The 141,319-nt window shown below is 34.5% G+C and overlaps 4 protein-coding genes across 4 annotated transcripts; 3 read left to right on the forward strand and 1 right to left on the reverse strand.

The window, feature by feature from the left end:
- Positions 1-23,189: 23,189 nt before the first annotated feature.
- On the forward strand, positions 23,190-33,996 carry LOC147077652 (uncharacterized). Its single transcript, XM_085960617.1, has 6 exons — positions 23,190-23,350; positions 25,899-25,996; positions 28,317-28,515; positions 30,270-30,422; positions 31,094-31,315; positions 32,982-33,996. Exons 1-6 carry the CDS (start codon positions 23,279-23,281, stop codon positions 33,138-33,140), a joined length of 903 nt encoding a protein of 300 aa, XP_085816743.1. The 5' UTR covers positions 23,190-23,278; the 3' UTR covers positions 33,141-33,996.
- Positions 33,997-36,910: 2,914 nt separating this feature from the next.
- Positions 36,911-61,060, forward strand: LOC147077653 (uncharacterized). The gene is made up of 6 exons (XM_085940060.1): positions 36,911-36,931; positions 51,947-52,056; positions 53,912-54,116; positions 55,490-55,642; positions 58,607-58,828; positions 60,659-61,060. Exons 1-6 carry the CDS (start codon positions 36,911-36,913, stop codon positions 60,809-60,811), a joined length of 864 nt encoding a protein of 287 aa, XP_085796186.1. The 3' UTR covers positions 60,812-61,060.
- A 14,956-nt stretch (positions 61,061-76,016) lies between these two features.
- LOC147077654 (uncharacterized) lies at positions 76,017-89,125 on the forward strand. The gene is made up of 6 exons (XM_085940119.1): positions 76,017-76,176; positions 77,003-77,100; positions 79,245-79,443; positions 81,746-81,898; positions 85,484-85,705; positions 88,575-89,125. The coding sequence occupies exons 1-6, from the start codon at positions 76,105-76,107 to the stop codon at positions 88,746-88,748; spliced, it is 918 nt and encodes a 305-aa protein (XP_085796245.1). The 5' UTR covers positions 76,017-76,104; the 3' UTR covers positions 88,749-89,125.
- Positions 89,126-102,723: 13,598 nt separating this feature from the next.
- On the reverse strand, positions 102,724-108,009 carry LOC147077655 (uncharacterized). Its single transcript, XM_085940062.1, has 2 exons — positions 106,626-108,009; positions 102,724-102,779 (listed from the first exon to the last, which is right to left on the reverse strand). Exons 1-2 carry the CDS (start codon positions 108,007-108,009, stop codon positions 102,724-102,726), a joined length of 1,440 nt encoding a protein of 479 aa, XP_085796188.1.
- Positions 108,010-141,319: the final 33,310 nt, after the last annotated feature.

The raw sequence follows: 141,319 nt of genomic DNA on the forward strand, positions 1-141,319 counted from the left end.
ATTTGGCGCCGGAACAACTGGATGCCACGCAATTCGAAATTAAATAGACGTTAGGTACTTATAGGTACTTTAAAAAAAAATATTTTATATTATTATTTAAAATTATTATATTATGATTTAATAGTTGGTAAGAATTTAATTATGCACACGTAAATAATGATTTAATCGTGCATATGTTTAAGTTCAAACGAAAAAAGAGTTTTTTTATTTTATATAAAGCCTTAGGCATGGTAATTCTCAATCCGCAATAAAAAAAACATTATATTAAGATTAAAATGAATTAAAACTACTAAGTACTAGATAGAAACTGATTAAAATTCCTCGTCTACGTTCTGTATATTATATATGTGTCTACGACAGTGCGGCATCCAATTGTCCTGGCATCCAGTTGTACCATTCACCCGACAGCATCGTTTGCTTCATGGAAAACCGCCACTGCTCTAAAAAGTTGTAATTTTAATATTTGTATTCGTTCCCTTATTCGCCACCCTTTATAATGTGTTGTCCATATGCAACGCATGTCCTGCCTACCCCAACGGAACTTCACTGTTTTTTTGAGCTAGATTGTTTAGTTTAGAATGTCATCGTCAAGAAAGAAAGTTTTAATCTTCTTGCGTTTACTCGACGCCAATCTTGTTATATTTTCAGGGTGTCAATGCTACGATTCGTCTGGAAGAAACAAATGATAAGAAATTCTTCGTCCAGACATTGCGACTAATTTCTCAAGACTTCAAACCTTCAAGACGCATTGTTGCAAGGAGCGCTCTTATGGTGGCAGGTTGTGACAACGCCGATCCACTTGTAAGTACAAACCTATTGATTATAGAAGTACGCGCCAAGCAGGGGTGTTAAGGGTGCGAAACAACCCGGCGACAAAATTCGATGAGCGGAAAAATTCTAAAAAACTTTATTTTTGAAATTATTAAAAACTCAAATAAACTTTACGATGAAAAAGTCACCTGCGGTACAAATTTCTTTCCATGTCTTATGGCGTCGTGGGTCCCAGGTTCGAATCCTAGGTCTGGCAAGTACACATATTGTTTTTCAATTTGCGTATGAGTCAGAGTATATACTTAATAGCGTGAGCAAGTGGCTGGCATCCATTTCTCGTAAAAACAAAATCTGTTAATACAAACATCCACTCTGTTGAGGCCCATATTATGATCTTATCAGGATCGGAAAAATTGTAACCGCTGGATTCGCGCCAATTTTTATTGTAACATTGTAACATGACTGTAATGTAATTTGATAAGCATTTCTCATGTAAGAACTACTAATGAAAATTGTCGTAATTAAGTAAGGTGCCCGTAGATTAATTGAAAAAGCAGACTGGCACGGATCCAGCGGTTACAGGGTTCAGTCCCGCCGGGTCTCATATTCGAGACGTTTTCTTAATTATTATGTAATAATATTAATATTATATTATGTAATAAATGTATTTTCTTTGCTGTATACACAACGTGACTTCATTTTCTTTTCGTAATTTCCACGTGCTTTTCTCTTTCTGACACTTTGCATTAAAGTAAACTCATTAAACTCAGTCAGAGCTCACTTTGAGCGTAGCAACCTAAGTCTTGGGCATCTTCTCCCATGACATTCCCAGTCCAATTGTTTCAGATGCTTCACATCACCAATTGTATGGTCCCGCGATACGCTCGATTAAGACCAAGTGTGGCAGGTTTAAGTGGAGGGCGCTTAAGGCCATTGGACCCGTTTTTTCCTGTCTTCTCAGAATCATGGAAATGGCAAGGACGTTTAACACGAATTGACACATAATAAACACTTTATTTATTTAAAATCTAATAAATAATATTCAAATAAAACTTTTTGTGTCATTAAAATTTTCTGATTCGCTTTACTTTTTAAAATAAATGACAAATAGTCGGTCCTGTTTTCGAAATTGGCCAAAACGACTGTCACGCCACAGTGAATTTTTGAACTTAATAATAGTTTCGCAGGCATATATTGTATAAAAGAAATGGGTAAAATAATACATTTGATTGATTAAACTACGTACTTTTTTTAATATCAGAAAAATAAATACTTTAAAGCCATTTTAGTTTGAGTATACATCAGCCAATTTTGAATGATTTTTTCTCTCAAAATAATATATACTGCACAATAAAAATATTTTTTTATTATAATATAACATTCAAGTAATACTATAAATAATAATTAACAATGAAAAAATAAATAAAACCCTATAAATTCGGTACAATTAGTGACGCTATATTACCAAAACACGTCGTACGTTTTCATGTATTTATCCTATTTTCAGACAATTTAGAAATATAATTATTTTGCAAAATTAACAAAAAGAGACCATTTGATCGATTAATCCATACAGTTTTTCTAATTTCTCATTTCTAACCTTAGTAGGCTTCTGAATTTCAACGGGTGATGACGTCTTTTTTTTCCAAAATTTTATCCGTCGCGAACAGTATTTTAACTCATAGAAAAATGACCTTTACTCGCATTGCAGTAACAATCAGATTGGCAAGACCACATGACGTAGACCAGGTGTTATAATTTGTGTTGACAAATCAAACATCATAAAATACCACTGAATGTCAAACTGAGAAAAATGTAGTTATATTATATTATTTATTATCTTGTAATACAAATGGTTGCAGCATGTGAGATATTGTAAGATAATTGAATCTTATAACCACGATGGCTACAAAGAAGCCCTAAAGGTATTCGTTCGGTGCAACATTTATAAAAAAAAGCCGAAATATTTTGGACTTGAGCAGTTTAGATAAAATATAGGTGGACTTTAATTATTTTGATAAATACCTACTTGGTTGGGCTTTAAGCGATTTGAAAAACTTTGCATGTACTTAATACAGTTTTTATGTACCTGGGTGGCCATGTTTTGTTATTTTCAAAGGGACGTATCCAGGAGTATGTTTATTGGCATTATCAATAGAAAAAAAATAATATTATTTTTCAAGGTCTATTTATTATCGATCTTAAGTGGTTTATGTCACAAATAGTAAATCTGTAGAAAATTTAAAGTAAAATACGTTTTCGAATGCTGTCATAGTAATGGCCACTGAAACATGTGTCATAATTTTCCTAATCGTCAAAATAATAATAAAATAAGTGTTTTGGGGCACAAAATCACGTATATGTTTTATGATGTATGTATTTTTCAGATGGTTTGTGGTAAAATCTTTTTTTTTCATACTGCCACAATTCAACTATTCATAATTAATTATTTGTTACATTTTTCATTGTGCACTTTGACTTAATAGGTAGGTGATAAAGTTTTTACCTTACTTTATTGTATTAATTTATTGTTAAGTGAGAATTAGCTGCTTTCGTTGTCAGTGTATATTTGATGAGTGCGCATCCTGACGATGTCGAAAGGCGAAACCAGGATCGCATAAAACGACTCAAATGAAATTTAATATATTTAATGCCGAGTTGAATTGAATGGAATCACCTTAGGCATTTATTAGTAATTATTTAACTCAAGTAAAACATATATTGAGGTAAGAACCTATTTCATTGAATAATAAAAACAATATTACTCTTCACATCACAAGTGACAAGATTTATATGAATTGTGTATTGCCTGAACTCGTTGATCCTAGACTAACACGGTCGATGGATATAAGAAACCCTCAATATAATAATTATCAAGTTAACAATTAATATCTATCAATATAATAATATCAATTATCAATTAATAGCTATCAATAGAAAAGAAAATAAAATTATAAAAAAAACAATTTATAATGGTTATTCTAATACATTGCATACCGTTAAACCTATACACTAATTAAGGAACCAATTATTAATTTTCTATACACTAATGTTCCGAAATCCTCCGCGGCGACCAAAACGTACTGCCGTCAAATACACGCTATTATAATAATTGTTTCTTAAATCATAATTGTTGTGTACTAAATTTAAAAAAAACGTTCCTCGACAAATATTCATTGAATTGCTTTCTTTTATGAGTAATTTTTTTATAATTTAATAAAAACGCAATAATAACAGAAATCTTTCATGCCATCTTGTGAATGTTTTAAACTTATAATTTGTAATGTTAGCTTATGAAAATGAATAAAATTATATTTGTTTACACTTTCGTGTTTTTTAGTATAAGATTTTTTTTTGAAAAATATTTGCACTGAATTTGAACCTACAATATGATAGGTTCAAGAAAAGGTGTCACTTCACAAATTCAGCATATCAATAATATGAGGTTCTTATTTAGATGTCTACTATTTTTATTCTTATAATTTATTCTACCGACTACAAAAATGTTTATAAAATTTGTTAGGAAAAAAATGTTATTAATTCAACACTTTTAAAACCTCTGATTTTGTATCTACTACGCGAGACGCCGAGCGAAGCGATTTTTGTTTTTTTACTTTGATATGCGCTTCGAGTATTGTTATTTTTTATGGCGCTTACGTCAAATTTGATTCTTGCGAATAAACCCATACGCCTTAACTTCAATGACGTTTTATTTCCAGGTAACACCGCCAAGTTGTTATAAAAATGGCATGGTATACCCAGTAGAAAAGGTATGGACTTTATATGGTAGAATGATGCCGTGTGCTCTGAAGGAGGTGATCATGAAAATGTACAACTCTAAAGACAGTGTGGACAGAGGCCACGCCGCCATACTCACATCAATACTTTCGCCTATCATGACAGAAAGCTTCGGTGGATTACCAAGACGTAATATTTATGAGGTCGGTAATATTTCATTTTATTTATTTATTTGTTTATTTAAGAATACAAAACATTGTGGACATAACAAATCTAAATTCAAGACGTACACAACATGAGATTTATATTAGGTACTAGCTGAAGTACCCGGCTTCGCACAGGGTCGCTTCGTGGTTATATTTATCTTAGATATTTGAAAAATAATAAGAGGTTATTATTTTTTTAATATTAAAATATCTGTGTAATACAATATGGCAATATGAAAATAATTATAATAGGAGTAAAGGTCAAACATAAGAACACTAAATTAAAATCGAATCCAAAATATGAAAACGTTATTAATGTTATTAATATGTAGAAAAAAATAATCAAAATTGGATGTAACAAACAAACAACAAACTTTGTTTGTTATATAATAATAATTTAGAAACCTTCGTAGGTGTGCGCACACAACTGACAAAAGTTTCATCGCAATCGGATGAATGGTATAGGAACGCATACGAATAGTAGAAGAAGATGATTTTCTAATTCAGATATCTTTGTGGGCATGCGCATGACAACTCACCAAAGTTTCATTGCAATCGGATTAATAGTATAGGAACGCATACGAATAGAAGAAGAAGAACATGGTTGTACTAATTCAAAAACCTTCGCGGGCGTGCGCACAACAACTGGTCAAAATTTCATCACAATCGGATGAATGGCATAAGAACGCATACAAATAGAAGAAGAAAAAGATGGTTGTACTAATTCAGAAACCTTTGCGGGCATGCGCACAACAACTGGTCAATATTTCATCACAATCGGATGAATGGCATAAGAATGCATACAAATAGAAGAAGAAAAAGATGATTGTACTAATTCAGAAACCTTTGCGGGCAAGGGCATAACACTTGATCAAAATTTCATTGCAATCGGATGAATGGTATAGGAACGCATACCAATAGAAGTAGAAGATGATTTTCTAATTCAGAAATCTTCGTGGGCATGTGCACGACAACTCACCAAAGTTTCATTGCAATCGGATGAATGGCGTAGGTAGGCATTCGAATAGAAGAAGAAGATGATAGTTGTACTAATTCAGAAACCTTCGCAGGCATGCGCACGACAACTCACCAAAGTTTCATTGCAATCGGATGAATGGTATAGGAACGCATACGAATAGAAGAAGAAGAAGACGGTTGTACTAATTTAGAAACCTTTGCGGGCTTGCGCACAACAACTGGTCAAAATTTCATCGCAATTGGATGAATGGTATAAGAACGCATACGAATAGAAGAAGATAGAATAGAAGAAAATGGTTGTATCAATTCAGAAACCTTTGCGGGCATGAACACAACACTTAATCAAATTTTCATTGCAATCGGATGAATGGTATAGGAACGCATACGAATAGAAGAAGAAGAAGATGGTTGTACTAATTCAGAAACCTTTGCGGGTGTTGGCACAGTTACTGACGAAAATTTTATTGCAATCGGATGAATGGAATAGGAACGCATACGAATAGAAGAATATAGAATAGAAGAAGATTAAGAAGAAGACGATGGTTGTACTAATTCAAAAACCATTGCGGGTGTTACCACAACAACTGTCGAAGGTTTCATTGCAATCGAATGAATGGTATAGGGACCATACGAATAAAAGAAGATAGAATGAAGAAGAAGAAGAAGATGATGATTTTTCTAATTCAGAAACCTTCATGGGTGTGCATGCAACCACTTACCAAAATTTCATTGCAATCGGATGAATGGTATAGGAACGCATACGGGACAGACACATAGACAGACAGACATACAGACAGACAGACATTCATTTTTATATATTAGTATAGCCTATACTCTTCCCGCAAGTGCAAGCAATAAGTTTACAAAGTTTTATCGAAATCGAATGAACGGTATGGCTGCGCATTAAATACGAACAAACAAACACACAAATACACAAATATTATTTTTTATATATTAGATAACAAATATTACCCTCACAAGAGAGAAGAATAGAATATAGAAAATAATCATAATAATAATAACAGAAAAAAATTAAATCAAAACATACTTAAGTACAATTCTAGTTTCTCAATCTCTAGTTTTCATGTCTCTCCAGCATGTTCTAGGTTTTCTCTACCCAGTCAATCAATGTCATTCTTGGTTTGTCTCTGTATTTGGCTCAGGTACCCATTCCAGACATTTGGAACCCTGTTTTTTTGGATTAAATTTTAACGCCCACGGTGGCCGCGCGGCATAAGCGTTGGACTATAAAGCCGTGGGTCCCAGGTTCGAATCCTGGGTCTGGCAAGTACACATATTGTTTTTCAATTTGTGTGTGTCAGGGTATGGACCTAATAGGTTGAGCAAGTGGCTGACATCCATTTCTCCTAAAAAACAAAATCTGTCAATACAAACCTCCACTCTGTGGAGGCCCATATGATCCTATCAGGATCGGACATGGTCGAAAAAAAAAATTCTATCACAGTATTATCAGCATACATAATTAACCTATCTTCCTATTCAGGTTATCCAGGCTTCATCTGTATTTTGTAAGCTCCATTTTTAGCGTGGATCTTGGACGTTTATGATATTTTTTCATCACTTTTAAATTCGATCACATTGAAAACAATAATTTCTCGTGCTTGTCTTTGTAAAGGTTTTTTGTAATACCCCGATCGAGATAAGGTATTCATTATACAACTGTAAATATATGTGTCGCTAGATTTCAAAATCAGCCAAATCCATAATGGATGAATAGGAGAAAAACAGCGTTTTGTTTTCTCAAGTACACAGTCACAAGGGTGAAAGTTTATATTATTTCGAGTATAGAATATTTAAAATTAATAAGTTCCACATTTCGATAATACAGAAATGTTAGAAAGCAAATACCTAAAGGTGGACTTGGTTGATTTTGAAATCTAGCGACACATTTATGTACTATTGTATCATATACGAACAGACTTGTCACACACTGACGCAGCGTTTACATTCACAGACGCAGCGTTTACACACCTACTATATGCGCACGAAAGTAAGTGTGCTTCTGCACAGATCGGTGCTTAAGTTGTTTAGCTATCTGCTATTGTATCGAAGAGAGGTGCAGTAATAAATATAGACCTGATTAATTAGTAAATAATGTTTTCTTTTTTACTTTCCAGACCTTGGTCATGTTGTCGGCGCCGAATATTCCCACTGCGTGTTGTGAGGACCGCAAGGCAAGATTCGATACAATCATTACCGAAAGGGGTGAATTAGTAAGAAATAGAGCCGAACAAGTCATAAAAGAGAAATTTACTGATACGTGCCATGCAAAGCCATCGATGACGAAGAAACGATAAAAGGGCATAGATATTCTACATCCCTTGTCAATCAAAGATCAATAAATTATTACAAACTGTTTATTTAAAAAAATGTTTTATTATATTAATAGAAAATAATAATATATAACTAATCACTTAAAATGTTTTATTGTATTAATAATGTCCCTGCGCCCATCTACAAGCCTAGAAAACACTTAAGTATCTCAATATCACTATGTCAAACTTATTTTTGCATCATATTAATTCTGTACCTCAGAGGCAGACGGATGCAACTCCGTTTTTGGGGAAAATGAGTTTTTTTTAAGAATCGTCATGCTAAAGGCTTTATTTATTAGAGACAGAGAGATGAAAGTCCTAGTTGCTATAATAAAAAAGAAAGGCATAATATCATAAATATGCAAATGCCATACCTACCTTAGAAGCAGAAGGATGAAAATCCAATAATCCACTAAGATAAAATTCTCTCAAACCGCCTGCAATATGTATAGACGAGAACCAACCAGGAGAACAAGCTTTAGAGGAGGATACAGCAATATGGACCATATCCAAGTCATCAGAGACATCAAAGCGGTGACAGGAATACAAGCTGCCGCTATCCATGGGTTTTATAGACTATAAGAAAGCGTTCGATTCCATAAAGAAATTTTCTATACTCGATGCACTCAGAAATCAAGGAATCAAGGTGATACAATCTCACCTAAACTATTTACAGCTACCATTGAAGACTTATTCAGGCAACTTGACTGGAATGACAAGGGTCCCCATAAATGGAGAATACGTGAGTCATCTGCGCTTTGCTGATGACAATACATAGTAGTTTGCAAGACTCAGAATACCTCCAAACTAAACTATTTACAGCTACCATTGAAGACTTATTCAGGCAACTTGACTGGAATGACAAGGGTCCCCATAAATGGAGAATATGTGAGTCATCTGCGCTTTGCTGATGACAATACATAGTAGTTTGCAAGACTCAGAATACCTCCAAAGCAGAATGCAGGAACTCGCTGAAGTAAGCAACAAAGTAGGCTAAATAAATGTATGAAAGAAGAAAGTCATGTTCAACTGCTTTGCGGGCCAAAAAGAGATACTCGTCAACGCCATTCAGCTCGAACGGGTGAAAAACTACATCTATCTGGCACAACAAGTGTCTATAGATGGATGTATATTTGATGAAATTGTTCGAAGAGTAAAGCTAGGCTGGAGTGCTTTTGGCCGCCTGAATAATTTCTTCGAAAATGCCTAAAGTGCAAAGTGTTCAACCAGTGTGTACTTCCTGTAACCACAGGCGTGTGAAACATTGAGCCTAAGTAAAAGAGAGATCCAGAAACTTAGAGTAGCACAACGTGGTATGGAAAGGTGCATGCTGGGCATAACGCAAAAGGACAAAAAAAGGAATGAGTAGATAAGGGAACAGACAAGGATTAATGATGTGATAGAGTTTGCTAAAAACCTCAAATGGAAATGGGCTGGAACATGGCTCGAAGAAAGGACAATCGTTGGACAAATTTAGTCATCCAGTGGTATCCAAGAGGTAATAAACATCCGCAAGGTAGACCTAGAGGCCGCTGGATCGATGAAATGATAAAGTTTTGCGGAAAACTTGGCAACGCAACGCACAGGAACGAGAGAAGTGGAATCAGCTTGGAGATTAGCGAGGCCTTCATCCAGCAGTGAATAGATTCAGGCTGATGATGATGATAATGATGACATAATAAATTTAAAAAAAAAATGTGTTCTGCTTTGTTATATTTATACGAGGGTGGGTCAATAATTCCTTAGAAAAAAGCATTAAAACAGGTTTTATTTTTGTATTTTTTTTTTATTTCTCAACATAATTTCCTTGGAGCTCAATACACTTGGTTAGACGTTTCTCAATTTTTTTTAAACCGTCAGAAAAATAAGTTTTCGGAAGGTCCTCAAAATAAGCATTTGTCCGATCGATGACTTCTTTATTTGAAAAAAAACGTTGTCCACTTAGCCATTTTTTTAAGTTTGGGAAAAGGAAAAAGTCACTGGGGGCTAAATCTGGCGAATACGGTGGGTGGTCGACCAATTCGAACTTCAATTCTTCAATTTTAGCCATTGATCGTAAACATGTGTGAACACGGGCATTGTCCTGATGAAAGAGGATTTTTTTCCTGTTTAAATGAGGCCGTTTTTCTTCAATTTTGTTTTTTAGCTGGTCCAATAAAGATGCATAATAATCCCCTGGTATTGTTTTTCCTTTTTCCAAATATTCAACGAAAATAATTTCACGTGCATCCCAAAATACAGTAGCCATAACCTTACCAGCTGATTTTACGGTTTTCGCCTTCTTTGGATATGGTTTGCCTTCGCAATCCACTGCTTTGACTGTTCTTTCGTCTCGGAAGTATAGTGGTGTATCCATGTTTCATCTACAGTCACAAAGCGACGAAAAAATTCATCCGGATTGCGTTGCATGAGCGACAACAGGGCTTTAGAGGCCACCACCCTACTGCGTTTATTGTCGACTGTGAGCAAACGCGGCACCCATCTTGCAGAAATATTTTTCATGCCCAATTTGTCATGTAAAATAGAAATGACGCTACCTTTTGAGATCCCTGTAACCTCAATTATCTCACTCAACTTTAATCTTCGGTCACTTAACACCATATCGTGGATTTTATTGATCATTTCTGGTGTAGTCACCTCTACAGGACGTCCTGAGCGTGGTTCATCCTTTGTTGATGTACGACCACGTTGAAATTCATTTAACCAGTTATAAATAGTTGCAAGTGAAGGAGCAGATATGCCGTGAACTAAATCCAACTCATTTTTTATTTCCTTTGCTGTTAACCCTTTTATATTAAAATGTTTAATAACAACTCTAAACTCAATTTTCTCCATTTTCCATTTTTCCATTTTCCACAAGCAAATTTTTTTTTTAAATGTACGAGAAACACACAACAACCCGACCAATCTGATTGAAACTTCGCAGCATACTGAATCGGTAGTGCCGCTGCATGAAAACAAACCGCTTGCAGTACTAGTCGCGCCACCTGTCGGCTTTTCTAAGGACTTATTGACCCACCCTCGTACCTCTACATTTTTTAAACTTATAAATTGTTTTATTTTGGCTAGGTAAATAAGATACAAATCCACATTAACAAAATATCTTTAGAGGCAGAAGGATGTAAATCCACACTCCGTTTTTTATTTTATTTTTTTTAGATATAAAACTGTATTATATTTATTCCTTTCTTACATATTCCAGAAGTACTTTAATTGAATTAGAATACAAAAAATAATGATCATTCTATGTATATTTTCTTGGAAGTTATTCTTATTAATGGAGTAGGTATTCGTTTAAAATAAAAATTGTTTTTTTGCTCTCCTGAACAATTGGGTATTTGGCACTTGTCTGCCTCTGAGGTACAGTTATTATCTACCCCCTTATCTTGAATTTGGTATCAAATATTATGTTATACAAATAATTTAGTTTGAGAGGAAGGTATGCGGGTGTGATGAAGAGATGAATGAAGAACTGAAGTGTGATTGTTTAGAGTGGTTGCGTGTTTATTTGATGAATTGACACAAGTACAGTGATACAATGATAATATAATGATAAAAAATAACAAAAATAAGGTAAATATTTTAGTCATAACAATGTTATCTCTATTTAAAAATGTTTTATTTTGTATCAGTTATTAAATCAAATGAAAGTGTAAAAGGTCTTTGGCCTTAATTATTAATAGTAGGTCATAATTAATGTGTTTTCCATCTAAATTAGCTTCAAAAGAAGAGAAAAACTAAATTATTTCACAGTTTGATGCCAGGAAAAGGATCCAAACCGACACATCCCAAAAGCGGGATAAACTCTTAGGGCCGTTTAAGACGGGACACCGTTGTCGCGCTCGATATAGTATAGGAGGCCATTGTTTTCGAATAAAGGGGCCTTTGTATTATGTTTATGAACGCTCCAGAGCTAATGACTCAACGCATAATTTTGCGTTATAAATTAAAACATAAAACTGGCTGCGGTAATAAAAACAAGTGTATCGGCGGCTTGAGAATATATCGGCCGTCGGAAAGTGTACTGGACACGCGTTGACTCATAAGCTCTGGGGCGTTCATAAACATAATACAAAGACCCCTTTATTAAAATACAAAGGCCTCCTTATTATATACGAGCGCGACACCGGTGTCCCGTCTGAAACGGCCTTTATACTCTCGTATGTTAACAATGAAAATGATCATATCAGAAGCGACAATATACATCATAATTTATATCCTTACATTATGTGGTGCTATGATTCATAACCATAAATGATTATTGATTACTGTCCGAATGCAATCATTAAACAGATAACTTTCGATTGTTATGAAAAGTAACACTTATTTTTTCTCCGTGTGTTTACTTGCTATAAATATGATTTCGTTGATAAACATTGAAGTAAAATAATTCTTTTTCGACTATGTATGACTATGTATCATATGGGCCTCCACAGAGTAAATGTTTGTATTAACAGATTTTGTTTTTTTACAAGAAATGGATGTCAGCCACTTGCTCAACCTATTAGGTCCATACCCTGACTCACACACAAACTGAAAAACAATATGTCGTGTACTTGCCAGACTCAGGATTCGAACCTGGGACCCACGGCGTGATAGTCCAACGCTTAAGCTGCGCGGCCACCGTGGACACAACCGTGGATCCAAATAATATTAAAGTGTATAAAATCTAATCAAACTCACATATCAGTGGTATTCAAACAGTGTGCCGCGTACAATATCAAGGGTTACCGCAAACGTTTTGAAATTTTAAATTATTCTAAATAATCTTAACACAATACGCAGATGCATGATCGCAATAATAGATATCATGGTACTCATGTTTATGATCTCCAATACTTCCTCATAAACTCAGTCTAGCATACCCAAAATATTTTATGTGTCTACCTACTGTTTTCCGTCAGCGGTGGAAAACGAAAATACATTAGTATACAGTCATTTGTATCAAAACGTCATATTAAACCTACAGACATAATTAATGTTCGCGCACAGGTTTGATACAACTTTCGAACTGTCTGTTAATTTTACACAATTTTCATTTGGTCACGACACGATGTATATATCTTGTTATGGATCACAATAAATACTTGATTTTGAAAAGTACAAAGAAAATATTATTAGCTATAATCTATTGGCTATATTTTCTCATGAATGTTTTCAGAAATATGTATGTGCAATAATTAGAATGGTTATAATTAATTAATTAAAATTATTAGCAGGTTCAAGTAAGTTACAACAGAAAATATTGGAGTGATCCGTGACGTCGGTAAGTAATTAAAGTAATAAATACTTTAATTTCGAATACAAAAACCGATCGCCTACCGTAACTCAATTTAAAGAACAAGTATTAAAAAGGCCAACAATTAAAATTTATCGCAATTAAGCATGGCAGTCGTAGCATAGTGGTAACACACAGGGCGCGACACCCAAGAGACGCAGGTTCGATTCCTGGCGTGTCTTACTTTTTTCAAAAAAGATTTTTTCTATTGACTATATTTTCTCATGAATATTTTCAGAATTATGTACATATTATATTCAAATTCACGTGAGTTTGGTATTCTATAATGACTGAAGAGTATAATAATAAGTTATTAGTTATTGTCGTTTAGAATCGACTGTCACATTGACAAACGTCCTAGTGTATGATGATATTATTATACACAGAAGAAGTTTACTTACTTTGATCGTCACTTCCAGTTATTAATAACACATAATCACTAAATCAGATGAACTCCAAGGTCTCCAATATACGTTAAAATAATCTGAAAGAAATCTGAAACTAAGAATACTCCGACAAGTGAACACGACAGACGCGTCAGTATGAGCACTCTATAGAGAATGACAGGCAATGACAGGTCATCCATAGACAACGGGAGGGGCGAAAAGTAGGACCAATCGTGTAATGTATCGGCTTCCTTCTTCAGTGGGCAATGGCTAGTGGGCGATACCATTATTGGTGGCTAGGAGGTCCTAGCAATTAAATTATTAAATAATATATACGTGCGTTTCTATTGAAATCAATATGAAATGACATTTCATTATTCAGTATTTCTATCAAGTACAAATTTTTTTGATCGTTTAAGCTAGTCAAGTCAAGTTTATATGATTCAACAGAAAATTTAAAAACGTTGTATATAAAAATTTCTTTTTATCTTGTCAATATTTTATCAATAAAATCTATTACGTTTGTTGTTTTGCATTTCAAAAATATGTTTTTCAACTACATACTAATGACGTATGGAAATATAATGTTAAAAAGGTGAAATCTATTTAATCTGCCATAAAATCTAAGTGTTGCAGATCTTTAACAATATCATTCTATAACAATAATATGTTAAAATTTTATTAAGCTATCTAAAATATATTACACGTATGACATTGTAAAAAAATATCAAAAAAACTTATTACACCTTTTATAATGTTTATAGCAATATTTAAATGTACGACAAACACGCGAAATCCTCCAATGTCGTCAAACCAGTGTTGCCATTCTTTCAAAGTGGAATTTTAGTACAGAGCCTCCAAAATTATAGTATTTGGGGAAAAAATATAGTACGTGTTTTTTGTTTCTCAGAAAAAAAAAATGGAGAATTTGAGAAACTCCGAGACCCCTTTTTATTTAGGTACATCTTCCAAGCAAAAATGCATACAAAAGAATTCAAGAAATTTCATTTTAAACCAAAGTCAAGGGATTTTTTTACGTTTTTCGAGCAATTTTTTTCCAAGTTTTCCAAATCTTCTTATATTGCGAAATTATAGTACTTCGCACCGATTTATCGAACGAAAATATTGAAATTTTAGTATCTACTTTTTACATATTTTTTCCGATATGCAAAATTATAGTATTTTGGGCGTACTTTACCTGTTTTATATATATATATATATTTATACGCGGACCAAAATTATAGTATAAATACTATAATTATAGTACGGTTGGCAACTAGAAATTCTTGTCAATAAATACAGTAGGATACCTATATTTTATGGTAAAACAGTATTCTAGAATCTAGACCATGAAGAATGTAATATTAGATAATTTCTACAGATGGTGTTGGCTCTATTGATTGGTTTATGAAATATCAAATAAATAATTATATTCTTTTGCTGACAAAACATTTATGCACACCAAGGTAAATAATAAATTTAAAATATATGAATACATTCTATTATTAGGTATAGTTTATTAGTCTACGTTTTCAGTCATCTTTTGATATTGGCATGGAGAGGTGTATGTTGGGCATCACGCGAAACGACCGTAAGAGAAACGAATCGGTCAGGAAGCAGACAGGAGTACGCGATGTAATAGACGTTGCCAAACAGCTGAAATGGAGATGGGCGGGGCACATTGCTCGCCGAAAGGACGGCCGCTGGACAAATGCCGTCATCCAGTGCTACCCAAGGGGCACGAAACGACCACAGGGTCGCCCTAAAAGCCGCTGGATTGACGAACTGGTAAAATTGAGACCGAGAGAGTTGGAAGAAGCTTGGGGAGGCCTTCATCCACCAGTGGATTGACCCCGGCTGATGTTGATATCCAATATCATTGATTCGTTATCATATCGTAAATATTTAAAATTTTCGTTAATACGTATTATTAGCTGTTTTTTTAGAATGGCAAGTACAAACCCAATCTCATGTCCGATGAAGTATCCTAATCCCACTCTGCTTCAAGAAATCTTGATGTTGAAGCAAAATATGTACAGTTAGTAGAAGTCTTATGATTTGAATATCATACGTATTAGGGAATGGGACGCTTTGACACCGCGAACTGGCCTCCGCCGATTGGCCTCCAGTAATTGGCCGCCGGTACAATCGGACGCCGACCCAATTCGACGCCGACCCAATTGGCCTCCGGGAGGATTGGACGCCGCACAGTTGAATTAAATGCGCAAAGGAATAGACGTACGTTACGATTTGTTGGAGTAAGTAAGCAAGTCAGTTTAATATGCTTCTATCTTCTCAGTAGTTGTACCTTATACATTTCGCGCTTGACACATTTTTAATATAGATTGAGAATAATTATTATGCCTTATGATGTTTATTAAAAGAAAATAAGTCTTCCCTCGCTAAAACTTAAAAATGAGCATAATCAATTAATTTATTGTCTATACACGGGTACTTATTTATATTTACAACAAATATTAAAAATAATGTTAGATGTTACAATGAAAATTACATTATATTTCAGCGTTTTATCGACTTAATATTATAATAAAGCTTAAACATGTATATTATTATGCATAAATGCGTATTTTAAGATACGAGGGTGGGTCAATAAGTCCTTAGAAAAGCCGACAAGTGGCGCGACTAATACTGTAAGCGGTTTGTTTTCATGCAGCGGCACTACCGATTCAGTATGCTGCGAAGATTCAATCAGATTGGTCGGGTTGTTGTGTGTTTCTCGTACATTTAAAAAAAAAATTGCTTGCGGAAAATGGAAAAATGGAAAATGGAGAAAATTGAGTTTAGAGCTGTTATTAAACATTTTAATATAAAAGGGTTAACAGCAAAGGAAATAAAAAATGAGTTTGATTTAGTTCACGGCATATCTGCTCCTTCACTTGCAACTATTTATAACTGGTTAAATGAATTTAAACGTGGTCGTACATCAACAAAGGATGAACCACGCTCAGGACGTCCTGTAGAGGTGACTACACCAGAAATGATCAATAAAATCCACGATATGGTATTAAGTGACCGAAGATTAAAGTTGAGTGAGATAATTGAGGTTACAGGGATCTCAAAAGGTAGCGTCATTTCTATTTTACATGACAAATTGGGCATGAAAAATATTTCTGCAAGATGGGTGCCGCGTTTGCTCACAGTCGACAATAAACGCAATAAGGTGGTGGCCTCTAAAGCCCTGTTGTCGCTCATGCAACGCAATCCGGATGAATTTTTTCGTCGCTTTGTGACTGTAGATGAAACATGGATACACCACTATACTCCCGAGATCAAAGAACAGTCAAAGCAGTGGATTGCGAAGACAAACCATGTCCAAAGAAGGCGAAAACCGTAAAATCAGCTGGTAAGGTTATGGCTACTGTATTTTGGGATGCACGTGAAATTATTTTCGTTGACTATTTGGAAAAAGGAAAAACAATAACAGGGGATTATTATGCATCTTTATTGGACCAGCTAAAAAACGAAATTGAAGAAAAACGGCCTCATTTAAACAGGAAAAAAATCCTCTTTCATCAGGACAATGCCCGTGTTCACACATGTTTACGATCAATGGCTAAAATTGAAGAATTGAAGTTCGAATTGGTCGACCACCCACCGTATTCGCCAGATTTAGCCCCCAGTGACTTTTTCCTTTTCCCAAACTTAAAAAAATGGCTAAGTGGACAAGGTTTTTTTTCAAATGAAGAAGTCATTGATCGGACAAATGCTTATTTTGAGGACCTTCCGAAAACTTATTTTTCTGACGGTTTAAAAAAAATTGAGAAACGTCTAACCAAGTGTATTGAGCTCCAAGGAGATTATGTTGAGAAATAAAAAAAAAATACAAAAATAAAAACTGTTTTAATGCTTTTTTCTAAGGAATTATTGACCCACCCTCGTAGTATGAAATTAAAAACAAAATATTAGGTAAGTTATCTGCTAATTATAAATGTTTCAGTAGTTTTATTGATAAACTACTTAGGTACTGGGTGCTGGACGAAATCCCGAAGGCCGAAATCCCGAATGCTGAAATCCCGAATGGCCGAAATACCCTACCCCGCTGGATTGACGAATTAATAAAGTTCATTGGATATACGCGGCAGCAAAAAACTAGTGGCGGAAAAATCTTAGGGAGATCTTCAATCAGCAGTGGGTCGTTGATAAGCACCAGTTGTTTATTCTTCCAAGGTGCAAAGCCAACCTGCCACTGGTAATGCCAATTGGAAGGGCGATAACTATATTCAGCCATATTGCTTCGAGTGCTGATATATTCCACTTCCGTGAGAGTGAGTTTAGGTGGACGCTAACTCGGTGTACTTCTTTTAACTTCTATAGATGTATAATTGTATTTTCACTGCTTTTATAATATTCTTTTTTTATATTTTCTTTTGTATCCTTTCTATTACGTTTTTTTTTTATAACGTTTCATATCATGCTATGAACGTTTTAAACTTATAATTTGTAATGTCCACAATATGCTAAAAATAAATAAATTGAAATTGAAATAATGATCTTGCTTATACATATTGATGCCAAGTTAATGACCTCAAATTTATATATGCCCGAATTCTCCACTGAAAACCTCATATTATGAACAGAGCTAATTAGCAATGCATATTACTTACGATGGGTCCCGAAACCCGAATCCACAAATCAAAACCACTGGCTGGAGCCAGCACCATGAAAAATCACAAGGCGACACCTCCGAACTGATTTATTTAAATGGCTTGAGAGCAGTGGCGAAGGGTGATTTTTGGAAAGAGGTAAGCTGTGGAGATCAGAGAAAAAGAGCACACTTGTCAGGTAACTTACGGGAAATAAGAAGATAATACTTACGATATTACTACTGATGAATAGGTGCACACTAATGACAACGACACACTGGTCATAGGTTTCACCGCTGAATTTGTAAAATTATTTAAATCACTTATGGCAGTAGAATTCCACGCATACTTGTCTTTACCAAACAATACGCATCGCCAACAAAAAGTTTGTTTAATGTATAACTGCCAGTTAAAAACAAATATTTATCATATAAATTGTTGTGAAAATGTCTAATATAAGTTTTTTTGCTGTATTCAAATCTAAATGAACCCCTGGAAGGTCAAGCTTTGATAATTTTTAATTTTTGAAGAAACGTCAATCTCGGGAATGATTTTTTTTAAATGCAATCGTTCGCACATTTTCTATCGGGACACTATACAATTTAATAAATACTTATATATTTAAAGCAATGGCGAATGATTTCGGTACAATATGAGATAATTTATCCACATTCAAAACACAGTAACACACTGAATTTTGTATTATAAAATAAACCTTTATCACCGCTTTGAAATGTCAAAATGACATGAACTGTGAATAGCTTGTTATGTTTGTCTATGAGTGAAGTAACCTAAATAATAATCGCGAATTAATACAATATTTATTTTTAATAACAATTTATAAATTATATGTGATCGAACACAATAGTTATTATTTTTTTTAATCATCCTTATTATTTATTATTTGCTTTTAAAGATAAGCATAGACAATAAACAAATCAACATAGCGCATAAGCTTGTCCTGTTTACGCTTTCGAGTCGGGAACAAAAACGCAGACATGCATGAAGTTGGCAACTGAATTACGGTAGAAAATTCGGCTTGGATTATCGTTGAAATAATTCTAAAAATAGCACTCACGTTGTGACGTTCCGTCATTTATTTTTGATTCGAAACTTGACTAAATTAAACGCTCTACTTATAAATAACGACGATAGATGACAATTAATATTTTTATTATAACCTACAATATAGATATTTATTTATTTAAATTAAATACTTAAAAATAGAAGGTAAGCTTTAAATAATCGCTTAGTATGGAGCCTTCGCCACTGCTTGAGAGTATGGTATCAGCATGGACGCTGAACGAGAAGGTGTCACAAAGACTTAACCCTTTTGAGATGTGGCTGTATTATTTATCATTGAATTTATCGTAAATATGAAAAAAAATAAAGTAGGTACTGTAAAAATAATTTAATTCGTTGAAATTTATGACTTAAATACAAACAAGAGACATTATATTGACGTTTTATCATATTATTATGATTATGTTTTATGCCACGAAATAATTTCTCTCTTTTTAAAGATATACGCACCATACACTTGTGACAATACAAGTGGGGGATTTTTATTGCATTATTTATTTACTTTTATTAGCTTAGCAAATGGCGATTTTTATTGATTCTTTCGATGAGATACAATACCACCGATAGTCCAAAACCATATTTTCAAATATTATTTTCACCCGTTTTAGATTGGCGTCAATGTACTTTACACCTGAGTCATCTGCGTCCTACATAATTACGACGAAATAACATAACATTCACACATGTGAAATGCTTCGCGAATTGCGTTAATTTTGGTACCTAATTGGTTTGAATCTCGGTGCTTATAATAGGAATTTGCTGTGATTAACAACCGACGTCAATATTTCTCAAAATTTTAGTTTTAATGTACTTGCACTAGCTAATAATTTAATAAACTATTTTTTTTTCAAAGACGAATTCACAAGATTAGAGAATGCAACATTCTTTATTGAACATACACAATTTGAAAACACCTTACATATTTTATACTAGCTAGAAAAAAATCTTTAAAAAAAATATGATACTATGATAAAGCACAATGGCGCGAATCCGATGGATGTGGATTCGACTCCCGACTGGCAATGTATTTTTTTAGAGACCAACCAAGTTTAACGTGGCAGCGCCACCGCGTAGCATAAGTTATGTTCAGAAAACTTGCGAATTTTCATAGGACAAAAATATAGTTTACTAGTTTACCTATATATAATAATTATGGATAATATTAATATTGTGTTTGATTAACTTACAATCCGGTGTGGATCTTGGCCACATCAAAGGGCATTATAACATTTTGATTGTGAGAAATGGATCTTAGCCACTTGCTCAACCTATTATGTCCTTGTTCTAGGACAGTAATGGCGAATCTATGGAACGCGTGCCACTAGTATCACGCGAGATGATTTTGCACGGCATGCGAATGATTTATTTTGAAGATAGAAAACAATTGCTTAGTAAGAATAATTTAAATAATATTGTTTTTACAAAAAAAGTTTTACAAATAAACATAATTATATATATATAATAATACATATATTATGTAAAGTATGTTATGTATGTATGTTAAATATGATATTAAAATATAATGAACTTGTGATTTTGATCGACTTACAATGCTTCAGACCACTGTGGCTAGAGCAGTGGTTCTTAACCTGAGTTCGATCGATCTCGAGGAGTTCGGTGAGTCAGTTTGAGGGGTTCGGCGGAAGTCAAGATACACACCCGACTCATATGATTGCCATATCTGTACCCGCGGAACTGAAGCAAGTAATTGCCACGCACTTAGATGAGCTTGCAAAGTCTCTCGATGGATACTTCCCTACAGGAGAGTCATATCCAGCATGGGCGAAACAGCCGTTCACGTTTAGTGTTGTGACAACAGATGTCAATGATGAATACCTCGATGAAATCATTGAAATTCAGCAGAGCCAGGTTCAACAGCAACTATTCAGAAGTTTTGGTGTCAACAAATGGTAACGTACCCTGATATTGCAAAGAAAGCTCTGGAGATTTTTCATGTATACCGTTTGTTATAACAAATCTTTGCGAGCAATCTTTTTCGAGGATGCTGGAAATAAAAACGAAGAAAGAGAACAGACTTTGTTGCAAAAATGACATGATAGTGGCACTTGCCAAGGCGAAGCCGCGCATTTATGAACTGGTCTCTGACAGGCAACAGCAGAAGTCACACTGATTTTTAGTAAATATTGATTATTATGTTTTTGTTTTTGTGTGAAAATCATGTTTTAATGGTTTTGTTCTTTGAACAGTGATGTTGATGCACAGTTCATTTTGTGCACCAGTAAAATATATACCTATGTTTTGAATTTGAAAAAAAATCATATTTTATTTTTCCAATTAAGAAGGGTTCGGTGAATGCGCATATGAAACTGGTAGGGGTCAGTACCTCCAACAAGGTTAAGAACCACTGAGCTAGAGAATGCCTCATCTGTCAAACTAAGTAGGTACCTACCTAATCTAAAAAAAAGTCATTGCTACCCATAAAAATGGCTGTAGTCATTTAAATATAACAGCTAATTGTTATTATGGTGTCTCAAACATAATCGCTAAACATGTAAAACCGTTCAGTGATGAGTAATATATTATGAAAGAAGTGTGGTTAAAATACTCTCACAATCTCTTTGAAAATTTTGAAAATAAGGAAAAAATGATTCAAAGAATAAAAGATACGCTTTCGACTAGAAACACGGTGAAAGATAGAATCTCAAGAACCCAAATGTATTTTTTTTTTAACTTTTAACATACTTATTCTTAAAAACTTTTATTTTTTTTTTTTACCCCATGAAAAGCTTGGCTCCTCAGACAGTCCAAAAATAATATTTCGTTAATGTTGGCACGCGTACTTGAAAAGGTTCGCCAATCATGTTCTAGGTTAAAACATACATTGAAAAACAACATTATTTTTTCCAGTACCCGGGATTTGAACTTGAGACCCTTGAGAACTTGAGAACCAAATGGACACGTTACTATACTCGGTAAATATTATGTATAAAAGTTCATACATCAAAAAAAATGTTTTTATGATAATCTTCTTTTGTCGTTTTTTATTATTGAGGTATTTTATAACGTTTTTATTAGCTCGTATTCTTGTTTGTCCGGTGGTTGTTTATCCAGTACAAATCTTGCAATCGATTTTTAACTAACATCTCAACTAGCTAGACATTTTAAACTTTCAGAATATATCAGAACACGATGCCAATGCATTCTTTTAATACTTTTAGCCATCTTTAAGTAGAATTGAATTCATTTTCAGTTAAATCTGTGTTGTATGAAAAGTAATTTCGGAAGAAATCCGTAATCCAATCCACTATTATTGGTTGCTAAGGAGGTGGTCCTAGCAACTAAATTATTAATATATACGTGCATTACTATGCAAATCAAAATGAAATGTCAAAATGATATGTTAGTATTCTGTATTCGTTTGTTTGTTTGTTTTTTTATTTACTTCATATCAAGTACAAGTTTGAGCATATTGAACATAATAATTCAACAGAAAATTTAAAAACATTGTATATAAAAAGTTCTTTTCATCTTGTAATTATTTATAAAATATTATGAATATTATTTTCTATTTCTTACTTACGGTTCACCATCAAAGGCAAGTCTAAAAATTGTAGCACAATTCATGTATTAACCAACATAATATATTGTGTAAATCACATTATTAATTAGCAATCTGAAGCAATCAATCAATCAATCAATCAATCAATCAATTGATTGAACTACGTGTTTGTTGATAAAGATGATTTAGAGACATATTTTGTATTCATATAATATAAGTAACAAATATCGTGTATATGTTATAGATGTTTGAAATGGGTATAAAAAGACGATTTTTTAATATTTTAAATACAGTGTGTCTGGAATAACCACAGTGTTGTTAAGTTGATAATATATTAATCATTGATATTATTATTGATACGTTTTACTGAAGTTCAATATGATTAACAGTGAATTTAATATATTTTCCTTGTCTGTGGCAATTGTCATAACGATGTGTGTAACTAACGGAGTAAGTTAAATATTTTTTAACGGGAATGACACAATTGGACGCCAGTACAATTGGACGCCGCACTGTCGTAGACACGTAAACAGAACGTAGACGATGCATTTTAATCAGTTTCTATCTACTACTAAGGAGTTTTAATTCATTTTACTCTTAACATAATGTTTCTTTTATTGCGGATTGAGAATTACCATGCCTAAGGATTTATATAAAAATAAAAAAACTCTTTTTTCGTCGGAACATATGCACGATTTCACCATTATTTACGTGTGCATATTTAAATTCTCACGAACTATTATATCATAATATAATAATTCGAGTGCTTAAAGTCAGACAACGTTATCTACAAAAAAGTGTTTTTTTTTGAGATAACGTTATTTTACATTTACGGCTACATGATAGCCAAACAACGTTATGTCAATCTTTTCTAATTTCTTATTAAATCGTCAGTAAAGTTTAACGCTAATTACATAAGTTACCCTTGTTTTCATATTTTTTTAAAACTATCCCTATACATTTTAACATCATCATAAGCAAGATAAATGTACAATACACAATAAATTATAAAATATTAACATTAGGTTTTAAATAAACATTTCCCTTGTAAGGTTACAAGAATCTAAAATAACGATTTTTGGCTCTCCTGTAAAGTTGCACTTTTGTAGATAGTGTTGTTTGACACTAAGCCCTCGAATTTAAATATTAATAATAACATTAAATATTTTTTTTAATGTACGTATAAGTACCTAACGTCTATTTATTTTCGAATTGCGTGGCGTCCAGTTGTCCCTGCGTCAAAATCGTCCTAGACCCTTTTTAACTACCCTACTCGGGTACTTATCTTCTTAAATTTTCGTTTCGCAAAAAAGTAAAATACTATTTTCACTTAAAAGAAATTTATATGTATTACATTCAAGCTTTATCGGGTTCTCTCTGACTCAAATCCATTCGGAATGAAATAAACTTGAATTGAAGCCAATTATATTATTGTAAATTGATAACAAAAAGCTAAGGCAAGGATTGGCTGGCCCGCCGTTGGTTTACGAAGGCAGAGAATTCAACACTAATACCAATTTATTTTATTGGGTTATCTGTCAATTCATGGTGGAAATGAATTGCATTATTAATTTAATTTTTTCCACTTCAGTGTAACGATTATTTAGTTTAAAATGTCCGGCCAGATAAACTTAATAAGGGTGGAATAATTACTATAAAAATTTGCGTTTTTTAAATTTAATTAAAAATACCAATCCCAATGTAAACATAAGATTTTCACAGATACGTCGATATATTATAATATAACATCATAGCATGGAGCCAAAATTGTATATTATAGTCAAGACGCGGCACTAAATTGCGAGTTCAGCGGTTGTGCTAATTATTGCTTAATTTAAAATTCAAAGCATAACTTTTAATTGAACAGTTTGTTCATATTAATTAACGTACTGCCAACTTTTTTTATTATGAAATAATTATCATCTTTTACAAACAGTTTACCGTATTCCCACTCGTACTGCGCACGAAATTCGCAATTTCGTGCCGAGAACTGAATATAGTGAACCTTGGGATGAAGATTAGAAATACCTACACTTCCTTGGATTCGAAAACAATAAAGGAACCAGTTTATACGTATACATTCTATACCACAGTTCAATAGGGGAACAACTCAAAATTTAAAAGTTTTGAGTTAAGAATGCCATTCGATGTAGAAAGGTCTTATCTTTATAATTCAGTAAAAAAAATAGTCAAAAATTTCTTCAATGTGTCATAAAATCGAATAACCTTTTCTGAGATTAATCAGTAATTCCGTTATATAATCAAATTTATTGGTTAAGTCCTTATTGAAATGCACAATTTCATTGTGCATTGATGAATACCACTAAATTAAATATAAAAAACATACACTTTTACGAAATCAAGGCTTTAAAATTAAAATGAGAATTACTGGAAAAAATTCAAACGCCATTATCTTGGAACAAGGTTTTATGAGTTGTTCCCCTATTGAACTAAGGTATTGAGACAATAGGTACCTACATTCACTTACAACTTATACCTGTTCAGTTACCAATATGTTGAATTTTTATGACAAATTATGTTTTGTTCGTCACACGTTGTTAGCATAATCTGCGCGTCGCGTAGTGACGATCGTTTTAGACCATGGCCACTTAAGGCTATACCTCACCTGAGGCCTGGTCTAAAAAAAACGTGACTAGGCGATGCGCGGATTGCGGGTCGCGGGTGCAAATCACGCAAGCCGAAACTTCAACATGCGTCCTTTTTATGTTATGTTTATTATTATATTCATAATAATAATAGTATATTCATTGACATGTTTTCTTTTTCAAGTACATGCGAAACGTTTTTTAGTCATCTTTACACGATTTAAGAATATTTTCATCCGACTCCATCAGAAAAGAAATTGACGTGCAAACAGCTTGACTATCCCTCTCCGAATGGACACGCGCCGCAAAATTTTGTTCCACATAGTGTTGAAAATTACTTGCCGTTTCACTTATGTACGCTCTTAATACAATGTTTATAATATATTTTTTAGATTGCACACAGAATGCCGTCCCAGTGCCCGATAAAGTGCCCCAACTTTACCCTCACTATCAATTTAACAAATCCTGATGAAGAAACCAAATTTGTACGGTTAGTTATATAATATATTCCGATAACTAGATATATATATATATATATGATAAATAATTAATAATTGTGTTATTCCTAACGAAATCTTTTCACAGACAAACTATTTCACTATCTTGGCTTATAATACGTAATCATACGTCGATACGTTGAATCGTACACAATTACAATTCAATCTACATTAAGAAACCTTTCGCGATCATTATTAAATTACAAATTTGTGAATGAAATACTGTGAATGAAATACTGTGGCAAGTTGTGGAATACATTGCAGACGATCCCGAAAATACTATTAACACCTGACCAATACGAGCGTCACACAACAGCTCTACTGCACTTATGTTATTTCCTTTTGTGCATTTCGAGTGCTTAAAGTCAAACAACGTTATCTTCAAAAGTTCTTTTTTTTTTTTTTGAGATAACGTTATTTTAAATTTCTGGCTACATGATAGTCAAACAACTTTATGTCAATCTTTTCTAATTTCTTCTTAAATCGTCAGTAAATTTTAACGTTAACTACATAAGTTACCCTTGTTTTCATATATTTTTTAAAACTATTCCTATACATTTTAACATCATCATAAGCAAGATAAATGTACAATACACAATAAATTATAAAATATAAACATTAGATTTTAAATAAACATTTCCCTTGTTGAGGTTACAAGAATCTAAAATAACGATTTTTGGCTCTCCTGAAATGTTGCACTTTTGTAGATAGTGTTGTTTGACATTAAGAACTCGAAAATTTTTACTTAACTATACAGTTACTTTGACTTAAATTAATTAAGATTAAATGTAAGATTATGTTGAATAAACATTGTAAAACTAAAGCCATATTTCCATTCAATGCCCATTAAGTACCTATATTAAAAAAAACATTATACAATTTATTGTTTTTTGTAATAATTAATATATGAGCTACCATTAAGATTGTTTTAGGGTAATGTTTGTTTAGCATAAATTTTATATAAGAGGTATTTGGTAAATTAATAATACCTAATTGCAAAAGTAATATTTTTCAACATACATAATTTTGACAAATACTTCTGAGAAAATATATTATAACCAATAGAAAAAATCTTTTTGAAAAAAGTAAGACACCCGGCAGGAATCGAATGTGCATCTCCTGGGTTTACGCCCCAATCCACGCATTACGCACTATGCTACGAGGTGACATACTAATGACGACAAACTTTAACTATTGGCCTTTTAATACCTACTCATCAGCGTTCTTCCAAATCAAGCTACTATTGGCAATCGGTTTTTGTTTATTAAATCAAAGTAGGTACCTACTACTTCAATTACTAACCGACGTCACGGATTTCTCCAATATTTTATACTTACTCGTGCTTTCTAATAATTTCTAATTAACTATTTCTTTGATTCGACGAATAATTCACAACATTTAAGAATGAACCATTCTAATTATAATTATATATAATTAGAATGGTAAATTCTTAAATCTTGGGAATTATTCGTTGAATAAAAGAAATAGTTAAGTAATATTTTTCATCAGAAGAGTTTACAGTTTGGAGATTTCTCTCTAAAACATAAAAGATGTCATGATAAAATGTATTAAACTAACATTAAATTTAAATATTATCATTTATGGCACTACAACCCTTGGCGTGTCATGGCCTCCTTAAATGGAAAAAAATATTCATTGTCATCCGACGCCCGGCTCTCGCCAAATGCTAAGTTATAACGTCTACTTGAACTTGGTAATAATTGATTTCATACACAAAAACCGATAGTCAATAATAACGCAATTTGATAAGCATTTCACGTAGGACCTACTGGTTTAAATTATTATAATTAAGTAGGAGGCCTGTAAAGCTAGAAATTTACTTAACACTTCCGATAATTTACCAATGAACCGGGGTCGATCCATTACTGTATAAAGGCCTCTCTACCCTCTTGTTGTCCCTTGTACAACCACCGAAATTATTGAGTGAGTTTGATGATTCAATGGATTTTATTACATCACTGTGATCACCAAATGCCCCTCGAGTACTACTGCATCTGTTAACTCATTGAACGCTGACAACGCAACTGGCGCGTTGCCATTAGATAGCTATTAGATACTATTAGCATGATAATTAAATGTGGTAGGTAATTAATTAGTAATTAACTGGTCAGCAGCGATTGTCCTTTCACCGAAAGACATATCCGGCCCACTGTTATTTCATCAGCTTAGCAACCTCTATCGCATCGTGTACTCTTACCTGCCTCCTTATGCATTGGTATATCTATCCGCGTTATGCTAAATATGCACCTTTATATTTGGCTAACATTAAATTTAACATTTTGCTTATTCCAGAACTGTGCTTCCAAAACTGTGGGACTCCAAAGCACTCCGTCCACCGTCTTGCCTGGTGACTGAGCTGAAGAATGTTCTCCAGGAAATGTTGGATACCGATTTTAGGGTCTACCAGTACATTGTAAGCTCCCACGCTATACTGGCAACCACGTATCTTAGCATCGGAGTCCAGGATATTAATCTCTGCACCGTTGCCCAGGTAATTACTTCGACATACAATTCAGTCAGCCTATTTCTAATTTGTACATTTTGAGTTTTCTCAGCCTAATATGACATATTGGCGAAAATAAGTAAAATATATATAGGAATAGGTAATTTGAATGTCAGCATCCCAAAAATAGCTACAAAAAAAGTTATTAGGTAACTAATGTGTATCTAAAATCTTTTAAGGGCCCAATAGCCCAACGTAGGTCAAAATGGAGGTTTATGGTATTTTCGGAGCATATCCCAGGACATTCCTTAAACGTTGTAGATAATCTATTTATATAATTTTGAAGCCTTATTATCCTTTATATTTATTTTAAACATTTGATGACTGCATAAAGTATTTTTATTACATAAAATGTATTCTTTTAAACCTCTCGATCTAATGTTTTAGAATATAGTCATATTTCAGTACATCCATGTGCAGTGGTGTTAAGATTTTTTACATTTATTAATTTTTAAACGCATTTACAAAGCCATTAATAAAATTGATATTTTATAGTGACATTATATAGTGAAATACTTACGATAAAAAATATATTTTAAAATCTATGTGATCCCAAATTTGATAGGAATTGGGGATTTTATTATTCAAAAAATATGCACGATTAACACATTTGAAGATATTTCTAAAGATACTGATTATAAGCCATTTTTAAGCCATCTTTGACCATTCAAATGTTATAAAACATCCTACGAATAATTATTGTTATGTAATAATTATTGACCTAAGAATAAGGTAGTATTTTTTTGAAATACGCCATTTCTATTGGCATTTCCCAGGGGTTAAGCTGCAACATACGGCTGTTGCCATACATTGACAAACGATAAATGAAGTAGGGAGTAAGATCATGTTAACTCGCATGTTTGAACATGCACTTAACCGAGAAAAAATCGTTTTTTTTTTTAAACGGTACATGTTCAAACACAACGTCTAGACACGTGGAAAATTCTTAGACCTATTTGACGAACAGGTGTAGACAGTTGAATGCATACGTCATGCAAAGCATTCAATCTAATACATTAACGCTAAACTACTCGGTATTGAAAGTTGAAAGCGAAGTTGAAGATGAAATTGTACAAGTTTAGTATGGACATAATATCGAGTACCTATATATTATCGACAGAACGCATTATATCCATGTCTATTTGTCGTAAATATGAATATTGAATTGAATAACGCCATCGCAAGCATGCATGAAACTTTTAAATTACTTAAGTATATATTGGCCGCGTGTCATTTTATATCAATTTTAAAATACTGAATAAAGTTACGGAAAATGTAGCACTTATGATCACAAGAAGTGACTGCGACTTTCAGCAAAGTCATGCGAAACTATCGACTGTAAATCTCAAATTACTTTGGCAGATTCTCAGGCCAACCGTCTGTCCCGACTTTCTGCCATAATCACCCCCGAATGTAAAAAGTCACTTTTCAGTCGTTCCCTGGATTCGTGACCGAATTGGAACAATTCTTATTTTTGAGCACGATCTTGACGAAGATTACCGAGAACCAACGAAAATATCTGAATTAAGCTTGAGCTTCCAAGTGTTGCCACACGAGCGTGTTGTGTCTTGCGATTGACATAGCAAGACACATTTTTTTAACGTTTACATAATAAATGCTGATATTTACACCTGTCATCTGGTCCTTACCGATCGAATAATATATTATTATGAATAAAAAAAGTTTTAAGCTACTAGCAGTTATGTATTGATTGAATAATGACAATTTTATTGCATTTACAGGGTGTCAATGCTACAATCCGCCTGGCAGAATCCAATGACAAAAAATTTGTCGCAGAGTCATTGCGGCTACTTTCTCAGCAATTCAGAGCAACAAGACGCATTATTACGAAAAGCGCTCTTTTGGCAGCAGGATGTTGTAACGCCGATCCTCTTGTAAGTGTGTTTAGAAATACTTTTTCTCAATGGCGATTTTAGGTACGCAGAGACCCGAGGCGGCGTCGGGTATGTAAACCCCATTGCGATATTGAACTTAATGACCCCACTAAACCACTCCCGGTATTAATCGGGCGTATCACATGACCCTACGTTTGGATGTTAAGCATCATTTTATATGACTGGGAATGTCTCAGGAGCAGTTACTCAAGACTAAGGTCACCATGCACTTAAATTTGCTTTGACTGAATTTACATGACTTTAATTTAAGGTACCCATGAGAGAGATGAGCACGTAGAGGCAATATAAAAAATTGTAGTAAATAACAAATTAAAGCTTATACAAAACTGCCGAACATTCTAAGTGGAGAGATCTTCACGTTGGCAGTATGATGCCGCAATTTTTCTAAATGCGATAAAATTAGTCTTTGTGGCTACCAGGTCTGACGGTCCGATGAGCCCAACAGTTGGTTGAACTGACTTGACCCCATTGCGACAATAATTTTCTTCAAAATGTCGTCACAATGAAAAAGTCTGCCAGGAATTAGGCTAGAAGACTGAAATGGCGATGATTGGATGGCGCGCCCAGAATGCGTGAGCAATCGTAACCAGAATTGGAGAAGAATCGAACGGATGATGACGTGATGATGTTAACATCATTTTATTTTTCAGGAAACTGCTCCATCTTGTTATAAAAAAGGCATGGTATATCCAATAGAAAAGATGTTTAAGCTCTACGGTAGAATGCTGCCTTGCCCTTTAAAGGAGGTTGTCATGAAATTGTACAACTCTGAAAACATTATTGACAATGGGCATGCTGCCGTGATTGCGGCAACACTTTCGCCTATATTGAGAGACACCTTCGGTATATTGCCGAGACACTATTATTATGAGGTACGTAACATTTTATTTTGTTCCTACTGGTGTAGATTTTCTCCTTCTTCCTCTTTTTAGCCAATTCTCACACCTTACATTTTACAAAAACACTAAGCCAGTGGTAGTCAACCTTTTTATACCTACCGCGCACTGTTGTGTCTCTGTTAGTAGTAAAAAAAATTAACCGCCCACCGGTTCCACAGTAATGGTGATTAATGAATGATTTTTTAAAAATATAACCTGAAAATATTCAATGGGCTTGTCTTTATCATTTGTCTGCTTTGTAGAAAGATGGTCTCGCAATCGACTTGGCTTCATTGCCTCATTGGATATTTTATTATGACAAAATAAACACAATGATAGTGCAAATAGTACATTTTCTGAAATTTCAATCATCACGGGGAATTTTATGTAAACATAATGAAAATATTTTTAAAACCCCTACCGCCCACCATGAAAGCAGGAATGCCCACTAGTGGGCGGTAGGGATTGGGTTGACTACCCCTGCATTAAACCATGGCATGGTTCCTACAAAAAAAATAACTTATGCCACTAAGTAGATATTATTATATTGTCACATATTACAAAATAGTCGCAATTCAATTGAAATTTGGGCAAGAAAAAATAAACTCAAATTTAATATTGACAAATTTAATGTGTGTGTATTAGCTTTTTGAAATCAAGATTTCCAATTATATTTAACTATAATATGTCAATAATATATGTATAATAATATGTCTGATGCGTCAATCAGAAATTAAAGATCTTGGCATATTGTTTCACTCGCGTTTATCAATTCGCTCACACATCACTTCTACGGCATTGCGGGCGACCAAGCTTCTAGAATTCGTCATGAGACAATCCAAGCCATTCAAGAATCCAACTGTTTTATGTACCTACACTCTGTGTCGTTAGTACGGAGTATTCTTGAGTATGGGTCCATTATCTGGAGTCCTTACGAGGTTTGCTATGTTGTAGTTTTAGAGCGTGTTCAGAAAAAAATTCTTCGACATCTTTATTTTAATGTATATAATTACTTTCCTGTTGACAACTTCTCAAACGAGTATTTTCCGACTAATTTTCTTCAAGGTACGCTCGCTTTTAATTCTCTTGAAGCACATATGTCACTTCTGCTCTTAAATCATTTTCCCCTGCTCTCACGTGGTATAGTTTCCAATACTGATATTCTGGTCAATTAAAAATTTTATGCACCCGTAAATTATATGCGTGGTTGGAGCCATGACCTATTTTGGGTGAAAGCTGTTTCCTCATGTCAAGCTCACCAGGCACCAATACCGAGGGCTGTGCGGCTGATCAATGCACTCCCTAAAGATGTAGACTATAAATTTATATTTTATTGTTTAATTTGTATTTTTTTTAATTCTGTTGTTTTTATTTCTTTTCTATAAAATTATTTTTTTACTTTGTTCTTTCTCTTGTTGATTGACTTGTACTTTTTATTCTAAATGTCCTGTTGTGAATGACTTGAATTAATAATTTGTTATGTGCTCAACTTGTCTTTTTAAATAAATAAATAATGTAGAAAAAAAATGTGGGTTTATCCGATGTTTACATTTCTTGCTCAATTTCAATTGGTTCGCTCTTAATAATAATACTTTTGTTTAGTGTCACCATTTTTGAAACTTTAAATAATAAATATACCTATGCACTTTTCACATTCCAGGAATTTCTCATGTTGGCAACTCCAGATATTCCCAAGAAGTGCTGTGAGGACCGCAAGACAAGGCTCGATTTACTTTCCGACATAAGAGACGAAGAGGCGAGGGTTAGTGTCGAGAAGATCATCAAAGAAAGGTTCACTGAATGTCATCATAGGTCATAGATGAAGAAGTAAATTATCTTTCTAACTTATTTCATCATCATTATTCGTGGCACAATAGCCCGGGGTTGGCCGTGGCCTCATCATGTCGTTTCCCGCAGTCCGGTATATCCTCAGCAATCCTCCTAAATTATAACGTTTGTCCTTAATTATGTATCTTATTTATTACATAAGTCAATAATAAGTAACGTTGGCACTAATTGTATAATTGTACAACATAAAATATGTTTTTAACCAGGCATATCCAACTTCAAACACACTGTGATTTATCAACGTAGACTAACAAACGTATTATATTAAATTTGTAACTTTTTATTTTATTCAAGATTTAAGAATGTAACATTCAGTCATTAGTCCACTATGCTAAAAGAGTCATATGCAATTACGACAAATTTTAACTATTGGCCTTTTTAATATTCAATGAAGTGCTTTCCAAATTGAGCTACTATTGGCAATCGGCTTTTGTATTTTAAATTAAAATGGGTATTACTTTAATAACTAACCGACGTCACGGATCACTCCAAGATTTTTTGTTTGTAATTTACTTGAACTTGATAATAACTTTTGATTAACTGTTTTTTTTATTCAACGAATAATTCACAAGATTTAAGAATGTAACATTCTATTATTGTCATAATTAAGAATTATTGAATATACTTTTATATTTGGCTTAGGATGATTAAACTACCCATTTTAAACCATCTCATAAAATGATAAGTTTTGGTCTTCTTTTGGGTTATTATTCATTACAAAACTATGCTCCCGCAACGAGCCTACCTAGCGAGGGTAAGGGGTGGACAGCGTTCCTAAACTTTTTGTATTATAAGTAGAAAATAAAAAATAAAATAATTGAATCAAAGTCTTTTATTACTATATTTATGTTCCTTGATCCACATTTTTATTCTTATTAAATTATTTTTCGAAAATAAAACATAATGATACTAAACTAGGTACTAAATCATAGTGAGGTAGAATAAAAGTATATATTTTCCAGTGTTCCACAAGCATGTATATTATAATTATCTGAATCAATTAATCATTGACAATTTTTTTAATAAAATTTCAATGATGCTATTTAGATAGATGTTTTTTTATATTAATATTGTAAACTGTATCATGGCCCCCACAAGGGAGGCTGCCAGGCTCTAGCCTGCGGGCCCGGGCTTAACAGCCCACGTGTGCCACGTAGGTCAAAATGGAGGTTTTATGGTATTTTCAGAGCATAAGCCTGAACATTCCTTAAACGTTGTTGATAATCTATTTGTATAATTTTGAAGCCCAATTACCCTTTATATTTATTTTAAACATTTGATGACTGCATAAAGTATTTTTATTACATACAATAGTATTCTTTTAAACCTCTCGATCTAATGCTTTAGAATATACCTAGTCATATTTCAGTACATCCATGTGCAGTGGTGTTTTTAGACAATTAAGGCTATACCTCAGCTGGGGATCAGCAAGGCGATGCGCGGATTGTGTAAATGACGTGTGTCGAACGAAATATAATCTAATATATAAAAATCAATATTTGTTTGTTTGTTTGTTGGTTTGTTGGTTTGTTTGTTTGTTTGTTTGTTTGTTTGCTTGTGAGTTTGTTTGTTTGTTTGTTCGTATTATATGCCCTGCCATTCCGTTCATCCGATTGCGATAAAACTTTGTCAACTTATTTTGTTTTGTTAAGGTGACGCATCAGTGAAACGCCAAATAATTTTCAACTGTACGCGCGACGAAATTTTGGACTCGCTGCCATTCAGTGAGAGAATGTTGACCCAGGAACACGTCACTTTTCTGCGTGATGGCGACGGGTCAATTAATTCTAAAATCGTGTAAAGATGACTAAAAACGTTACCCATTTACTTTAAAAAGAAAACATGTCAATGAATATATTATTATTGTTACTAATAGAACAATAAACAGAACATAAAATGGACGTATGTTGGATTTATATGACAAATAATATTTCGTTTAACAGGCGTCATTTTCACCCGCCACCCGCAATCCGCGCATCGCCTAGCAACGATCTTTTTAGACCGTGCCTCAACTAATGCATGGCCTTAACTTAACGTATAGGCTGTATCTTATATATAAAAATGAATGTCTGTCTGTCTGTCTGTCTGTCCCGTATGCGTTCCTATACCATTCATCCGATTGCGATTAAATTTTGGTAAGTCGTTGTATGCACACCCATGAAGGTTTCTGAATTAGAAAAACCGTCTTCTTCTTCTTCTTCTTCATAATATCTTCTTTTATTCGTATGGTTCCTACACCATTCATCCGATTGCGATGAAACCTTCGTCAGTTGTTGTGGTAACACCCGCAAAGGTTTCTGAATTGGTACAACCATCTTTTTCTTCTTTTTTTATACTATATTCTTCTATTCGTATGCGTTTCTATTCCATTCGTCCGATTGCAATTAAAATTTCGTCAGTAATTGTGCCAACACCCGCGAAGGTTTCTGAATTAGTACAACCATCTTCTTCTACTTCTTCTATTCTATCTTCTTTTATTATATCTTCTTCTATTCGTATGCGTTCCTATACCATTCATCCGATTGCAATGAAATTTTGATCAAGTGTTGTGCTCACCCCCGCAAAGGTTTCAGAATTGATACAACTATTTTCTTCTATTCTATCTTCTTCTATTCGTATGCGTTCTTATACCACTCATCCGATTGCAATGAAATTTTGATCAAGTGTTGTTCTCACGCCCGCAAATGTTTGTGAATTGATACAACCATTTTCATCTTCTTTTTCTTCTATTCTATCTTCTTCTATTCGTATGCGTTCTTATACCATTCATCCGATTTGCGATGAAATTTTGACCAGTTATTGTGCGCAGCCTTCAAAGGTTTCTGAATTAGTACAACCATCCTCATCTTCTTCTATTCGTATAATATAATTGATTCGTATAATATTCAATAATAATATATTCACTGACTTGTTTTCTTTTTCAAGTAAATGGGTAACATTTTTAAGTCATCTTTACACGATTTAAGAACTAATACCCCCGTCGCCATCACGAAACAAATTGACGTATTGACACTTCGACGTTCGCTCTCCGAATGCCAGCGAGTCCAAAATTTCGTCGCGCATAGTGAAATATTTACGATAAAAAATTATATTTATAATCTCTGTGATCCCAAATTTGACAAAAATTAGGCATTTTATCATTCAGAAAATGGGCACGATCACCGCATTTGAAGATAATTCTAAAGAGACTGATTATAAGCTATGTTTTTGACCATTCAAATGTGATAAAACATCATACGAATAATGATTGTTTTATAATAATAATTATTATCCTAAGAATACGGAAGATTTTTTTTGAAATACGCCATTTCTATTGCCTTAACGATCGGTAGGGAACCCACCGGAGATTCTAGCCTGGGGGCCCGCTTCAAGATGTGGGGGCCATGAACTACACCTGTCCACACCACGTTGGGCTACTCTAAGTTTCCGGATCTCTCTTTTACTTATGGTCCATGTTTCACACGTATATGTGGTTACGGGAAGAACACATTGATTGAACACTGCGCTTTAGGCATAGTGGAAGGTCTCTTTTGAAGATATTATTCAGACGGCGAAAAGCACTCCAGCCTAGCTCTACTCTGCGAACAATTTCATCAAATATACATCCATCTATAGACACGTCTTGTCCCAGTTAGATGTAGTTTTTCACCTGTTCGAGCTGACTGCCATTGATGAGGATCTTTTTTGGCCCGCAAAGCAGTTGAACATTACTTTTGTCTTCCACATAATTTTTTTCCGACCATGTCCGACCACAGAGTACAGGTTTGTATTAACAGAATGTGTTTTTTACGAGAAATGGATGTCAGCCATTTGCTCAACCTATAAGGTCCATACCCTGACTCACACACAAATTGAAAAACAATATGTGTACTTGCCAGACTCAGGATTCGAACCTGGGACCCACGGCGTGATAGTCCAACGCTTAAGCCGCGCGGCCACCGCGGCCACATATACATCATAATAATTATGTCAAATGACATCATTTACATATTTTTCTGTTAAGTACTTCTTAAGTTCTAATAATTATTATTTTCTCAATGAAAAATAAGCACACAGTGTATAATATCACAAAAAATTAAATTCATAATTCACAAGGAAGAGATTGCATTAAGTTTTTTGCTCTCTTATAAAAATATTCAGTTCTGACATAATAATGTTGTTTTTGTAGTCCACGCTTAATTGATTACTGTAATAAAAATATGTGTTAACCCAATAAATGCCTGTGAGGTATTAGCATGATTGTACCCGGCGGGCTGAATTTCTATGAAAAAATAAAACCTTATAAATATTATATTATATGTTTTGGAAATATATTAAAAGTATATCATAGTGGCATGTATTTCACCATTATTCTTAAAGATGGCAGAGTGTGTACAATAATATATTAAATTATTTAAAACAATCGACCGGGTTAAATGTAATGAGTGTAAAGTACAGCGTATATATACGCTGATTTTCTATTAGCGGCCTTGAGCGTACGGTATTGTAGATTGCTTAAATCCGATTAACGACTCAAAAAAGGTCAAGTATCTTTACTTCATGTTAATGATGATTGATTAATTATTGATGTATATATTATAACACTGTATAAACCGTAAATGAAACAATTTGTGTTAAGAATTCTTATCCTTTCAAGCAACTTCTCCGTTTTGTTATAAAAATGGCTTCGTATATATTATACCTAATAGAAAATATGTGGAAAAGTATATACTATGTATAACTTCCCTGCGCTTTGAAGGGGAATGGGACGATTTGGCACCGCGAACTGGCCTCCGCCGATTGGCCTCCGGTAATTGGCCGCCGGTACAATCGGACGCCGGCCCAATTTCACGCCGACTCAATTCGACGCCGACCCAATTGGCCTCCGGGAGGGTTGGACGCCGCACAGTTGAATTAAATGCGCAATGGAATAGACGTACGTTACGATTTGTTGGAGTAAATAAGCAAGTCAGTTTAATATGCTTCTATCTTCTCAGTAGTTGTACCTTATACATTTCGCGCTTGACACATTTTTAATATAGATTGAGAATAATTATTATGCCTTATGATTTTTATTAAAAGAAAATAATTCTTCCCTCGCTAAAACTTAAAGATATGCATAATCAATTAATTTATAGTCTATACATGGGTACTTATTTATGTTTACAAGAAATATTAAAAATAATGTTAGATGTTAGAATGAAAATAACATTATATTTCAGCGTTTTATCGACTTAATATTATAATAAAGCTTAAACCTGTATATTATTATGCATAAATGCGTATTTTAAGATAGTATGAAATTACAAACAAAATATTAAGTAAGTTATCTGCTAAGTATAAATGTTTCAGTAGTTTGATTAATAAACTACTTAGGTACTGGGTGCCGGACGAAATCCCGAAGGCCAAAATCCCGAATGCTGAAATCCCGAATGGCCGAAATCCCGAAAAATAAAAAAATACAAACATCAATAATTGCGCATTTTTTTCAAGAGAGACAAAAACCCATTTTTTTGTGGAAATATAAAAAAATGTAAAATACAAACATCAATAGTTGCGCAATCGTGAGCGCAATTTTTTAAGGGAAACAAATCCCATTTTTGCGGAAAATGGGTTTTTCCGATTGCGCAATTTTTTTTCAGGAGACACCATTTTGTAGAACGAATGGATTTTGTGTATCTTCCAAAAATTGCGCAATTCACGATTGCGCAATTATTGATGTTTGTGTTTTACATTTTTTTTATATTTCCACAAAAAATTGGTTTTCGTGTCTCTTGCAAAAATTGCGCAATTATTGATGTTTGTATTTTTTTATTTTTCGGGATTTCGGCCATTCGGGATTTCAGCATTCGGGATTTCGGCCTTCGGGATTTCGTCCGGCACCCAGTACCTAAGTAGTTTATCAATCAAACTACTGAAACATTTATACATAGCAGATAACTTACTTAATATTTTGTTTGTAATTTCATACTATCTTAAAATACGCATTTATGCATAATAATATACAGGTTTAAGCTTTATTATAATATTAAGTCGATAAAACGCTGAAATATAATGTTATTTTCATTCTAACATCTAACATTATTTTTAATATTTGTTGTAAATATAAATAAGTACCCATGTATAGACTATAAATTAATTGATTATGCACATCTTTAAGTTTTAGCGAGGGAAGAATTATTTTCTTTTAATAAACATCATAAGGCATAATAATTATTCTCAATCTATATTAAAAATGTGTCAAGCGCGAAATGTATAAGGAACAACTACTGAGAAGATAGAAGCATATTAAACTGACTTGCTTATTTACTGCAACAAATCGTAACGTACGTCTATTCCTTTGCGCATTTAATTCAACTGTGCGGCGTCCAATCCTCCCGGAGGCCAATTGGGTCGGCGTCCAATTGGGCCGGCGTCCGATTGTACCGGCGGCCAATTACCGGAGGCCAATCGGCGGAGGCCAGTTTGCGGTGCCAAATCGTCCTAGACCCCTTTGAAGAAGGTTGTCATGAAAATGTGCTGGTATGACCTGGATGCAAGAAGACTGTCGAGGGATTCTTGGAGGCGCCGTGTGGTGTCCATATGTTTCAACTAAAGGGCGAATATGACCTAAGAAGAAGAAAAAGGAGAGGAAAATTCGTAATTTAAGCCCATCGCTCAGTTTTACGTCGCCGGTGAGCTATCGAAATTTCATCGATTTAGAGTGTCGTTGTCATGTATTCTTCATCAGTAAATAGTAATATCGTATTATCTTCTTATTTCCCATAAGTATATTATACCTGACTACTGTCAGACAACAAGAAATTGGCGATAACAGGAAGTCGCTGTAGTCGTATTTAGAAGATTTCTCAGTGACGGTACCTGTCATGGAGGAAACGCGTGCTAGAGGAGTGTTTAAATAATGTATCAGCTCCCCTTTCAGATGCGACACTTTTTCTTCTTTGCAATAAGCCAAAAGTTTACTAATAATATTCTAACGTCACTCCTGATCGTTTCAGGCATATTTTGATTATAAAAAGCTTCAAATTACGTAAATTGATAGATCTGTACACCACGGCAGCGTAAAATTAAATGATAAATTTAGGGGCGTTCCTCATTTGAAAACGGAAGTGCGATTCGCTGTACTGGGGAGAGATTGTTAGTTCACAATTTTAACACGTGGACAAGAAGTTCTTGTTCAACAATAGTATGTTATTTTTTCTCTGATCTCCACAGCCTACCTCTTTCCAAAGGTTACCATCCGCAACTTGTATATAGATAATCTTCTTTACAATATTAAAAAGACAACTATACGATATAACGAAAACGCAATATATTTAATCATAATTAAGATTTAGGAACCATTTTTAAAAGGAATTAAAAATATAATAATAATAATAATGGAAAACATGGTGTTTGATCATTGCTCACTGAAGAAGGAAGCCGATACATTACACGACTGGTCCTACTTTTCGACCCTCCCGTTGTCTATGGATGAGCTGTCGTTTTCTATAGAGTGCTCATACTGACGCGTCTGTCGTGTTCACTTGTCGGAGTATTCTTAGTTTCAGATTTCATTCAGATTATTTTAACGTATCTTGGAGACCTTGGAGTTCATCTGATTTAGTGGTTATGTGTTATTAATAATTGAAAGTGACGATCAAAGTAACTAAACTTTTTCTGCGTATAATAATATCATAATACACTAGGACGTTTGTCAATGTGACAGTCGATTCTAAACGACAATAACTACGAGGGTGGGTCAATAATTCCTTAGAAAAAAGCATTAAAACAGTTTTTATTTTTGTATTTTTTTTTATTTCTCAACATAATCTCCTTGGAGCTCAATACACTTGGTTAGACGTTTCTCAATTTTTTTTAAACCGTCAGAAAAATAAGTTTTCGGAAGGTCCTCAAAATAAGCATTTGTCCGATCGATGACTTCTTCATTTGAAAAAAAACGTTGTCCACTTAGCCATTTTTTTAAGTTTGGGAAAAGGAAAAAGTCACTGGGGGCTAAATCTGGCGAATACGGTGGGTGGTCGACCAATTCGAACTTCAATTCTTCAATTTTAGCCATTGATCGTAAACATGTGTGAACACGGGCATTGTCCTGATGGAAGAGGATTTTTTTCCTGTTTAGATGAGGCCGTTTTTCTTCAATTTTGTTTTTTAGCTGGTCCAATAAAGATGCATAATAATCCCCTGTTATTGTTTTTCCTTTTTCCAAATAGTCAACGAAAATAATTTCACGTGCATCCCAAAATACAGTAGCCATAACCTTACCAGCTGATTTTACGGTTTTCGCCTTCTTTGGACATGGTTTGCCTTCGCAATCCACTGCTTTGACTGTTCTTTCGTCTCTTGAGTATAGTGGTGTATCCATGTTTCATCTACAGTCACAAAGCGACGAAAAAATTCATCCGGATTGCGTTGCATGAGCGACAACAGGGCTTTAGAGGCCACCACCCTATTGCGTTTATTGTCGACTGTGAGCAAACGCGGCACCCATCTTGCAGAAATATTTTTCATGTCCAATTTGTCATGTAAAATAGAAATGACGCTACCTTTTGAGATCCCTGTAGCCTCAATTATCTCACTCAACTTTAATCTTCGGTCACTTAACACCATATCGTGGATTTTATTGATCATTTCTGGTGTAGTCACCTCTACAGGACGTCCTGAGCGTGGTTCATCCTTTGTTGATGTACGACCACGTTTAAATTCATTTAACCAGTTATAAATAGTTGCAAGTGAAGGAGCAGATATGCCGTGAACTAAATCCAACTCATTTTCTATTTCCTTTGCTGTTAACCCTTTTATATTAAAATGTTTAATAACAGCTCTAAACTCAATTTTCTCCATTTTCCATTTTTCCATTTTCCACAAGCAAATTTTTTTTTTAAATGTACGAGAAACACACAACAACCCGACCAATCTGATTGAAACTTCGCAGCATACTGAATCGGTAGTGCCGCTGCATGAAAACAAACCGCTTACAGTACTAGTCGCGCCACCTGTCGGCTTTTCTAAGGACTTATTGACCCACCCTCGTAATAACTTATTTATACCCTTCAGTCATTATATAATACAAACTCTGCTTGCAAGTACGTTATCAATAAATAGTATGGCAGTGGACTACTCGTTGCTTGTGCAAAAAGTTAGGCCGTTTCAGACGGGATACCGGTGTCGCGCTCGTATATAATAAGGAGGTATTTGTATTCGAATAAAAGGGCCTTTGTATTATGTTTATGATCGCCTCTCGCTAATGAGTCAAAGCGTGTCCGGAACACTTTTCCGTCGGCCGCTACATTCTCAAGCCGCCGATACACATGTTTTTATGACCGCAGCCAGTTTTATGTTCTAATTTATAATTATGCGTTGACTCATTACCTCTGGGCGTCCATTAACATAATACAAAGGCCCCTTTATTCGAATACAAAGGCCTCCTTATTATATACGAGCGCGACACCGGTGTCCCGTCTGAAACGGGGGTTATGCTCAGGCTTTATTAATCTAAAGATGGTGGTGGTTTGATACATTAATTGGGATGTTATGGAAGAAAGGTAAGGTAGGAATTAGTTATGTCGATATTGGAGTCATTGATCGATGTAAAGTAAAAATGAGAGCATTCAAAATTAATCAGTGCTTAACTCATTCGCTGCTGACTAGATAATGATTTTTTTAATTACCACCTTTAAAATGCACGTTAATTACATCGATCGGCCGCCTGGTCATTACGCGCCAGGTGCGTCTTCAGCGTCCAAAGTATTAATGAAAAGAAATGCACTGAAACCATTTGGAAAATTATTATTTAAGAAATAATAATATATAATTATGAAATGCATGTTGTCGCTCGTTTTCAAAGAGATAGTGATACCAATCAACGTTATGAAATATGTTTAAATTCTCAATCGAAAATTATGTAGATAGCAGAAATAATATGGAGAAAAAAAAACTATTTAATTCATATTCATATTAATTGGTAACTGTGAAACGAAACGATCGTTCGCTAGACCAATATTCATACATTAAATACATATAAATTCTACAAAATTTTAGCATAGGTAACGGTAAAAACCGTTATTTCACCCCGCGTGGCTTAAAGAGATATATATATATATAAGTCAGTCGCAGGGTCGGATTTAGGCTTGACGGGCCGGGCCTTAGACTAATTCATATTGGGGGCACAAAGAAAATAATTACAAGATAAAAAGAACTTTTTTTATACCACGTTTTTAAATTTTCTGTTGAATCATATAAACTTAACAATTCTATGTATTAATAATTTAGGACAAATAAGGCAATTGTCAACAAATCATTTTTTTTGCTATTTTGCAACAAACAAATATAGAATACTGAAATGTCATTTTGATTCTCATAGTAACGCATGTATATATTAATAATTTAGTTGCTAGGACCACCCCCTTAGCAACCAATAATAGTGAATTGGATTACGGATTTCTTCCGAAATAACTTTTCATACAAAACAGAATTAACTGAAAATGAATTCAATTCTACTTAAAGATGGCTAAAAGTATTTAAAAAATGCATTGGCATCTTGTTCTGATATATTTTAAAAGTTTAAAATGTCTAGCTAGTCGGAAAGTTAGTTAAAAATCGATTACAAGATTTTTACTGGATAAAAAACTACCGGACAAATAAGAATACGAGCTAAGAAAAACGTGGTAAAAAATAAAACACCATTTTACAAAATGTTAAATAAATGATTTTTGCATGACGTCATAACGTTTGATTATCGGTGACCTCTGTTATTCAAATTTGCGTTAGTATTTCTGCTGATGGCAATTTTTTGCAATTGATTTCTTCTTCTTCGGCCATATCCGCACCTTAGTAGACGCATATGGACACCATGCTGGTTGGTGCGTTTTCTTATCTCCTCGTTGCTTCTAAAGTCATATCACCGAAACCCAGTATCCGTCGCAAACATATGTTTTTGAAGCTCAGTATGCGGTTGCTCTGAGCCTTCGTAAGGTGCCATAATTCGCTTTCATAAAGCAGCACCGTCCGAATTTAAGAGTCGAATAGGCGGCATTTGGTTTTTACCGAGTACAGTCGTGAGTCCCAGACATTTCTCATCGAGTTGGATGTTGGTCCAACCATTCCCATTCGGATAGCGAGCTCTCTTTGCAAAATGCCTTCTCCCGTGATGTGTACCCCCAGGTATTTAAAGCTGTCGACGCTCTCGATATTTTGTCCCTTGCTAATCAGAGGGAAACCTGGATCAGGACAAGTGCTGTTGCATAAAACGTTGGTTTTCTTCGCATTGATTTTCGAACCAACGCGAGACGATTTGCCATGCAACCTGTCGATTGTCTCTAGAGTGCCCTCGATTGAGTTGTCAAATAGAACAGCGTCATTGGCATATTCCAGTTCGCATAGCTTCGCCGTGGCGGTAACAGATATGCCTCGGTCAGGTGGTATTGACTTCCGTAGTATGAAGTCAAAGAGGATGATGAAGAGAAACGGAGCAAAGACACAACCCTGTCTGACTCCGGCCGTGACAGTGTCACCAATTCTGACACAGCATTCGTTATTCCTGTGCAGGCATTTGATTATGGCAATGATCTTGGGGGGATCCCGTATGCTCCCAGTATCCTCCAGAGAGAAGGGCGGTGAAGACTATCGAAAGCCTTCTTATAACACACAAAGCACAGGCTTGCCTGTCCTTTAAGCCAAACGGATTCTAGCGTCTTGGAAGGCCACTAAATAGTACTTATACGGCAGAGCTACTGGATGTTGGTTTGACCTGGAATGATGCAAGAAGACTGGCGAGCGACGGATTCTTGGAGGCGCCTCGTGGTATCCATAATATGCTCCAACTAAGGGGCGGATATGGCCAAAGAAGAAAGAAGAAGAAGAACGATTCTCAGCCATGAGGAAACGACCGAGAAAAGAATTATATTATTTTCAAAAATATAGGTACTAGTATTGCGAATAGGGCCCCTGAATGCTTAAATCCGCTTTTTTGGACATAAGAAACGGGTATAAAAGATCGTTTTTGTGATATTTTGAATGCAGTGTCTAATAATATCATATGTGATTTGCTACCAATAACTACGTCTTTTTGTATTAATAATTTAAATATCAATCATACTTGAATAAAATGGATCATAAATTTAATAGTATGTTCGTTATCCTGTGTTTTACAATAATCCTAATAAGCTGTGTTAACGATGGTGTAAGTTCAATAAATGAATTAATATTAATTTTAGTGTAGGTAATAGGGGTAGTGCAAGACCTTATAGTGTAGTGGACCCCATATTCATGGGTCCAAAGAATTTGGACTATAAATACAAGGAGTTTTATCCGTTATATTTTCTGATATTTGAAATTATTTTGCATGCGATTAAGTCGGTAATCTCCACAAATATTAAGTTATGTCATTAAAGTCAGTATATTCATTGTGATTACTTACTCGAGTGCAGTTATAAACGGTTATAGACTAATTTTATATGATTGTCAAGTAAATAATGAGGTAAAAAATAAAGTGTAGTTTTATTAGCTGCTCGTCTACTCGTCGTGACGGATTATCTATGTACCTATACGCCCTGCAAATTGGCAAATTAATATCATAGCAATTGTGTGAAGATATCTGCAAACCAATGTAGCTATAATGCGAAGTCACTTGCAACTAATTTCATATTATGTAGAACTATGCTCGTTATTGCTTCAATTGCATGCGTTTAGGCTCTATCCCTATAGAAAGAGTTTTTCAACAACCTTGATGGGGGGGCATTTTTAAATAAAATGAAGTAAATTTAATGCATTGTGCTCTATCGCTTATTTAAACATACATTAAAAGTGACTTGAATGATTGTTTGAAGTAGTATCATGTTGTAACTGTCTAATCTAATGTAATCTGCCAAGTTTTGGGGTGAGGTATCTGGTTACTTGTAAATTGTACGTAAAACATTTCACCGTAGCAAAGTTCGCCGTGAGCTTTCTTATCGGAAAGAGATGACCGTACTATAACTATACGGTCTACAATTTTATTAGATTCAATCATCATCATCATCATCATCAGCCTGAATCTATCCACTGCTGGATGAAGGCCTCTTCAAGTTGCTTCCACTTCTCTCGGTCCTGTGCATTGCGTTGCCACGTACTTCCGCAGAACTTTATCATTTCATCGATCCAGCGGCCTCTAGGTCTACCTTGTGGACGTTTTGTACTTCTTGGATACCACTGGATGACTAGATTTGTCCAACGATTGTCTCTTCTTCGAGCTATGTGTCCAGCCCATCTCCATTTAAGGCTTTTAATAAACTTTATTACATCGCAAACCCTTGTCTGCTTCCTTATCCACTCATTCCTCTTTTTGTCCTTTCGCGTTATGCCCAGCATGCACCTCTCCATACCACGTTGTGCTACTCTAAGTTTCTGGATCTCTCTTTTACTTAGGGCCCATGTTTCACACGCATATGTCATCACGGGAAGCACACACTGGTTGAACACTTTGCGCTTTAGGCACAGTGGAAGGTCACTTTTGAAGACATTATTCAGGCGGCCAAAAGCACTCCAGCCTAGCTTTACTCTGCGAACAATTTCATCAAATATACATCCATCTATAGATACTTGTTGTCCCAGATAGATGTAGCTTTTCACCTGTTCGAGCTGAGTGCCATTGATGAGGATCTCTTTTTGGCCTGCAAAGCAGTTGAACATGACTTTCGTCTTTGTTACATTTATTTTCAAACCTACTTTGTTGCTTACTTCAGCGAGTTCCTGCATTCTGCTTTGGAGGTCTTCTGAGTCTTGCGAGAAAATTACTATGTCATCGGCAAAGCGCAGATGACTCAGGTATTCTCCATTTATGGGGATCCCTTTGTCATTCCAGTCAAGTTGCCTGAATAAGTCTTCAAGGGTAGCTGTAAATAGTTTAGGTGAGATTGTATCACCTTGTCGGACTCCTTTGCTGATAGGAAATCTGCGCGATGGTTTATGGAGATTTACAGATGCTGTTGCGCTACTGTATATATTATTGAAAATATTTATATAGCGTCCAGGGATTCCTTGTTTTCTGAGTGCGTCGAGTATTGAACATTTCTTTAACGAATCAAACGCCTTCTCATAGTCTATAAAACCCATGCATAGTGGCAGTTTGTATTCCTGGTACCGCTCTATGATTTCTCTGACGACTTGGATATGGTCCATAGTGCTGTATCCTCCTCTAAATCCGGCTTGTTCTCTCGGTTGGTTCTCGTCTAGTACATTTTGCAGACGGTTTGAGAGAATTTTTGTGAACGTCTTGTAGAGAATAGGGAGTAGACTTATTGGACGATAATTTGCTAGGTCTTCTCTGTCACCTTTTTTGTGAAGAATGACAATGCTGGCATTTTTCCATACCTCTGGGACATCCTCTTTGCATATGCAGGCTGTGAACAATTGTGCAAGTACTTCATTTGCATCCTTTCCTGCTTTTTTGAGGATATCTATCATAGTTGATTTTGGGAAAAATTCATGAATTCAAGAATGAAAACCTAACCTTACCTTACAAATAATCCAGTAGGTATATCGGGTATTTTCATAATTTGTTTGCTGCTGGCTTCCTGTAAAGTGTAAACCGACAAGAACCGTGTTTTATTTAGACATGAATTTTATGTCAGTACTATACGACCCAAAGTGGTTGGTCGGTCTTTAATATACGGCCATTTATTTCCGATACAACATTTGACGATGAAGTGTGTGATACGGCGAACTGCATACGTATAAGTTTCCGGACACGGAGGTATCTTTGTATCGGTTTGCCTGGCTATTTCTCCGAATCCTTACGGAGGGCTATTTCAAGTGATGTCCTGTATTGTAACTGATATAATTACTTATTCATGTACACAGAAGCGCGTTACTCTAACGCAACATGACGCAACTGATTCGTGAGAAAAAATAAAAGTGGGCCTCCGAAGAGTTAATACCTGCCACTCAGTTATCAAATTATATTGATATTATTGAAAGATGCATATTTCTTACATTCTGAGTGGAAAATAGGTATTGCCCAAAGCATAAGAAAATCCCGGCATAAAAAATGTAGGGCTTCTAATAGCTCCTGATTAGAACTGAAAAAGGGTAAATTAAGGCTATACTTCAGCTGGGGCACGGTCTAAAACGACTACGCGACGCGAAGATTTTGCAAATGACGCATGCAGAACAAAACATAATTTGTCATAAAAAGTCAACATGCGTCCATTTAATGTTATGTTTATTGTTCTATTACTAATAATAATAATATATTCATTGACATGTTTTCTTTTTCAAGTAAATGGGTAACATTTTTTAGTAATCTTTAGACGATTTAAGAATTAATTCCCCCGTCGCCATCACAAAACAAATTCACAGCTCGGCTTTCGCTCTATTGATATCGATTTGTGTTCAATTAACTTGTAACGATTTAGGTAGGTATCAGAGGTAATAAAAAAATGTTTAAATTCTTTGAATGCATTGATTTATTTGGAAAATTATCAATATTCATTATCGTGGGAGGCTCAAAATCAGTCAGGCCTCTACGTCACTAAGCGCGCTACTGCATGTACTTCATAATTTTACTGAAGACGAAACAGAAAGAGCTCAGCCATTCTTGGTAGTATTGACCTGTGTGTCCCTGATAACTATCTTAGAAATCGGGAGAATCAGTTGTTTGCTCTCCCAAGGTGCAGAATTAATCTACCATTGGTAATGCCAATTGGGAGGGCAATAATACTGTTCAACCAAATCACTTCGGACATTGATATATTCCAATTGCGTGAGAATACGTATATAGGTGGGCATTGTTTTATAAATTCTTAAAATAGGGTCTGCTTAGCTTATTCGGTGTTACTTCCTTGTATCTAATTTATATTTTTTGTATTTCTACTGTTTAATAACTTTTATATAATACTGTTTAAATCATATTTCTTGAATTAATAATTAGTAATGTTCACTATGACATGTAAAAATAAATAAAATTTGAATTAATTAATAATGAAATAAAACCAAATAGAATTTGAATAAATTAACCTAACCTAAAATAATATAACACATTTTATAATCGGTAGCTTGGTAAGAATAAAATTGTCTAAAAACATTTTTCGAAGTCAATAATATCTCGATTTGTATTCATTCATTTCCATGTTGCCATGTCTCGCTACGAAGTAGTATCACCAGAATGCAAATAATAATAATAATATGCAACAGGTGCCTACAGGCGACATTATTATTGATGTCAAAAGTTAAAATATGTAGATTGTTTTTACCGTTTACTCTTCAAAGATAATAATATGATAATATAATTTTAACGTAGTATAATAAAAGTTTAAAAAGCATGTTTAGCAACATTCCATATGCGTAAAGTATTTATTCTTTAGTAGTCCACACCAATTATTCATTTTCATTGAATTAATTGTCGGTAGAATTGATTTAGAGACAAACATTCAAACCTCAGAAATCGTATAAAATATTGTAATCTAGATTTATTATGAAGTGTTTATTTATATAAAGTCGATTTTTAATTATTTGAATGTAGTTTTTCTGATAAGATATACCTACACTATTCAGTTATTAATACAGAAATAATAAATAAATTGTTATTGATACGTCAAATTAAAATTCAAGATTATGATGAATCGTAAATTTAATATACTATTTTCCTTTTCTTTAGAAATATATTTAGTAACCAACGGAGTAAGTTTAATTGTTGAGTTATAATACGTTTTTAATTAAACTACTCAGGTAACTTTTCGCACTACGTTTTCTTCGTCTTCGGCGTATCCGCCCCTTAGTTGGAGCATATGGATACAACGAGGCGCCTCCAAGAATCCCTGTCGCTCGCCAGTCTTTTTGCATCATTTCACGTTAAACCAGCATCTCGTAGCTTCGCCGTATTCACTATATAGCTAGTATTTAACGGCCTTCCAGGACGCCGAAATCCGAAGAACCTTGAAGAACAGGCAAGCCAGTTTTAAGTTCTCTTCTGGCATCCACAGCACGTAGCTGAGCCAGGCCCAACGTCGCTTTTTCACTCTCAGCGTGATGAGAAGCTGTTTGATGTGTTCTCTTATCTCATCGTTACTCCTAAAGTCATACAACCCACCGCACACCATATCCATCGCAATCATCTATTTTAGAAGTTCAGTATACGGTTGCTCTGAGCCTTTGTCTTCTCTTCTTGGTCGTACACTCATGACTGAGGATCGTGACCACTTTTTAATTTTGCCATCCTTTGAGCGAACAAGACTTTCCATCCTTCACTTGGTCGCTCCAGCGCGCAGACGCTCTTCCTCTGCTTCGCCTTCCCTGGAGGCCACCCAAAACCATCAGTATCTCCAGGTTGTCCAGTCCGCGCCGGACAATATGTCCAAAAAAACTGCAGAATTCATCTCAAACATATTGCCGTTCCTTTATCTGCATGATTGAATGGTGAGTCCTGTGCTCCGTCCAAGAAATACGAAGCATTCATCGCCAACACCACATCTCAAAGGCATCAATTGCCTTCCGCTTCCTTGCCTACAGGGTCCATCAGTCGTGTCCGTATAAAAAGGGCCATAATTCGCTACCGTAAAGCAGCACCGTCAGAGTGCAAGCGTCGAATAGGCGGAATTTGGTTTTTACCGAGTACAATCATGAGCCCCAGACACTCCGCATCGAGTTGAATGTTACTCCAGCCATTCCCATCCGGATAGCGAGCTCTCTCTGCAAAATGCCATCTCTCGTGATGTGTACCCCCAGGTATTTGAAGCTGTCGACGCTCTGGATATTTTTCCCCTCGCTAATCAGATCTGAAATCTGTATCAAGACAAGCGCTGTTGCATAAAACGTTGGTTTTCTTCGCGTTGGTTTGAAAAGCAACGCGAAACGAGTTGTCATGTAACCTGTCGATTGTCTTTTGAATGCCCTCGATTGAGCTGTTAAATAGACCTGCGTCATCGGCGTATTCCAGGTCGCATAGCTTCACTGTGGTGATACTATGGCGGGATAATATTATTTTCTTCCCAAAAAAAGTAAAACACTATTTTCACCTATAATAAGCGAAGCATAGTGGCGAAGGATATTATTAGATTTCATATTTGTCTCTAGTTCTCTTCTTGAATCAAAGCCACTATAAATGGTATCAACTTGAATTGAAGTAATGTATAATGCCTACTGCGTGGCCCTCCAATAATTTATAAAGACAGTTATTTCAACGGTAAACACAATGTAAATATAAGATTTTTAACATGGTGTATCTACTATCTACATAATATAATATAGTATAAAACATGGAGCCAAGATCGTCTATAGTCAGATAATAGAACTAAATTGCGAGTTCTAATGGTAGTGCTAGTAATAACATTATTTCGAATTCGAAGACGTAACATATTCGCAGTAAATGAAGATCTTTAATTGCATAATATTTCATTCATATTATTAAATGCGTTTCCATTTTTTTAATTACAATAATATTGCATTCGAAGTAGGTATTAGCAATAACTAGCAAAATTGTCGAACAAGAACGTGATAAAACTGTGAAATAACAAGCCCCTCCTTTGCAGTAAATTGCACTTCCGTTTCAAAAAAGGAACGCCCCTAAATTTATCTTTACATTAATTTACCCTTCCGTGTGACATACTCCTTGACTTCCCGTCTTCAATGGGGAGCCGGAATAAAGTTTTGTAGGCCTAAGCGTGCAGCTTGTGCAATTTGGACAACCAGCATTCAGAGAATCAGCAGGCAAAGCATGTCCCATGTTTAATAATTTTAGCCGTCAGGGTGTAAGTAACCATCATCTGAGGGGCTCGGGGGGGGGGGCAACATTGAAATGCCTAATACCAATTTTATGTTTTTCAGATTGCATGCGATGCGCTGACCCCGTGCCCGGTACTGTGTCCGTTGCCATGCCCCAACTATACACTCACAGTCGATTTAAACAATCCTGTCGAGGAAACAAAATTTGCACGGTTAGTACCTACACTACATAATAATATATTTTTCTGATCAGAAATAACCTGTATGAAAAATGGTTTTTATTATCAACGACATCTTTTGACAGACAAATTATTTGGATATCTTGGTTTAGAATTTTTTTGAAGTTATACTACTTTTGGCACGTTTGCGAAATCAGATCAGCGTGTATTTTTGGCGTGTAACATGTAACACATAAAAAAACGCACTCGATTGGATTAGAACCACCGATTGTTCGATTATCAGCCGAACGCACTACCTTTTCGTGACGATTATACAGTATAATATTATAGTTTAGAATTGTTCCGTTGCCTAGGCAGCGAATTTATTATTGTCGGCCATTTGCAATTCCTTACGTAAACAAACTATTAAACGTCAGAGTGACATTTGGTACTTTAAAAATAAAAACAATGAGAAACCATTATATATTTAAGTAATATAAGTTAAAGTATATAAAAATAAACCAACGGCACTTCAATAAGCGGCCCGTTTTCCTACATGTGTACTTTTCTTACAAGCTAGTCGAAGAATCTAGGTTATCACAAGTTTTGTTTTTGTTTTGTTACGCCAAAGAAGAACACACACCGAATTTTTTGATACATCTGCTGATCGTTCCCAATTTTTTTTAAAACCACATATACCTATCAATATTTCTCTAGAGTACTGAGCCCCAGCGTACAAGATAATGCCAAGGGTACACAGGCAAAACAAGAAATGTCACACAAAATTGAAAAATGACTTTTCCAACATGTCCGATCATAATAAGATCATAATATGGTTCTCCACTAGGGATTCCAATCCTAATCGATTCGATACCTATAAATCCCGGGATTGGTAAACATAGTCCCTAAACTCTCGGGATTGAGTTTTTTTTATAAATATTTATGGAAAATAAAATAAAAACGAAAATACGACAGAAAAAAATACTTTTAATAATATACAAATACATTAGAAATAAACTGAGTTTGTATGAAGTTTGATTTATCACCCATGTGTCGCCAATTCATTTAAATTTTTTAATATGAATTATTAAAAATGAGAAAGATTGGAAAAAAACAATGCTTTGCACTTTTACCACGTTTTTAGTGCATTTGTCATTTTTTATTTTAATTGAACTTGTATTTGTTATCTTTTCATAAATAAATAAAACTCTTTTACCTTCACATTATTATTTATACATATTACAATAATATTTACTCCATTAAGCCTAGGTATTTCCAAGATTGACCGTACACAATAAATGTCTTAAATAATATAAATTATACTAAATTTATTTTTGACCGATTTTATCAACGTTATACTTATTGAAAATTTATATTAACTATTGAAAAAAATGCCAATCTCGGGACCAGTCCCGGGATCGTCAAATCGTCATCCCGAGATCCCGGGATCAAGATTTTGGCTCGGGATTGTATTCACTAGTCTCCACAGACAGGGGAGAATTGTATTAACAGATTTTTGAAGTTATATTTCTTTTGGTGCGTTTGGGAAAACAGATCAGAGTGTATTTTTCGCGTGTGACGCGCCGATGTAACGCTTTTGGCGTGTGACCGGCTGCGATGTAACACATAACGAATTAATTTAGAAATTTTGATGATCCAGCGGGTTTTATGGGGTCTTTGTGATCGTTAAGTGCCCATCGAGTAGCACAGCATTTTTGTTTAGCGATTTTCCTTCTACTGACATATTCCCCCGAATGCCATTTTACCAGCTTGGCAACCTCTATCACATCGTGTACCTACTCTTGCCTGCCTTTGTATCCATTGGTATATTTTATAATCTTTTCGCGTTATACTCAATATGCACCTTTCTAGTTGACTAAAATGTAATTTAACAATGTGCTTATTCCAGAACTCAGCTTCCTAAACTGTGGAACTCCAAAGCCTTCCGTCCACCGTCTGTTCTAGTGACTGAGCTGTATAAAGTTCTCCAAGAAATGTTGCTGACAGATTATAACATCTTCCAGTACACTGTGAGCACACATGCTATACTGGCAACCACGTATCTTAGTATCTCAGTCGATATTAATGATATTAATGTCTGCACCGTTGCAAAGGTAATATATCATCGTATTCTTAGCTTGTTGTACATATCAAGTTTTCCAAGTCGAATGTGATATTTTGGCAAAAAATAGTTGGTTGCGCTTTTTTTAGTGGACTTTTATGTTAAGAAGGCTGGCGCGCACTGGAGCTGGTTTTGTGTTCATGCACTCACGCACCGATAAATGGATGTCTTGGAATGTCACTTTTATGGTTTCATTTGGGTTTTGGGATAAATTATGATGACAAGCTTAGAATGGATGATAGACGTGACGTTCGTCCAAATCGTATCAGATTTGGCGCAACGCAGCATGAACAGATGCGTTTTAGATGAGTCACTCTGTGGTTAACGCGACCTTGGTCTATCGTATTGGCGCGTCGGCTGTCTTGAACTAGCTGGCTGTAACTTGCAATCACGGTCGACTCATGACCCGTAACTGCTGACTTGCAACAATGTCTGCCAATTCGAGGTAGGTGAGAAGAAAGGAATGAGCGCCACCATAATTGGCCCAACCATTCAAAATTCATTATCCACCTTCCGAAAATAGCTTGTACCATAGTTCCATTGTATGCAAATTGAAAAATAGTATTACCGGAGACGGGACAAAACAGAACATGAATAAATAGAACACGAATAAATAGAATGGCGACGAAACAGAACAGCGATAAACCGAACTATGAAAATTCAGAACAGGGGAAAATGTTATAACATTTATTTTTTTCGTATCCAATTATTAATTAAGTACTTATAATAAAATTTATGGTATTAAATAATACATTCCTATTTATATTATGGGAATGTTTAATTTAAGATTTCTGAAAAATACTACCGTTGACCAAATAAATATTATTATGATGTTACTAGATAGATTACAATCATGGCTCGAAATGAGCGTGGTTTCTAAATCATAAAAATAAAAATATAAATGTGTATAACTTGAAATCCTTTTTATTTATATCAAATCGAGCTTCAATATTGAGACCATACCTAAATAAGGTATCACCTTAAATGAGCTTACCATTGACGGAGCACCATTCCCACAAATTCCTCCGTGATATTAAAAAAATTTCTAAATTATTATTAGAAATAGAATCGAAAACAACTTGTCCGATCGCACGCTCGGTGGGTTTTTTAATTGATTGATTCCCTGTTTTGTTTTCATTTATGAAACGGAAACCTGTGAGGCCAACGGAAGACGCGTGCGATCGATTCGGTAAAATCCAAATCACATTAAATCTTTCACCGGCTTTCACTAGATACGCGATTTTTTCTGCTTTTATCATATTTTTCGCGGTGCACTTGCAACTAGACAACGGTGTACCGGTTAAGAACCACTGGGTTAGGCATTCATTGAATGATGACTCGACATCAGTCTGATTATATTTTCAGGGTGTCAATGCTACAATTCGCCAGGCGGAATGCAATGATATAGCATTCGTCGCTGAGTCATTGCGGTTACTTGCTGCGGAGCACAGACCAACAAGACGCATTATTATGAGAAGCATTCTTTTGGCTGCAGGATGTACTAACGCCGATCCGCTTGTAAGTATATAAATAACTACCTTTTCTCGATGTCGGTTAGAGCCCGAGTCACCGGCGGGTTTAGCGACACCCTTGTGAAAATATTTTTTCTGATCTACAAACCGCCTTTGTGTTTCCGATCTGGTAGTCGCAAAGACCAATTTTGTTGCATTTAGAAAATTTGCGACGTCGTACTGCCAATGTGAAAATTTAAAATCTACATCCCTGTCTACTGAATAATTAATATACCTACCCGTGGCAAAGGGTGGTAGGGTAAAAAGAGGTAGACTGTTAAGATCCACCATAAATAGTGCACACTAAACTTTTTCAGTCATACTTATTTGTTTTCATTGAAATAAGACTACAATTTACAGATGCTGTTGGTTGGTTTTTAAAATTCAATTAAACCCTGTGAAACCAAACTATAATAGATAATACTCAAAAATACTCGTATATCTTTAAAATATCTAAAATTATGCAATTAAATCATACATAACTTTGAATATTTTATAGGTAAAATAATATTTTTTATCTATTATAGTTTGACTTAGGCAGGGCTTAATGAATTTAAAATAATGAACCAACAGTACCTATGTGTAATATGTATTCTTATTCGAATGCAAATACATAAGTATGAATGAAAAAGTGTGCACAAAATTGTCCCAAACCATTATGGTTTGGTAGGGTTTAATATATTTTTTAAAACTAACCAACGCCATCTGTAAATTGTAGACTTAGTAGACAAAGGGTCGTATGCATGAGATTCCCAAATACTTTGTAGGCTATATACTGCTCATTTGTATGCATGGGTGCAAATGTAATTCGATGTTTAGCAACATCACGATGTGACTTCATAATGTGTCATGGTGTCCAAATAATGGCAAATTTATAAAATTTCATTCCCCGACTATTAATTTAAAATTTTGAAATTTTAAATGTGTCTGAAAGTGTGCGAACGGTACCATATTAATAATAATAATTATAAATGAATAACTATTATGAACTTTAAATAATTTATCAGTTATTTTATCACATTTATTTTATAATTCTACTTTACGAAAAGATAGAGTATCGCCAGTAAACATTTCCATTTGGTGGCAATACATACATATTATGACTAACTTCACTTCAATCACTTCTATTAAGAGATGTCAAAACAGAATAAGAATAAATGAAAGAAATGCAAATGGATTTATATAATAATATGTAATGATTTCTGTATAATATTATCATTTATACCAATCACCGTATGACACTATTGATGTTTCCAGTGTATTTGAGAGTTGTGCCTTGTTTATTACAGTTATCTTACAATAATTAACTGGGTAGGTAGGTACCATAATATTTTGAATAATGCAGAATGCTTCCAATTGCATATTTTAATGCTGGTTACAGCAGTAGGTACCTATCTTTGCGGTCGTTTAGCGGAGATATTTTTTCGTAATCTTACGTAAATCCATCTTATCTCTCCATGAGAAATATTGCGTTTTGTAAGCGAAATACGAGGCATTGTATCAGTTACCTAATATCTAGATTATAGACTACGGATCAAAATTTTCGTATTTAATAAACAGCACGACTAGGAACTGTGTTCGCAGTTCGCAAATGTTTTACAGAGTCTACAAAATGAACGAGGGCCTCAAGCAAACGTTGTTTGTAATGAATGCATTGTTAAAATGACATTTGAAAGTAACAGATGAAGCAGCCATTTTGAATGACGTGTGACGTCTGATTGCTAACGTCACAAGCAGTGCTATACGCTTTATGGTGGACCATCGGTTAAATAGCTTATAAAGAATTTGGTAATCTCATACATACGGCCCAAAGTTTATTGTGGACTATTTATGTCAGGTCTTAACAGCCTATCGCTACCCTTCGCCACTGATACCTACTGAAATCTCGACATCTTTGCATTAGAACATTCAAGCTGAAAAGTGCTTCGCGAGTGTTGAAACCGCTTCTTCTGAAGCCACATCGTGTGTCATTTATGTCTTCATTGCATTTTCAAAATTCCCTATTATGAACAATTGTTGACAAAATCTTTAACATTATAGCCGGTACCTAGCGTATCAAGCTAATTGTTTTAAATTTACTATTTTTTTATTCAACGAATAATTCACAAGACACCCAGCAGATCCAACCTGCATTTCTCGGGTTTCGCGCCCATGCACATAGACCACCAAACTTAATTGCGACAAATTTTAACTAGTGGCTCTTAATACTCTCTGAAGCGCTTTCCAAATTGAGTTACTATGGGCGATCGGCTTTTGTATTTTAAATCAAAATAGGTATTGCTTTAATTACTTACCGACGTCACGCATCACTTCAAGATTTTTTGTTGTAACTTACTTGAACTTGCTAATGATTTATAATTAACTATTTTTTTTATTCAACGAATAATTCAAAAGATTTAAGAATGTAACATTCTAAATATTAAACATACATAAATCTAAAAATACTTCTGAGAAATATATATTATAACCAATAGAAAAAATCTTTTCTGAAAAAAGTAAGATACCCAGCAGGATCAAATCTGCATCTCTCGGGTTTCAGGCAACACTTTTTCAAAAAAGATTTTTTCTATTGGTTAAAAATATATAATTTTTTTTCTCAGAAGTGTTTTCAAAATATGTATATTCAATAATAATTGTTTTAAATTCACTGCACTCATTTTCATTCGCCATTTTTTGGTAGAGTGATGAATATCGACTTTAACCAATCATCGAGAATTATGCCCATTTTGTAAATTGTATTTTAAAAAAATGGTTCTATACGTTTATCCTGGATACAGCGGCAAATAATCCAGTATATCGGCTATTTTCAAAATGTGTTTGCCTCTGTATCCAGGATAACCAACTAGTACCAAAAAAATCAACTAGATTTTTGAATTGGTCTTCATCTAATATTTATAATTTATATAACAGTTCATTGTATATAATATAGAGCCGTTAGCTTTAGTGATATTAACGCAGTTTTATTTTTCAGTTACCTGCTCCACAATGTTATAAAAACGGCTTTGTATATCCAATAAAAAAATTGTTCAAACTATACGGTAGAATGCTGCCTTGCGCTTTGAAAGAAATTACCATGAAATTGTATCACTCTGAAGATATCGTGGACAAAGGCCATGCTGCTGTGATTGCAGCAACACTTTCGCCTATATTGAGAGACACCTTCGGTATATTGCCGAGACAATACTATTATGAGGTACGTAATATTTGATTTTGATTCAGCTGAAATATATGGCTGTACGATGCAATTTGACGTGATACTATGATTGGTATAATTAGGCTCAGGCTAGGCCTACACTACGCGGAAATTCCGTCGCGGAGGATGCGCGACGGAACGCAAATCAACCAGATCAAGACAACCGATCTTCCGCGTAATCTGTCCGATGACGGCAAATTATAATATGTAATAAACGTATTGGCGTACCGCGTAGTGTGGGCCTAGCCTAAGGGTTTCTAGGTACTAAAAAAATAATAATAGGTACCTAAAATATGTAGATATAATTGGAAAATATGTTATTAAAATTTCATAATTATGTGCTTAGAAATAAAAAGGTGCTAAAAGGTGCCCACGGTGGCCGCACGGCATAAGCGTTGGACTATCACGCCGTGGGTCTCAGGTTCGAATCCTGGGTCTGGCAAGTACACATATTGTTTTTCAATTTGTGTGTGAGTCAGGGTATGGACCTAATAGGTTGAGCAAGTGGCTGACATCCATTTCTCGTAAAAAACAAAATCTGTTAATACAAACCTCTACTCTGTGGAGGCCCATATGATCCTATTAGGATCGGACATAGTCAAAAAAAAATTAAGTATCACAATAAATCATAATGTATATTTCAACAGTTTAATTTATTATTTATTCACAAATAGAAAACGCTATATTACAATAAATAATAAAATAATGCTTCAAATGTTCGAAAGTGAATCATTGACGATTTGACACTAGGAAATTTTTATACGTGGAAAAACTTCTTTCCACTCAGTTCTAGAGATGTTAATATTGCGTATGTAAATGAAACTATTTGTGAAGTAGAAAAAAATTGAAACATCTGAGGCATCTGATAGATTTTCCAAAATATCTTTAATATTGTGCAGCGTTTGAAGTCCAGTATTTTTATTTAAAACACAATTTAATTTTGTACTTATTTTTATTCCAATTGGTACAGGAACATTTTCTTATTTTAGCAGCAGTATTGTTTAAAATATTAATTTGCTCCACCACTTAGTGACTTTGTAGAATTGCGTTTACTAGTGTTATTGTGTTAATTAATTTTGTGTTTATGTGAAAATATGTGCTTAAGCCTAAAATATGTAATTATCCAAAATTATTTCAAAATATGTGATAACAAATAGGGCTTAAATATTTCAAAATTGTCTGAAATAGATAGATATTTTTGATAGTTTGTTGTGGGGCCCCTAAAAACAATATTTTAATACCTAAGAATCCTAAGCCTAGGTATAATTAAATGATAATTCATATTGTGTAGAATTTTACTTTATAATTATTTTATATCTGATTGATAAGAATGGCTATTTATCCAATATGGCGAAGGGTAGCTCGGCTGCCACAAAAGAGGGTCGCAATCAGTGCTTCATAATAATATTATGATGACGAGTGCCAACAATTTAATGATTCAAGTGGATTTAAAAAACATGTAAAATACAAGGAATACCCTTAAATTTACCTCGCAAAAATTTTGGGTTAGGTAGGGGAGGGGGCATGTCTGTAGTTCCTGGTCCAACGCCACTTCTTCACCTTTGATGTGATACTCGAATAACTCGATAAACCTCATAGAGCGAGATAACTTGCTGACGGCATAGAACTATAATCAATATACTTTAGACAATATAGACCTGGATGCATGAAATGATAAAGTTCTGGGGAAGTACGTGGCAACGCAACGCACAGGACCGAGAGAAGTAGAAGCAGCTTGAAGAGGCCTACATCCATTCTTCTTCAGTAGTGGATAAATTTAAGCTGATGATGATGATGATGATCACTCTGATGACACTTTTTACTTTTCAGGAATTGCTCATGTTTTCAACACCTGCTATTCCCATGAAGTGCTGCGACGATCGCAAGAGACGGCTCAATCTACTTTCATCCATAAGACAAGAAGAGGCGGACACGAGTACCGAAAAGATCATCCAAGAAAGGTTCACTGAACCATGCAAATAAATATATATTATGAAGAAGTAAATAAAATTATGTGTCTAACTTTTGTCATAATTTTCATCAGTGGCGTAACATCCCAGGGTGATCCCTAGCATCCTCTATTATTCCTATATCTAGCATTCCCTAGTCCGGTCTATTCTCAGCAATCCTACTAAATTATAATTCAATTTCAATTTATTTATTTTTAGCATATTGTGGACATTAAAAATTATAAGTTTAAGACGTTCACAACATGACATGAAACATTATTATAAAGAAGAAGAAAAAAGTAATAAAAGCAATAAAAGTGAAAATATAAAAAGAAAACATAATTTAAACATACAAAAGCATTGACAATACTGACAATACAATTATACTTCTATATAAGTTCAAAGTACATCCAGTAGCGGCTCGCGGTGACTTTCTATGTGATGGGGTTTAGCCGTTTATTATTAAATATACAAACCTACATACTTTCTCATATAATACATTATGTACCAAGCTACAAACAGTAAAATGACTGTCTGAGTCGTTACTTAATCACATCTGAAAAGCGTCCTTAAGAATATTTACTTAATTATTAATAATAATTATTATAGACTATATCAGTTTTGAACAACGACATACAGCAAGCGTTTTTACTCACACAGGGGTTATTTGATTCGCTCCCCAGTATGCGTATACTTACTTTAATTTATCCATATCCTTTGGAGAACGAGATTTGTACCGCGGCGACGGGATGGGACTGAGTGAACCCGGTCAGCAAAAAATACACGTCACAGCTTTTTTAAATTATACATATACGGTGTCACCGTGAAATAGGGCGTATTTTTATAATATATATAATATTTTATACCGCGTAATCATCATTATATCTGTACCTCAGAGGCAGACGGATGCAACTCCGTTTTTGGGGAAAATGAGTTTTTTTAAGAATCGTCATGCTAAAGGCTTTATCTATTAGTGGTAGAGAGATGAAAGTATTAATCCAAGATATGCATAGAATAAAGATGCAAGTGCCATACCTACCTTAGAGGCAGAAGGATGCAAATCCAATAATCCACTAAGATAAAATTCTCTCAAACCGTCTGCAATATGTACTAGACGAGAACCAGCCAGGAGAACGAGCTTTAGAGGAGGATACAGCACTATGGACCATATTATCCAAGTCATCAGAGAAATCAGAGCGGTAACAGGAATACAAGCTGCCGCTATCCATGGGTTTTATAGACTATGAGAAAGCGTTCGATTCCATAAAGAAATTTTCAATACTCGATGCACTCAGAAATCGAGGAATCCCCGGGCGCTATATAAATATTTTCAATAATATATACAGTAGCGCAACAACATCTTCATAAACTATCGCGCATTTCTTATCAGCAAAGGAGTCCGACAAGGTGATACAATTTCACCTAAACTATTTACAGCTACATTTGAAGACTTATTTAGACAACTTGACTGGAATGACACGGGTCCCCATAAATGTAAAATACGTGAGTCATCTACGCTTTGCCGATAACAATAAATAATAGTTTGCAAGACTCAGAAGGCCTCCAACGCAGAATGCAGTAACTCGCTGGAGTAAGCAACAAAGTAGGCTTGAAAATAAATGTATAAAAGTCATGTTAAAATGCTTTGCGGGCCAAAAAGAGATCCTCATCAATGGCATTCAGCTCGAACAGGTGAAAAACTACATCTATCTGGCACAATAAGTGTCTATAGATGGATGTATATTTGATGAAATTGTTTGCAGAGTAAAGCTAGGCTGGAGTGCTTTTGGCCGCCTGAATAATTTCTTCGAAAATGCCTAAAGTGCAAAGTGTTCAACCAGTGTGTACTTCCCGTAACCACATGCGTGTGAAACATTGAGCCTAAGTAAAAGAGAGATCCAGAAACTTAAAGTAGCACAACGAGGTATGGAAAGGTGCATGCTAGGCATAACGCAAAAGAACAAAAAAAGGAATGAGTGGATAAGGGAACAGACAAGGATTAATGATGTGATAGAGTTTGCTAAAAACCTCAAATGGAAATGGGCTGGAACATGGCTCGAAGAAAGGACAATCGTTGGACAAATTTAGTCATCCAGTGGTATATCCAAGAGGTAAAAAACATCCTCAAGGTAGACCTAGAGGCCGCTGGATCGATGAAATGATAAAAGTTCTGCGGAAAAACTTGGCAACGCAACGCACAGGAACGAGATAAGTAGAATCAGCTTGGAGATTAGCGAGGCCTTCATTCAGCAGTGAATAGATTCAGGCTGGTGATGATGATGATGACATAATAAAAATTTTAAAATGCTTTGTTATAAATTTTTTTAACTTATAAATTGTTTTATTTTGGCTAGGTAAATAAGATACAAATCCACATTAACAAAATATCTTTAGAGGCAGAAGGATGCAAATCCACACTACGTTTTTTATTTAATTTTTTTTAGATATAAAATTGTATTATATTTATTCCTTTCTTGCATATTCCAGAATTACTTTAATTGAATAAGAATAAAAAAAATAATGATCATTCTATGTATATTTTCTTAGAAGTTATGAGTATTCGTTTAAAATAAAAATTGTTTTTTGGCTCTCCTGAACAATTGGGTATTTGGATTTGCATCCGTCTGCCTCTGAGGTACAGATATTATTACATAATTTACAATTATTGCTTTATTTGTATAATAATAATAACAAATATCTCTATTAAATTGTGATGTATATGGATAAAATAAATAAATAGTTCATTTAATCATGTATTTAAAAAATATCGGAAATGTAATTTTTACATTATATCAATTTGGGGACGGTCCCTACAAACCCTTAAGGTAGAGCCGCCAGTGATTACACCTTATCCTAAATTATGAATCATCTTATCATGGCCTCCACAAGGCGGGAGCTGATAGGGCTCAGGCGGCCCGAGCTTAGAGGGCTTTAGAGACCGGCTTGGCTAGCAGGTTGACCAGTAAGTCGGATAAACACATAAACTTCACAAATTTGCTCTGATAGTAAAAAAATATTTACAAATTAGTGACTGTATGATGCAATTCGATGTGACATGATGATTTATATAAGATATATTAAAATAATAATTCAAAAATTATTTTAACTATTTTTAGTGTGCTTTCTGACTACTAAATATGCATATTTATCAAATATAGTGGGGTTGCTGCGAAAAGTTGTTAAGTCGATAATTTAGGTACTAGAGCGTAATACAGAATCATTTGTCATAACTAAAATTTCCTTAGTACAAAACACTATGCAGAAACATCTTCCTTAGTTAATATCATGTTGTCTATGGTACACCTCGTCTTAAAACATCGTTCGTTTTTTTGCTTCGTCTTCAATTTCAATTACATTTTAAATTTCAATTTATTTTACATATTGTGGACATAACAAATTATAAGTTTAAGACATTCACACCATGACATTTCGAAACAAAGAAATATTATTAAAACAGTATTATGTAATACTGTAATTATGCAATATTAAGTTATTCTACAGTATGAATGTGTAAATACAAAAAATATTAAATATATAGGTACAAGGAAGCACACCGGATGAGTTAAGCAGACCCTATTTTAAGAACTTATAAAATAACGTCCACCTATACTCATCCTAACGTAGATGGGATATATCAACATCCGAAGCGATTTGGTTGAACAGAGTTATTGCCCTCCCAATTGGCATCAACAATGGCAGGTTAGTTCTGCTCCTCGGGAGAACGAACAACTGATGCTTCCGATTTCTAAGATAGTTATCAGGGACACACAAGTCAATACTACCAAGAATGGCAGAGTTCTCATTCACACCACGTATTAGTCGAAAAAATACGTGGCCAAATATTGATATCTTCTAGCACTTAAACTACAGTATGTAAGCATACCTAAGAGAAAGTCAGTTGGATAAAGCCACGGATAGTATCCATATAACCTCAAATAAAGGAGTCTCAAAAATTTATTTTGAACTCGCTCCACCATAAGGTCATAGTTCAACTGATGCGGGGCCCAAACAATCGACCTACTCTCAAGCCGGCTTCTCACTAAGGAATTATACAGAATACAGTAACATCCGAAAAGACCCGGGAAGTACGCAAGACGAAGCCCAACATTTGTAGCGCCTTTTTACAAATGATAGCTATATGACCACTAAATGACAGCTTACTGTTAAAAGCTTCGTTCATTTTTTCTATTGAAAATAATACCATATTTAAAATTTCTCCTTCTTATAGTTTAGGTAAATTATTTTGTAATTGTTAAACGATGATAAAAATATGACAACTGCACTTTATAAATGCTATAACTATAAATACATAATTAATATTTAATTATAATACTCTTATGTTTCTGTTGTCAGTCATATTATACGTGATTTTGCAGGCACCGCAAGATATTTTTTTAACATGGTAACACTAGTGTCATTCCGTCTGGCATCTTGTATTTCTGCGGACTAGCGTATAAAAAGTGAAATAATATTCTGCATGTACATGGTAAACGAATAAACACTATCAATACCCATATTGAGATAAATTGTTAAATGAATTTGAGTGTATGGACTATTTTATAAACATGCGAATTTATTTTGACAGCAGCTGTCAGTGGTAAATAGTTTTTCAAAAGAGGGCGTGTTTAAAACAAAAGTAGTCTATGGTTAAGGATTCCTTAACTCTATAGTCAGTATAGTCTATAGTTAAGTCATCCTTTTCGGCAACTTATCATTAAGATCAAAATATTGGATTCTGCATTCCGCTCTTAGGGCTTACAACGGATCATGTTCATATATATATATATGTATGCTAGGAAAAAGTTTAAAGTCACCCAATTCATAGAACATCCACATAGAGCATAAATAAATTACCATGATGCCAGATTTTAAGGGCATTTCAAACTGCAAAATACAATAACTCCATAACATCGATTGATTTCGAAACTTACCAACTTTTGGCAGTAGCCCCACTATATTTGATAAATAGGCATGTTTAGTAGTATTAATATCATATTGTATTGTATAAAATGTAGAGTGCTGACAACTTAATAATTGAAGTGAATTTATGTAAAAATATGAAACATCGCTAAAAATACACGGAATGCCCTTAATTTTACCTTACGGAACTCTGGGTCCTATTAACGATACCATTTAGGGAACACTAAAGTGTAGAAAGGCACACTGCCTTTCTTAACGTTAGGGATATGTATAGGACCCCGCCAAAAATCTTGGCCTGGGGGAGGGGGGGGGCGCTTCAGTATACGAGGGCCATGCATCGTATTTGTATTACAAAAGTTAATTATAGGAAGTGACGTTGGAATTTATTGTACGGGCAATTTTTTAAACCAAGCATGTCCAACTTTAAAAGCTGTGAATCACTTTTTTTTCAAATATATTGAGTCATTATCAGGAATCGAACCGGGAGCTCCCGGATGAAAGGCCAGCGCCTTACGCACTGCACCACGTGAACGACAATAATGTCCCTACATTTTTAACGGGGTAATACACCTTTGTGTGAACCGTGGAAGATGTCAAAAGTTACTCTAAAGAGTGGTACAGAGTCATCAGTGGATAATTATTACAGGAAGGAAACTGCTCTCTCTGTGCCAGCAAAAAATCTTGAGATGATCATACACACCCTCCTCCACCCGCCGTATCTGTACAGCCGTGGATTATACACGGCCGCTTTCCACAGCGCTGTATTGCGATATAATGAATATTTAACTGCTCATATTTCGTTCCGAACGGAGCCGCACGGGACCGATTATTTGCAACCATGCACCTCGGTGCTAACATAAACGTAACCATTGTAAATATCAATATATCTACACCACAGAATAGATAAGAAATAGAATAACCATAGGCTATGTTCAATACGCCTCATGTTGATTCAGAATTTTGAATGTGTGAGTGTCCTACTAAAATGAAACACGCATTATTCATGTGGAATAGTGTGTGTATTAGGGAATCCAATCCAGAGCCAAAATTCCGATCCCGGGATTTCGGGATTACAATTTGACAATCCCGGAATCCCATTGTTAATATAAAAAAATTATATTTACAAAAAATAAATCATGGTGTACCTACTTATGGCCTTTCCGCTTCATAAATGTAATTAGTCAGCCAAATATGAAACTACCGTAAAACGTATGAGATCATGGTGTAATTACATTGTTAATAGTGCGAAGCATTATTTTTTCCAATCTTTCTCATTATAATTTATGTGAAAAAATAAAATGAATCGGCAACTTACACATGGGTATAAATCAAACTTCATTCAAACTCAGTTTATTTCTAATGTAGTTATTTGTTATTAAAAGTATTTTTTCTGTTATATTTTAGTTTTTATTTTACTTTCCATTAAAATTGATAAAACAATCAATCCCGAAAGATTCGGGATTATGTTTATCAATCCCGGGATTCATAGGTATCGAAAATAGCTCGGGATCCCGGGATTGGAATCCCTAGTGCGTATACACCAATATTAAATGCATAAACCGAGAGCAGTTTTCAGTATTCGACGTATAACGTAATCTTGACATATTGTGTTTAAATTTATACCGTATTCTTCCTTACTCGAGATTGGTTACCTGCTTCTGCTTACCCGTTAGGTATTTCAGTTCCCATTATTTATGTATTTATGAGTTCCCTGATGCATACCTGTCCTATAATCACATACTGTAGCTAAAATTAATGGTGCTGAGAATGATAACACATAATAATGTTAGTTATTTATTTGTATGTGTACGTGTATTATATTTGAATGAGTGTGTTATGCTTTGGGTAATATTTTATACTTTGTAATAATTACGAATCTAATAATTTTTAAGATTTTGGTATAATTGAATAAATTGTGTGATCGTTTTTATATCATCTGACGAATCGATTGGGTCGTCTGCATCAAAAAACCCGTCCTTGAGGAGAGGCAATTGCCTCAGGCCTTACTAGCTTAGGGCAGAGGTCGGCAAACCGGGGCTCGCGAGCCACATACGGCTCTTTAAGTATTGGCATGCGGCTCTTTGCAAAATTCACAATTTTTATTTTTTATCATTGTTCTGTACACTTATTATATTATTTATAATGACGTTATCGCGAGACTAATTTTTCCTCCGTGATAGTTGATGCAAAAAGGTATGCTTGTTGTTGTTTTAAATCCGCCTATTGTAAAAATTACAAGTTACATACCAAACATACAGAAACTCTCCAAAAAAATGCAAGGAAGGTCATTGTTCACATTAGTTTTAAGGAATGCGTGAAAAATAAATGTTATTCATATTTTGTAAAAATTATATTTATAATTTCAATAATAAAAATTCACGTTAGTTTTATTTGGGAAATCTTCTTCGCTTAATAAATAAATAATTATAAAATGTAATTAATTCATTTAAATAAATCATATTTATAAAAATATACGTAATATGGCTCTTGATTTTTTTTAACCGTTGTGCCACTCATATTTGGCTCCTTTAGTCCAAAAGATTGCCGACCCCTGGGCTAGGGGTATCAATTTTGAAACCACAATCTCATTGCTTGTTTTTTTTATTTTTTTTTTATTTATAATATTTTTTCTTTATAATAAGTTTCTTAACTTTTGTATAGTTAGTGAAAAAAAATAATATTCAAAATAATATATTTAAAATCTTTTATTACCACTTATATTTTATGTTCCAAGATCCACATTTCTGCATAATAATTATTTTGGTAAAAATATAACAGCTACTAAACTGCTTAAGGGCGGACGTGCTCATCGTGAGTCAAAATGGAGCTTTTATTCTATTTTCAAAGCATGATCCTGGACATTCCTTAAACATTGTAGATAATCTATAAACGTTGTAGATAAGCGTAGTTCAGAATACTAGCATACTCTGAATTAGACGAAAGTCTAGTTCACTGTGCTAGTATTTAGTAGAGTGACTAGTGATTTACTCACCACTAAATGTTTTAGTAACTTAAAAGTGTCCGAACACAGGAAAAAATAAAACCCTGTCAACAATAATGAATTTGTCAAAAGATAACGTGTTCATAATAATTATCTCGCCGCTTATTTGGAATTAAGTATTATGTAATATTATTAATACAACTAAATGGATTCACTCGACTTAATGATTTTACTAAGTTACTCAACTAAAATTATTGTCTGTGTATATGTTACGCCAAATGTGCGAAATTGACTATTACATGAAATGGGAAAAATTTTGCCTAAATCATGAAAAATGCAAGCCCGTTGCCTTATTCATAAATTAGGCAAAATATCTGCTGCGTGCGTGAATTCGGCAGTAATTTTTCTGCCTAGTTCATGCATTGGGCAAATTAGATAGTAGCGCTACGGTGGTGTTTTTTGCAACTAAAACAAATGTGTCAAATCCTCATGCATTGGTCAAAATAGATGGCCGCGCTCCGGTGTTTTTTTTTGCAACTAATCAAACTAACCAAATGTGTCAAATGTCATTGATTATATAAAAATATACCAATCAATAACTACAATGACGTACATATCCATTTACTATGCCCAAAAAAATCTAGAATTACTATAATATGATAACGGAAGAATTTTATTAAAAGGCATTTTCGCGATTTGATTCGTGCTTGGGTATCAATCGTGCAATGGTCGATTGTTTGTTTCTGATAGTATGATTTGATAGTTTGTTGACACTTGTTAGCTAACCTCAAAATGGACATTCAGTTGAATTCAGAATTACAAAACCTAACCTTACCTAACCTAATAATAATAATATTATATGATGTCCAATTATAACTAATAAAACCATCCGTATTAAATTTACTTTTTCTACTGTCATGTTGACAGTTTAAGAATTCAATACCCTGGCGAATTCACGCACTCGGCAGATAATTAGTATTTAGATAATTAGATAATGAATAAGGCAACAGACTTGACTATTACATGAATTAGGCAAAATTTTGCCCATTTCATGCAATAGTCAATTTCGCACATTCAACATATATGCATTTAATTATTAGAATACTAGCAACTAAAATACTAGCATAATCTGAACTAAGTTTTAGTGACATAGAATAAAACCCTATATTTTATATGGCCTATATTTACCAACATTCGATAAACACAAATATTTAGTTAAATCCATATTATAATAATATGTGAATCAATTAATCATTTGCTTTGGTTTAATTTGCAATAGGATTTCAATGATGCTATTTTGATAGATGTTTTTTAAAATTTCATATTGTAAGCTACATTATACACCAAAATGTAAATAGTGTAATGTGCTTACAGAGGCGGACGTATACTCTGAATGTACGCATCTGTAGGGCGCTACGGTATACAAATATATTATATATTTTTTTAATTATTACAAAATAACCAAATTTTGTGCTAAAAATATGAAAATACTTTTCTTACAATATTATGAATGTTTTAAATTTATTTATTTATTTATTTAAAAAAAAAATATTGTGGACAAAACAATTCAGGACGTTCACAATATGTGATTTACATTATAAAAATATTACCGTCACAAGAGAGAAGAAGAAAAAAACATAGACAATTTTATATAAAAAAACTAGCTGACCCGGCAAACGTTGTTCTGCCATATAAATTATTTCTAGTGAATATTTTGGTTGTTAAATAAAAAATAACGAATGTATCGTAAGTGTGTGGGGATGGGATATATGACAGAAAGAGGAATAGAGCGCTGTAGACGATGACCGCCGATAAAAACAAAAAAACATCAACCATTCATTTTCTCAATTCAAAATGAGTAATGATGTTCATAATGAATGAATTACCTGTGACAGGATCTCGTTGTTTAATGTTTATGCAATATCCGTCTTGTCCCTTCCAGAAAATTAGCGGATATTGGAGAGCGTCGTATGAACGGTGTGTATCAGCGATGAACTCCAGATTATTGTTTCTTCTTCGAATCACGATTTCTCGCCTCGATGTGCGGTCGCCAACCATGATTCCAGCAATGTCGTCAATAACAGGCGCATTGAATCGACGCACGTGCTCTCCAGCTGGTGTTTTATCAGGATTGATGACAATAGCGTGATTGTCACTTTGCAATTCGTGCATGTGTGCTTTGAAGAATTTCAATAATTCATTGTGCTCATTCAACAGGGCGTCCAGTTCGCCGACAATGCGCCTGGCATTAGGCGAATTGAGGCTATTGTAGCCGCAACGTGCATCCACATAAGTGATGTCCTCACCGCCCATGAAGTAGATTTGTAAAAATGTATGTGGTTCGTTTGACATTGGCAGCAATGAGCCTACTTTGTGGTATACTTGGCCTTTGATTTTGAACGTAGAATGGAATTGTTGACCATTTGCCGTAGTATTGTGAACTATTTCTGTTGCTCCGAACGAAGTCATTTGGAAGCATGAATTGAATGTGCGAATGGACTTCAGGAAAAGGTTTGAATCTGGAACCGTGCCGATGAGCAAGCCGTTCAATGGTTCTGGTGGTATCTCAATTTCTGCTAGTTGCACTTTTCCTGATGCGCAACACATCCCGGCTAACTCATGTTTGAATTTGAGCGCATGATAATGGGGACATTCTTTGTCCATAGCACCAATCAGCACTTTCGGATGAGCGGAATATTCAATATCTGGCTCGTACTCGAATGCGAGACGAAGGAACGAAGCGGATGTAAATGTTCGATGTACTTGTTGGCGTTGTCGGCCATTTGCTCTGCGTGTGTTAACTACGAACCGGCGCGCTTGGCTCCGTTCCAATTGTCGTTGTTGATTTCGTTCAGCTCGTGCCTCTTGTGATTGGGATGCACGCAATTGCGACATGCTTACACGCACGTTTTTGTTATCTTCTTGGGTTATAGGTATTTTTTATGCCAAATAATAAAAAAAATACAAAAAAAAAATTGTCAAAAAAATAAAAGAAAAATTTTCTGGATAGAGATACCCTAATCATATAGCGGTATAAAATATACTTGTTGACCTATTCTCATACCTATCAAATATACATAAAAAAAATTCATAAAAATCGGTCGAGCCATTTCGGAGGAGTTCGACCACAAACATCGTGACACGAGATTTTTATATATATAGAGATAAATCAAAAACAAAATACATAGTACATGTTTTTGGAGAGCGCATTGACTAGTCTTGCACCCCTCGCTAAAGGTGCCTGATAGGCCATACCTCGTCAGACCACATAAGTACCTAATTGACATGGGCGTGTAAATTCAACATCTTTAGGATCACAGGATTGGGAACCACCCCTTGCGATTACAGGCAAAGGTGTTTCAACAGCAGTGAAAAGCAAGCATGCCTTGGAGAAGGCAGTCGGAAAACAATCGTTTGACAAACAAAGGAAAATAGTTATAAATATTTTTTTAAATAAAGACATCAAAGAAATTTCTTTTGGACGCGCTCTAACCAAAGTAAGCTTGTATGAAACCTCATAAGGACACCGGATAATAGACCCATATTCAAAAATTACAAGATAAAAAGAACTTTTTATATACGAGTGGGTCAATAAGTCCTTAGAAAAGCCGACAGGTGGCGCGACTAGTACTGTAAGCGGTTTGTTTTCATGCAGCGGCACTACCGATTCAGTATGCTGCGAAGTTTCAATCAGATTGGTCGGGTTGTTGTTTTTTATTTTCGTACATTTAAAAAAAAAAATTGCTTGTTTACAAAAATGGAGAAAATTGAGTTTAGAGCTGTTATTAAACATTTTAATATAAAAGGGTTAACAGCAAAGGAAATAAAAAATGAGTTGGATTTAGTTCACGGCATATCTGCTCCTTCACTTGCAACTATTTATAACTGGTTAAATGAATTTAAACGTGGTCGTACATCAACAAAGGATGAACCACGCTCAGGACGTCCTGTAGAGGTGACTACACCAGAAATGATCAATAAAATCCACGATATGGTGTTAAGTGACCGAAGATTAAAGTTGAGTGAGATAATTGAGGCTACAGGGATCTCAAAAGGTAGCGTCATTTCTATTTTACATGACAAATTGGGCATGAAAAAAGTTTCTGCAAGATGGGTGCCGCGTTTGCTCACAGTCGACAATAAACGCAATAGGGTGGTGGCCTCTAAAGCCCTGTTGTCGCTCATGCAACGCAATCCGGATGAATTTTTTCGTCGCTTTGTGACTGTAGATGAAACATGGATACACCACTATACTCCCGAGACGAAAGAACAGTCAAAGCAGTGGATTGCGAAAGGCGAACCATGTCCAAAGAAGGCGAAAACCGTAAAATCAGCTGGTAAGGTTATGGCTACTGTATTTTGGGATGCACGTGGAATTATTTTCGTTGACTATTTGGAAAAAGGAAAAACAATAACAGGGGATTATTATGCATTTTTATTGGACCAGCTAAAACACGAAATTGAAGAAAAACGGCCTCATTTAAACAGGAAAAAAATCCTCTTTCATCAGGACAATGCCCGTGTTCACACATGTTTACGATCAATGGCTAAAATTGAAGAATTGAAGTTCGAATTGGTCGACCACCCACCGTATTCGCCAGATTTAGCCCAGTGACTTTTTCCTTTTCCCAAACTTAAAAAAATGGCTAAGTGGACAACGTTTTTTTTCAAATGAAGAAGTCATCGATCGGACAAATGCTTATTTTGAGGACCTTCCGAAAACTTATTTTTCTGACGGTTTAAAAAAAATTGAGAAACGTCTAACCAAGTTTATTGAGCTCCAAGGAGATTATGTTGAGAAATAAAAAAAAAATACAAAAATAAAAACTGTTTTAATGCTTTTTTCTAAGGAATTATTGACCCACCCTCGTACCTACAACGTTTTTAAATTTTCTGTTGAATTATAATGCTCAATTTGCTCAAACTTGTACTTGATATGAAGTAAATAAAAAAACAAACAAACAAACAAAATATAGAATACTGAAATGTCATTTTGACATTTCATTTTGATTTCCATAGTAACGCACGTATATATTAATAATTTAGTTGCTAGGACCACCCCTTTAGCAACCAATAATAGTCTTTTACTTTTTACGGATTTTTCTGAAATAACTTTCTATACAAAACAGAATTAACTGAAAATGAATTCAATTCTGCTTAAAGATGGCTAAAAGTATTAAAAGAATGCATTGGCATCGTGTTCTGATATATTCTAAAAGTTTTAAGTGTATAGCTAGTCGGGAAGTTAGTTAAAAATCGATTGCAAGATTTTTACTGGACAAACAACCACCGGACAAACAAGAATATGAGCTAATAAAAACGTTGTAAAAATACTACGCACTAACGAGACGAGACGTAGAGAGTACGTATGACATTTGGATTCTTGAATGCTTTGGCTTGTTGCTTGATGAATCCTAAAAGCTTACATGCAGGTAGAGTAGTAGAAGTTATATGCAAGTGAAAAAATAGTCAAATTGATGCCAAGATCTTTTGCCTGAGATTGACGTTTTAATGAACTTGAAATTGTATAAGTAATTAATTGCTCTAATAAAATAATATCTTAACGACCGTCAAATACTACAGAATCTCTACACGCATTACAACTATTCAAAAGACAACCATGCAATAAAACCTATATATACCTTCTTCTTTCTTCTTTCACCTTGTCACGTCCCAGTATTGGGGCATAGGGCAAGCACAAGTTGGCGCCACTTCCCTCGGTCCATCGCCAACTCTCGCGCCTCCCGCCATGCCAGACCCGCAGCGCGTAGTTCACTTTTGTAGCACCGCTGCAGGGTAAGGGAGGGCCGGCCACAGCGACGAAACCCTTGAGGCTATGCTACAAGTATACGAAGTTTCGCACTCTTTGGCGGTATCCGAAACAACATATGTGCATAATATACATAATGCCACTGAATTTTATAAAGCATTTTATCATAGTCATGGCCAGAAATTTATTAGTTGTTAAGAAATTGGAAAGAGAAAAGAATCAATTATTATAATAGAAATCAACATGTACCTAGCTAATATTTATAACAACTCGAGAGATGTCCAAAGGCTAAGAATCGCACAGCGAGGCATGGAGAGTGTATGTTGGGCATCACGCGAAAGGACCGTAAGAGAAACGAATGGGAATGGGAACAGCTGAAATGAAGATGGGCGGGGCACATTGCTCGTCGAAAAGACGGCCGCTGGACAAATGCCGTCATCCAATGGTACCTAAGGGGCACGAAACGGCCAAAGGGTCGCCCTAAAAGGAGCGGTATTGACGAACTGATAAAGTTCGGCGGAAATACGTGGCAGCAAACGACACAGGACCGAGAGAGTTGGCAGAAACTTGGGGAGGCCTTCATCCAGCAGTGCATTGACCCCGGCTGATGATGAAATGCAGGTGTTCGCGCTTTTTCAAAATATGTAATTAGATACATTATGTTGTTAAAAATATACCCCTTCTCAGTTCTTTGTCGTTCCCTCAACGTTGCGGATCGTTACCATCTTGAAATTCCGTCATCTTCTGAGCGATCAAGACTGCCCACCCCTCTCGATCTTCTGATTATCTCAGGGCAGAGTGAAGGCTCCCTCAAATAATCTCTTTCACATGGTAGCTACACAAAACCACCAATTTCTCCAGGTTATCCGGTGCCACTGAACAATATGTCTAAAAACTACATAATGCGTCTCAAATGTTTGTCGAGAGCCTGTGGGGGGATGAACGTAGTGTTATTCTTACCCCCAATGTTATGTTTTAGTTTAGGTTGTTGCTTGAGTGTAAATGTCATCATATATTCGGGCAGTGATGAATAATACGCGGGTTGGTATTTTCTTGGTTTTATTTTATGATAATAAATTTCGGTAACACGGCACTAAGAAATGACTGTCATTTTGATTTTAGTTTGAGTTGAAAGGTTTAAATCATACTTTAGAATTAGATATGATGAGAGACACGGAACAGTGACGTGTGTCGACTACATTATAGGAAGGCTCAATGACAACTGTGTTTTCATTGCGTCATTGTCTATAGTCTATCAATGACCATAGACAACAACATGGCAGTAAAGTTGAAGAATTATAGATAAAACCTCTACAGTCCGCTTCTGTATCTATAGTCTATGGATGATTGACTGGTTCGTCCTATGATCTGTCTAAGAAATACGAAGCACTATGGTGTGAACACCACATTTTGAAGGCATCAATTATCTTCGACCCCCTTGCCCTCAAGGTCTATTCAAGGTGGACACCTTACACGTCACAGTACAAAAACGTGGAGAAAATGCTGAATTTAGGGCCCCCGAATGTTTAAATCCGATCCTGTGTTCTTAAGACACGAGTATAAAAGGTATTTTTTATGATATTTTGAACACATTAAGTCTGATATCGTACGACATATACTCATTGCTAAGTTTTTTTACTAATAATCATTAAAATAAAATTATTCAAACATAATATTACTAAAATTCAATATTACGATGAATCGTGAATATAATATATTCTTTTTTCTGTATTTGATAATAATCGTAATAATCTGTGTAAACAATGGTGTAAGTTCAATAATTCATATATTTTTCTTAGAGTAGTTAGCTACCCAACTGAATAAATAGCAATGGCGGAGCTGCATTATGGCAGTGCCTCGAAGTGCAGGGGACCCGTCCATGGTTTTGGTTTTCCACAGAATCTGGCTATAGCTAAACAAATCTCTTTTGACTTCCGTTTCCGAGCGTTTTTTTTTTACTTCGTACAGAAAATTTAAAAATCAATAATTAAGAAGCCGTGAAAGAATTTTAATCTCTTTTATATTTTTAACGAATATCGGTATTCAATATGTACCTAATACCGAAAAATCTCTAATCTGGGCTGCCTATGGTGTGGTGTATATACCTACAACTAAAATACTATAAGTCAGAGATCAGTAAAGTGGTACCTGTGAATCATTTTTATAATGTCCATAAATGATTTCTCGGAACTACTTAATATTTAATTATCATTTTTAATTCAGATAAAAACATCACAATTTCTTTTAAAATTGTTCCTTACACCAATGGTAAAAAATTCGCCTGTGGTGCAATTTATTAGCAATAATACGTAGTTTTATTAAAAATTTATACAGTCGCAAATATTTTATATTTTTCGATGGGGGGGGGTGCAAGTTACGCCGGAGATAGTTATTTGAGTAGTTGAGAAGTTCGATTTTCATGTCTGAAAGAAAAATGTTAGGGGTATTAAATTTGATTCAGAGCAAGAGCCCTATCTAATACATACAATAAAATCTAATACCTTGTGTAACCTTCACTTATTATTAACACAGGGTATTCATAAAAGCATTTAGAAAAATAAAATACGTATTATTTTAGAGGATATACTTTTCAGAATGCAAACCAAATACCAATCTCGTGTCCAGTGGTGTGCCCTAACCTTTCCGTGACTGTGAATTTATCAAATCCTGTTGAAGAAACGGCATATATACGGTAAGTGTTTATTTTAAGGCAACTTACAGTTTATCACTAGCGATAAAATACGACACAATATTATGGATTTGTAAATTACATTTTAAAGTCTAAATTTTTTAAACTAAAATTGTTATTCAATCTTTTTTTTAAAACCATGTACAGTCATAAAAATACCATAATATGAGCCTCCACGGTTGAAGGTTGTAACAAAAGATTTTTGTTTATACGAGATCATTGATAGCCACTAAACTTGCTTAACTTAATACGTCTATAGTCTATACACTCTATATTATGGATCCAAATACACTTTGAAAAATACAACATGTAAATTGTTGCCAGGACCGATTCTAACTCAGTATTATAAGCCAAAACGTAACCGCTCAGCCATCGTAGGCGATCAATATAATGCATATAAAAATAATGAGGTACCCATGTAGGTACATGGTTTCATGGTTATGTAGCAGTCCATCGCGAATCATCCCTCTCATCTACTCAAAACATCCCTAGTTTATTTGTAAGTATACCTAGCAAAAGTGAACTTACAATGTAAACCATATCATGTATTTCATATTTCATATTCATCAAAATCATGTTTCAACACTTACTCCACCAAAGTCACCTTTCTCGACATCCAGACAAAGTGAACTTTGATTCAGTCACAAGCCAGCAATATTATTTAATTGAATCGCTAAATTCTCGAGTTCTGGTTACATTGTAATACGGAACAAAATCAAATTTCACATTGTAAGCAAATTCTTTCAAAAGAAAGATACACGCAACGGCGAGACGAATGACCGTTAAATAAGCAAGTTCAAGAAGCTGCTGACTTCAGCCCAATCTAAATGCCCTTATATTGTTTTAAATCAATATAAAACGGAGGTTTTACCATCCCATTTGCCATATACATTCAATTCAAATCTCTCAACGCCATAACGTCCATCGAGCCGCCATTCATCTCAGCCACGATTCTTGTAATTATTAATTATTATAATTTAGAATCAGTAACTTTAAAATACTCGTCCTGTAAAATTAATCAATTTTTAATAGTAGGAAGTAAATAAATTGGGGAGTAATTTTCACACGCCAACTTGTTAATTCATTGGAGTCAACCATACCTCTCCTCACACACTCCCAGCTATAGTTATCATTAAGGGTAGTTTCACCCAGTCATCTTTTTAGGCCCAGGCCCAGGATAGAGGGAGGCTGTTAATCTGATCCACTGATAATGATGAGTGTTTTTAATGTTCATAATAATTATTATTTTTAAATAATTAAACTTTTATTTAATATTTAATTTTAAACTATTTTATACACCTAATATAACTGTATAAAATATAAAAAAATCGAACGAGTTTTAAGCATTTTAATATTTCATGGACTTCCAATTACTGTTAAATAACAAGTTTTGATTTAAATTAATATTCAGCACCATAAAATATACTTATGTCGAAATTTAAAATTTTAAAAAATCAGATAATAATAGAAAATTGTTTTTTCTCCGCCATTTTGGAATTTAGGGGATCCTGGGTACATTTTGAATCGACTCAATTTTTTGAAATGACCCTTAAGGGCCCATATGCTCAGCATATGTCAAAAATGGACCTTTTATCGTATTTTCAGAGCATAACCCTGGACATTCCTTAAACGTTGTCGATAATCTATTTATATAATTTTGAAGCCTTATTATCCTTCATATTTATTTTAAACATTTGATGACTGCATAAAGTATTTTTATTACATAAAATAGTATTCTTTTAAATTTCTCGATCTAATGTTTTAGAATATAGTCATATTTCAGTACATCCATGTGCAGTGGTGTTAAGATTTTTTGGGTTTATTAATTTTTAAACGCATTTACGAAACCATTAGTAAAATTAATGTTAACATTATATAGTGACATATTTACGATAAAAAAAAATATTTTATAATCTTTTTGATCCCAAATTTGACAAGAATTAGGCATTTTATTATTCAAAAAATAGGCATGATTAACACATTTGAAGATAATTAAAGATAATACCTACCATAAAAGCTCCATTTTGACCCACGCTGAGCATGTGGGCCGTTAAGATTGATACTTTAATACAAAAGTGCACAATTCGTTTCAATATGTTAAGTGCCTAATTAATCTATAACTCAATTTAACAACATTTTATTTCCAGGGGTCTGGTTCCAAAACTCTGGGACTCAAAAGCATTCCGTCCACCGTCTTGCCTGGTGACTGAACTGAAAAACATACTACTTGAGATGTTGGGGACGGACTATAGACCTTTCCGTCAGGTTGCTGGTGCTCATATTATATTTGCATCCACGTATCTCAGTATTGGAGCCCAAGATATCAACATGTGCGTCGATGCCCAGGTGACACAGATTGATATAGAATTGACCAATGTTTATGCATGCCATGTTACTTTTTACATTCACTTAATCTTCTTCTTTCTGGCCTATGTTGGACTAAAAGTCTTGGCTTCCTCCAAAATTTGCTAATCAGTGCTCGAAATGGACCGGAGTGTACCGAAACGTAGCTCCGGTTCGTGAAATCGCCGAAATTATCGCTCCATCTCGTGGAAAATTCCCGTCCCGATTTGTGAATTATTAAAAAAGGAATTAAATTCATGTGATATACGTATTTAATGTTTAATACAAAACTTATCACTTTCATGGTATAAATTAATAATAAAGACATGTCATAAATCTCGTTTATCGCCTACAGCACTGAAAACTTTTAAATGATACTGTTTAAAGACTCCATAATATGACCGTGTGCGCCACGAAAAAATTTAAATCACTTATTTGTACATTATATTATAAGCCCCGTTTATATTTTTCACTTTTGACTATCATCGCAGAGGAATCATCCCCAGTGACCCGTGTAAACGCACATTCATCGAAAGTGATCATCCGGAATCAAAAGTGAACGAACCTCAACCGGTTTTACTTTTTGATCATTTTGTGTTCACTGCGGATGATTCCAAAAGACCTGCGCATGCGCACTGCGTCCCTAAATACTGTCATCATATTCCCCATAATATTACGTCGTATTACCCATTTATCCACCAACGACTCTTTTGCCTATTCCTCTTTCTCTCGATGAAATTTCTGCATTCATATTACAAAAAACACATCACAGATTGTTTGAATTCCAACCTGCAGGGTAATTTCACTTGACGCCATTTTGGATGAACTGTCACTTTCTGTGATATATTTTGTAAACAAAAAATGAACGCCTGCATTCAATTCACTACGGATGATCATCAGCAGTGACTCTTCTAAATGAGCCTAATCATAAAATTATATAAATTTGTTAATATTTTCTGAAAATTATCGAGCGCTCCGGTTTGTATAAGTTTCCATTTAGAGAGCTGATTTGCTTCCATTAAATTTTGTCCAAATTAGCTTCTTTCTAGTTTTGGACTCTCAAAATCTTCAAATTTGATTTAAGGCTATACCTCAGCTAAGGCATGGTCTAAAAAGATCGTGACTAGGCGATGCGCGGATTGTGCAAATGACGCGAGCCGAACGAAATATAACTTTTCATAAAAATCCAGCATGCGTCCATTTAATGTCATGTTTATTGTTATATTACTAACAATAATAGTATATTCATTGACATGTTTTTTTCTTTTTCAAGTACATGCGGAACGTTTTTTAGTCATTTTTACACGATTTAAGAATATATTCCTCCGACGCCATCACAAAACAAATTGACGTGCTCACAAGTCGACTATCTCTCTCCGAATGGCAACGCGGCCGAAACAACGTCCCACATAGTGTTGAAAATTATTTTCCGTTTCACTTATGTATGCTCTTAATTAGACCGACAGTCAACCAGCGCTTCGTTTCCTTTTCGACTTCCCGAATATCAATTTTCTTTCATGCGTGACTCGTTTAGTAATCTTCTTCTCGTATTTTTCTCGATCTATCTTTGGTTATTAAATTAAGAAACATGAATTAATGCACGGCCTCTTAGGGATTGCAATACCGAATGAAAAATTCAATACTGGTTTTTCGGTATTTCTTATTGAATACCGGCATTAATACCGGTATTTCTTAAACATAAAAAAACAGAAGTAGGTGCTTATCAATAATTATGGCTATTAAAATATTTTTAAAATATTATTTTATAGCAAAAACCTACATACCTACATTTATTATGTTTTTTAAAAATTTATTATTATTATTATTATTTAAAAATATGTTTTGATCATAATTGTAGAACTAGTGATTTTTTACAAATAATTTGAATATATTGATAATTTTAACTAAAGCCCTCAAAAGTTCATCAAGTGCAAATAAGTCCCGGCTGCAGGAAAAGCTTCTTAAATTCAATGCTTATAGAATAATTGAACATTTTTGTCACAGATATTTTCTATTTCGAAATAATATTATGATGATTCATTGCGACAATTATTGATGACTTATATTTGATGAAATTTGTTTTATTATTTTTTCACCTCTGTTGGATTCACTCAATACATTTGCATTTTAGCAGCACATAACTTATAAATATTCATTTTCAAAAACGTAAACGAGTGTACTTTCTTAATACCAAAAATACTGGTATTTTGGATTTTTAAAACCGGTATTTCACCATTGATAAATACTGGAATACCGGTATGGGTATCCCTACGACCTCTCAACTTCAATTTTGATTTTTTTTCAGGGTATAAATGCTACAATCGCTTTGGTAGAATCCAATGATATTAAATTCGCCGCAGAGACATTACGTTTAATCTCTAAGAATTACAAACCATCACGACGCATTATTACAAAGAGCAGTCTTCAAGCAGCAGGCTGTAAAAACGCTGATCCACTTGTAAGTATACTTTGACTTTCGGCTACCTTCCAATGGACGACAGAGAGCTCTGAGTCGTGACATCATTTCATGGGAGTGGAGTTGTAAATAATAAACGTTTTTACAAGGTCAGGTTCCCGATATGTAGATGTATGTAAAATAGAAAACCCTCCCACACCGGCATGATTTCAGAAAAATCTTTCATTACATAGTGTTGTACTAAAATGCTTACAAAAGATATATTTATGGGGACATTGGAATAAAACTCAGATTTTTTTACAATGCAATCAATAATTATTTATTGTGTGGTATTTTTGCCAGCCAGATCCTTTGTGAAGAGGCACATTGCACTCTTGACAAAGATATCTGGTCTCTCCTCGCCTCTTATGCGCAGCACATACTTGGCAGACTCGCGATGGATACTGTTTTTTTGCAATCGGTGGAGTCGCCTTCAGAGTATGTCTAGACATTATTCCAGACAATCTATTATTGCTGGTGAATTCATTTAATTCGGGATTCGTAGAATCCGAACTGTCTCCAAGTGTCTCCAACTGTCTCCAACTGGCTGCAACTATCTCCAACTCTCCCCAACTGTCTAAAACTGTCCCCAACTCTCGCCAACTGTCTCCAAATGTTTCCAACTGTCTGCAACTGTCTCCAACTCTCGCCAAGTGTCTCCAACTGTCTAAAACTGTCTCCAACCGTCTTCGACTGTCTCCAACTCTCGTCAACTGTCTCCAACTGTCCCCAACTCTCGCCAACTGTCTCCAACTGTCTCCAAATGTTTCCAACTATCTAAAACTGTCTTCAACTTTCTCCAACTGTCGTCAACTGTCTCCAACTGTCCCCAACTCTCGTCAACTGTCTCCAAATATTTACAATTGTCTCCAACTGTCTAAATCTGTCTCCAACTCTCGCCAAGTGTCTCCGACTGTCTCCAACTGTCTAAAACTCTCAACTGTCCCCAACTCTCGCCAACTGTCTCCAAATGTTTCCAACTATCTCCAACTGTCTAAAACTGTCTCCAACTGTCCCCAACTCTCGCCAAGTATCTCCAACTGTCTAAAATTGTCTCCAACTGTTGCCAACTGTCCCCAACTCTCGCCAACTGTCTCCAACTCTCGTCAACTGTCCCCAACTGTCTAAATCTGTCTCCAACTCTCGTCATCTGTCTAAAACTGTCTTCAACTGTCTAAGCCTCTCAACTCTCTCTCCAACTGTCTAAAATTGTCTCCAACTGTCTCCAACTATCTCCAACTCTCTCCAACTGTCCCCAACTCTCGCCAACTGTCTCCAATTTTCGCCAACCGCCAACATATACGCTTACCTTTGTGTTATCCTTCTTGTTGAATAGTGACAAATTCTGTTGCAAAAGTATACAATATTTTAGCTGTCCCTTGAATGAACACGTAAGCACGAATGCCGAAATCGCGACAACACCCGAAAAAAACGATGTTTGTAAACAATATTTTGCAGTCGATAGTAGTAGTATCTACTAACAAACGATGCAGAAGAATGGTTTGAATCTTTGCTTACTTGACTGCATCAAAAGTTTTTCGAAAAAGTCAATAGATGACTGAAAATATTAAATTAATTACGGCCCGGAAAAAAACCGGAAATTTCCGGGTCCGGTATTAAAAGGAATAAATATTAATCACGGAAATTTCCGGGTCCGGTATGATAAGGGTTAATACAGAGGGTGGCTACAAGGGTGGTTGAATATTTCCCTTTACCTTCAAACAACCAAAATAGCATAGTAACCATTTAAAAATACATACTTACATGTCACACATGTGATATCATTGTAAAACGGAGACTAACTAAAATAGGTTCAAACAGGCAACTGCTAGTGATAAATCCGTCTATTAGATATCGGCCGATGCCTTTAATTTTCCACAATTTGATTAAACTATTTTAATATTCTCAATGCCCCACCCATGCATTATCACGACAATATTATAATATCAACTGTAAAAAGGAAAAAAGACGTAACCCACACAAATCAAATTTTACAGTAGACACAAAAACATTGTATATTATGGTGTTCGCTCAAACTTAAAACACAAAATAGACAACCGTGGAGTACATGATAATTAATATCCCTAATCTGATATTAATTATTGAGTTAATTAAAGAAAAAACGACAAAAATTATGGTTAAGTCGTTTTTCCCACTTCACTTCACTTCTTTTTTTTTTTTTTAAATTGGCAGCTAAATTTAGATAATAAATCGGCATTTGCATCTTACATCCTTTGGACACAACGTGTATTAATTAGTCATGTACAACGTTGTTATACAATAAAATCTATTTTAAAAAAACTGAGGGTTACACCATTTTTCCTTTCTATACCTAGTCGATATATACCAAAAATAGGCACTATTATTGCCACGGAAGGCGCAATATTTTTTTTTGTAACGGATGGTGGAATCGGTGTATATCCATTGCTGGTTGAAGGTCTTTTAATAATTTTTCTACTCTTTTCAGTATTTAGTTCTTCGGTGTCACGTACTTCCGCTGAGTAAATATATAGTCGCATTCGCATAATAATTTTGTAAATATATTTTAATATTATGAATATGGCCTGTTACACCTGTTTATATTTATTTAATTTTCACATTATCTTAAAAAATATATTCGATAAAACTTTCATTTGGAGCTTGTATTGACTAAAAATATTATTGCAACCTTGTGCGATCTGGGCTTACGCCATGTTTCCAAACATTTAAAAATATATACTTTAAATTAGTCATTTATCCCGGTTTCACGAAAGAAACACTTGAAAACAACTTGAAACCAAACAATATCTTATTTTTCCCCTTGGCGTTACAATTGTTATAATATATTATATGGGTATTGGCCTCATTCTGGATCCGGCACGCGCAAAGACTATCGAAAGCCGTTTCCACACACTTTTAGAAGCCCAAGGTCTTTAAATCTAACTTGAAACCAGAGCGTTCGAGTAGAGCTCGGAGCAAGAGCAAGGAGCAGTGGAGCATTGGGGTTTTACCCGGAGCAGGAGCGGAGCCGGAGCACCCATAATTTGTGGTGCTCCACTGCTCCGGATGTTTTTTTTATTATTAAATTTTTGTCTTAAAATTCAATGAAAATGTTATATTATTTGACTCTTTGAATTACTGGAATTATTTGAAATAGGTACGGCAACGCTGCCGAGTGATAAATAACCTCACTTTCTTACAGAAGAGGAGACGATTTGCTGTCAGTTTTGTTAAATATAATTAATAATGAAAAGGACGAATATTAAACCTTATTTCAAAATTACTTATTTTTTAATTTTGTTAATTTTTGTATACATATAATATTTTTATTTGTTTTTACCCGGAGCGGAACAGACCCTGGAGCGGAGTTGGAGCAAGTATTAGGTCCCGGAACGGAGGTGGAGTGGAGCAACTAAAAAAGGGTCCGCTCCAACCCTCTGCTTGAACCATTTTGTACCGGGTCTTTCTTTGTCGTCCAGCTTTGTCGGTTATATTGGCATGTATGACTCGACCAGTCAACCATCATATTATGTACAAAGCTCAGATATCTATAAAAATGTGTAATGCGGAATTACTATTTAAATAGTGTTACTTCTTTTCAATTTTCAGAAAACTCCACCGTGTTGTTATAAAAATGGCATGGTGTATCCGATAGAAAAAATGTGGAGCCTGTACGGTAGAATGCTGCCTTGTGGTTTGAAGGAGGTCGTCATGAAATTATATAACTCTAAAGACAACGTGGACAGAGGACATGCCGTTGTCATCACAACAATACTTTCACCTTTCTTAGGAGGAGCAGTAGGCGTCTTGCCAAGGGCTAGTCTTTATGAGGTGTGTAATATGCTATTTTCTAAAAAGATTTAAATAAAAGGACGATGACTGTTGACAATGTGACGGCTACACATCTCAAACTGTGTGGCATGTCATCAACGACTGCACTATACTAGAAAAGGAGCGATGGACTCTCAGGACTCTGTGTAGACAGCATAACCATGAAATTGACCTGTAAAAACCTTTCGAAATACTAAACAATAAAATAACTAAACAATAAAACTACACAAAATATTGAATTCTGGCCATAAAGAAAATAAATGAAGAAAATAGAAGACATAAATAGAGGAACATAATTAACTACACATAAATGCAACTAACCCTCCCAATAACCTTGTACGAAAAAGCAAGGGCATGGTTATTATTTATATATTAAAAAAAATATGTTATTTTTAATTTAATTAATGTTGTTTTAGTTACTGTATTTATCTGTGGAGGGGACAGGGTTAACATTAAAATGACTCTCAGCCATGACAAAACACGCGTTTTCCAAAAAAAAATTCCCGACCATGTCCGATCCTAATAAGATCATATAGGTCTCCCTCCACAGAGTGGAGGTTTGTATTAACAGATGTTGTTTTTACGAGAAATGGATATCAGCCACTTGCTCAACCTATTAGGTGCATACTCTGACTCATACACAAATTGAAAAATAATATTTGTACTTGTCAGACCCAGGATTCGAACCTGGGACCCACAACGCTATATTAGGCCGACGATTAAGCCGCGCGACACCCAACCGCAGCAACCAATTCTGACAAGGAAAGGACCCCTACTGTTCCCAATGTGTATCAATGTCTCCAATTCTTGGGAAATAAAGACAGAGACCAAGCGCATTTGAAATATGATGTTGTTTAGAGAATATTCGAGTGCTTAAAGTCAGACAACGTTATCTACAAAAAAGTTTTTTTTTTTTTTTGAGATAACGTTATTTTAAATTTACGGCTACATGATAGTCAAACAACGTTATGTCAATCTTTTCTAATTTCTTATTAAATCGTCAGTAAAGTTTAACGCTAACTACATAAGTCACCCTTGTTTTCATATTTTTTTAAAACTATCCCTATAAATTTTAACATCATCATAAGCAAGATAAATGTACAATACACAATAAATTATAAAATATTAACATTAGGTTTTAAATAAACATTTCCCTTGTTGAGTTACAAGAATCGAAAATAACGATTTTTGGCTATAAATACTCCACCAAACAGAGGCACCTAGGGTAAAAAAACGAAGCTTGCAATATGAGAATTTTTTTTGATTAATTAATACATACGTAAGTAGAGCTGGGTTTCGAGAATTTCCGAGAATTCTCGAGAAATTTTCGATATTTTCCATCCCGAATCTCAAGGATTGAAATTTTTAACATTTCGAGAAATCTCGGATCTCGAGAATCTTTTCTCGGGATTCGCGATTTCTTTATTATCAAATATTAATTGAAAAAACGATTTTTCTATAATATGAAAAAAGTGGACAGAAAATACATAACGTTCAAAAGACTGATCGGGGAATTTAACACAATTAAACCAATGTCGACTCAAAATGAGCGCAATTTTTCAACATCAGTGAATTTTGTGTCTCAAAAGCGTACGCGATTGTCAGACGCAGCGATTGACAGTGTGTGTTTTTTGAAATGCTATTTTTATAAGTAACGTTTTGAATTTTTTTAGTTTTCCTACTTCTATTTGTTTGTCTTCTTACATAAATAAAAAAAATCATATTTTTTTAGAATTTATCTGTTTTTACACTGATTTTAGGATTTTTACAGATTTTTATTATATTTCCCGATATTTCGAGAATTCTTTTCTGGAAATCCCGAATCTCGAGATTGAGATTTTCTCGGGAAATACCAAACTCTATACGTAAGTAAGTACATGAAACATGAAAAAGAAAAATATTTTTCATTTGAAGTAAAGGATAATTACAATTAAAAAAACGTTATAAGATTTGAATTCATTAGATTAAACGTTATTTAATTGTCACGTTTATTATTCAAATGTAAGTTATTAAGTTTTCTCTAATTGAAATCTTTTTTTATTTACTTATATCAAATCTAATTTTGGTATGGTCACAAATATCGATACTCGATTTTAAAGTCAATTATCAGCAAATTCAAGACAGACTTCTCCATTACACTTGTCAATGATTTAGTAGTATTTATGGCAAAAGACCCGCAACTAATAATGAATGGGACCCTTACATAACCGCTCAAATAGATATGCACCTATCTGTCGACAAAAAATAAATCACTAATATTATTAACGCCCACGATGGTCGAATGGTTACCGCGTCGGCTTATAATGTCTTGGGGTCCCGGACGATTCCTAGGCAGCGCTCGAAATGGAAAAGTTTACGAACCGGAGCGCTTGGCAGTTTTCTGACGATATTGACGTAGGTAGTTATCAATGTTTTTGTGGATTTCTTAAAATAAGTGTTAGATTTTTATTATATGGCCGATCTAGCTCAGACGGTCAAATTATTTTTTTCCACGAGACGGAGCGATAATTTTACCGATTTCACGAAAAGAAACAGCGCTCCGGTGCGCTCCGGGACATTTCGAGTCCTGTTCATGGGTCTAGAAAATTCGCATGCTGTTTTTGTACCAGAGTATGAATCTAATAGGTTGAGCGAACGGTTAATATCTCTTAATATTCTCGAAAAAACAAAAATCTGTTAATAAAACTTAGGATCGGACATGGTAAAAAATATATATTATGTGTTGTCACTGTTACCCTTTATATTGTATTTTTTTAGTTAAAGGATGTGATTTAAGGTTTTTATTTTTCCCTCAAAATCAGTCAGTTCTTCGGCCCTAGTGCCCGGCAACATTTATCACTATATTCGTATGGTTTTGTTTACTTTCCAGACCTTAGAAATGCTGGCAACATCGGATATTCCCGCAGTGTGCTGTGACAACAGAAAGGCGAGGTTTGATACGATCATAGCCGAGAGAGATGCAGCAATGAAAAAAAGAGTTGAACAGGTCATTAAAGAGAAGTACACTGAAACATGCACCAAAATGCCATCGATTAAGAAGTAAAAATATCATACTATCACCAAAGACTTTGAAGAAACTGAGGCAAAAAGAACCTCTGTAAAATACTGCACTAATATTGTTCACATACTCAAGATTACAACCGTTCAACGGAGTACTTGAGACAGCGAATAAACATATAAATCCAAAAGGATAATGCAGTTGCTGTTTTAGGTAGGTACTCTTGAGATATCCAGGGAACTTGCCGAAGTATTTTATATACTTGGGGAGACCTAGTATATCAGTAGTTTAATGTAGGTAATTTATATTTGTATGTAATTTATTTAAAAAATATATACTTAAGTATATATTTGCATTAGATTTGTTTGTATGGAGATTATAATATATTGTTTCTGTTATAAAATAATTATACTCTACTTAATATATTTGTATGTGAAATAAAATTTACCTTCAAACAATGAAAATTATTGTAAAAAATAAAATATCAATTTTATTATTATATATAATATGTACATACCTACCTACATGCAGATAAAGCACAAATAAATTAGCAATATGCCTGATTTTAGAGGGCATGTCAAAATTCAAATTGCAATTACTCCATAACATGATTTCGAGACATACCAACTTTTGGCAGTAACCCCACGAATAAACAAATGTAACCAACAATATCTTACTATAATTATAATCTAGTCCCCACACCTATTTATTATATTACTAGAAAATAATTTTGTAAAAAAAATACATAAATAGTGATTTTCTAAGGGTACAGACATACGATACTGCATTTTGCATACGTCGGCGCAGATCTTACTTAAATCCAAATGTATCTGATTGTAGTCTTTAATTGGATAAAACAAAAACCAACTGTCGATTTTAATCGAATGCATTTGGAATCAAGTAAGACATACGTCGACGCACACAGACTACAGTGTCGTATGTCTGAGCTTTTATCCTATTAGATACTCGTATGTGCACTTTGTGAAATTAGTACAGATGGGTCAAACCAGCGCCATCTTTAGATTAATAAAGCCTGAGAATATCTTTTTGCACAAGCAACGAGTGGTTCACCGCTCAGCTGTCAAAATCAGATCCCAGATTGCTTGACATATTGATTCGCCCTTTCTCGTTTCAAATTGAATTATAAAAAATTCTCAAATCCAATATATTAATAACTTACTATCAGTGTTATTTTTATAAATAATATACATTCCTGTTATTCATCAGTTGTCAAAGTCAGACTAGTCCTTCACACAAAAACCGGTGGTAATATCGATTTCCAAAAAATATGTAGCATTGATCTATGCATTACATTATTGTAGAAGGTGTGTATTATTTATCATGTAACTCATCTATTCAAATCATAACATTCCATATGTGAACACGACAGACGCGTCAGTATGAGCACTCTATATAACAATGACAGGCAATGACAGGTCATTCGTAGACCTCATCGGGAGGGAAGGAAAAGGTAGGACCACTCGTTGTAAATGTATCGGCTTTCTACTTGAGTCGGCAATGGTCAAACACATTCGGTACTGTGGTGGCAGACGGTTATAAGTGCATTTTTTAGATTTTCTTCCATATGTTCCAAATCGTATATTCTTTGATGTGGCAAAATATTAGAGCTGTAAATTTATTGGTCACAAAGTAATGTTAAAAGATATCTGACCATTTGACCAAATGTGAAAAAAAGTTGATATGGCAAAAAGATATATCTGCTTAAAATGCAAGATAACAATAAAATTTCATTCTTAAAACGTAAACTAAAAGTTTGTGTTGGGATGCTAATTCCACTTATTTTGATAAAAAAAATACTTCAAAATAGGTACCTTATAAACTAACTTGACAGATTGATTTAAAATCTTTGTTTTTGCTCTACTGTAAAATTGTGTTAACATTAGTTATAGCCGTTTGCCATCACATATACATTACCCAAAAAAGCAACCAAAATTTACTTCGGCGTATCTGGAACGACGAACTGATAATATTCGGCGGAAATGAGTGACAGCGAAAGGTTAAAAAAAACTAATAAAAGTAAAAAGAGTCAATTGACGTTTTTAACAAGCAGTAGGTCGAACCTACTTGATAGTGGTGATGGTGGAGGTTTTAATATTTCAAATGTAACTATCTGTCTATCTACATTTCTAGCACACCTTCCGGTAAGTACATTATTTTATTGACTATAAATCAACAAGGCAATAAAATTTAATCAATAATAGTTAGGGATATCAAAAAGTATCGATTAATTTTAATCCATACTTCGGTACTTTCCTTTCAATACGATATCGATATTTTGTATTTTTTTAGGATAGTCTGGTGGACTTCGTTACTTTAGTATATCAATATATTTTTACGACCCGATGCCGATACCAGTATAGATTCATTTTTCTTTTGATACAACATTCCTAATCACAGTGATATGTACCGACTACCAAATGTATCTCTCAATCTCATGACCCCAAATGTAAAGTGTCCTACTTGCAAAACTATTTTTTTTCAGCTGAGACTAAAAATGACGTTCTTCCACTCAGACGTGCACATAAGTGCATCTATTATATACACAAGGCTGCTATCGGCGGCTATCAAGGGTAGTTTATCATATTTATGTACTAAACTATTACAATTTTTACAATAATAAGTTAGGTACCTAGCCGTCTAAACTGTCTATCTCACTCTAAAAGTTAACACAGCCAAGAGAAGCACTTTTTGAAAATTCAGATGGTTAACTTATTATAAAAATTAACCGTCTCAATACATAATCATGATTAACTACCACCGATAGCCGCCGATAGCAGCCTTGTGTATAGGATAGATGCGCATGAGTTATCCATATTATAACGTCTGATATGGTTTAATGAAGGGAATAGGGGGGGGTGTGGTAAATTTGACGTAATTTATTTATTTAAAAAAAGACACATTGAGCACATAACAAATTATTAGTTCAAGACGTTCACAATATGACAATTAGAATAAAAAGCACAATTAAATCAACTAGAGAAAAAAACAAAACAAAAAATAATTTTATAGAAAAGAATTAAAATAAAAAAAAACAACAATCATTTAAAAAAAATACAAATTAAACAATAAAACAATAAAACTGAACTTAAAAACCAGAATACATAATGCATCGCTAAAAATGTTTACATCTATAGGGAGTGCATTATCCACTTGTGGATGCAAATGGTTGCAGCTACTCGTAAGTAGGGATTCCAATCCCGGGATCCCGAATCCCGCGCTATTTTCGATATCTATGAATCCCGGGATTGATAAACATAATCCCGAAACTTTCGGGATTGATTTTTTTATAAATTTTTATGGAAAATAAAATAAAAACGAAAACATAACAAAAAAAATACTTTTAATAACAAATAACAACATTAAAAATAAACTGAGTTTGAATGAAGTTTGATTTATACCCATGTATAAGTTGCCGATTCATTTTATTTTTTCACATAAATTAATAAAAATGAGAAAAATTGGAAAAAAACAATGCTTCACAAAAGTAATTCCACATTGATCTCATACGTTTTACGGCAGTTTCATATTTGGCTGACTAATTAGATTTATGAAGCGGAAAGGCCATAAGTACACCATGATTATTTGCTTTACTATTTTAAATCTCGCTAACCCATTCATTAAGTGTTTACTATCAGAAACAGCAATGTCATATTAAATTCACATTATTATTTATATTACAATATTATTTACTCCATTAAACTTATATATTTCCAAGATTGTACGTAGATAATATACAATATTAACAATAAATGTCTTAAATAGTATAAATCATACTAGATTTCTTTTTGACCGATTTTATCAATGTTATTTGTAAATATAAAAATTTTATGTTAACAATGGCAAAAAATGCCAATCCCGGAACCAGTTCCGGGATCCCGGGATCAGAATTTTGGCTCGGGATTGGATTCCCTACTCGTAAGTGAGCATCCACCAGTGGTTATAACTTCAAGTCAGGTTTCCGGCACTAGAATCAACGCCTGGAGTGTCCGGAGATGATACGGAATGAAATGAACATGAAAAGCACAGTTACAGTAAAATAAAATCACATTATCAAGACAACAGCACTTCAGAGCCACTGGTAAAGTTTCAACCCATGCCAGCTCGTTTTCATCAGCGTGGCAGATTCCCCCAGGGAATGTATACAGGGCGCAGGTCTCAACAACCTGCTCATCGGTTTGTATTTATCAGCAGATAAGAGATCCTTCCAGTGGCGAAGGGTGGAGGTAGGCTGTTAAGACCCGCCATAAATAGTGTACATTAAACTTTGTTAGTCATACGTATTTGTTGTTATTAAACGAAGCCTACAATTTACAGATGGTGTTGGTTAGTTTTAAAAATCAATTAAACCCTGCCTATACCAAATCATAATAGTGTTGGTTTACTTTGGGCGATACGACAAAATTGTGCACACTTTATCATTTCCTCTTTGGATTAAGAATAGGTACATATTACACATATTGTTGGTTCATTTCATCAAGCCCTGCATAAACCAAATCATAATAGATAAACAATATTATTCTATCTATAAAATATCCAAAGTTATGTATGATTTAAGTGCATAAGTTTAGATATTTTATAGACAGGCGAGTATATTTTGACTGTTATATATTATGGCTTGGTTTCGCAGGGCTTAATTGAAATTGAAAAACTAACCAACACCATCTGTAAATAATTGTAGTCTTATTATAATGCAAATAAACAGGAATGACTGACAAATTTTAGCGTGCACTATTTATGGCGGATCTTAACAGCTGACCTCCACCCTTCGCCACTGGATCCTTCTTCCTACTCCAGATGCCTGCCAGAGTAATTCTCAAGATAATATGGTGTGTATGTCAATTTAAAGGTTATTGTTTTTTGTCTGCGTAGTTTGGACGAAAATAAATAATAAAATATGTAAGTACGCACCTAGCGAATTTTCAGATAATTTGAAATTAAATATGAACAAGGGGGGACATGCTCAGCATACGTCAAAATGGAGCTTTTATGCTATTTTCAAAATATGATCAATGACATTCCTTAAACGTTGTAGATAATCTATTTACATACTTTTAAAGTCTTATTATCCTTTATATTTATTTTAAACATTAGATGACTGCATAAAGTATTTTTATTACAAGAATTCAGTACGTCCATGTGAAGTGGTGTTAAGATTTTTTATATTTATAAATTTTTAAAAGCATTTATAAAACCATTTGTAAAATTTATGTAGACATTATTTGTATATGGACGTACTTACTGAAATATTACTATATTCTAAAACATTAGAGCGAGAAGTTTAAAAGAATAGTATCTTATGTAATAAAAATACTGTATGCAGTCATTAAATGTTTAAAACAAATATAAAGAAAGGATAATAAGGCTTCAAAATTATGTAAATAGATTATCTACAACGTTTAAGGAATGTCCAGGATTATGCTTTGAAAATAGCATAAAAGCTCCATTTCAACGCACTGTTATATACACTAATAATACATCAAACCTATTTAATTTACAATGCTGTTTGATTATAGCATCATATAAACTTTAAGCTTTTAAAGTAATATAATATAAACATTTATGCACCCACTTGAACGTGTCAACTTAAGAAATATTCAAAGTGATCTCACAAGCATTCAAGTCACCATTTAAAAGCAGTAAATTAACTAAAATAACGTCTTTTAACCGGATGCACACCTGTAGTAATAAATAAGATAATATATGTATCCTTTTATACAAATAACACTTCAAAGTGCTATTAAGGAAATCTCTTGATAGATACACCTTTCTCACCCCCTTTTAAAATACTGACACGAGTTAAGAAATACACTTAACTGTTATTATTTACGAGTTCATGCAATCTGTTCCCACCTATTTGGGGTAAACACCTGCACGTAACTATGTTGATTTAAACAGATGACATCAAATATTACTTACGAGCCTCTGTCCAATACTTGAAGTAAAGCAATTTGTTATCTACATTAATTGCACAAATGTGCATCTTTTTGGGTTATATATTCAGATCTTACACACTCTTTAACCTTTTTGACCCGAACTAGAAAACTCACTAACCAGTATTAGTGTTATTTATTGTTGATGTAAGCAGATGTGATAATAAACACCTGCACAGTCGAATAATGTCATAAATGTTATTTCTTGTTAATGTAAAAGCATATATCATAACGGACACGTGCAGTCTGTTCAAGTCAAAAACCCATTAAAGGGAATAGTATAAAACCTCAGGGAATGTCACTCCTGTTTGTCTTTAGTCTCCAACCATAGTACTGTACGTAACTTATGTCTGTCAAACACTTTGTACTAAAATTATTACTGAAATAAATAGTAATGTTTTACTTTACGTGAAACACTATTTTCTCCGCTGTGTTCACAATCAATTACAAACGCCCACCGCTCAAGCAATCCTAAGAAGGTAAATCCCTGACAAAACTACCTTCAAGACGTACAGTCTATAACCGTACAAGAAAACTGTGAAGAATTACATCAAGGAGATTCACAGAGTGTCCCAAATTCTGGTAAGAAACTTAAGGAAGGTTAATATCATCAAACCATATAGGACCTGCAAACCCAGATCTCCTACTCCATTAAGCCACTCATCACTGGGACATAACAGTACGCTGAGCGTGTCCCCCCGTAAGAACGGCACTTTGCCTAAGGATGTTATTGCACACATAATATAATGTCAAAGAAATTTTTTATTTTAGAAACAACACCAAACAAACAAACATCCCAACTTTGTTGTTTGAATAATATGTTAAAATATTTTTTAAGGAAAGGGACATAAACATCAGGCTGTTGACCGACTTGTGGTGAAATTAAATTTTATATCGAAGTTAAAACTAAATAATTTACATAACAGGATTGAATTGACATGAGCTATTCGCTTGACCAGTGAAATTGAACTGTGACGAAATAATAAAACTTTTCAAAATAATTTGTATTATTATTTTAACAAAATTGAGTTATTAATGATATTTTATACTTATACACAAGTAACATTAAATCTGCACATACGCATCATATCGTTCCACCGTAAAAAATATTCCAAGTAGGATTTTTAAGATAACTTTATTGTCTTATTCAAATACAATAGGTAATATATTAGTGATCTTTTAAATTCAATTGAAAATAAAATACACATTTTTATTTTTTTATAATAGGTAGTTATTACTTTATAAAGTTGGATATATTTGGAATCAAGTAGGACCTGCGTCGAAGCACTGCGACCGCAGTGGCGTGAGTCTGAGCCCTTAGCCGGCTCGCACATCACAACTCGCCTTGTGGCGACAACGGCCATAAATCAAATCTTCTGAGACTGCCGACGAATGTTGCAAGCTACAACCTCGCTTATCTGCCTAGCGGCAAACGTCAAACTCGAAAAAGGAGAAGTCTCTCGTCTGCTATTTTTTGAGCGAGCGATGACAGTGTAGACAGAGACAGAGACAGAAATGGCCGATGGCCGCAGGTTGTGCGCTTGCGCGGAGTCGACTTGCTTCGATCCAACATACAGGCTGTATGACATATGACATGTTGCATCTGAGGATCGTCTCGCGTTGCAGTTGCATTGGCCAATCTGCGAAGTTCCATTTGATAACGTTTGTTTCTTGGTTTAAGATGACGTCACATCGACGAATTCGTCGTAAGACGCATGCGGCGAGTTCTGATGTGCGAGCCCTCTTAGGTCCGTTTCCTCTGGGCGTTCATAAACATTATACAAAGGCCCCTTTATTCGAATACAATGGCCTCCTTATTATACACGAGCGCGACAACGGTGTCCGGTCTGAAACGGGCCTTAAACGTGTTGATCGTTTTGAAACAGCTTTGATTTGAATATTTTCTAAGGATTTACTGAAAAATATTAAAATTCTTTATAAAACTCTACAATCTACACGTAAAAAAACGACAGATTATTGTCCTGAAAACTGTGTAATGGTGTTAGTTAGTGTCATTTGGAAGTAACTATACCAACACTTGAATGAGTCGCCTGCACTGCCAGCAGAATCTGACACTATTCTACCCGGCATTGAATCATTGTGAAATTATATGACAGTCATTTAGCACATTTTCAAATAACAAAATAACAATATCCTAATGACCTAATACAAGGAATTTGAGCAACGGAAATGGACAACAACTTTGTAGATTAACTTTGGGACACCGCATATCTTATTTTAAGTCTAAATGCTAATTTTATACATAAGCGTTTTATTCTGCAATCAACAACTAGATCTTGAAGATGGATTTATTGAACAGTTTTTACTATTTTCGAAAATGTGGATAACAAATAACAAAATATATTGCTTGTTTTAAACGATTTTAGAATCAAGCATATAAGACGAGTTTTAAACGCCGAACTAAAAGCACTTCTTACAAGACACTTGTAAAGCCAGTGCTCACCTACACATCGGAAACTAAATTTTAACTCTGCGAAATGAACGAGCCCTGAACATTTTTGAAAGAAAAAATCTCCACCGTATATATGGACCGATCAGGGACGGCACCAATTGGAGGAGAAGATTATAATGCTGAGCTCTACGGGCTGTACGAAGATTGCAGCGCAGTCCAATCAATTAAGATTGGGAGACTGGCGATGGCTAGGTCATGTGCACCGTATGAATGACAATAAACCGGCAAAGAGAGTGATGTCCAGCAATCCAATAGGGCGTAGAAGAAGAGGCAGGCCAAAGATTCGCTGGTTAGATGGAGCTGCCAGTGACTGCCGTATTCTGGGGGTACCAAATTGGAAAGCGGCCACACTGGATAGGGACAGGTGGAGGGAGCTGTTGGAGGAGGCCAGGACCCACACCGGGTTGTCGCGCCCCTGATGATGATTGCTTATTTTAAAACATTGTTAGTTTTTTGATTATTTACTTATCTGTAAAAATAAGAGCACTAAAAGGTTCTTAGGGCAAAGCTCTGTTATGCCTTAGGCCGCGGACCTGGTGGAAACGCTCATGCACGCGCGATGAAGTCTAGACTAATTATCCGCTCCAAATGCTTGGCCTATCCCACGTAGGAGCGTCCTTGACCAGCGGTTTGAGCCAGTGGCACGTCACCTTTTCAATATAAAAATTTATTTAATATATTTAAAGAAATTGAGAACCTGAACAGAGTTGTTTGGATTATAACCAGAGGGTATTGTATGATCTTTTTGTAAAATACCCACATTGTTTGTAAACTGATATCGCTTAACAAATGCACATTACAAACATTTGTAAGTCTACGCACGTATTCACCTGTACACATTGTTATCAATTAAATGTAGTCTGGGCAGCCCGTATCATACAGATTTATGAGATTTAATCAAAAAAACATTCGTCGAGACCACACGGCGTTACTTTTAGTGAAACAAAATCTGTAGACACGTCCACGCTCGCATGTTTGTTTGTGCGTTTGCATACGTTTTTTATTCGTGGCGAAATACAAATTGTTTTGTTTAAAATAGTATCTATGAATTGTTTTTATACAAATGTTTGCAAACAATTGATATGCAACTTTAAAACCGTTTATATAAAGTTTTTTTATTTATCTTGATTTGGGACTTGGCATAACTCGGCACATGATGGCGGTTCCACAACGTTTTTAGTATTGGTGAGTTTGTAATCATGTAAGAATTATTGCACCATCCATTTTGCCCTGAGAGAAGCAGATGATCGAAAAGGATAGAAAGTCTTGGTCGCTCAAAGGATGACGAAATTCAAATTTGGTCACGATCCTCAGCCATGAGTGTACGACCAAGAAGAAGAAGAATTATTGAGATCATTTCGGCATATCGAAAGATCTTGACTACACACGCCTACGTAAACAAGTGTAAATTTATAAAGTGTTAATTTTATTATAAGTACATGCAAAGTTAAATATGGAAAATATTATGTAAATAAACATAAATAATTTACATAGCCCGACAGTCACTAGATCATAAGTGATATACAAAATAAGGTTTATGTATATAATTCCGCACACAGAAGCCGGATTTGTTTTTATTGTATATGTAAAAATCCCGTATTTCACAAAAACAGTGAATTCTCAGCATAAGATTAACCGAACCAGAAAAAATGCCGAGCTACTACAAAAGCAATATTAATTGAAAACTTTGAAATTTTTAGTAACGCACAAACGCATTTTTTGAAACGTAATTATAATATTATATAAAATCTGGTAAAAGTTAATTATAGATTATTTTATTCAGAATTAAGTAATATAATAAAATAATAAAAGGTTTCATAGCGCTGACGCGTATGGTACACGCAATAAAATAAGAAATTTATTGAGTTGCCGCGTCGGCATTATTATTATTTTAAACATAACAAAATAGTTTTGTCACCAGCAACATAATAAAATATTTTAATATTTCATTTAAGTTCCGGATAATTAAAAAAATACACTGGAGCAGCTTATATCATAATATTCATAATAATCATAATATTATGACTTCAATGACGTAATTATAGTAGGTATGTATTTGTATTTAGTTAAAAATATACATTTCCGATCCATTCAAAATTACAGTATTTTGGACGTACCTGCTATAATACCTTTAGACCATTTTTATATCGTACATAGTACGCGGCCAAAAGCATACGCCAAATAGCTCTAGAAGCTTGGTAACCTACGAGGAATGGTTATCAGCCATTCGCCGAATTCATTGGAACCTTGCTCTATTACATGTGTTAGGTTACAAGGTTAATGTGCATTTTAAATCTAAAACTATCGTAAATAAATTTCATCAGTGTACCTATATCAGTGGCGGGCTTAGAGACTTGAAAGGCCGAGTCACTGACTGATGTTGAGGCTCCCCACAATAAAGAATACTACCAACGTACCTAATAAACATAACAATGTATCTATTTCCCTATCCAATTATTATTGAAGATGACCAGTAATAGACACATAATATTGGTGGTTTATTTTTATAATATGTACACGTACGTGTGAGTTGGAGGAATTCTGCATCTCTGTATTCGACATCTTCAGGCAATATGTAGGTAATCTTGACTCAATAGGTAGGTAATAAGTTTTTACCTACTTTGTTGTATTAATTTTATTATATAAGATATAATTAACTGCATTTGTTGACAGTGTTTATTTACCATTGGTGAGTGCGCATAGTGCCTGAAGATGCCGTAAGTCAAAAACCGGGTCGCAAAAATCGACTCAAATGGAATACATAGTACAAAACTTAAATGCATTAGATTATTTATACCTGTACATATTTAAAAAAAAAACTTTAAGTATAGGTACATGCTAGTGTAATTTATAATAATATGGGTTTAGTAGGTATTTTCCTTCAAATAAAATTGAATAGCAAACTAAGACGCGCGTAAAACACAAACTATTTTGTGATCCAAAAAATTCATAGCAGCGGCTACCTAACGCTACCGATTGCAGACGTTTTTCGAAGTCGGGGAAAGGAAGGGCGAGGGGAACAGTCAATTTTGTTTGACACGCCGCTAGCTAGCCGCTCGAAACGCTGCAAATTCGACGAGCGGCCAGACTGTTTACCGCTCACTCTCCGCGCTTCCATGGTGGTCCCGATACATTTTTTGGCTCCGCTCGACCTGGCCGCCCGTACGCGGCCCGTACACTTATAGATAAGACAGTATTTATTTTATAACATTAATGTGTGTTACAAAATTGTAATATAAATTTTTTTAATATCGGTTTTATCGAAACAGTTTGTGAAACATTATTCAAATCAGAAATCACCATATATTTATAAAGAACCTCCTGATGATGATTTCATGTATTCCTAATATTGATCCTTGACCAAGAAATTATTCATTAAAAATGTTAATCAAATCTAAAGTTTTGTTGACTTTATTTTTTTATTTAGAAACAGTTACCTGTTTGTTTGTGAGTATTTTTTTCTTTATTTCTACTTAAATTATTGTATTTTTATCGTAATGAAATGGCACATATAAAACTGTCACTATAATGAAAACAAAGCTTCACAATATTTTCTTTTCTATTATTTTTTACAAATTAGATTTTCCAAAAAAAAAAAAAAAATACTAAATAATATAAATTATAATTTTATTGTGATAGCACAATGGTTTAACAGTTAAAGTTTTTCAAAACATATTTTTTGTATTGTAGGCTTGATTTAGAAGAGCGCTGATGAGTGGGTATTAAAAGTGACCAATAGTTAAAATTTGTCGCCATTAGTATGTCACTGCGTAGCATAGAGGTAATGCACGGATGAGGCGTAAACCCGGGGATGCAGGGTTCGATTCCCTGGTTTCGGTGACTTACTTTTTTCAAAGATTTTTTCTATTGGTTATAATTTTATATTTTCTCAGAAAGTGTTTTTCAGAATTATGTATGTTCATAAACATAGTTGTTGATTAGAGTTGAGTGAAAGTTTTATGTTTCTTTTTCAGATGACTGGGACATGTCAAAATGGCGGGGCAAACTCTGGTGTTGTACAATGCGGCGATAGTGTCACCAAAATTGATTTCACAAATGATGATGCGGTGGCCAAATATAAACGGTAAACTTTTCAACTTAACAAGTTTTTACACAACACCGGTTTTCCCCCTCCCCCCGCCAATTCCATGTACGGTATTTTTTAAGATGGACTGACGATTCCCATTTCTACCTGTGTTTAATTATCAAACCTTTCTACTTCCTGCGATGTATATTAACGGCTAGTGTAGAAGTCCAACGTATCGATCGCGGGATGGATTTTGGTTAACCGCATCACAGCCCATAGGAATTGACTAGTTATATGTAATTTGTACCGTATACTATACGGTCTCCAATTTTATTAAATTTAATTGAATTAAAATTCAACGCTGTGTTGGAAATATATGGCCGTATATTAAAGACCGTCCAACCTCTTTGGGTCGTATAGTACTGACATAAAATTCATGTTTAAATAAAACACGGTTCTTGTTGGTTTACACGTTTACAGGAAGCCAGCAGCAAACAAATTTTGAAAATAGCCGATATACTGGATTATTTGTTAGGTAAGGTTAGGTTTTCATTTATGAATTCATGAATTTTGCTAAAATCAGCTATGAAAATTGAATTAATTTCCATGTTGAATTTAATAAAATCGGAGACCGTATGGTATACGTTCATCTCTTTCCGAAAAGAAAGCTCACGGCGAACAGTGCCACGGTGAAATGTTTTACGTAAAATTTACATGTAACCGTATAATAATGGTTACGCTGAGTACAATGGGTGCACAAAAGAATATCAAAACGAGTATCGTATAACATGAAACGTCTGTTCAGTTTGTAGAATGACAATGGAAGAATGTGATAAATCACTGCCAGTTTTGATACTGGACGCCTACGATGGCCGAGCGGTTTAAGCGTCAGCTAATAATGTCGTGGGTCCGAGTTTTCAATTCTGGGTCTTGCAAATACGCATATTGATATTTAATTTGTGTTTGGAGTCAGACTATGGACCTAATTGGTTAATCAAATGGCTAACATTCATTTCGCGTAAAAACAAAAACCTGTTAATACAAACCTCTACTCTGTGGAGGCTGATATAATCCTATCAGGATCGGACATGGTAAAAGAAAAAAGGAAGAAAGTATATCTCAGACTTCTTGAAGTTGAACATGACAATAAAACCATCGCTAGGCTTATAAAACGGAGTGTCTGGGTATAAGGAATGTACCCGGAAAGTGCGAGGATCTGCGGTTGAAACGACAAGAAGTTATAAGTGGTAGACTATGTAAACTCAGAAGTTAGTGTCATGTGTTAGATTTTGTAAACCCCGCCCCCTCCTGCCGCCTTCAAAAATTAAAAGTATCATTTTTCTACGTGCGCGCCTGTCGGTGAGGACTACGCCAAAACACAATTTGGTTATAATAGTGTCTATGTTGTGAGAAGTTTAAGAAGTTGGTGCTTATACTGTTGATTTGTTCATCCAGATCGGTTGTAACGAATACCTGGGACTCCGAAGTGTTTTCCGGGATGACTGACCATCAAAGAGAGCTGAAGACTGTGATGAAAATCCTGGCGGCCAGCGACTCCCCGACGCTCCGTCAAATTGCCATCATGCATTCCATGGCCATGGCTACATATCTCACAGCTCCCACTCCTGAAAACATCAACATTTGCGAATTAACACAGGTCGGTACCTATAATATTTCAAGTCAAATATTTTTTATTTAAACACCTTAGACCCGTTTCACATGGGACATCTGTGGCAATCCACCAGCGTGGTGAGATTCCGCATTTACATATCAATTAACGCGACACTCGTGTGCCCCGTCTGAAAGCGCCGATTCAGTTATGTGTAAATGCGGAATCTCGCCACGCCGGTGGTGCCACACAGGTGTCCCGTGTGAAACGGGTTTAAGACTAAAAAAAATGATCAAGAATAGATTTTTAACCGAATTGAATAACCATCAATCATCATTGCTTTGTAGAAGCGAAAATTTGTATGAATTTCAACAATAATTATCATTTTATTTATGTACAATATTTGGGCATTTTCGCCAAAGTTTGTACATTGCGTTTTTGGCATGTCCCATGACTTTGATTGATTTTTTCATAGTTATTATATTATAAAATGTTGGAAAGTTATGTACTTTTAACATGCAAATTTATTAATTTACTCTATTCAATCAGTTAAATACAACTATCTGACCTGTATATATTTTTAATTGATTATTTAGATCGAAAGGTAGTGCGTTTTTACCATGTCCCACCCATAAATTCAAATAAACAAAGTCTGATTTCGTCATTAATTTTGAGTGTGTAAAATTAAATTCGTAGTGTTTTCAACAGCTTACATTATATATTTTTGGAAAATATATAGTTTTTTCGTAAATTTGTACCAATATTGAAAAAAAATCACGTTTAAAGTGTGTCCCAGGATATTTGAAAAAGTGGAACTCCACATTCCGTTACCACGATTTTAGCATGAAGGCGAAAAATTTTCACTATAAATATGTTTTTTTTTAATGTAGCAACATTTTTGTATAACACTGATCGCCATGTACACTTTAAATTGTTGGTGTGTGTCGGTATCGCTATCGGAACAGGTTGCTTTCTGGGTTGGTCATTTAAGAAGTTCCACTACTGTTACCACGATTTATAAGGTAAGAAAACACATATTTCTATTTCACATACTACACATATGGAGCTTATCTTTCATACTACAGATATAATAAAACATATCGCAGGTTTAACAATAAAACTAAGCTAAATTTTGGCTTCAAACACTTCTGAAACAGAATCCGTTACTTCCACTCCGAAACTATATTGGTGGTAACGTATATGTGGAATGTAAAAGTAACGAAATGGCATGCATAAAGTTGGGTTTACAGTGTGTGTTTAGTTCTTCATAGATTATAAAAAAAATTATTTTGTCTGTTCGTATGAAAAACAAAAATATTTTCATTAAAAAATATAAAAAATAACCTGACTATAATATAATAATATAATAAAGATTAAAAAAGTATGTGATATGTCTGAATACGCAAAAATAGCGCACATAAAAGTATGGAGATAAAAAAAAACAACAGAAGGAAAAGAAAAAACACCAGACTGAAATAATTGCGAGACAGGCACTGGCTCTGTCATACTCTTTCTGTTATACGCCACCAAAATTTTAAAACTTCTCCATACATTTTAGGCATAGAAATTTATAAAAATGTATGAAAAAGTATTTTTTTGTCACGTTTAACAGAAATGTGTACTCGATTAGATTTAATACCTAGAACTGTAGGTATTCACGAAATGTCAGAAAAGTACGTCTTGATTACAATCAACCTGTATAGCTACATTTTATGTTGATGAATACAATTAAATTTCAAGACAACATAAAGTCGAACTTGGTTATTACGAGGAAGATGGGACCGACTGAATTTGCTTGTTATAAGCGTTACTCGTTATATCAGAGAATAGGTATTTTTAAATGAGCATGTCACATTACACAAAAAGCCGAAAATAAAAAATTTGGAAACCATCGTAAAAATCCCCGAAACGAGCATGGCATTCATAAACTACAAAAGAAGTTGTTTATTGTAATTAACGCTGGTAGGTACCTACGGACTTCACAAACCTTGGATTTTTCAACCATATGCGTGGATACTTTTTTATTATTGTCGGTGAAACACCAATAAGGTAGGTACTTAGACACTTTACTAGTGTCATAAACGTAATCCGACCCCGGCGGCATCCTGTCGAATCGGATTTTATTGCTTAGGGTCGAAATGTTTTAAAACGGTCGACACATTAACAGTATTTTAGCTCGGTATATCCGATAAGTTGCTCGTTATAACAGTGAAAGAATTAAATGTATGGCGAAAATCATAAACCAATTGTCAACAAATGTTTCGTTATTACATCCGAGATCTCGCTATGTCAGAGATCGTAATAACCGAGTTTGACTATAATTATTTTCGTAAAAGTTATATACTCCGTGCCGCGCTAGGAACTCGCGTCTGAATCCCTTGCTGATTTTTTTTTTCATATATTGTTAATTTGCTTAAAAATATTTTTTATCTGAGTTACAAATAATATAAATGCCAAATAAAGTTATGGTAATGTATTCTTCTTCTTCTTCTTCTTTCACCCTGTCACGTCCCAACATTGGGGCATAGGGCAAGCACAAGTTGGCGCCACTTCCCTCGGTCCATCGCTAACTCCTGTGCCTCCCGCCATGTCAGACCTGCAGCACGTAGGTCGCTTTTGTAGCATCGCTGCAGGGTGAGGGAGGGCCGGCCACGGCGACGGAACCCTTGAGGCTGTGCCACAAGGGTACGAAGTGCTGCACTATTTGGCGGCATCCGGAATACATGTCCCAGCCACGTGAATCGTCTCTTCGTGATAACTTCAATCACCGAAGGCTGTTGTGTCTGCTCACGAACTCGGATATTTGTAACGCGGTCGTACCAATGTACCCCTAAGATTCTGCGGAGACATCGATTCTCAAAGCTCAAAAGCCGAGACTCTTGAAGCTTAGTAAGATGCCATGTCTCACAGCCATACAGGAGCACAGGTAGCACGCACGCGTTAAACAAACGACATTTGGTCCTCACAGAATACAGCCTTGACCTCCATGCGACTCCAAGTTGGTTGAACGCAGAGCCCGCCACACCCATGCGGATTCCAAGCTCACTAGAAATACCACCATCATCGGCAACCGTGGCACCCAAGTACTTGAATCTGGACACCAGCTCGACGGGCAGACCAGAAACCCGCAGAGGAGTGTCGGCGTCGATGCAAGCAGCACTGCACATGGATTTGGTCTTAGCGGCATTCAGATGAAGACCCACACGCATCGAGTTCGCGGCTAGCCTGTTCACGGTCACCTCCAACCTCTCGATCGTCGAGTCAAACACGACTGCGTCGTCTGCATACTCCAAGTCGCACAGTCTTTCTTCGCATAGATCGCTTGTGTCATCATGATGTAGGCGTATCCCACTGTCGGGGCAAACCGTCTTACGCATTATGAAATCCATCATGATGATAAAAAGAAAGGGCGCAAGTACACATCCTTGCTTGACTCCTGACGTGATTTCAAAGAGGTCAGAGGATGTTCCGGCTGCTCTCACGCGACACTCTGTATTGGTGTAGAGAGCACTTATCACGGCGACCAGTTTCCGTGGGACACCATATCCTAGCAGAATTTGCCACAGAGATTCACGATGAGGACTGTCAAATGCCTTTTCATAGTCCACGAAGCAGCAGGCGACAGGTATATTCATCTCTTGGTACTGTTGCAGAAGGCTTCGGAGAGTTGAAATATGCTCTGAGCAGGACTTCCCCGGGACAAATCCACTCTGCTGCGCACGCAAAACGTCCAGCATGGGACTTCTAATCCTGTACAGGAGAATCTGCGCCAACACCTTCCCGGGAACGCTGAGGAGAGTGATTCCTCTGTAATTATTACAGTCTTGTGGGTTACCCTTTTTGTGCAGAGTAACAACGGTACCATCCCTCCAGGCTTTAGGGCACTGCTCCCTTTCCCACACCTCGTGCAGAAGGTCACACAAGGACGGCAATACAGCGCTCAGTCCGCAGAGCAGAAATTCTGCATGGATGCCATCATCTCCAGGAGCTTTCCTGCGCTTCAATCTTTTGACAGCCTCTTTAACTTCAGCAGTTGTCGGAGGATCTTCGCAGAATCCCGATGCAGTAGTGATTCTGAGGGCGGTGATCTCCGACGGAATATCGAAGGGATGCAATGGAGGTGGGCGATTCAGGACATCACTGAAATGTTGGCGCCATAGCTCCTGGACCTTTGCAGGTTCGGTGACTGTCACTCCGTCAGAGTTGCGTAATGCAGTGACCACTGGACGTTTTTTACCGCAAATTGCTCTGGTGATGCGGAAGAGAGCACTTGGATTATTCTTGCAGGCAGCAGATTCCGCATCCCGAATGAGGTCATCCAGGCGTCGGCGCTTATCGCGGCGGGCAGAACGCTTTACCACGCGGTCCATTGTCTGGTATTCCGCGCTGCGCTGTGGGTCGTATGTACCATTGTCTCGCAATTCTTTCAGGAGCTTCCTCTTCTCAATCATCTCCCATGTATGGGGTGACATCCAGTCCGGCCTGTGCGTATGCCGCTCTCCTAATGCAGTAGTTGCGGAGCTCATTATAGCATCCCGGAATAATATCCATTTTCCTTCCAAGGGATCCGAGTCGATGGAAGACGTGAGAGTTCTAGCATCATATAAGCGCTTCTGCAGCTCCAGCTCATAGGTTGCACGCACACGGGTACTTTTCAGTTTTTCCACATCGAGTCTGACCGTCCTTTTGGGTTTTGGGACTCGTTTGAGGTCTATACGGGATTTCCCGACCAAGAGTTCGTGGTCACTGTGGATGTCTGCACCTCTATATGTCCGCACGTCTAGCAGTTCATGCCGGTATTTCGCTTTGACCAAAATGTGGTCGATCTGGTTTCTTGTATTACCGTCTGGCGATGTCCATGTATATTTGTGGATGGTCTTATGAGGGAAAAGACTACCACCAATCACAAGACCATTCATTGAGGCAAAATCTACCAGACGGGAACCATTATCGTTCATTTGGCCAAGGCCATGTTTTCCCAGCACAAAGGGTCCACGCGAGGGGTCAGATCCTACTTTGGCATTAAGATCACCAAGGATAACTGCATGATCACAGCTGGGGATATTTCCAGCGGCTTCCGCCAAACTTTCGTAGAATGTATCCTTATCTGCATCGCTAGCAGCCTCTGTGGGAGCATAGCACTGCAGAAAAGTGATGGAGCCCGACTTGGTCTTGAAAGTAGCGCGGAGTAGACGTTCGGAGATAGGTTCCCAGCTGGTGAGGCACTTGCAAGCTTCCTTGGACATCAGCAATCCGACTCCACTACGTCGCAATGTGGCGTGTCCGGAGTACAATAGACGAAACCCACGAATAAACTTCTCGCCAATGCCAGTGAGTCGACACTCACTGATCCCGAGAACATCTAACTTGTATTGAGAAAGTATTTCTGTTAGATGCTCGGCCTTTCCAGGGACATTTAGAGTACGGATATTGTAGGTTCCAAAATAAAATCGTTTACCGAATTCAGGCGAGGTCGTCAAGATGGAAACGGGGGTCCGAGGCTTCCCTGTGCTTGGATTAATCTGTTGTTTTAGGGTGTGCAGGTGATCATCCCACAGCACCCGAGTTCACTGGTGGGGCTGCCACCTTAGGGCCCGTGAACATGCCCTGGTTTTCTGTAGGGGTTTTCCTTCCCGTAGCCAGAATGTACCAGTTTTTAGGCGCTGGTGATTCGCCTTGCACCCTCCTCTATCTGCTACAGCATGCTGCATTGCCTAGGGACCCCCACGGAGAGGTTAGAGGTAGGATTTGTTGGCAGAGCTATCATGGATAGTCGACATACTCAGCATTTCAAATGGAAGCACACCTGATCTGGCATCAAGGCATACCCCACTGAAGTCATACCAACCTTTGGCCCCTTGGTAATGTATAGTGTGTCAAAATTATTACCTACCTTATTTTACAAGTATTGTGAAATTTATTATAAAATATGTCTATTTTAGTGATTAAGTTTGATTTGTTTTGTTATTTTGACGCACGTTGAATATTTATCTGTCTATCAAAAAATTCAAATAAATTTCATAAAACAAAAATTTGTTTTTATGGTAACATGTAACTTAAGCTTTACAAATTACACTCCGTTACCATTTCGTTCCATTCCGAAAATGTCCCCAAAAAAGTTGAACGTTAACTATTTTTCATTTGATTATTAAATAACGAAACTTATTTATTTTTCCAATAAAATTTAGTAAAAGTGATTATTGTCTTTAAAAAAATAGCAGAACGAACATTGATTGGTTTTTTCAAATACTAAAGGAAAAATGCTCTGCCATTATAGACATAGGGTAACGGAGGGGAACGAAATGTGCCCAAGAATTAAAATTCAATAATATTTTTTGACTATTTGTAGTTTTATTTTGAAGTGTATGGTTTTTTTAATCTAATAGAGCTCTTTTAAGTGATAAAAAGTGTTTCATTCATGTTTTAAAAGCTAAGTTTCGTAGTCACGGAACGGAAACTTATTATGCCCAATTTCATAATAAAAATGATATAAATATTGTATTAATCAATATTTTGCTGAAAAATTGCTATCACCAATTCAGCAATAGAACAAGGAATCTGCTAGCTATATAAAAATGGTTAATTTGAGTGAAAAAATAATATTACCCAAATTTCAAACATGTACAAACTTTGGCGAAAATGCCCATTTATTAAATATAGATTAAAACTAGATATTTTTACAAACCGGAGCAAATTTATACAAAAATATTTACTTCAGTGTGGTTTATTCTGATTCTTTTTGTTTCTTTTTTAACACTACAATAGACTATGAGACCCAATGACAGTAGTGTAATAATTAGTAATAGAAATGAAACAATCCACACTAAGTTTTGATAAAATCACATAAATATATTGTACCCTCACCGGGTTGAACCCAGAACCCTCGGAAGAAAGGCCAGCGCCTTACACACTGGACTACGAGGGTCACATTATAATAATATGTAGGAAAAGTCTTCAAATACCCACGCTATTTAAGATTAACGCTGGTAAAATTTGTCAGCGCCGTCTGTGAAAAAAACTGATTACTACTAAATAATATAACGTACAAAATTTAATTATTCTATTTTCTGTCTACCACCCGTAAGCAGTATACATAATTTCAATGTAGAAAACAACACGAACCCTCATAATTGCTAGTGGAAATAAGTGTTTACATTTTTTTATCGATAAATAATTACAAGATAAAAAGAACTTTTTATAGACAACGTTTTTAAATTTTCTGTTAAATCATATAAACTTGACAAACGATCAAAAAAAAATTGTACTTGATAGAAATAATACTGAAATATCATTTTGACATGTCATATTGATTTCCATAGTAACGCACGTATATATTAATAATTTTGTTGCTAGGACCCCAGACCCCTAGCAACCAATAATGGTGTCGAAATAGCTTTTAATACAAAGCAGAATTAATTGAAAAGGAATTCAATTCTACTAAAAGATGGCTAAAAGTATTTAAAAAAAATGCATTGGCATCGTGTTCTGACATATTCTAAAAGTTTCAAATATCTAGCTTGTCGGGAAGTTACTTAAAAATCGATTGCAAGATTTGTACCGGACAAAAAACCACAGGACAAATAAGGATACGAGCTAAGAAAAACGTTGTAAAATAGACTGTAATCATCTTAATAATTAACCCACTAGAACGCTATTTTTTATTTTTTTCCACGAGACAGTCTCGAGAATTTCACGAAACAGATCTGCAGTCCGGTGCGTTCCGCTCTGAATAAATTTATAGAATTTATTGTTTTTCGAAATGAATATTTGATAATGATTACGGAAAGTATAATATTGTTAAAAAGTGGAAGAACATTAAAGCTAACATTTGGAGAAATCTTGACGCCGTCTATAAATTAAAGTTAATAATTGTTACTAAGTACCCTCATAATTATAAATTTACAATATTTTACAATTTACGATATTTTCAATCAAAATTATTTTAATATTTTGACTGGTTATAAATAAAACAACTTGACTTACTTCTAAAACTCTCACTTCTAAATAATTATATTTAAAAAATAAACACTTAATATTCACTGATATAATTATATAATATGTACCTAATAGGTGTTCTTCTAAACCAGGGGTTCACAAACTTTATCGTCAAAGGGATAATTTTGAAATCATAAATATTTGGCGGGCCCTTTTGTAAATATTGTCTGTTTTTAAAAAACATAAGACAGAATTTTTTTAAATTATTTCATTCTGTCAACTTATATTTTTAACTAAATATACATTATTATTACTCTTATTAATATACTAAAAAATAATATTTAAATGGTTTCACTATGTGATTTATGCAATTATTATTGGTTTGAAAGTTTGAAACTAAATCCTACAATCTAGGCTCAATTTTTCTGGTGTGAATACGGAAAACAGATGCAATATGGTTGTCTGTTAATTTTGATCTAACTTTTATTTATATACTCATGGTAAAAAAGGTTTTTTCACAAATATGGGTACTTCCAAATAAAGAAGCCATTTGATGAGCATGTTTAACTATATTTGGATATACATCAAGCGAAAGTCCTCGTTCTTGCCAGAGGATATTTAATTTGAAATAATTTCTAATATTTGATATGAAGAATAACAAATAATACATATTTAACATAAATCTCGCGGGATACATCTAAAAAGTCACGCGGGACACACTTTCTGAACCCCTGTTCTAAACTATCTAAAAAATCATGTTTTGCTTTATCGATAAAATGTTTGTTTAAAAAAATACTTTTTCGAAGACCTGTGAGTATTTATGTTTCACTATTGTTTCTTACTAATGCTACTCTGCTATTTTTTTCAGTTAATAAAAGCGAGTATAACATATGCTGAAACCAAAGACCCAGTACCAGTAATTGGAGCGCTCCGAAGTTTTTCAAACACCTTTAAATCCACACAGGATCGGATCATCCGCACCAGTATGTTGGCTGCAGGGTGTAACAATGCCCCAAGTGCCAAGGTCAGTAAGATCACAGAAAGGTGGTGTGAGACGTGCTCGAAAATGTGATTTATAATTTATTTTACTTTATAGATCACCCACGATGGCCTCGCGGCTTAAGCATCGGAATATAGCGTCGTGGGTCCCAGGTTCGAATCCTGAGTCTGATAAGTACACATATTGTTTTTCAGAAATTTGTATATAAGTCAGAGGATGAACCTAATAGGTTTAGCGGGTGACTGACGTCCATTTCTCGCAAAAACAAAATTGGTTAATACAAACCTTCTCTATGTGGAGACCCACGTGATCCTATTAGGTTCGGACATGGTCTGGAGAGGGGGTATAGATAACGTGCTCCCGATCTTTCCCCATTCGCGACGCCTTTTTGTAATATTTACGTAACCTGTGACCCCCGCCATATTTTTTTATAAAAGGCATTGTATTGTGACGAATAAAAAATAATCATAAAATATTTTTTTACTTATGGATAATCACATTTTCTTTTTACATTTGCATTCACAATCATCCCATTTGTAATTTTCGTACGGATTGTAGAGCATAATATTTCATTTACGGTGTTATAGCACCGCAATTTAGCGTATCTATTTCGTCACTGTTCTGGCAGAAGACACTAATTCGAAAAAACGACATATTGAGTTAGTTATACCAAAATGTTCCTTATTTAAAACTTTACCGGCGGGAAACCTTCTTAATAAATAAACAGTTTTTTTTTTTATTAAAGTCATCCTTTTTACGATTACTTAATAAACTCACATGATAGACCATTTTAAACATTTTAACAACTTCAAAGTCAAATTACTCAAAACTAGTATTCTCCAGTTAGTGTGTTCTGCCAGAACAGAGACGATTTATTATTCTTATCAAATATTAGTAAGCAGTACAATGAATGTCCGAAATGCGTTTGATAAAGATTTCATTTATCGCTCATTGTTTCAGGCTTCCTTCTAGCGAATATTGTCGTCTATCAATATCGTAATATCAATGTTTGTTTTATAATACACCTAATCAACATATTATGAAGCTTTTTAATTAAGTTTAAATTCGACCTTCGAGAAAGACGCATCGACTGCACTCACTGTCTCAAACCATACTGTAACAAGTTATTGTCTAAAATATAATCTGCTACACTTATCTAATATATAAAAAATAATATTTGTTTGTGTGTTTGTTTGTTTGTTTGTTTGTTCGTATTGAATGCACTGCCATCCGATTGCGATAAAACTTTGTTAACTTATTGCTTGCACTTTCGTGAAGAGTATAGGCTAAATCTTAAATATAAAAATGAATGTCTGTCTGTCTGTATGCCTGTTTGTCTGTCTGTCTTTCTGTCTGTCCCGTATGCGTTCCTATACCATTCATCGGATTACGATGAAATTTTGGTAAGTGGTTGTATGTACACCCGCAAAGGTTTCTGAATTATAAAAATCATCATCTTCTTCTTCTTCATCATTCTATTTTCTTTTATTCGTATGGTTCCTATACCATTCATCCGATTGCAACAAAACTTTCGTCAGTTATTGTACACACGCCCGCAAAGGTTTCTAAATTAGAAAAACCATCTTCTTCTACTTCTTCTACTTCTTCTTCATTATATCTTCTTTTATTCGTATGGTTCCTGTACCATTCATCCGATTGCGATGAAACCTTCGTCAGTTGTTGTGGTAACGCCCGCAAAGGTTTCTCAATAAGTACAACTATCTTCTTCTTCTTCATCATTCTATCTTCTTTTATTTGTATGGTCTCTATACCATTCATCCGATTGCGATGAAACTTTCGTTAGTGGTTGTGCCAACACCTGAAAAGGTTTCTGAATTAGTACAACCATCTTCTTCTTCATTATATCTTATGGTTCCTATAGCATTCATCCGATTGCGATGAAACCTTCGTCAGTTGTTGTTCGTCAGGTTTCTGAATAAGTACAACCATCTTCTTCTTCTTCTTCATTATATCTTATGGTTCCTATACTTTATACATTATTCTTTATACTTTATACATTATTCGTATGGTTCATATACCATTCATCCGATTGCGATGAAACCTTCGTCAGTTGTTGTGGTAACACCCGCAAAGGTTTCTGAATAAGAACAATCATCTCCTTCTTCTTCTTCTTCTTCATCATTCTATCTTCTTTTATTTGTATGTTCCCAATACCATTCTTTCGATTGCGATGAAACTTTCGTTAGTGGTTGTGCCAACACCTGCAAAGGTTTCTGAATTAGTACAACCATCTTCTTCTTCTTCTTCATTATATCTTCTTTTATTCGTATGGTTCCTACACTAATCATCCGATTGCGATGAAACCTTCGTCAGTTGTTGTGGTAACACCCGCAAAGGTTTCTGAATTAATACAACCATCTTCTTCTTTTATTTTATATTCTTCCATTCATCCGATTGCAATAAAACTTTCGTCAATAATTGTGCCAAAACCTGCAAAGGTATCTGAATTAGAATAACCATCTCTTTCTTCTTCTATTCGCAATGAAATTTTGGTGAGTTGTCGTGCGCATGCCCACGAAGATTTCTGGATTAGAAAATCATCTACTTCTTCTATTCGTATGCGTTCCTATAACATTCAACCGATTGCGATGAAACTTTTGTGAGTTGTTGTGCGTACACCTGCGAAGTTTTCTAAATTAGTATTATATAAAATACAACGTTTATTGTTTGTTTGTTCCATGCAATTTTGATTTTTTTACTACATATTAATAACAATAGATACATCTAGACACCACCCGTTGCATTGCTAAATAAAGCTGCGTGCCATGCGTTTGGTTTGTGAGCGAGCGAACGCATTTTTCTACAAATGTTCGAGACCATAGACTATTTCGGTAGTGCTCGCCCAAAGTGCTCGCACTAGACGCTCAGAATTAAAATATAATTTTCTATTTTTTTACGTTATATAGTATTTTTAAGCGGTCAAAATGCAACCATTAGGTAAAGATATCCATAATTTAAGTTATTTTAAAGAAACACTAGGTCACTGATAATATAATATATAATAATATACAAATAAATTATCATGAACATGTATCAACTTACCTATGAAACGTAATACCATATTCTTGCTTATCAGTATGGCTACCATATTTTAATACAACACACAAAACCATCTTTCCTACTTAATTAACAAAAAATATTTACCATTGACTTTATGTCTAACACAAAAAATAGCAATTTAGCAACACGAGCTACGATGCTACGTGAAGCGATTCTCTACGATTTGTTGGCGATACTTTTATAAACTAACGAAAACATATGTAGACCTTTTATGTTACTCTAGCGCGTGTCGCAGAGATTATAAGGGTGCCGAATACTTTCTCACTCGCACTCATGCATCGTTTTTGTTCAGGCCTTGGTTTGCATACTTTGGATTCGATTTTAATTTAGTGGTCTTTTGTTTGACCTATACTCATATTAGAATTATTTTCATATTGCCATATTGTATAACACAGATATTTTAATATTAAAAAAAAATTACCTCTTAATATTTTTTAAATATCTAAGATAAATATAACCACGAAGCGACCCTGTGCGAAACCGGGTACTTCAGCTAGTATATTATAATAATTTAAAATATACATACTTATTATATTAATTTAAATATATATATATATATATATATATATATATTATATTAATTAATTAGCTTCTAATAAATTATTTTATGGGGACGACTGTACCTACCAGAGGCACCTAGCGGAAAAATACGAAGAATTCAATTTGAGACATTTTTTTGATAATTAACAATTTTAACTGTATTAAGGTGAAGCCTTTACTGAGCCTTTTTTAAAGAGGCACCTAGCGGAAAAATACGTAGCTTGCAATTTGAGATTTTTTTTAATAATTTACAATTTCAACTGTATTAATTAATAAATATGTATTGAAAACATTAAAAAGAAAAATATTTTTTATTTTAATTCAAAGATAAACTTAGAATTGTAAAAAAATTAATAAAATGTGAATTTGTTGGATCGGACCGCATCATAGTATTACATATATTTTATGGTCATATTTATTATTTAAATTTAGTTTATTAAGTTTTCTAAGCATCGCTTAAGAAATTTTTGACTAATTCATAGTTTTAATATTTTTTATATCTATTTTAAAAAACATCGATTTTTATAAAAAAATATAAATGTGTATAACTTGAAATCCTTTTTATTTATTAATGTTTTCAGATACGTATTTATAATTAATACAGTTGAGATTGTAAATTATCAACAAAAAAATCTCAAATTGCAAGCTTCGTATTTTTCCGCTAGGTGCCTCTTTAATAACGGCTCAGCAAAGGCTTCACCTAAATTGATAAATATTATTTATCTGAAAACATTAAAAAGTCAAAGGTTAACAATTATTTTGAAAAAAATCTGGATTTGTTACATATTTATGTCCACAATTACGTTATTATTACATTATATTTTACGGTCATATTTATTATTAAAATTTAGTATATTAAGTTTTCTATATTTTGACATACTTAGAGATTTTTGACTAATTCATAGTTTTAATATTTTTTATATTTATTTAAAAAAAAAATATAAAAATATAAATGTGTTTAACTTAAAATCCTTTTTATTTATATGAAATCTTATTCAGGTATGGTTCCAATATTTAAGCTCGATTCATATAAATAAAAAGATTTCAGTAAGTCAATCTTTGACTTAAAAAAATCTTTATAATGTTTTCAGATACATATTTTTATTAATTAAGGCGAAGTCTTCACTGAGCCTTTTTTAAAGAGGCACCTAGCGGAAAAATACGAAGCTTGCAATTTGAGACATTTTTTTGATAATTTACAATTTCAACTGTATTAATGAATAAATATGTATCTGAAAACATTAACAATAAAATTATTTTTTATTTTAAGTCAAAGACAAACTTACAATTGTAAAAAATGTAATAAAATGTGAATTTGTTCTATCGGTCCGCATCCTATTATTACATATATTTTATGGTCATATTTATTATTAAAATTTAGTTTATTAAGTTTTCTAAGCATCACTTAAGCGATTTTTGACAATTTCATAGTTTTAATATTTTTTATATCTATTTTAAAAAACATCGATTTTTATAAAAAAATATAAATGTGTATAACTTGAAATCCTTTTTATTTATATCAAATAAATTATTTTTATAAATATAAATAAAATATTTATATTAATATAAATAAAAAGGATTTCAAGTTATACACATTTATATTTTTTATAAAAATCGATGTTTTTTAAAATAGATATGAAAAATATTAAAACTATGAATTTGTCAAAAATCGCTTAAGTGATGCTTAGAAAACTTAATAAACTAAATTTTAATAATAAATATGACCATAAAATATATGCAATAATAGGGTGCGGACCGATAGAACAAATTCATATTTTATTACATTTTTTACAATTGTAAGTTTGTCTTTGACTTAAAATAAAAAATATTTTTATTTTTAATGTTTTCAGATACATATTTATTCATTAATACAGTTGAAATTGTAAATTATCAAAAAAATGTCTCAAATTGCAAGCTTCGTATTTTTCCGCTAGGTGCCTCTTTAAAAAAGGCTCAGTGAAGACTTCGCAATTGTAAATTATCAAGAAAATGTCTCAAATTGCAAGCTTCGCATTTCTCCGCTAGGTGCCTCTGGCGAGTAGAATCATCCCTCTTAAATATAAAAAGTGTTTATATGAAAATGATTCCTCCGTTCCATAACAACGGCATCTATCTTTGAAACAGATATGAAGCTCTGAAACTGTGTTTTGGTATACGAAAAATTTAGCTAAATCCAAACCAATTGGTAATTGTGAAACATAATTGAAATTACAAAAGTAGCCTAAAGGCATCAATCAGTTCAATGTATCACACCATGACCGTTTTTTACCTCGTTTTTATTAGCTTGTTTTCTTGTTTGTCCAGTACAAATCTTGCAATTGATTTTTAACAAACTTTCCGAGTAGATAGACATTTGAAACTTTTAGAATAATATCATAACACTATGACAATGCATTCTTTTAATACTTTTAGCCATATTTAAGTAGAATTGAATTCATTTTCAGTTAATTCTGTTTTGTTTGGAAAGTTAGTTCGGAAAAAATCCGCAAGGTGGCGCTTCGATCGAATACAATGCTTGCACTTTTGCGTAATGGCGTTCGACGATTTTGAAAAAAGAATTAACTCGCTTTCTTGTTTTTTGTTTGTTTTTTACTTCATATCAAGTACAAGTTTTAAAAATCTCTTAAAATATGTTATTCAACTAATAAATGTTTGAAAATTTCTTATAATTGCACTCTTTATTACGCATTTGATATTTTCTTTCAAGTTGATGGGATAATTGATCAAAAAAATTGTCAAGTTTATATTATTCTTTAATTTCTTTTATTTTGTTAACTGTCAATTTATGGTGGAACTGCATTATATTGTTGTTTTAATTTAATAAAATGCATTTTTTTGTAGTACTTATTCCACTTTTAATCAATAAATTACGACCGGTTTCGTCCGCCTCAGAGGGACATTTTCAACTCTTGTTGAAGTTGAAAATGTCCCTCTGAGGAGGACGAAATCGGTCCTAATTTATTGATTAAAAGTGGAATAAGCACTACAAAAAAAATGCGTTTTATTAAATTAAAACAACAATTTATATGATTCAACAGAATTTAAAAACGTGGTATATAAAAAGTTCTTTTTTTCTTGTAATTTTATTATTAATATTATTATTCTTTTCCAGATCACTGTCCCAACATGTGAGGGTGGCGGGTATGAATACCCAATTGAAAATGTATGGTATATTTACGGACCCATCATGCCCTGTGCACTAAAAGACATTGCTTTGAAGTTATATGCGTCGGAGGACTTAACAGATCGTGCTCATGCCGTTTTAATTACGGTCCTAATATCAGGAATATTTGGTGATGTCTTCAATTATAAACGTGAAATATTTTATGAGGTAAGCACCGAATTTTTTTTGTTTATTTCTTCTGCTTTTTTGACAGCATATACACGATCACTGCAAATTTATTTTATAAACGAAAGTAAAAGAATGAATTTGAATATAATTTTGAAAAAAATATGTACTCACTTAAGTACTAGCTTTTCCCTCCACCACCCTCCACCACCCTCCACCACCCGCCACGTCTCCACACCCATTATACAGGCGTATACCGTGGTGTAACGAACGTTAGGCGATCTTCAAATTTGTGCCGAAAGTGTCCCAGGAGCAATTTCCCAAGACCTTGGTTGGCGTGCACTAGAGTGTGCGTGATTCCCACTTCGATATAAAGTATTACGGTCAATTCTTGATGAGAAAAGACCTTCTCGCTCGCCGTAAAATACCGCAAACTTTTTAAAAGGTGAAAAATTTTCCTTCATACACACCACGTCGCAATGGCCGACCGGTCCAACTGAGGGTCGGATCGATTTGAGAAACCTAAGTACTAAATTAGTATTGAATATTGAATCGATTTGTATCTTGACTAATGGACTTCTGACTGACAAGTAATGAAGGTCTGATAAAGCCATATGCTTTATTTATCAATAAAGCTTTCAATAAAGTGGCATTTGGAGATCAAGATATAATGAGGCACTGTACATACTATAATTATAGTGGCGAAAAGATCACGTGGCATATGAAAATGTAGAGAATGTGCTGGATCGGTCACTTGCATCAAATGCCGTAGGACACGGCCCCCACAAGGGGGGGGCTGACAGGGCTCTAGCCTGGGGGTTCGGGCTTGATGGGGGCCCGTCGTGGCGATTCGACCAGTTAAGTGAGATAAACACACCCCACAAATTTGCTGTAATACTTTTAAAAAGTAGCCTGCGGTGCTATTTTGGTGAATATTAACATTTGAATAATTACAAGATAAAAAGAACTTTTTATATACCACGTTTTTAGATTTTCTGTTGAATTTTATAAACTTGACAATTCTATGTATTGATAAAAACTTTTTATTGTACCTACTTGATAGAAATACTGAATAAATAGAGAATACTGAAATGTCATTTTGACATTTTATATTGATTTCCATAGTAACGCACGTATATATTAATAATTTTGTTGCTAGGACCCCCTTAAGGGGCTCAACAAATCCACACTTTATACAATAATTGTAAGTTTATCTTTGATTTAAAATAAAAAATATTTTTCTTTTTAATGCTTTCAGATACATATGTATTAATTATTGAGACAGTTGAAACTGTAAATAATCAAAAAAATGTCTAAAATTGCAAGCTTCGTATTTTTCCGCTAGGTGCCTCTGGTAGGTACAAGCTTACCCCTTATGAATGCTCGGTCAAAGCAACTGGATATTCTCGGCACTGGATCGTCCAGGATCGAGGAAGATTTTGAAAGAGGCCAAGACCATCCAAGAGTTGTAGTGCAATAAATGATGTATTTTTTGTATCTAATTATACTTGTTTCTTCTTTGCAGACTCTGAACACACTGTCAGTAACACACATCGCCCCCTGTTGTTGTATTTTAAGGAAGAAAAGAATTGAATCAATTGAAATGGAGCGTAATGAAGTGGTTATTAAGAGAATTGAAGATCTAATAAGGGAAACGTATTCCACAAGAGCATAGTATTAAATAGTGATTAAATGATATTGTAATATTAATCATTAATCCAGTTAATTTGTATTATAATAATTTATCTATTAATAAATAAAAAATCTCTATTATTTTTATGTTACGATTTTTTTCTTTATACCTTCGACGACTACTGAATATAGGACGCAGTGCCAAGAGGGGGAGATAGGCTGTTAAGATTTAACATAAATAGTGCACACTAAGCTTTGTCAGTCAAACTTATTTGTTTTCATTGAACTAATAATGAAAATTGAAGATGTTGCTAGACGCTGGTTATATTTCAAAAATCAATTTCACGACCTTTCAAATAGCACCATACAATGACAACGTAGCGTCTCGCTTACTCTTGAAGAATTAGATTGGGGAGACAGTCAGCACTTTTACGTGTAAACCGTAAAGTTAGTATCTCGATAGTTTAACACCACAGAACAGATAATAAATAGAATGCCGATAGGCTATATTCAATACGCCGCATCTTGATGCAGGGTTTTGAATGTGTGAGTGTCCTACGAAAATGAAGCACGCATTATGCACGTGCAATAGTGTATGTAAATACACCAACATTAAATGAGCGTAAATGCATAAACCGAGAGCAGTTTTCAGTATTCGACGTAAAACGTATTCTTGACACGTGTGTAAGTTTAACCCAGATTATTCCTAACTCGAGTTGGTTACCTGATATCGCCTTACCCGTTATGTATTTCAGTTCCCATTATTTCTGAGTTCCCTGTTTAACACATAATTGGTGCAAATAAATCTATAGGGATAAACAACTCAAGCCGTGTCAGTATATTGATCGCCGTTATTAAATAAATGACCGCAATTACGAATACCTTAACATCCATTTCCTGTAACATCACATTGCAAAATGTGTAAATAGCTGACTGCAATTGTAATTTCCGCAATATCCGTTGTTTCACATAGTCAGCCAGATCCAATGAGCGCAAACTCGACATAAAATAGCTGACCCAATTATAATAATTATTTCTTAGCTGATATTCTTTAAAGATATTATTTTTATTGTGAGTACGTCGATAAATAGCGGATCACAATTGATTGAAAGGTCATTCGATTATAAGTTCCCGGTCAAAACACATTGCACCGTATTTGAATTGTATTATTTATCGTACCGATTGTACCCCTGTACTTATTTATTTATTAAAAAAAGACACGTTGAGCAAATAACAAATTATTAATCCAAAACGTTCACAACATGACAGTTAGAATAAAAAGTACAAGTAAATCAACTAGAGAAAAAACAAGGTAGAGAAAAAAACAAAGTAAAAAATACTTTTATAGAAAAGAAATAAAATAAAAAACAACAATACTTCAAAAAAAAAATACAAATTAAACAATAAAATATAATTTTAGAAACAGAATACATAATGCATCGCTAAAAATGTCTATATATTTAGAGAGTGCATTGATAGTAAATAAACTCTCGCTTCATCAAACCATGGTCGTCTTTCATCTGCATCACCTATCCACCGCCGTTAGTAGATTCCCAAAAATCCATGCACGTGTACAGGCGTTAAAAGGCTCTATACAGCCAAAAATCCACTATAGGGCCCAGCCCGTAAAGCGTAACAGTGTAAAGCTGAGAACCGGTAAGAGGTAATGAACCTGAGAGAAACCTTAATCCAGAAGTTGATTGAACTCCCTATCTGATAATGATGATAAGTTTAAATTATAATAATGCAACTGCCTACCTACATTCCTAGCACAGCTTTTCGATTCCGGTACTTTGTCTATTAAGTATTAATCAACTGAATAATAAAACTTTTTTCAATCACAATATTGTATGCACCATCAAAAGATTCTAACAATTTCAATTTCTGCACCCCAGAAGTAAAGTGACGTATTTACATATTTTAATATTTTCAATTGAGAGAAGAAATCTAGCTCTCCAACAAGTCTATTCCTAATGGTTATCACTTTAGTAGGTACGTTTCCGTTATTTTCATTAGTGCAAATTATCACGGAAGGCATTCTATAAACAAAGCAGTTATCGGGGACTATTTTTAATTCATAATACGGCAAAAATTTATGTTGGTAGACATGTCGGTCAAATTCGGATATGTTCGTGCTGCCCAAACCAAGCGGATAAGACTGAACACAAGCGGATAAGCCGAACCAGCGCCATCTAGTCGGTAATGAGCCGAACACAATAATTTTGTATTGATACGTCATATCAACATAACCTACAATTTTATTTTATTAGTCATGTCATTGCGATTGCAGTACAACAGTCAAATTTTGCATCTCGATTTTCAATATTATATAAAATTGATGTAGGTACCCTGTCTCGTTCTCAGAGTTAGCACGATCAAGAGAAAGGTTGTTAAAAGATATCATATTTTGACAGTTCAGACGGTTAACTTTTTTACATAATTAACCGCCAGAATACGTAAAGTGATATATTTTGATCACATGTGTTAGAATGGGCCTGCAGGTGCGCATGTAAGGGAAGAACGCCTTCAGATCTGGACCCTTCCCTCAAACAAATACAAAAATAGAAATTAATGAAATATGTGCGGCTACGAAATACATGTTGCAGTGATTCGCAGATGTGCATCATATAAGTGGTTGTAGCTTCAGCCCCGTGTGCTCAGGAAGGTAAAGAATAAAAATGATATTTTTCTAAATGGACCCATATCCATAGCATTGTTCTTTGTGGGTACCAACTATGGTTAGTTTATTCTGCCATCTACTTATTTTTAAATAAATTAATAAATATTTCCTTAGCCTCCCCTTCACGATTTTAATAAATTCCGCCGTTCCTTGCATTGATATACTACTGGATGATTCATATGCTTCTTAAAATGACGCCTGATTTTCAGCGACTCGGCCAGTGTTAAAACTTACTGTTTTAATATCAGCGGACTTAACTCGATATAAACTCACTTAATATTTGTCTCGAAAACAACCTGGTAATAATTATGAGTAAGCCCGATCTAGTTTGCATCTTACTCTAACTAATAGTCAGCGCATGACGTCTTACTCTGTCCGCTCACACGTGAATTTTTGGTAGCTTGCAAGCTTTGGGTTGCAGCAACCCTTAGGGTCACTATTCCAAGAACGCAAATTTAGTTTTACAACCAGGGCAATACGGGTGAAATTTGGGAATCCATGTTAACGGTCTTAACGCATTATACGAGTACCTACAAGGAAATATTATAAAACGATATTCGTAATATCTTCTTTTGTGGTACATTTTCAAAATGACACTTGTATGGGAACTCCTCATCTAGTATTATATCAATGGTTCCTTGTGAGTTTTAAAAATGTCCTGAGATAATTTTGCGACTCTACAACTCTACTACCTTTAGTTAGTTGATTATACTAATTACAAAAAACCGCCAAAATACATATAGGAAACAACAACTCAAAATCCAAATTTATCAGATATGACACTTTACCTCTGATGTGTCCAAATTTAAATGTTTGAATATTATATTAAAATATTTTTTTTAAAGGGCCACAAAATTCAGGTTATCGGCCGACATGCAGTGAAATGAAATATACATAATGAATTTAAAATGATAGGTTCTTAATTAGCATAACAGGAAGGTTTTGATGTGAGTTACCTGCTCTATCAGTGAATTTAAACTGTGAGTGGGTTTTAAAATAAATAGTTAAACTTCCGAAGTATTTATGCAGGCGATTGCCCGCGACTTCGTCCGGTAAGAAAAAGTAGACGGAATGATTCTAAATAGTTTGACAGTATTTGAATGTATCTATACCTATTATTATTTTTTAAAGCAATCAAACTAACGGATGGATTTAAACCCGCATATACCTACAAGTCCATCTATCTTATCCTTTTTATTTATACATATTATATAACCGAGCTTTGGTATTTTAGCAATGTGCCATCTGTGAATCAGATTAGTTATAGTACTTCGATATAAATTACAAATACGGTTGCTATTATTGATGAAATTTAAAAGAAAAACGCTTCGTATATCGTTATTATTATGACGTGAAAACTGCAACGTTATTGGTATGTAGGTAAGTATAATATACGTCAGTGATTGACTCGGCTTATGGGTCTCGGGTTCAAATCTCGGGCAAGGCAAATTCACATGTTGTTTTTCAATACGTGTTTGGATCCAGAACTTGAACTCAATAGATTGAACAAAAAATAGCGAATAGATACCTACGTAAAATCTGTTAAGAAACTCTTTTTGTGATACGACCAAGATCCGATTGTAGAATCAAGTAAATCACAAGAAAAACTAAACAAAAAAATAACCCAAGAACACTACACAAATAAAATTATCTAATTTTAGCCAGAAATATATACATTAATGAAGCAATATAAATAATATTTAACTGTAATCAAGCATTTTTTTAAAATCATAACCACAAATAAGAATATAATTAAAATCAAAAAGCAAGAGCATGGTTATTAAAAAAAACCTCTTTGTTTATATAATTATAATGACCGTTTTATTGAAGCAGTTTGTGAAACACTGTTAAAAGCTAAAAATCTCTATAAATATAACGAACTTCGTTTAGAAAATGATGTTTTATTATTTCCAAATATTGACCGTTGGTCAGAAAAGTAAATTCATAAAAATGTTAATTAAATTACAAATTTTGCTTACTTTATTTTTTTATTTAGATACAGTTATCTGTTCAACCATTGTAAGTATTTTTTTTTTGTTTTTTGTTATGGTTTTTAGAGTACCTAATGTGTTTTTTTTACTTTTACATAACAGTTGCATATTTTTATAATATACATAGGTATATCACAATCACGGGATTCACTAATTGAAAATATAATATAGATTTAGAGAATTAGCTCACTATCAGACAAGCGAGTGTGTGCAAAAAAAATTAACCGAAAATTCAAAAACTTGTTACATCTATTCTAATTAAAAATACACGATAGTTATTGGTGAATTTACTATGTATCAATTTTAAATATTTCTCAATCACTAGAAATATTTGTAAGCCCAGTTCTAACGTGCAGTATGTGTGATTTATTAGCGTTGAATCAATCGAGATTATAGTATTCCTATATTCGGCAGATTAGAATTATTTTCAGTAGCAATGATAAAACATGACAATGCCTACTGTAAAAAAAACCAAAACTACACACATTAAATTTGTGGTGATATTTCAAAACATTCCATTTTTCTCATATTATATTATTATCATTACCTACTTCAAAACATAAATAATGTAAGTTACTCAAACTTTTTGGCTCAGGAACCCTCCCATTTTATTACAACGTTTTTATTAGCTCGTATTCTTATTTGTCCGGTACAAATCTTGCAATCGATTTTTAACTAACATCCCGATTAACTAGACATTTGAAACTTTTAGAATATATCAGAACACGATGCCAATGCATTTTTTTATTACTTTTAGCTATCTTTAAGTAGAATTGAATTCATTTTCAGTTAATTCTGTTTTGTATGAAAAGTTATTTCGGAAGAAATCCGTAATCCAATTCACTATTATTGGTTGCTAGGAAATTATTAATATATACGTGCGTTACTATGGAAATAATTATGAGTGTCAAAATTACATTTCAGTATTATTTCTATCAAATACAATTTTTTTTATCGTTTAAGCTAGTCAAGTCAAGTTTATATGATTCAACAGAACATTTAAAAACGTTGTATTTAAAAAGTTCTTTTTATCTAGTAATTATTTAAATATATTTTAACGCCTCCCCTTCCCACTTACTAATACTAAAATTGTACGTGTATTTTTAAATTTCACCAGTACAGCAGTGTGTGTACCTACTTATAAATGTAGCAACTTGGAAGTGAAATTATCAAACTACCTATTATTTTAAATTGTATTTTTCTTTTCTTTCATTGCCTGTCTTATCTATGTATAATATATCCTTTTTTAAGTTTTTTAATTTTTTTCTCTCTTTTTTTTTCAATTAAGAGCAGGTATTGAACATGTTAATAGAAGGGCTATTCGAAAGAGAATGACTCCACTAATGAAGTTAGCATGTCATTTTGTGAATGTTTTTAATTTTTCCAATACGAGCTCATAAAGTTCGGTGAATATACGTGGCAGCAAAGAACTAGCGACCTAAAAGAGTGGAGAGAGGTAGGGGAGGCCTTCATCCAGCAGTGGATCGACCCCAGCTGATGATAATCTTCTAATATTTAGTAATGTCTATAATATGTTCATAACACAGGGTGATAGTGTCCGTCGCGACTAAATAATCCGGTTATGTCAGAGGGCAGTGGCGAAGGGCGGAGGTAGGCTGTTAAGGTCCGACATAAATAGAGCACACTAAACTCTGTCAGTCAAACGTGTTTGTTTTTAATTGAACTAATACTATAGTGTGTAGATAGTGTTTGTCAGTTTTTTTAAAATCAATTAAACCCTGCTTAACCCAACACATAGTAGATAATAGTCAAAAATATTCGTTTATCTATAAAATATCTAAAAGTATGCCATTAAACCATACTTAATTTTAGATATTTTATAGATATAAGTTTGGGCAGGGCTCAATAAATTTAAAAAAAACTAACAAACACCATCTATAATATTATTATTATGTGTTATTAATTCAATGGAAATAAGTATGACTTAAAAAGTGTGCACTATTTTGTCAGATCTCCCATAGCATACTTAAACTATTATGGTTTGGTTTAAGCTGGGTTTAATAGAATTTTACAAACTAACCAGCACCATCTGCAAATCGTATTCTTAGTTCAATGAAAACAAATAATTATGACTGTCAAAGTTTACTGTGCACTATTTATGTCGAATCTTAACAGCCTACCTCCACCCCTCGCCACTGTCAGAGGGTCAGATTTTACGCCTATTTGTAATTCAATACAAAATTATATAAAGGGATGTTTTACTTTGTTTCAGACTAATGAAAAAATATGTAACACCGTCGGACCAAATTCACAAGTCGTCCAATATATATGCGGTAGTGGAGTCAGCAATGTTGATTTCAACAATGCTGATACGGTGATTAAATTTAAGCGGTAAGAATCGTCACACATGTACCACATGTTCCCATATAAAACTGGTATCCTTACGGCAACCTTCAATACCCTATAGTAAAATTTGGCTGGATATTTTCTCCACCATAGGTTACGGATATTTTGTGTCAACTAACGACCGTAAAATATTATTTTTAGTTGAGCCGCGTGCAGCGAAACGGTATGGACATAGTGGTACAGTCCTACAAACTTATGTAAAGAAGGGTCAAAAATAGAACTACGAACTACCATATGGACGCCATTTTGAAAAAGTCATTCAAATGTCCAATGTCAAATGATTTTGTCCAGTTGCGAGTCTTAATTGGATAGTTTTCGACAGTGGCTCCCCCATTCAGTCTTTAGATAAGTTTTTAGGCCTGTATCTTGCGGAGAAATGCGCGGAAGCAATAGTCGCATGGCCCGGGCTCAGTAGGGGCCCGGCGAGGCGAGTCGACCAGATAAGTGAGATAAACCATCACAAATTTGCTTTAATAGTAAAAAAAGCCGCCTGCGGAGCTTTTTTCTCTGATACTTTTATTTAAAATTATGTAGTTATAGATACAATATTTATTTGTATGTCAATACTCGACAACTCCATAATTCAAATGGATGTTTTGAAATGTAGAAAAAAAAACTAAATATACCTATACATTAATTTTACCGCGTACACCATTTGGAAAACGCTACAGCTGTAAAGCGTCACACTGTCTTTTTCCTTAGCGATAAGCAGGAGGGGCTAGAATGGGGGCCCGCTTTAGGATGTGGGGGGCATGCATAGTCGTATTATTATCTTGAAGAATGGGGGAGAGGGGTTAGTACATTGACATCATCTGATCAATGTCTGGCAGTTTATCTACATTTTGTATAAGGTACTAAAAACTTACAAAGCCCGTTCCCAAATCTGAAACACGGTTTGTCCGACACATACGAGAACTCAAACCTTTTCTCCTTATAATCTATAATAATATGACTCTTTTTGCATACCTACTAGGGAATCCAATCCCGACCCAAAATTTTGATCCCGGGATTTCGGGATTACAATTTGACGATCCCGGAATTGGCGTTTTTTTCGATAGTTAAGTAATATTATTTTTTTATTTATAAAAATAGCTTTAATAAAATCAGTCAAATATGTATAGTACTCATAACAAATTTATACTATTTAAGACATTTAATGTTAATATTGTGTACATGAAATCTTGGAAATACATGGGTTTAAAATATTGTAATATAGATAGGTAATAATGTGAAAGTAAAACAAGAAAAGATAACATTGATAAAATTTAGCGTAGAAACAAGTACCTGCCTGCACGCCCGTGGCACTGGTGGTTAGACGTTGTTCGCGTGCCAGAACGTCAGTGACGTCTAGCTGGTTAAATGAACGAATTTATTATGTTTCTGATGTTCCTACGATTGCGTATGACAACAAAAATAGTTATTTATTATCCGTGAGCGATCCGGCGATTCCCCTGTGACATGTGCAGATACATACACTCCACTCATATAATTTTGTACATATACTAATTGATTGTGTTTGTTACTAATCCCGGGATTTATAAGTATCGAAAATTGTTCCCGGGTTTGAATTACCTAATACCTTCACAGTCTTGCAGCAGAAAAATGATAGATGAGATAACAGCTGTTTTCTGCCATTGTCATGTACTGCACACTAACGAGAAAGGTGTCATCTGGACAAGCTACCTGTGAAAAAAAAAATTACTATTTGATCATTTATGATGTCATGATGATAATATAGACCACAGATCTTATAGCGTCAAGTCACATACTAGCTTGTCTATCTTTCCCTGAAAAATAATCTCCGGTTATCGTCACAGATAATATGGAAGAGCTAGGTTTTTCAACTGTATTATAATGTTATTTTAATTAAAACGATCTTTCTTTAAATACATAGTTTATTTTTAAAATGGTCACCATCTCAATTACATACTACACGCCAGCTTTATTACTATACGAGCAAATTTGTGATTTGTGTTTTTCTCACTTAACTGGTCGAACCACCACGCCGGGCCCTTCTAAGCCCGGGCCTCTCGACTAGAGCCCTGTCAGACCCCCCCTTGTGGGGGCCATGCCCCTCATTATGAGCCAGCATTAACCTTAACTTAAAATTTATTTTTAAAAATGCGTCCACCGAAATAAAAGATAAATATTACACACACAGCGACCAAGTTAGATATCTCGTCCGATGGACTTCCATCGACGTAAATACTTTTTTTTCTTTTATTATATCGCGTTTTTTTGGTAACTTATTTTATGTTTTGTTTATAGATATTTTCCTAAATAATTCAAAAAATTCTGTTGAAGGTACGGGGTGCTTATTTCCCTCTTAATTAATTGCTGTTTTTGTCCTGAAGTTATATGCTTCCTCATGTTCGTGAATTCTAATATATTATGAAGGAGTCAAGTAGAATGTAATTTTGCTATTGTTTGAAATTATTTGTATAAATTTATTAATTATATCTCAAATATGTATTATATAACTAACCTTCATTATTGTAACAATCGTTGAAATGTTGGTGATGACATTGTCAATTTCTTCTTCTAGATTGCTTGTGAAGAATACATGGGACGCGACGGTGTTTTCCCAGCCGACTGTTCTTCAAAATCAGCTCAGGACAGTGATAGAAAAGATGGCAAACAGCGACTCGAAAACGTTTCGTCAAATTGCCATTGTGCATTCTTTGGCGAGACTTAGATTTCTAGCAGTTCCCAACCCTGAAAACATAAACATTTGCACATTGACTCAGGTACGTACCTATTCGTCTCCAATATGTTTTATGTAAACATATCTACGAATTTTAATTGACCGAAACCATTACACCGATTCGCAAAAGACATTCAACCCTAATTTTCATCGATCATCACTCTGTCTCCGCTTCGACAATTTCAATTTCCATGAATTTTAACAATACGTGGTATTTATTTGAAAACATTTTTATTTAAAATTTTATTTATTTTTGAAGTTACACTTCTTTTGGGGCCTTTGGTAGAGAGTGAAATTGAGAGCTGCGCGCACACACCGTTATGAAAGAGCGCGCAGTATGAAGTTAGCTGCGAATCAGCTAGCTGTATACAAACGCAAGTTTGATAGTAGAATTGTTCCGTTGCCGAGGCGACGAATTTATTATTGTCGGCCATTTGAAATTTCTTATGTAAACAAACGATTAAACGTCAGAGTGACAGTTGTTATTTTCAAAATAAAAACAACGAAAAATAATTACATAATTTAGTAATATATGTTAAGTATATAGAAATAAACCAACGGCGCTCCAATAAGCTGACCAATTTTTTGAGTGTGTAATTTAACAAGCTAATTAAAAGGTAGTCAAAGAATCTAGGTTATCACAAGTTTTGTTATGCCAAAGAAGTATAACTTCTAACGCGCGTACATTAAGTCCACACAATGATTTTTTTTACATAAATATAGTGAACATTGCAAATTATTAATTTAAGAAGTTCACAGCATGACATTTAGCCACAAAAAATGTTATTAAAACAGTATTACATAAAACAAGAGATAGACTTAAGTTATTAAACAGTAGAAAAGTGTAAATACAAAAAATATTAATTAGATAGGTACAAGGAAGTACACCGGATGAGTTAAGCAGACCCTATTAATTTAAGAATTTATATAACAACATCCATCTATACTCATCCGAAGCAATTTGGTTGAACATAGTTATCGCCCTCCCAATTAGCATTACCAGTGGCAGGTTGATTCTGAACCTTGGGAGAATAAACAACTGATGCTCTCTATTTCTAGGATAGTTATCAGGGACACACAGGTCAACACTGCCCAGAATTGCAGAGTTCTCATTTATACCTCGTATAAGTCGAAAACAACACGTAGCTAAATAAAGATCTATTCTAAATTACATACTGCAGTATGTAAGCATACCTTAAAATTTCTGTTCTAATCATAAATTTGGGTATATATCTTATAGAATTTAAATTTAATATAAAATGTATACTTAAGAATATGGTGGGTGCAATTTGATTGTTAACTGGGCCCATCTGACCGTCCGACCTGGTCGCCACAAAGGCCAATTTTGTTGCATTAAATTTAGAAAATTCGCGGCATCATAATATTAATAACGTAAACATCTGTTCACTAAGATTGTTCAGCAGTTTTGTATTAGCTTTTTTTACCCCTCTCTCCCATAGTCAAGTAAATTCAGTCAAAGCACATTTGAGTGCACGACATTAGTCTCGGCCCTTGGGTAACTGCTCCTTAGATATTTCTAGTCATAAAAAGGATGCTTTACACAAACGTGGAGGCCCGTGATACATCCGAATAAGACCAGGTGTGGTGGGGGGACATGCTCGTCGAAGGTCAAAATTGAGTTTTTATTGTATTTTAAAACCATGATCCTGGACACCCCTTTAACGTTGTAGATAATCTATTTATATAATTTTGAAACCTTATTATCTTTTATAGTTATTTTAAACATTTCATGACTGCATAAAGTATTTTTGATACATAAAATAGTATTCTTTTAAACCTCTCGCTCTAATGTTTTAGAATATAGTCATATTTCGGTACATAACTGTGCAGTGGTGTTAAAATTTTTTACATTTATTAATTTTTAAACGCATTTATGAAACCATTAGTATAATTTATTACGAGATAATTTTTGTAAAATATTCACGATAAATAATTATATTGATAATCTCTGTGATCCCAAATTTGACAAGAATTAGGAATTTTATTATTCAAAAAATCGGCAAGATTTTCTAAAGATACTAATTATAAGCTATGTCTTTGATCATTTAAGTGTGATAAACATCTTATGAATAATGATATCTTTATAATAATTATTGACCTAAGAATAAGGTAGTGTTTTTTTGAAATACGCCATTTCTTTTGTCATTCCCTAGTGGTTAAGCTACAACATACGGCCGTACCCACAAATTTACAAACTATAATTAAAGTAGGGAGTAAAATTATGTTAACGCGCGTGTTGAACATTTGAAAAAAAATTTTGAAAAATGTGTATCTAATTTTTACTGGAATATGTCTTTCTTTTGAAACAATTATATTTTGTTTTATTCATAAAATGATTGGTATGAAAAATGGCGTTGCGAAACCATGCATTTTTTGTATGTTCACAGTTGCTTCCTTTTTTGTATTATTTTTTACTATTTTCAGGTTATAAATGCAGCTTTAACGTATTCTCAAACCAAAGACCCAACTCCACTAAGAAAAGCGCTTCGAAGTTTCTTGGAAGCCTTTAAATCCTCAAAAGATCTGACCGTGCGCATCAGTCTGCTGGCAGCAGGGTGCAGCAATGCCCCAATCGTAGAGGTCAGTGATACCACAGTAAATTCACAGTAAACCGGCTTGCACATCAAAACTCGTCTCGTCAGCAACGTGTCGAATACATCGAAGTGACGTCATCGCTATTCACAAAACACATGTTGCCAAATGGAGCACCGCGCATTGGTAGAATGCGACTTTTTAGTTTAAAAAATAAACATCTATTGCTGCTAGCAAGTTTAGTCTCGGGTTACGAGTCGAAGCCGCCAGAACGCATACGCACACCTACGAATTGGTCATTCCTATTGCCGCATCCCGATATATCACATTTCGAGAGGTAACGCGAGACTGACGCTAGATGCCTATGTGCGCAGTTTTCATTTATGCAACATCGGAGAGACGTTCCTGAAGGTTTGATTTATGGCTGTGCGGTAGACGACACGAGCTTAGACATAAGGTGGTATGGGGCATGCCCAAAATATTTTTTATAATTTATTTTTCCCTATCGACCACGGGTTTCAACTGTTTTATATATAATAACCGTTACATATGAATTAACATGCAACCCTTCACCATATTTGTGTAAAAGAGGTGTTTTTCAGCTTATTGATTTTTCATGTGGATTAAATCATTTTTTTTCACTTTGTCTTTAGCAACTACAAAGGTGCTTCCGAAGGCTCTACTTTCAAAGATATTTATATTTAATTATTATTGCTGAGTGCCAAGAATTCTGATCCACATATTAATAGATTCTGGCTACAGGAGTGTTTTCTATAGAATTGTTTTGGTTTTCCTTGAAAGTGCCCTATTTTTCAGAAGCCTTTTAAAACAAAAATTTGATCTGTTGGCGAGTTTGGTCCAGCGATTTATTTACCTCTTATTCTCTTGGTCTCTAATATTTGTGTTTGTTACAATTATAAAATTTATATGATTTTTATTGATTACTATTTTTTTTCCTGCTGACCATGCCAAATGTTTGGCAATAACTAAAGCCGCATTTTAACTAAGCGAGTGAATGTGTGTTCTTCCCCTACTCCAGTGAAATTGGAGTGAGGTAAGAACAAACATTCTCTCGCTTAGTCTAAATCAGCGATTTCAAAACTGGGAGGCGCGGAGTGTTGCAAAGGGAGGCGCGAAAAGTTTAACACAATAATTAATGTAGCCACAGGTATGCAGTTTGCGAATTCATATTTTATAAAACGGCCGCTAGTTATAAACTACATAAAAAGTCGTATAAAAGGTTGTCTGAAAATATGGAGACTAATTTTGTAATAACTCACTTCTATACTATTGTGAAGCGCGCTGGCTATCTCGTGAAAAAATGAAATAAAAGGGTCAAATCATAATGTTGAAATTTAAAGCAAATTTGTTTAGGAACGATAATTTTGTTGTTAAACTTGTCTATTTGCTTGAAATTTTAAAAAAAAGAGTGAATAAATCGATGTAAGGACGACTAATGCATTCACCGATTTAAAAAGACAAAGTGAAGGTATTCATAAAAAATTGGAGCATTGGAAATCAAAATTACAAAAAAAAAAATAAGTTCGCCATGTTTCCACTTTTAAATGATTTCTGCTGCAGATATATTGAAGCAAACAGTTTACTGAGTTCTTGGTTAGTTTGCTAATACACTTTTTACATTATTCTGTTAATAGTAAAAAAGTCGCCTGCGGCGCTGCTTTATTTCAGGACTATTATTTTTGTAAAAATGTGGTTGTATGTTGTAATTTGATCTGATACCTAAATGATGATTGATATACTTAAATGATAACTCCCGTGTACAATTTAGGCAACCTTACATTAGAGCACCACACTGCCCTCAGTGATAGGTAGGTGGGCCCGCTTCAGGATGTGGAGCCCATGATAAAATCCATTTGTCAATGAACGATGATGCATTTATACTATTAAAATTGATTACTATTACTGAGTATTGAAATTGATTGTGCTAATAAACAACCACATTCATCGCATGAAAAACAAATTAATATAAAAATGAATATAATATAAGTAGTGAAACCTTGTTTATTTACTGAAATAAAGGGGGGGAGACGCCAAGATTGGATTTTTTAAAAAAGGACGCGTGGTAACATAAAGTTTGGAAACCACTGGTCTAAATGCGGCTTAATAAAAGTACCTAATCATGATTAGAATATCCACATTTTCAACAAGACCACAAACGAACCATCACCTCGATTTTTTTATTAATAATAATTATTATTTTTCAGCCGACTGTTCCAACATGTCCGGGTCAAGGATACGTCTACCCAATTGAAGAAGTCTGGAATACCTTTGGATCCCTCATGCCCTGTGAACTGAAAGACGTTGTTTTGATGTTATATGCTTCTGCGGATTTGAGAGATCGTGCAAATGCCAATTTGATTACAGTTCTAATGACAGGAGCATTTAACGGCATCTTCGAGTATAACCGAGATATAATGTATGAGGTGAGTAGGTACCGAATGTCTTTGATTATTTCTTCTTCTTATGATACCTACCATTATGTCTTAAGCGTAGGGTGTTCAACCAACGTGTGCTACCCGTGCTCACGTATAGCTGCGAGACGTGGACCCTCAACACGAGAGATGTCCAAAGGCTAAGAGTCGCACATCGAGGCATGGAGAGGTGTATGTTGGGCATCACGCGAAAGGACCGTAAGAGAAACGAATAGGTTAGGAAGCAGACAGGAGTACGCGATGTAATAGAGGTTGCCAAAAAGCTGGAATGGAGATGGGCGGGGCACATTGCTCGCCGAAAGGACGGCCGCTGGACAAATGCCGTCATCCAGTGGTACCCAAGGGGCACAAAACGGCCACAGGGTCGCCCTAAAAGCCGCTGGATTGACGAACTGGTAAAGTTCGGCAGAAATACGTGGCAACGAATGACACAGGACCGAGAGTGTTGGAAGAAGCTTTGGGAGGCCTTGATGATGTAACAGCTTGCTTTTCCTTCCACCACCCGCCACGTCTCCACACCCGTTATGCAGGCGTATACCGTGGCGTAACGTACGTTAGACTCTTTTAAAATTTGTGCCGAAAGTGTCCCAGGTGCAACTTTCCAAGACCTTGGTTTACGTGCAATAGAGTGTGCGTGATCCCTACTTCGATATAATGTATTACGGTCAATTCTCGATGAGAAAAGACTTTCTGAATGAAAATGCTGCAAACTTTTTAAAAGCTGAGAAATTTTCCTTCGTAGATACCAAGTCGCAATGGCCGACCACTCCAAATAAGGGTCGGACCGACTCCCAAGAAGAGACACTACCAGACGATTGCATCCTGCAATTCGCCGTATAAGCAAGTCAGAGATTCTATTAGGCCAAGCTGACAGAGCTTAGAGGCAAAACCACCGTATCCGGTTAAGAACTGAGAAGTCCAATGGTCTGGAGTCAATCTGGTTATCTCCATGCGCCTATTTATATTAGGAAAAAACACATGGGTTTGATTGATGACCACGGCACATTTATAAACTGAAGTAAAATAATTAATTTAATTATTCTGAAATACCATCCGAATTTAATTCTGAATCGATTTACGTCTTGACTAAGGGACTCCAGTGGGTCCATTCTATACACAAGATGGCTATCGGCGGATATCGATGGTAGTTTATTATAATATTTATGTTTGGGGTATTATAATTATTATAATAAGTTAGCCGTCTAAACTGTCAAAACTGTATATCTCGCTCTAAAAGTTAACACAGCCAAGAGAGGGTATGTTAAAACATAGCACTTTTTAACAGCTTAGACAATTATCCTATTGTAATCGTGGTAACCTCCTCAATACATAAATATGATAAACTACAGTCGATAGCCACCGATAGCCACCGATAGCCGCCTTGTCTATAGAATAGCTTTGTATTATAATATATAGAGAGTAAGTTAAATCACAATTGGAGAGGATTTAATATTCTTACTGGATCAACAAATTGCGTGCTGTCTTTAGATGCTCTAGATGTGAAGTATCCCCATTTTTTTTTATTTGCAAGAGCGTGGTTAGAAAGAAAATATATTTTAAACGTAAAACTTACATCTTATTTAATATTGTTTTTCCAACAGCATCCTCACTAGTAACAGTCACCACATGCCACTGGTAGATACCCAATAATATTCTTGTCTTATTTTCAGCCCATGAACTCATTGTCAATAACAGTTATCCCCCCCTGCTGTTGTGATTTAAGGAAGAAAAGAATGGAATCAATTGAAACGGAGCGCTACGAAGTAGTCGTGAAGAGAATTGAAGACAAGATAAAAGAAAAATATGCATAACAATGAGTCCACAACAATGTTCGACACATATAAAATAACTTTTAATTAAGGCTATGCTTCAGCTGAGGCATGGTCTAAAAAGATCGTGACTAGGCGATGTGCGGATTGTGAAAATGACGCAAGCCGAACAAAATATAATTTGTCATAAAAATTCAACATGCGTCCATTTAATGTTATATTTATTGTTATATCAGTAATAATAATAGTATATTCATTGAAATGTTTTCTATTTAAGTACATGTGTAACATTTTTTAGTCGTCTTTACACAATTTAAGAATATATTCCTCCGATGCCATCATAAAACAAATTGACGTGCTCACACCTCGACTGTCGGTCTCCAATTGACGACGAGTGCAAAATTTCGTCTCACCTACTGTTCAAAATTATTTGCCGTTTCACTTATGAATGCTCTTAACTATTTTTTCTTTTATTCAACGAATAATTCAAAAGATTTAAGAATGTACCATTCTAATTATTGAACGTATATAACTTTGAAAACACTCATCAGAAAATATAGCCAATAGAAAAAATATTTTTCGAAAAATAAAAGAAAACACCCGGCAGAAATCAACCTGCGTCTCTTGGGTATCGCGCGCTCTGCATTACCACTATGCTACGACTGCCATGCTTAATTGCGACGAATTTTAACTATTTGCTTTTATTAATACCTACCTGCTCATAAGTGCTCTCCAAATTAAGTTACGGTAGGCGATCGATTTTCGTTTTCTAAATAATTAAAGTATTTATTAGATATGTACCTACTTTAATTACTAACCGACGACACGGATCTCTCCAATATTTCCTGTTGCAACTTACTTGAACATGCTAATAATTTTTAATGAACTATTTCTTTTATTCAACGAATAATGCACAAGATTTAAGAATGTACCATTCTAATTATTAAACATACATAATTCTGAAAACACTCATGAGAAAATATAGCCAATAGAAGCGATACTCAAGAGAAGCGGGTTCGATTCCTACCGGGTGTAAAAATATTTTTTTCTATTGGCTATATTTTCTCATGAGTGTTTTCAGAATTATTCATGTTATATAAAATAACATCTGATATTGTAATATCAATTATTATTATATTTTATTAATTTTGTAATTTATTTGTTAATAAATAAATAAAACATATATATTACTTTTATGTTGCTATTTTATTTTCGTTATTACTTCAATTACAAATAGAATAGGCGCACTATTATTATTAAAGTTAATAAGTATTCAAACCTAAACAACGATACACATTATTTGCACAGCTACTTACACAGTAATACATGCATTATACTATTTATTTATTTATTTAAGAATACAAAGCATTGTGGACATAACAAATCTAAATTCAAGACGTACACAACATGAGCTTTACATTATAATAAATATTACAATATAGAATATAATAATAATAACAGAAAAACAATATAAATCAAAACATACTTAAGTACAATTTAAAACAGAAAAATAAAATTTTTAAAACAAAAAACATACAATTTTACACAGAAAAGTTAAGTTTCAAAAACAAAATGCAAAGTACATTACTGAAAATGTCTATATCTTTAGGGAGCGCATTTGCCAATCTTGCACCCCTCGCTTATGGTGCCTGATAGGCTTGACACGAGGAAACGGTTCCAATCCAGAATAAATCATGGCTGCGACTACATAGGTAATTGGCAGGCGCATGTAAATTCAAATTTATTAGGACACCAGGATTGGAAACCATCCCTCGTGCTAACAAGCAAAGGTGTTTCAAGAGAAGAAGAGACCGACGAGATTCAAGAGAGTGAAAAGTAAGCATGCCTTGTAGAAAGGCAGTCGGAAAATAATCATTTGACGAATTATTGAAAGGAAAATAGTTAAATGTCTTAAAATAAAGACATCGAAGAAAATTCTTCTGGACGCGTTCTAAAATAAGCTAATAGGAAACCTCATAAGGACACCAGATAATGGACCGATATTCAAGAATGCTACGCACAAATGAGACGTAGAGTATACGTAATACATTTGGATTCTTGAATGATTTGGATTGTCGCATGATGAATCCTAGAAGCTTACACGCACGTAGAGCCGTGGGAGTTATATGCGAGTGAAAAGATAATGAAGAATCAAAAATTATCCCAAGATGGCAGGTTTTCTTTTTGGCCCCACGATTTTAAAGGCCTCAATTTTCAACTAAGTGACATTCAGATAATAACAAATCTCATTGTTTTAGAAATATCGATTAACACCATGTGTTCATTATTTTACTCCGATTTTTTAGTTTGTCTTCTTCTTATTGTGCCATCCCCTAGCGGAGGTCGGTCACCATCAAGGTGATCTTTTTGTCGTCTGCTACCCGGAACAGTTCAGTGGAGCTGCACTCGTACCAATCACGGAGGTTCTTAAGCCACGAAATGCGGCGCCGTCCTCTGCGACGCTTACCATTGATCTTTCCTTGAATGACAAGTTGGGGAATGCTGTACTTTTATCCTCTCATAATGTGGCCGAGGTACTGCAGTTTCCTGTTTTTGATACTACGTAGAACTTCTCGGTCCTTACCCATTCGATTGAGAGCTTCAACATTTGTCACCCGGTCAGTCCAAGGAATTTTGAGGATGCGTCTATACAGCCACATCTCGAAAGCTTCAAGTCTCCGTGACATCTCATGGTTTAGCGTTTAGTTTGTAAGTGTAAGAATATTATTTACTAGTTAGTGTAAAATACTGAAATGGATTAAAAACTTACTAGTAGTATTAACACAAAATAATATTTTCAGTACCTACCGAAAAAAAATTGCTTTTACAATTTTGAAACATTTATCAAAAAATATGCAATATATTATTACAACGTTTTTATTATCTCGTATTCTTGTTTGTCCGGTGGTTGTTTGTCCATTACAAATCTTTCAATAGATTTTTAACTAACTTCCCGACTAGCTAGACATGCATACTTTTAGCCATCTTTAAGCAGAATTGAATTCATTTTCATTTAATTCTGTTTTGTATGGAAAGTTATTTCAGAAAAACCCGTAAAAATTTAAAGATTATTATTGGTTGCTAAGGGGGTGGTCCTAGCAACTAAATTATTAATATATACTTGCGTTACTATGGAAATCAAAATGAAATGTCAAAACGACATTTCAGTATTCTATATTTGTTTGTTTTTTATTTACTTCATATCAAGTACAAGTTTGAGCATAGTGAGCATAATAATTCAACAGAGAAATTAAAAACGTTGTATATTAAAAGTTCTTTTTATCTTGTAATTATTTTTTATAAATAGTATGATAATATCTTGGACTCTGAATCAGCCAGATACCATATAAGACATATAGGTAATGTAAGTATTAATGTTGTCAGTAACGACACTATATCAGCTAGAGTTTAAATTTTATTACTTGAATACATTAAAAAAATTGTTAAAAAAAGTGACATTAAATGGGCCTGCAGTTAAATTAAATATGTTGAGATTAAATAGTAATTTGCATAACAAGATTGAATTGACGTGAATTACCCGCTCAACCAGTGTTTCTGAACTGTAATCAACTATTTAAAATATTTTTACTAGCGTAGCCATCAGCTGACTCACCAGATTGGATCCAGCTTGGCGCCCTAGCCACATAGTGGTGGATTTTAATAAAATTATCGGAAGTGAGATGGAATAGGGAACCGAAGGGTATTGGTTGGTTTGACTCCCAAATGAATAACTCAGAATTTGGTGCGTGAATGAAATTTACCCTGGTTTTATTATCTCCTTCCAAATAAATATTATTTTAATTACTACAGGTAAGTCTACAGATTATAATTTAGCTGAGTGAAATCACGAGTCTGCGTTCTGATGGATTTCGGGCGAAGCGAACGATAACCTTACGGTTAAATCTTTGATAGCTGAATGACGATGTTGCTTTCTTTCACTGAGTGTTTTATATTGATTCGATATAATAGAAAATACTGCTATCAACTACTTGGATATTTTTGATAACCATGCTTATAAGGTTTATTGCGCAATGCATGATTCGTTTCGTAAATTATAAACAATTGATTTTAATTTGAACAATTATGCAGTTTTAATAATTGAGCAAGATTGATTTTCATACAAACAACTTTTGTGCATATAAAAAGCAAACTTACATAGCATTATTTCTTAATTTGCGATATTATTGATTGATTGAATTATTATATTATTATTTTGCTAAATTATATTATTTTGCTAAATTAGCTTTCTGTTGAAATTTGATTGACTCACATAAATCGCTTGTTTTGAAATTTTAACAATATTATGTTGCAAGATACATTGTATTTATAAATTAATGGTTTCTGCCAAGTCATGCTGGATGGTAGGGTATTCACCCTACATAATTATGAAATGTATCTAGATACTTAATAATAATGATACGCATTGAATTGGGATGCCTGATTAATTTATCTGGTAGGTATCCTCGATGACAGCTTATTCACCCTTCCTCCTTCTTTATAATCGTAACCCTCAAAATAGGACCGTGGTAACCCTGAAATTGATACTGGCATATTCTGAATGA

This window comes from Rhyacophila brunnea, unplaced genomic scaffold, assembly GCF_057557595.1.
Source record: "Rhyacophila brunnea isolate RB1 unplaced genomic scaffold, BYU_Rbru_1.0 scaffold_12, whole genome shotgun sequence".
NCBI classification, from domain to species: Eukaryota; Metazoa; Arthropoda; class Insecta; order Trichoptera; family Rhyacophilidae; genus Rhyacophila; species Rhyacophila brunnea.

Bases quoted from the DNA above. Each gene is read 5' to 3' on its own strand.
- LOC147077652 (XM_085960617.1), top strand. From the start codon at position 23,279: ATGATTAACAGTGAATTTAATATATTTTCCTTGTCTGTGGCAATTGTC. The intron at 23,351-25,898 runs GTAAGTTAAATA...TATATTTTTTAG, and splicing joins CGATGTGTGTAACTAACGGA to ATTGCACACAGAATGCCGTC. The intron at 31,316-32,981 runs GTACGTAACATT...TTCACATTCCAG, and splicing joins CGAGACACTATTATTATGAG to GAATTTCTCATGTTGGCAAC.
- LOC147077655 (XM_085940062.1), bottom strand. From the start codon at position 108,009: ATGTCCAAGGAAGCTTGCAAGTGCCTCACCAGCTGGGAACCTATCTCC. The intron at 102,780-106,625 runs GTACCGTTGTTA...TGATGTTTTCAG, and splicing joins CCCTAAAGCCTGGAGGGATG to GAGTGGGAGCTGTGAGATAT.
- LOC147077653 (XM_085940060.1), top strand. From the start codon at position 36,911: ATGTCCGACCACAGAGTACAG. The intron at 52,057-53,911 runs GTTAGTACCTAC...TGCTTATTCCAG, and splicing joins GAGGAAACAAAATTTGCACG to AACTCAGCTTCCTAAACTGT. The intron at 54,117-55,489 runs GTAATATATCAT...TTATATTTTCAG, and splicing joins ATGTCTGCACCGTTGCAAAG to GGTGTCAATGCTACAATTCG.
- LOC147077654 (XM_085940119.1), top strand. From the start codon at position 76,105: ATGAATCGTGAATATAATATATTCTTTTTTCTGTATTTGATAATAATC. The intron at 79,444-81,745 runs GTGACACAGATT...ATTTTTTTTCAG, and splicing joins ACATGTGCGTCGATGCCCAG to GGTATAAATGCTACAATCGC. The intron at 81,899-85,483 runs GTAAGTATACTT...TTCAATTTTCAG, and splicing joins GTAAAAACGCTGATCCACTT to AAAACTCCACCGTGTTGTTA.